This window comes from Oreochromis aureus, linkage group 20 (assembly GCF_013358895.1).
Source record: "Oreochromis aureus strain Israel breed Guangdong linkage group 20, ZZ_aureus, whole genome shotgun sequence".
In the NCBI taxonomy this organism is placed as follows: Eukaryota; Metazoa; Chordata; class Actinopteri; order Cichliformes; family Cichlidae; genus Oreochromis; species Oreochromis aureus.
The window spans coordinates 5,728,208-5,872,386 of record NC_052961.1 but is presented as its reverse complement, the minus strand read 5'-3'; the positions used below and the strand labels follow the sequence as shown (position 1 = coordinate 5,872,386).

The 144,179-nt window shown below is 39.7% G+C and overlaps 5 protein-coding genes, 3 long non-coding RNA genes and 1 pseudogene across 10 annotated transcripts in view; 6 read left to right on the top strand and 3 right to left on the bottom strand.

The window, feature by feature from the left end:
• LOC120435196 (deleted in malignant brain tumors 1 protein-like) overlaps nucleotides 1–1,879 on the bottom strand; it is a 10,594-nt gene extending 8,715 nt beyond the window's left edge. Inside the window, exons 1-2 of the mRNA XM_039604274.1 lie at nucleotides 1,807–1,879; nucleotides 1,517–1,643 (exon numbers count right to left, since the gene is read on the bottom strand). Of these exons, the coding sequence (XP_039460208.1) occupies nucleotides 1,517–1,643; nucleotides 1,807–1,879 (200 nt within the window). The remainder of the gene's footprint in view (nucleotides 1–1,516; nucleotides 1,644–1,806) is intronic.
• A 28,611-nt stretch (nucleotides 1,880–30,490) lies between these two features.
• LOC120435195 lies at nucleotides 30,491–34,373 on the top strand (annotated as a pseudogene).
• A 2,788-nt stretch (nucleotides 34,374–37,161) lies between these two features.
• LOC116320809 (rhamnose-binding lectin-like) lies at nucleotides 37,162–46,499 on the bottom strand. Its single transcript, XM_039604269.1, has 14 exons — nucleotides 46,398–46,499; nucleotides 45,942–46,330; nucleotides 44,977–45,132; nucleotides 44,769–44,872; nucleotides 43,448–43,492; nucleotides 43,218–43,356; nucleotides 43,018–43,121; nucleotides 42,566–42,610; nucleotides 42,338–42,476; nucleotides 42,132–42,235; nucleotides 39,567–39,611; nucleotides 39,341–39,479; nucleotides 39,137–39,240; nucleotides 37,162–37,324 (listed from the first exon to the last, which is right to left on the bottom strand). Coding segments are annotated over exons 1-14 (1,617 nt in total). The 3' UTR covers nucleotides 37,162–37,322.
• A 21,251-nt stretch (nucleotides 46,500–67,750) lies between these two features.
• Nucleotides 67,751–72,513, top strand: LOC120435202. Of its 3 annotated transcripts, none has more exons than XM_039604296.1 (7): nucleotides 67,751–67,824; nucleotides 68,594–68,947; nucleotides 69,142–69,348; nucleotides 69,734–69,835; nucleotides 70,938–70,975; nucleotides 71,055–71,210; nucleotides 71,627–72,513. In XM_039604296.1, the coding sequence occupies exons 1-7, from the start codon at nucleotides 67,767–67,769 to the stop codon at nucleotides 71,780–71,782; spliced, it is 1,071 nt and encodes a 356-aa protein (XP_039460230.1). In that variant the 5' UTR covers nucleotides 67,751–67,766; the 3' UTR covers nucleotides 71,783–72,513. The 3 variants fall into 3 exon arrangements, with proteins under 3 accessions (XP_039460230.1, XP_039460231.1, XP_039460229.1); XM_039604297.1 differs by having other exon boundaries at nucleotides 67,752–67,824; nucleotides 68,591–68,947; nucleotides 69,788–69,835; XM_039604295.1 differs by having other exon boundaries at nucleotides 67,752–67,824; nucleotides 68,591–68,947.
• An 8,296-nt stretch (nucleotides 72,514–80,809) lies between these two features.
• LOC116320817 (pancreatic secretory granule membrane major glycoprotein GP2-like) lies at nucleotides 80,810–90,206 on the top strand. The gene is made up of 7 exons (XM_039604294.1): nucleotides 80,810–80,970; nucleotides 81,811–81,861; nucleotides 82,725–83,123; nucleotides 83,233–83,667; nucleotides 86,863–86,976; nucleotides 87,125–87,165; nucleotides 88,772–90,206. The coding sequence occupies exons 1-7, from the start codon at nucleotides 80,931–80,933 to the stop codon at nucleotides 88,889–88,891; spliced, it is 1,200 nt and encodes a 399-aa protein (XP_039460228.1). The 5' UTR covers nucleotides 80,810–80,930; the 3' UTR covers nucleotides 88,892–90,206.
• A 752-nt stretch (nucleotides 90,207–90,958) lies between these two features.
• Nucleotides 90,959–109,910, top strand: LOC120435404. The gene is made up of 14 exons (XM_039604949.1): nucleotides 90,959–90,998; nucleotides 91,940–92,266; nucleotides 92,484–92,675; nucleotides 93,612–93,713; nucleotides 94,912–94,949; nucleotides 95,033–95,176; nucleotides 95,573–95,660; nucleotides 97,417–97,590; nucleotides 102,517–102,864; nucleotides 103,065–103,205; nucleotides 103,742–103,843; nucleotides 104,101–104,135; nucleotides 104,218–104,364; nucleotides 107,258–109,910. Exons 1-14 carry the CDS (start codon nucleotides 90,959–90,961, stop codon nucleotides 107,444–107,446), a joined length of 2,067 nt encoding a protein of 688 aa, XP_039460883.1. The 3' UTR covers nucleotides 107,447–109,910.
• LOC120435405 lies at nucleotides 104,376–106,571 on the bottom strand. Its single transcript, XR_005609704.1, has 3 exons — nucleotides 105,917–106,571; nucleotides 105,506–105,625; nucleotides 104,376–105,425 (listed from the first exon to the last, which is right to left on the bottom strand). It is a non-coding gene; the product is annotated as an uncharacterized LOC120435405 (long non-coding RNA).
• A 1,897-nt stretch (nucleotides 109,911–111,807) lies between the features above and the next one.
• On the top strand, nucleotides 111,808–112,566 carry LOC120435238. The gene is made up of 3 exons (XR_005609597.1): nucleotides 111,808–111,945; nucleotides 112,043–112,248; nucleotides 112,472–112,566. It is a non-coding gene; the product is annotated as an uncharacterized LOC120435238 (long non-coding RNA).
• A 19,117-nt stretch (nucleotides 112,567–131,683) lies between these two features.
• Nucleotides 131,684–135,340, top strand: LOC120435300. Its single transcript, XR_005609626.1, has 4 exons — nucleotides 131,684–131,825; nucleotides 132,079–132,228; nucleotides 134,666–134,767; nucleotides 135,230–135,340. It is a non-coding gene; the product is annotated as an uncharacterized LOC120435300 (long non-coding RNA).
• Nucleotides 135,341–144,179: the final 8,839 nt, after the last annotated feature.

Here is a 144,179-nt window from a genome sequence, read left to right as displayed (position 1 = left end):
CTTGGTTGATGTCCATCCACTACACTGTATATAATTTCTTTATAAAAGATAGTATACAGCTGGTATAAAGTTTAAATGCAAATTCATCTCTGCTACACTTGATGTAACCTAAATCTGACCATGAGCCCCACAGCCACTGTGCACCTGTCCAACATAGAGCTTTACTATGAATTTACCACAGTACTGCAAAATAACCTGTTTCTCCTGGACAAAACTGCTTAGTATTTCTATTCAAAATTTGAACAACACAAAGTTAGTATACCTTTGTTTCTTTTTTTCTTTTTGCAAAATGTTTCACAATATGAATATACACAATTTAAAAAAACTCATCATATACAAATCCAATATGTGATTAAAATTATGACATCACATCTAAGCTTTAAACATTCTGTATATCAAGTGTCACTGAACAGGTCTTATTTTTAAATCTAACCGCTCTGCTTCAGAAAAGAAGACGAAAAATCATTTCTAGAGATGAAATGAAAGAACACACCATAACTAACACACTGCAGCTGCGCTAAAAGAAAATGATATTAACTAATTCCTCACAGTTTTTAAAGAAATATATTTTGAGAAGTTATGTTGTACTTTCAGTGAGCTGCATGCAGATGTGATTTTCAACTGAATACCACATTTTAACCACAGAATCAAACACATAAAATGAAGAAAAACTGATGCAGTTTATAGTTAAAACTGTTCAAAAAGGAACAAAACTTAATGATTAACTCCTAAGAAAAAGAAAACAAAGAGAAGCAGCACTGAGAACTGAGAATATTATAGAAGACTTTACTCACTGAGGAGGAAGAAGCAGATCAAAATGTAACAGACTTTCATACTGAGCTACTGATGGGTTACTGCTCCTTTTCTTTTTTTGCTTGCAAACAATCAACTTCTCACTTCTCTTATTGTTATGGCTCCTCCTTAAAATATGCATACAGAGTTACTCCTCCTCTGTGCTTTAGGTTTTCCCATCTGCGGAGTCAAAGATTAACTATACATTTATTAATGGGTCTCCTTTTAAATTTTGTCTAAAAATTTAGAAGATTCTTTGACTTTCTGAGATCCATTTATTCTGTACTGAAACAGGCTATTTGTGTTTTGTTGAATTACAAAATATTAATTTATTGTCTGGCAGCACTGTAGCTTCAATATATCAAACAGTGCCTGTCCCCTTTCGGTCCAAGAAAGCAGTTATTAAGAGATATAACAAGCTCTAGAAAGACATACAAAGCATTTTTAGAGCAGTGTTTCACTGTGGTAAAGTTTATAATAAGCTATGTTTTACATGTTACTGTAAATGCAAATTCTATCAGCTTCGCATTGATGAATCTTCTGTTTCATCTCAGGAGCTATGTTGTCGGGGGGCTTTTCCCCCTGGTAGGGTCTCCCATGGCAGATTGGTCCTGGGTGAGGAACCCTACAGAGAGTGATTTAAAAACCCCTATGAGCAGAATATCTAGGGAACAATTCACCCTGCCCCAGATAGGATTACCAGGGTCAGGAACGGGGAGGGTACCCGAGGTTGAGCGCCTGGTAGCCGGGCTTTAGCCCATGGGGCCCAGCCTGAAAATAGTTCATAGGCCCACTGTCCTGTATGCCCACCACCCCCAGGGCCCTACTGTAGGCGTCAGGGGCAATGTGTGCTGGGTGGGGGACAGGAACAATTTTTCGTAATCGGGTATCAATCAACTTGGAGATGGAAAGTCACCTCTCTGGTGGGGAAGGAACTGAGCTAGTGTGTTAGGTTGAGAGTTACGGCTAGATATAGTCAGGGTCACCTCAACACACAGCTTGGGCACTACAAACAGTCTCCTGGAGAAGGGCTGGACTCTGTCTCGGTCTGAAGTTGCCCTTGGTGAGAGGCAGCTGGGGTGGGCATCTTAGTATGGATAGGAGGGCTTTGCACCTTTGGATTGGGAATGGATCCTGACTGTTGTCTGCACTTATGCGATGAACAATAATTTAGAGTATCCGGTCTTCTCCCTCGAGGATGCTCCAACTGGGCACTCAGTCGTCCTACTAACTTCATGTTGGCAATGACAGTGAGATGGAGGGACATGACTGGGAGGAACAGCCAACCAGATCTGAACCAGACCAATGCTTTTTTACTGGACTTCTGAGCAAACCACAGTTTGTCCATAACAAACAACATGTTTGTCCATAAGTGCACGTGGCACCAGGACACCATAGGCTGCAAGTCAATGATCGATTTTATAATTGTGTCATCAGATATGTGGTTTTATGTTCTGGACACTCAGGTGAAAAGAGGTGTTGAGCTGTCAGCTGATCACCACCTGGTGGTGAGCTGGATCAGGTGGTGGGGGAGGATCCTGGACAGACCTAGGGCACCTAAACGTACAGTGAGGGTGTGCTTATAATGCCGGGCACATGCCCCAGTATGTGAAATCTTTAATTCCCACCTGAGGGATACTCAGAATCACACTCCTCAGCCACACCGGGAAAGTCTATGCCAGGGTGCTAGAAAAGAGAGTCCATCTGTTAGTCAAACCTCAGATACAGGAGGAACACTTTTTCAGTTTTGTGATTTTCAGCCAGGTCACCATAATTCATATAAACAAAGACAAAAAATACTGTTATTATTTTCAGGTACATTCTGGTGCTATGTTTCTGAATACAGAACATTATACTGCCTTTTATACTTTTTAGTAGATGTTCCTGAGCACTTTCTCCCACACTGCAAACACTTTAGTGATACAATTATATTAACATTTCCTAATGACATTGATTCAGGACTGATAATTATTTATTTTAAAATTTAAAATCTAGCAGTCCTTCAAAAAGATGGAACAGCATGTTTATTCTCTCAGTTGGTGCTGGCTGGCTCGTCTTCCTCCTCCTCTTCCTCACACACTGCTGAATGTGTCCTTGTGTGGAAAGTGGGAAAGTTTCTGTCCCATCAGCTCGCCTTCAGAGACACCACAGATGATCAGAGGCGGTTTCTCAGTCTTTCCTGACTCTGGACACTTGCAGTTCTCAGACAAAGGAAAAGAAATCAAATGTTTGATAAGCGGCATGATTAAAACACTAGTTTTATTGTAAAATAAAAGTATGTACATGAATTCCTAAGTTAGAAAGAAAAAAAGAGGTAAGGGAAAAGGGCAGGACAGACAAAAAGGTACCAGGATCAGGTGCTATAAACTACTACAAAAATAGCACAAGAGAAGCCGCATTTCTACGTTTACTGTTTGTGTTATTACAGGGTACTAAATAAGATGAGATCAGTGTTGCCAACTTAGCGACTTTGTCGCTATATTCAGCAAGTTTTCAGACCCCCCTAGTGACTTTTTTTCTTAAAAGTGACAAATCTGGCTACTTTTGCTGGTGTTATTAGGAAGACTTGTTACTCAAGCAGAAGAGGAGGGCCTTCAAATCCAAAGACAAAGAGGAGTTGAAAAGGGTGCAGAGAGAGTTGAGGGGACTGATAAGGAATGGGAAGGATAGCTACAGGCAGAAGATGGAGAACCAGCTTCAGCAAAATAACGTTGGTGAAGTCTGGAGAGGCCTCAGAACCCTCTCAGGCCACAAACATCAGAACTCTCTGCCTGGGAGGGATGTAAGGTGGGCAAATGAACTGAATCATTTCTTCAACAGATTTGATTCAGCCATGAGGCAGTCTCCAACATCGGCTGCAGACTCACCCACCCCCACTGCTGCTGTTGCACCTCTGACACCTCAGACACTTCACACCTCCTCTATTCACCCTGCTCACTCCTCCCCACCCCCAACAACAGCATCCAATACACACTCAACACAAGGCTCCAGCCTGTCTCTCTCAACCACCCAGGTTAGGAGGGAACTGAGGAGGATTAAAGCCAAGAAGGCAGCGGGTCCAGATGGCATCAGCTCGAGGGTCGTCAGGTCCTGCGCGGACCAACTGTGTGGTGTGATGGAGCACCTCTTCAACCTGAGCCTGAGGCTGGGAAGAGTCTCACAGCTCTGGAAAACCTCCTGTGTTGTACCAGTGCCAAAGACTTCACGCCCCAAGGACCTCAACAGCTACAGGCCGGTGGCTCTGACATCCCACCTGATGAAGACCCTGGAGCGGTTGGTCCTGGCTCAGCTTCGCGCCTTGTGAGCTCATCACTGGACCCACTTCAGTTTGCCTACCAGCCTGGTATTGGAGCGGATGATGCCATCATTCACCTCCTACATCGCTCCCTCGCTCACCTGGAGACCGCTGGGAGCACTGTGAGAATCATGTTCTTTGATTTCTCCAGTGCCTTCAACACTATTCTTCCCTCGGTTCTGAAGGACAAGCTGGAGAACTCTGGAGTGGACCATCAACTCACTACCTGGATTTTGGACTACCTCACCGACCGACCACAGTATGTGAGGACTCAGGGCTGTGTGTCGGACAGGGTCGCTCTGCAGCACGGGGGCCCCACAGGGAACGGTTCTGGCTCCGTTCCTCTTCACCATCTACACTGCAGACTTCTCCCACAACTCCACCTAGTGCTTCCTGCAGAAGTTCTCTGATGACTCTGCAATAGTCGGCCTCATCACTGATGGGGACGACAAGGAGTACAGAGGACTGACTCAGGACTTTGTGGACTGGTGCCAGCTGAACTACCTCCAGATCAATGCCAGTAAAACCAAGGAGCTGGTGGTAGACTTCGCAGGCACAAACATCCTCCACTGCAACCACTGAACATCCAAGGTATGGACATTGAGGCTGTGGACAGCTACAGGTACCTTGGTGTTCATCTGAACAGCAAACTGGACTGGACTCATAACTCAGACGCCCTCTACAGGAAAGGGCAGAGCAGGCTGTACCTGCTGCGGAGACTCAGGTCGTTTGGAGTGGAGGGCCCACTCCTGAAGACCTTCTATGACTCTGTGGTGGCCTCAGCCATCTTTTTATGGTGTGGTCTGCTGGGCGGCAGCATCTCTGCTGGGGACAGGAAGAGACTGAACAGGCTGATCCGAAGGGCCAGCTCTGTTCTAGGATGCCCTCTGGACCCAGTGGAGGTGGTGAGTGACAGGAGAATGGTGGCTAAGCTGTCATCCCTGATGGACAACATCTCCCACCCCATGCATGAGACTGTGACAGCACTGAGCAGCTCCTTCAGTGGGAGACTGCATGCACCCACGGTGTGGGGACGGAGAGATTTCGCAGGTCTTTCCTCCCCACTGCTGTCAGACTCCACAATAAAGACTTTAACTGATCAAACACACACATCCACAAATGTGCAATAACACTAATGTGCAATAATCCTTTCTGGCATCATTGTATTTTTACTCAGTTGTATATAGCATTTGTATTCTATTTTTATCTTATTGTACATTTTATTCTATTTTACTCTACTGTATATAGTATTTTATTTTATTCTATTCTGTACAGTTGTGTACTGTATTTATTCTTATTTTATTTTATTCTAATTTTTCCTTCATAACTTTTGCACTGTCCACTTCCTGCTGTGACAAAACAAATTTCCCACGTGTGGGACTAATAAAGGTTATCTTATCTTATCTTATCTTATCTTATCTTATCTTACTACTTTTTTACGTGAAAGCACGTATTGGTCTTACTCTCAACAAGCAGCGGATGCTGCCATGAGCACCTTGCCCATGCCAACGCGCTCACAGGCAATGGATCATCATCACGCAGCAGTCGCCCCCAGCTGCTCTCAGAGATGTTCACCCCCTACGCCTCCAAAACTGCAAATGAATCGCGCATGAGCGAAGCCGCTGCTCCCGGCCTGACTGTAATGCAGTCAGTTCTTCTTTTACTCTTACTTTTTGTGGATCACAAGGTTTAAAACTACTTAAACACACACACACACACACACACAAAAGTAACTCCGCCAGAGTGCCTATTTCAGGTCACTTTTGCCGGTACCAAGCCTGGATAAAGGAGATGGGTTGGAATTGTGACAACAATAATTGCTAAAAGGAATTTAATTCGTAGTTCTAAATATATTCTAAATGCATTTATTGTGTTTTTTACTCACTTTATGTCTCTTCCACGATGTTATTTCTCTCTCCGTAGGTTACAATTACATAAGCATGACCATTTATGCAGATTAGGTGATGACCTCATTTAGTGACTTTTAGGACAGCCAATAGCGATTTTCCTTATTGAGGCGTTGGCAACACTGGTTGAGATCCCAGTTGGTATACTGGCCAAATGTTTGACTCCTATGAATAAACCACCTTTCTTTTAGCTTAAGAAGTGAACTGTCAGCTTATTAAAACAAATGTTGAATTCTGTTTGGCTCAACACCACCAAACCAAGGCAGCAAAATAACCAAGCTACCATTAACATTAATGCAATGAATCCTAAATTCCACTTTTACGGGCACCTCAAGTAATATTCAGGACTAAAAACCCAGGAAACATTCACAACCTGTGTACATTTTTCGGCTTGCTCTAATTGTGGATATATTATTGCCACTGATTATCTATAAAGTCATCACAATCTCTGTAAGATTAAAGTACAATTTAAAACAAAGGCTTTAAAAGCAAGTGGAATCTGAGCCACATCAAGTACTAACATAACTAATGTTACGTAACTTTGTCGGTGTTCCAGGATAACCGGTTTTTACATTAACTGGTTAGATTTGTTTACAGTCCATCCATGTTGCAGATGTTGGATCCACAGATTGATCATTTTCACCAAATGGTTGTCTGTCTGCCAGTGTGTCATGTGGTTTGGCAAGATTAAAGACTTCCTCATTTTCCGTGGGAGTGCCTGGGGATTTTCCACTGTGTGCGAGAGGTGACCTGACGATCCTCCAAGGTGGAGTTTTCGGCACCTCACCTGCTTTTATCCAGCAGCAATCAGAAGGAGGATTTTTAAACCAGCACTGCCTGCTTCTCAACGCCAGTTCATCCTGCTACCTCTGGTGGTAAATTGGCTTCCTAGTGTTCAGTTTCATGGTCCTCCGTCCTGTATCTAACACTGCTCTCTGTCCTCAGTTCCTACTAGAGCAGGGGTCAGCAACCTTTAACATCCAAAGAGCCACTTGGACCCGGTTTCCACGCAGAAGAAAACACTGGGAGCCGCAAACACTTTTTGACATCTAAAATGAAGATAACACTGTATATATTGTTTTTTTAACCTTTATGCTTTCTGTGAACAACTAAAGTGTGTTGCTTATGAAATCCATGAAGTGCTACAGAGAAAATTACATTTTATTTATGTAATTAACACATTTTGAACTCTTAAAGAAATATAACAAAAAGGAAATACACTCAGTTGAAGGTCTCTTAAATGAATTTAAAAGCTGAACTGAAATGATCCATGAAGCAAAGAAAAACTGTTGTGAGCCGCCACCCTTATATCGCCTTTGGGCTTTTGGAACGTAGCGGAGCCTTGACCTGAATTTTAAAAAATAATTGGAAAGAAATCACTATGCTACAAAAAAAATGAAAAATAAATATCTGCAAAATTCTGCATAAATATTTATTTTACCTGGTTAATGTGTGTGGCAGGGCGTGGTCTGCAGTGCCGCTGAATGGGAGTCGGACGCACCTGAGCGGCACCCGCAATCACCCCTCGCCGCCTTAAAGTCTGTTCTCTCTCTGCTGTTGTGTTGTCGGGCTGTGAGCTGAAAAGCTACAGCTGGCTGTATGCGTACAGCAACTGTGTGTGAAAAGTGGTCAATAAAGAGATGCTGAAAAGCGTGTTCATGGAAACATCGTCGGGTCTGCCGTGGTATGTTTACAATGGGACTTCTGCTCCTGAACCTCTGCACACAGCGTCTGTAAATCGGGGCTGTACGAAGTCACTTTCATCTTTACGCAGGACTGTAAGCTGTCATCTGTGAGGCGTGAGCGGTGTTTGTTTTTAACATAGTTCACGGTGGAGAACAGCTGCTGACATAATGTGGATCCAAAGATCCATAATTGGCCTACCTGGGGTTGAAAGTCTCAATAAATGCACGGCGTTTCGGCAGGTACACCGGCTTCCGCGAGTGTGACGCTTATTTTGAACTCATTTAAAAATAATAAAATATAATTTTATTTTTATATTTCAATATCACAATAATCTTCCAATTTAGAACTACAAGTTAAAAAAGAACTAAACACAAATAAAATACACTTCAGCTAAATACTTCTAATTTATTTTCCCAAACCACACGGAGCCGCAGTATAAGGACTAAAGAGCCCCATGCGACTCCGGAGCCGCAGGTTGCCGACCCCTGTACTAGAGTCTGCTCCTGCCACGTTATGTCAGCGCTGGTCCGAATTGCTCCAACTACTACTGTCAGATCTCAAACTAAGGAATTCCATACTCAACTCATTCACCCGGCTGCCCTCCTGCCTGTCATCACTCCTCTGATACTGGATATGCTCTGTCACCATGCTGACCCCACTGGACACTCTCACGGAAATCTCCCCCAGGACTCACCATCTCCAATCTGCAAGTAAGCACACCCCACGGCAGTACGTACTCACATCTCAATGGTCAATGGTCAATGGTAACTTTATTGTCCCTAACGGGAAATTGATTTGCAGTATGTCCATACAAACAAACAAACAGACAACCAACACATCACATACACTCACCAAAATAATATAATATAAGCCTGATAAAACAACCTAGATTTTTCATCAAAATAAGTGCAATGTGCAATGGCAACAACACTCATGGTTTAGTGTTATTAACTGTGATAATAGCACTAGGTACAAAAGACAGTCTGTGTCTCTTTGTCTTCACTGCAGGCACTTTATAACGACGACCTGATGGAAGCAGTTGAAAATCATTAAAGAGAGGATGATCTGAACACAACAGGACAGAGTTTGCCTTCCTCAGCACCTGCCTGTTATAAAAGTCCACAAGCTGGACCTGAGGCCTCCCTGAAATCTTGCCAGCCACTTTAACCAGGTTGTTAAGTCTGGTCTTATTATTCAGGGACATATTACCGTACCAGGCAATGATACAGAAAGTTAAAACAGATTCAATAAAACTTTTATAAAAAGAGTCATCATTTCAGATGAAACATTAAAACCTCTCAACCTCCTTAAAAAGTACAATCTTTGTTGGACCTTTTCACTGTAGCAGCAAGATGTGAATCAAAGGACAGAGCCTTATCAAGAACAACCCCAAATACTTATAACTGTCCACCAGTTCAATGGCTGCACCATTTACCACTGTTAGCGCAGGATGGGCGATGTCTTCCTGAAGTCAATAACCATGTCCTTGGTTTTTAAGGTGTTAATCATTAAGAATGACTGATCACACCACGAAACAAACTCATCCACAACAGGCCCATGGGAATCCTCTTCACCATGAAGGAGGCTTACAATGACTGTGTCATCTGCATATTTAATGAAATGCCTGTTGGCCTGTGTACTGCGACAGTCATTAGTGTACAAAATATACAGTAGAGGAGAGAGACAACAACCTTGTGGTGAGCCAGTAGAAGAGTTCAGCTGTTTGGAAAAACAGCGCGTTTACTCTCACACACTGAGATCTGTCAGTTAAAAAGTCTAAAATCCAACCAACGAGATTAAAATCAAGTTTAAACTGGTTAAGAAGCTTATCAACTAAAAGATGTGGCTGGATAGTATTAAAAGCTGAAGAAAAATCAATAAATAAGAGCCGAGCATGAGCTTTGGCGCCATCAAGATGGTGATAAAGGTAGTTCAACAGAGTGACCACTGCATCATCCACACCTCTACAAGGCCTGTATGCAAATTGTAGTGGATCTATAAGCTTCTCTACTTGCTGCAGGATCTCCTTCCTGACAAGTTTTTCAAAGGATTTCATCACTAAGGATGTTAAAGCGACAGGCCTAAAATCATTTAATGACGTAGGTTTTGTGGTCTTAGCAACTGGACAAATAATTGATTTTTTCCATACCTCTGGAACCTTCTGTTGCTGAAGAGATAAAAGAAAGATATAATAAAAAATACTGCATAATTGCTCAGCGCATGTTCTAAGCACCTGGCCACATATATTATCAGGACCTGGACTTTTATTAATCTTACTCATTTTAAAAAGATTTCCCACCCTTCTTTCATCAAAGAACAAAGCTGGCGGGCCCCTGGTGCCCTCTATTAAGAAATCAAGTGTATTCCTTGGATTATGATTAGCATTAAATCTCAAATAAAATCTATTCAGCTCATTGGCTAACTGAGAGTCTGAACTAAAACCAGGCAGAATGATCTTATTACAGTCACTGTAACAGTGACCAGTCATGTGTTTCATGCCTGCCCAGGCCACCCTTAGGTTATTGCTACCCATCTCCGCCTCTACCTTATCCTTGTATTTTATTTTGGCTTTTTTAATTTCTGATCTGATCTCCTTCCTAATTTCTCTAACTTTCAAGATATTCCCTTCAGTAAAAGCTTTTTTCCTTTCATGAATCAGCCTCATAAGAGCTTTTGAAGACCATGGTTTGTTGTTAGGGAAAAAATGCACAACCTTTGAAGGGATAATCATGTCTCTGCAAAAGGAGATATAGCTGCAGACAACGTCAGTGAGTTCATTAATGTCTCTGCATGATTCTATAAACACCGACCAGTCTGTACAGTCAAAGCAGCCCTGCAGGGCTAAAGAGGCATCGTCACTCCAAACCTTTATGCGGTGTTTCCTCACTTTCTCTCTTCTCAGCACAGTCTTGTAAACTGGCATAAGATGCACCGTGTTGTGATCCGAGGATCCGAGGGCGGGGCCAGCCACAGATGTATACGCACTTTTTATGGAACCGTAACACAAATCCAGAGTCTTATTGAAGCGTGTGGAGTCTGGTCATTCTCTTGCCTTCCTGCCCAGTAACCTCCCTCTCCTCTGTTGCAGAGCTCCCCGTTCCTTGGCTCTCTGTGTGCTCCTCAGGTTTAAGCATTTCTCTGCCCTTGACCTTTCTCGGGTCTAGGTCCCCTGTTTAAGTTTCAGTTTTGAGCCATGTTCTTATTTAGGTTCACATTTTGTAAATAAACCTTGTAAATAGTTCAACTCATGTATTGAGTCTGCTCTTGGGTCCCACTTCTTGTATTTCTACCAGTTCATGACACACACCTCCTGCTCCCTTCGACATGCTGGGAACAATGCCTGTTGAGACCATCCATTCACCTTTTCTGCGTCGCACAAAGATACAGTGGGTGGAACCAAAGATCTTAAATTTGGACTCATCAAACCAAAGCACAGATTTCCACTGGTCTTATGTCCATTCCTTATTGTCACGATGGTGGACGGACTCAAGCGCAGACGAGGCAGCTAAAATACAGTTCCTTTTATTGATACACGACACCAGGTGCGACTATATACAGGTGAGAGGGCAAGGGGGATCCAGGGCACAGGGGAATCCAGGAAAGGGGCTCTTCACACACGAGGGAATCCAGAAACACCGCACACCAGCAACTAAGCACACCCAGGGCACCAAGGGAAAGGGATTCCTGTCCACAGGAAACAAGCGATTAATCACACGAAGCAACAACGCCAAAAGGCAACAAGAAACTAACACTCTGGAGCTTACTACCGAGGTTACTCAATATTCCAGCGACGAATAGCTCAGAGCCCCAGCCTTAAGAAGAGCCAGAGATCCACTGCAAATCACTCGAGATCAGCTGCAGGTGCGTGGGCCAAGGGCGGGAGCCCAGTCAGAGCTCCGCCCAGGCAGACAGGTAGGGGAGAGAGAGAGAGAGAGAGAGAGACAAACAACAAACACTTGTGGCCACACTGGGCTGGCCGGGGAGGCACAGGGACCATGACACTTATGTTTCTTGGTTGAAACAAATCTCTTCTGCTTGTTGTTTTTGGTAGTGATTTCTTAGCAGCTATTTGACATAAAGCCCTGATTCACTCAGTCTCCTCTGAATAGTTGATGTAGAGGTGTGTCTGTTACTAGAACTCTGCATCTAGTAACAGACACAGCCACCCACTGGCAAAGATGACTAAACCGTTACTAGGTTTTGGATAAAGTGTACACTCACAAACCTGTCAAACCTGCATTTGAAACATTGGCTACCATATCAGTATAGTATTGCAACATGGCATTTGGGTTTTCTAACTAAAATAGGAAAATAGGAACATAAATAGTGCATCATTGCCAGACCTGGCCCACATCTGGTTGACATACACCCTGCCATGACACCAGTCAGTCAAAAGTGCCAGCTCGATGCCAGATCTGGGCCAGACCTGTTTTCTATGAGCCTGGGCCACATAAACCAAACCACAATCAAGCCAGATATGGCATGCCATCGCATAAACAGTGGCATCATTGCCAGACCTGGCCCATATCTGGTTGACATACACTCTGGCATGACACCGGTCAGTCAGAAGTGCCAGCTTGGTGCCAGATCTGGGCCAGACCTGTTTTCTATGGGCCTTGGCCACATAAACCAAATCACAATCAAGACAGATGTGGCATGCCATCACATAGACAGTGCCATCTATGCCAGGCCTGGCCCATATCTAGATGACATACGTCTTATCATGCCAGAAGTCAGCCAGCAGTGCCAGCTTGATACCAGATCCGGGCCAGACCTGCTTGCTATGTGGGTAACAGTTGGCAAGCAGGGCTGTCAGCTCTGTACCAACCCTGACTTCTGTACAACACAACTGATGGTCCCAACCATTTGATTGCCTAAGAAGTCAAGAGATTTCACGAATGAACCCTGACAAGGCACAAATGTGAAGTGAAAACCATTTCAGGTGACTATAACATCAAGCTCACTGAAAGAAGCCCAAGGGTTTGCAGCACTCCCCCCGTTTAAATCCCATTTGTCATTTTTAACCCAAATTAGTTAGAGGGGAAACACAAGCTCCAGCAGCTGTGCGCTGAGGAATCAAGCTTCAATTGTTTTTTTGTGCAGAATATTGCAACAACATTACTTTATATTGAGCAGGCAGCTGCCCACTTTAAATTGCGACTATCACCAGTTAATTTGGGCATGTTTCCTAAATCAGCAGATTTTTAACAGCTGACCTGTGAACAGGATGTATGCAGATAAACTCAAGAACCCAAGGAGTTAATCTGTGGTACTGTGAAAAAAAACTGTCTGCTTGTTATTTATGTTACAGAAAGACAGGGATAGAAGACCAAGGGTTTTTGATTATTTTTTTATTACAATTATTTCATTGTTATCTCTCTATAATATTGATATGTGTATTCATTTGCACAAGCTGGAGATGGAGACCTTTTTTAGGCAAGTTCTTTAATCTTATCAAACCGCATAACACACTGGGAGACAGAGACAACCATACCCCCCTTGCCTGGTTCATCTCATATCTCTCAGCTCGCACTCCATTTATTCTGCCACTACCATCGGTATGCTATAGAAAGTTCATGACACTGCAGATAATAGCAGAAGTTGCATTTTGAAGTGACTGAAATACATATGGAGGATGCATGCATAAAAGGGAAGTGAACCTTTTTGGTTTAACAAGTTTCTAGAGCAATTTTTGTTTTCCTTTTCTCATAAAAATGTGTCTTATTCAGTGTTGGTTAAGTTACTTGAAAATAGTAATTATGTACCAATTACTGATTATTTCTCCCAGAAATAAGTCTGTTACTTTACTGATTACTTTTAAAAGTAATTAGTTACTTAGTTGTTTTTAAAAAAGCAACTACACAACCTGAATGAGAATTAAAACAATAGACCTTTCAGCCCAATTCTATTTTTTTATGCATAATCATATAAAATTGAATCAAATGAAAAAGTCTCTTATTTAAACTTGTTTTGTTAGTTTTAATTTTTTAACCTTATGCACATTACATCAAGCAAAAATTTAAATATATGCAACATTCTCTGACTGGAAGAAATTTATTTAACATTTAAAGCTATTTTCTGCATATTCCAGCATATAAAATAAAATGGTTTTGTGTTTACACTCACTCTTTCAAATGGATGCAAGAAAAACACAGCAAAAAATAAATAAAATCAAAGATTCAGCGGCACTAATTCCTGTCATTCTTAAATCTACTTTCACCTGTTTAGCAGGAGTGGGGCGGGTGGAAGTTTGCTCGGTGCCGCAGCGGTCATGTGAGTGGGGGGATCCGGGGGTTTCTCTGTGGATTTCACATTCCCGTGGCAGCGTGCTTGTTGCTTGCTCAGATTTGAAGTTTAATTTTTACGCTGCAGAAAGAAGTTTTCTTCCCTCACAGAGTGTACAGCGGACGCTAATGTTTTTGTTACTTTTTACAGAATCAAACTCAAAGTAAGGTCAGTACTTCCACGCTTTAAATGCTGAGTGGTCGTACTCTCTCCCACACTCCATATTATCCATTGTTGATCTACACACGTCTGTTGCTGCAACGACATTGCACGCGCTTACGTCATTGTCATGACACACTCAAAAACAAAATCACAACGGTTTAGTAATGCAATAACACAGTGTGCTCACGGTAAAGTAACAGTAATCTAATTACCGTTGTTGCAATAGTAATCCCTTACTTTACTGGTTACTTGAAAACAGTAATCTTTTTAAGTAACCAGCTTAACTTAACCTTTTTTGCTCTACGTGTCATGGTCCTGAGTCTGATGACTCAGTGTTTTGTGTTTTTTTATATAATCTTATGTTCTTGTTTATTCTGGTTATGTCTTTTGTTATGATTTTCTATTTGTTAGGTTTCGGTTCTGTACCCCCTCTGTTCCTGTTCTGTAAGTTTTGAGTCTGTGTCTGCATGTGTGTTGAGTTTCCTGTTTTACTTTGAAGGTCTGTGTCTTATGTCAGTTTTGTCAGGTTCAGTTTTGTGTGCTCCTCCGTCTCGTCTGTGTAATCAGTGTCAGCCGTGTCTCCCAGCTGCTTCCTCTCAGTTTTGTTCACCTCTTGTATTTAGTGTCTGCGTCTTCCCCTGCTCGTTGTCGCGTCGTCCCTCACTCCCCACTGTGTGTTCCGTCTGCCCGCCTGTCTGCCTGTTTGGTTTAGTTACATTCCCAGTTTTGCCAGTTTTCTGTTTTGCCTGCTGTCCAGCAATAAAGGTCTGTAGTTTTGAGTTCACTTTTGCCTCCGTGAGTCCTGCTTTTGGGTCCACCATTCTTGCCTGCCTTCACACAGTCATGACACCACGGACCAGTTTATATCCGACAATATTTTCATGGACCGTCCTTGAATTACAACAAAATAAAACCAGTACTGGTACCAAACAAAGAAGATTTATTCATAACACACGGGAAAAGACCCAGGGAAACCGAGTTAACGATAAAAACGATAAAAAATAACGCTAAAAACTGATAAAAACCATGACCTCAACTATTGCGGCCCAGTACCAAATGACTCACGGATCAGTTGCCCAGGGGTCTGAGACCACTGCTATAGAGGACAAATACAGTTACTATTTTAGGCAATAACAATGGATTAATATGAGCAGTGATCATCCAGTGATGATCAATGATCTTACTGAGGCAGGTATGTAGCCAGTATATGGCACTGAAAAATATCCCACAGCTACAGCTGCTAACTGGTTTTTATCAAAGCCAAATGAAATATAGCTTCCAGTGAAAGAAACATGTCGGAATCCAGCAGGTTGTATATACTGAACATGTCTACAATAGCGTCTTTCTCACGGTTCAGTTTTTGGCAGTCATCACTTCCTCCGACTTGAGGTCAATGTGTTTCTGCAGTGCTAACAAATGTGGCTCAGAAAAGAAGTGGCCTGACACCTGATTGCATGCCCATTAACCGGTTCCTCATTTACTAGAATGAGAACGCTCAAGATCATTCTCTCCACTGACCTCACTGTCAGCGTAGGTCAATTCCAGGCTTCTCTCTGCATGCCAAATATCCTTGGGCAAGATACTAACCATAAATTGCTTTCTGATGCATCTTTCAAGGTTTGAATGTTAGAATCACTATGTAGACAAGATCAATATTCTTCTTAACATGTGAAATTTTTCCCACTGCCACTGTCTCTCGACCATCAACACATCCATGACAGTGAGAGTGACGACAAAACTATAAATTGAGTGAAAGGATTTGTTATGGGTTCGAAATTGAGGATGAGAGTAAAACAATGATGGTCCAGAAGAGGTCAATCAAACAATTGATTTTTAATGAATGCACGCAGCGTGGAGAGGTGCAAACTGCAGAACAGTTGTACATCTCTACCCAAAATACACTCTAGATTGCTTTTATAACATCAGGGTATTGTAACGCCCCTTCTTGCGTTTACAAGCACATAATTTGCATGTACAGAACATTCATGTATTTTAAGAATTAAATGCAACATAGAGGTTCCTCCTTGTGGCATACTCTTCCGAATATGGTGATGACCTAAGGCCTTTGAGGTCACCATGGACTGGACATCCTTCCGTCACCTGTAACTAAGCAAACTCAAATGCAACAAGAAGCTGAATACATTCAGGCCTTTACTCAGCTACTATTTTACTGTAACAATATACTCAGCCTATAAGTTTTTAAGATTATAGATTTAACTCAACGATTTAAGTGGTTGTAACTGCACCTGTAATAAACATGTTAATATTAGATTATGATAACCCCTGTAATACAAATTATAACATAATGCCAACAACTTCAATAAATGCTAGGATGAAATGATAATTAATGCAATGATAAAGATGATGGTTATGAACAGTAACCCTAAAATAATTCCTATAATTCTACAATTCCCTCTCTTGACGTCTCTTCCAGAGACGTCACTCCTTGACCCACTCTGTCACCTCTAGATCCATTAATGGCATCATGGGCCCCGAAACCACCATTCCCAGGTCTACTGCCTTCGCTCTGACCCTCTCTAGCCGTCCCCTGACTCAGCAAACCAGACAATAACCTCACGTCATCTAGGTGGTCCAGTAATAAAACGCCAGCTCCCACTTGAAAACACTTCATGCTTAAGTGGTCTCTGCTCCTTTCCTGGGTCCCTCTCTAGTGGAAATCTAGTGGAATGGACCCTCGTCATCAATCACTAAGTAAACTGAATTGGCGCAGGTCTCAAATAAGAAGTAGAAGACACTTGGGCCTTCGCTCAGGCCTGCTACTAGATTTATGTGTATTGTAAGCATGCATGCAATTAACCTGCTATGTTCTCATCTTCCCTCAACATGTATCACCTGGACACTCTCACCAGTGAAGCTTAAAACCCTTTTGGACGGAACATCAACTCTAAACAAGCACAGATATGCAATGTGTATAAAATGAACTAAACCTGTGAATAGAATGAATGTGATGACAAACCTATTCAATGCAATATGAACCCTGCAAAGAAAACATCACTGACACTTGCCAAGTTTACTTAGCCACACCTTTCCATTGTCCAAACACAGATGTCATCCAGGACGCCAGCAGATTTTCGATACCTGAGTGCTCATGCATGGTTTTAGATAATTCGATTTTGCTCTCCCGTCAGTGAACTCGGACCTAATTGTTCTGCGAACCCCATCATGGCGTCCCTGGTTTGGTTAGAGAGTCTCAGCAGGTTGTAATGAACATAATACGGCCAACATTTTTCTTAGGCGTTACCCAAAGAAATATACTCTCCGATCCTGCAACTACCTGACTTACCAGCTTGCACTCATTAGGAACTCCCCTGGGCACTCCTATGGAGTCTATCCAGGTCGGCGAGTTCAAACGAGGATCATATGCATGGGTAGTCTGGGTCCCTCTTTTGGCCAAAGTGTATCTCTTACGTATGGCAGCTAAAGTTCACGTGTTATGTTGTGGAATAGCCTTTACCTGGTTTCCAATAAGCATGATCGGAGCTCCCAATCGCACCATCGCACATGTCCCTCACGCTTCCCATAGGAACACGAATATCTTCCCCACAGTATTAGTAGAGCCCACTTCTTGCCCATGTTCCAATTACCGTGGTAGGGTCGCTTACATTGTTGGTGGTTCGTCCTGTGAGTGTGACAGCACACCTAGTTGGGTCGATCTCTCCCACCTTGTACTTTTCATTATCTGTAGAAAACTTGAAACATGTAATTATCTTATTTTAGCATAAATGGTCCCACTGCTGTCTGCTTTGAAATGGCAGGGAAAAGTCTGGACAACAAAGTACAGTTGCCAGTAGTCACTTCACTTCTAGTTAACTGTAACATACAATCATAGCCCCACTCATCCTCTAATGCAATGGTGCGGGCTCTGTAAACAACCGTGACCTAGCTGAAGCACAGGCAACACAGTCAGATACATGTTGTTCTCTAGCATCTTGAGCCACCCAATCAAGCCAGAGGTTACTGTCCTTGAAACCCGTGGCGCGCTTTATCAACTCTTTAAGCTTCAGTCTAAAGTAATCTGTTGTCAGAAGTACTCTCCCTTTTGGTTCCTGTTCCTTTTGAGCTACTGTTCCCGAAGTTACCATCTGATCAGTCAGAATGGTGATTAAGCTTTCTGAAGAGCGGCTTAGACTTTGCATCAACTAAATTTACCCTAAGCATATCATGGGGTGATTGCAGACCCGTACATCATACGCTCTCCAGCTACTACTAGCTCCTGTACACTTAATGACGTCACACAAATCAAATGTGAATGAGCTGGTAGACCCTTTACCATAATTCAACCCTATGCCCTTATTCCTGCTGAGACTCTCATCACCTTTACCTGACCCCTCGCGCTTTTGTCTTTTTTACCGATCCTGTTTTAGCAACTACAGTCTCAGGAAGTGCTGGGCTGGACTGGCCTCCGTGTTCAGACAAGTGGTTCGGAGTGCCCTGCAAAATATAGACAATAAACAACACAGCCATAGTTAATATCATTGCATACAATAAACATGTAGTTGTAAGGAGCATTCTAATCAGTTTTCTCATTACGTGTCTCTGATTCGTGTGTTTGCATCATGTTATATAAACTTTGTATACTTTGTAGTGCATTATGCTAAGCAAACCAACCCTTTCAATTCCCCAACCCTATCTGTCTCCTCAACGGGTTGTATGTTTTCAATGTTTCCTTATTATTTTGTCATAAAATAAATCAAACAAATAACTTAAGCTGTGTGACGGCACCTTGCGTTTACACGCCAGACTGTGAGCTGCCCTGAATCTACTTGCTACACCCCCTTTCACCCAATTTAATTTCTCAATCTTAGTTTAAACTATTCCTGACCTTCCCCTTCTCTCATCTGATCATCTCAAGCACGTCCTGTACCAAATTTGCTTCCTCTTTTCAAGCCCACATTTAATTACAAGCTCTAACACATTTGCCCTATACGGCGGTCTCGACGTGTTTCCTGTCTACTTACAAAAATACCAGAGTTATTCTCAGAACTCAGAGCTGAAGTTCCTCTTTTCTAAGTCTGTATGTTCAAGAAGAGAGCAAGCTGCTAGTCGGTAAACAACTTTATCATCACATAAGTTATTAGGTAAAAGTCACGTAGACACATTTCATGTAGCTAATAACATATATACAATTTTCCTTTGACATATCTGTATGTGCACGCCTAAATTATAACCTCTTATTCTAGAAATCAAAAATAACCTGAAAATAACACTTTCTGCCTCAGTTTTACCATACCTAAATTATCAAAAAACCTAAACATCATCAAGTAATCCTAAAACCCCTTTCAAATTAAACCTTAAATCCTGTAACTCCCCCCTTTTTGTGACACATCTCATGTGTTACAAACTCAAAATCCTTCACTCAGGTTAGGGCATTAAAAGAAAAGGTTAGTCATATCATATTAAGTCTACATGCTCCGGACCTTCAAACCTGTTTTTAAGGAATGAAATCAAATTAATCATCATGTCAAATCTTTTCTTGGCTCCATCCACCGCCTGCATCCTTGGAACGTCCTAGAAACAAAAGCCTGTGTGTTAACCAGAACTTCACATTTCATACTCAATTTCCCCACTTATGATCCAACCTGTGTTATAACACAAAATAAACTTAAACAGAACAGTTATTAATCATGTGTTACCTCAGTTAATGGTAACTTGAGTTACCTCAAACAATGTTTCCTTTTAGCATTTGGCATTCTATAATGTAATAACATAATCCAACCCCAGTAAATAATTTTCTCAAAACAAACATCAGCATCCCCAGAATTAAGTCTTCCACTCCTCCTGTTTGTCAACCTTTTATTTATTTCCCCTCTTGGTCCGATCACTCGCATTCACTCACATGCATTCACACATGATATTTTTGCTGATACTGCAGCCTTCTGCGACGTCATCAGATGCTCCACATCAGCAAAATGAGCTCAATCATTTGTTTTATTTCGTTTTCCTTTTTAGGAAAATAGTTCTCTATACTTTTGACTGGATTGACTCGCTGCAATCCTTACTTGGTAATTTGTCCGCGCTACCGTCAGTTCACTCTCTTCCAGGCCTGCTTAGAGCAAAAATGAGAAAAAAGAGAGCTGATTGTTAGCTCATCAAAGTACAAAACAAAATCACCTGACAGGTTTTTTCTAAGTGCACTGTTATAAAAACTATGGGCCCTTTTAGACATGTCCATGTTTATCAAAACTCCCTCTATTAAAATGAAAACAACAGCCCCAAAAATCTTAAACCATCTTAAATTTCACCCATTCAACGCACTGAAAACCTTGTCCAAACTGCACTGTTTTACACACAACCATGTCCCCTTAGACACTTCACCATACTTAGATTCAGCCTAAAATATAAACACGTTATAACAATGTGTCAACACTAAATTATAAATTTCTTGTCCAAATCTGCACCTTCAACAGAAATGCATGTTGAAACCTTAACACCTTATTGAATTATTTTCATTTTCTTTCTATACTAATCACTTACTTTTATCAATCAGTGCAAAAGCACTCCTAACTCACTCTTATAAAACTGCTTTAATCACTTTTCTTCTGTTAATTTCCATTTATTTTATTAAACATTCACACCATTCTCTCACTCATACAACCAGCAAGCTGATCTTCATTGCATACGCTTGTGTTCTTAGCCGGGTTTTCAATCAATGTCTCTATGCATCAAGCTTTGATTAGACAAGCTTCATGAGCTTGTCTTTGTAAGGTTAATGCATTTTCTGTTTTTTGTGTGTGGTATTTTGCATCTATGGCTTCGCAGTCTCCCAGACTCCTTCCCAATTCTCCAGTTAAGCAGTCAGTTTTTCTTTCCCGAATTACTAGCCCAAACTTTTGATCTCCCACCTTAAATAAAAGCACTCCTGGTCTTCAGCCAGGAGTTAGGGCTACTTTTCAGGTTCCTGGACACATCATTCTGTGAACAATTCAACCAGAAACTTGCCTTAACATATCCATTGATGTTAACCTATAATTTTCTTCCGACTGCTGCTGTGGAGAATTTGTCCGGTTCTGCTTACTCCTGAAAATAACAAAACTAAGACATTTTCATTATTATCACAAGTGCCTAAATAACCCATTTCTCTATCTCTGATCAGAAACACCAATTATGCCATGCATGTAAGCGTGTTCTTCCTTGCATTTTATGTTAATTGAGTGTAAACTGCTTCTTCATTGCATCCTATATATTCATATTTAATTTATGCATTTCACCACTGAGCTTTAGATTCAAACTATCTCACTTCTAATTCATTTCAAAAATAATCTCACATGTAACAATTTGTATGTGTGTTTTCTATTCCTTAAGGTAATGACAATTATTTCTTTCATTATTCTCACCTTTTCTAGTGTTTACCTCTTTGTTATGCTGTGGTGGACATCCCTAAACAGTCATGAGTTCAGGCTTTCAACTTTCAATCCAATTATATCCTATATTCTCGCAGTCCAACTCGTCCAGCTTCATCTCTCACTGGTCCTCTCTGCACAATGTCCTGTTCGGGCTTCAAAGCTCCAGCAAACACAGTCTCAACTCAGCTGTTGTCTTCTTCTCTGTTTCTTTACAGTCTTTCTTTCAGATTAAGTCCCAGCGTGGCAAAATATCACTCAATGTCCAGTGCTCTTCCACAATTCTTTATCCCACTGTTCAACTGCCCAGCCTGTATTTTCACAGTACATGTTGCAGTACTCTTACAGTTGTGGTCAGAAGTTTACATACACTTGTAAAGAATATAATATAATGGCTCTACTGAGTGTCCCATTATTTCTAAAACTCTGATTTTTCTCTGATAGAGTGATTGGAACAGATACTTCTTTGTCACAAAAAACATTCATGAAGTTTGGTTCTTTTATGACTTTATTATGGGTTAACAGAAAAAAGTGATCACATCTGCTGGGTCAAAAATATACATACAGCAGTGCTAATATTTGGTTACATGTCCCTTAGCCATTTTCACTTCAATTAGGCGCTTTTGGTAGCCATCTACAAGCTTCTGGCAAGCTTCTGGTTGAATCTTTGACCACTCCTCTTGACAGAATTGGTGCAGTTCAGTTAAATTTGATGGCTTTCTGACATGGACTTGTTTCTTCAGCATTGTCCACATGTTTTCAATGGGGTTTAAGTCAGGACTTTGGGAAGGCCATTCTAAAACCCTTATTCTAGCCTGATTTAGCCATTCCTTTACTACTTTTGATGTGTGTTTGGGGTCATTGTCCTGTTGGAACACCCAACTGCACCCAAGACCCAACCTTCGTGCTGATGATTTTAGGTTATGTTGAAGAATGTGAAGGTAATCCTCCTTCTTCATTATCCCATTTACTTTCTGTAAAGCACCAGTTCCATTGGCAGCAAAACAGCCCCACAGCATAATACTCCCACCACCATGCTTGATTGTAGGCACGGTGTTCTTGGGGTTAAAGGCCTCACCTTTTCTCCTCCAAACATATTGCTGGGCATTGTGGCCAAAAAGCTCGATTTTTGTTTCGTCTGACCACAGAACTTTCCTCCAGAAGGTCTTATCTTTGTCCATGTGATCAGCAGCAAACTTCAGTCGAGCCTTAAGGTGCCGCTTTTGGAGCAAGGGCTTCCTTCTTGCACGGCAGCCTCTCAGTCCATGGAGATGCAAAACACGTTTGACTGTGGACAATGACACCTGTGTTCCAGCAGCTTCTAATTCTTGGCAGATCTGCTTTTTGGTGATTCTTGGTTCACGCTTTACCCTCCTGACCAATTTTCTCTCAGCAGCAGGTGATAGCTTGCGTTTTCTTCCTGATCTTGGCAGTGATGAAACAGTGCCATGCACTTTATACTTACAAACAATTGTTTGCACTGTTGCTCTTGGGACATGCAGCTGCTTTGAAATGGCCCCAAGTGACTTTCCTGACTTGTTCAAGTCAATAATTCGCTTTTTCAGATCCATGCTGAGCTCCTTTGACTTTCCCATTGTAGCATTTGTGGGCGTTTGTATCCAATGAGCCCTATTTAACTGGCCTAAGAGAAGTCACCAGCTGTAGTCACTCATAATCACTCACAAGAAGTTAAGAGGCCATGCTATGAAGCTCAGTTCACTGACAACTTTCTAAGTCACCAAAATTGCTAATTCATGTTGCTGTATGTATATTTTTGACCCAGCAGATGTGATCACTTTTTTCTGTTAACCCATAATAAAGTCATAAAAGAACCAAACTTCATGAATGTTTTTTGTGACAAAGAAGTATCTGTTCCAATCACTCTATCAGAGAAAAATCAGAGTTTTAGAAATAATGGGACACTCAGTAGAGCCATTATATTATATTCTTTACAAGTGTATGTAAACTTCTGACCACAACTGTACATGCTGCTGCTGGTCGTCAGTCGTCATCAGTGTTAATGGATCAGTGGCACTGTCGTTTGCCTGCTGTATTCAAGTCCACGATGTTCTATCGGTCTTCATCAGGCGATTGACTGGCCTTTGAACTTCTTCTCCGCTTCAGGGACAAAGTGAGAGATCCAGCCGCACAATTTCGAGCCAAAAACTGGCTTATTCTCCGAATTCTTTTAATCTACTTTTCTGCTGCTGAACTCAAGGTTGCAATGTTGAGAGAGTCCACCTGTATTGACACACTAAAGCATACAATTAGTAATATATTCATTTTTCTTAAAGGCTTCATTTGCTCCATGGGCCTCGTCTGTCTCTCTGTGTTCTTTCTGTACACGCTCAGTTCCCATATATGGGCATGCAAAGTTCCTGTTCACTATTTCCTGTCGCTGCAGCCCCGGTACACAGAGCCATATTTCCTGTTCTTCAAACTAATCTAACTCCTTTTCTTTCTAACTCCCCCTTTTCACTTACTCAGACAAATCACACAGTCACTCAAATCAAATACTGACAGCATTCACACAATTAAAATCACTCGAAATACGCTTTCATACGAGTATCTTGGACATGCCTTCCATGATCAGAAAGAGCAAGTCAAAAGAAAAAAGAAAAAGAAAACTGAAACCTCTCATAACATCACTGAAGGTCAAATATCTTCATAGACCCAAAAAAAGCATATTATTTCCCTAGTCAAAAGTCAAACCGTTCCTCACAAAGTAATTTTTAATCTAACAGCCTTTGTGTTTTGAAACTAAAAGAGGAAGGAACAGCGCCCAATTTAAACTGCGCATGTTGTCACTCAACAACACACACACAGAAAATGTAACTGTATATATTATCTCAAACTGAAACAAAACCCATCTAAAATCCTAAAACATCTTACTTCGACACCCCAAAACACACATCGCTTACAGACATCTTTTTTAATTAAATTATCTCAAATTCAATTTCAGTTCTTAGAACCCAGATAACGGTCTTAAGTATCAACAGTTTATGTATCCTATCTCAAAACCCAGCAAAATTCATACAGTCATGGCAAGAAATAAAACTTTACTTACAGTCTTGTAATAAACAAAACCAGCGTCTTAAATACATGCATCAGCCATGTGTAGCAGTCTCTATAAACTTCCTATCAGTCTTACACAGTTTTACCTAGTACAGACACGTGTCAAGCAAACCCCATACTCATATTCTACAGTTATCATGAAATACTTATCATAATCAACAACAGTCACACAAATATAATAAACATAAACTGCATTTCTTCCTTAAAACACAGATTGAAGTCGTCCTTAACCCTGGCTCTGCAGTCAGTCATTAGCCACTCATTAGTAAACAGGAAATGTCACTCTAAATAAGTCCCAGGCATCTCATTTACATAGACACAGACACACTCTCAAAATAAACAGCCTGCTGCAGTGCCCGTGGCAGACAGAGCCTATATACAAACATAAAAATTATAACACAGAGACATCTGATAAATTAAATAATATTTACAAGGCCTTAAATTGCACAACCTACATAATTTAGACAAAATTTGAATTAACCCTCCAAGGGACAAACTCCAAGTTTTTGATAATCAATGACCCAGTATCAGGTCCAACCTGTGTCTGGTCTAATTGCTAAAGTTCCTAAGTCAATTTAAAAGCGTCCAACGCCCAAGGTCCAACCTTTACTACCCAAAAAGTGCATAAACCGTTCCAAACGGTAAACTGATCCAATCAGTAGCTATTTAGGAGCGTCGTTGTTCTCCACACTTGCCAAGTGAACTATCCTCCCAGAGGAAGATGTCGATCGTCACCGACAAATTGAAAGCGTCACCTTCCGACAATGCACTTCCTAGAACATCCCACAGTTCCGTTCTACAGAAATTTACTTGTATTTTAAAGACATCCTATGAAACCACCAAACCAACTTTATTGATGTCCAAGCCCAGCTTTATATTCAATTATGACTGTATTACCATACACAGTTTCCAAATTACCTATAATCCTAAATTCAGTAGTCCAACTACTTTAAATTCTCTTTCCTTAGCAGTCCAACTGCATTTAAATCCTCGTAGCAGTCCAACTGCTTGTCCTTTACTCAGTACTGTCACTTAACCTTACATTATCATTACTTCAACTTCAATTCTCATGAGATTTTCACCAAAATCAAAACAGACCTTTACCAGTAATTTTCAGTGAGTAGACTTTCAATTTTGTCAGAACCAATTCAGCACTGTTTGGAAATAATTCAACAGGTAGTGCCTTACCTTTGAATAAGCCGGCTTATGTCCACTCACTTCGACCACTGACTCGTGTCTGCCTGTTTGAGCACCTTGGACCCTCTCAGTCTCAACCTCCAAGTTTTCTCCCTCAACCCTCGGCCAATGCACCAAATGTTACGGGTTCGAAATTGAGGATGAGAGTAAAACAATGATGGTCCAGAAGAGGTCAATCAAACAATTGATTTTTAATGAATGCACGCAGCGTGGAGAGGTGCAAACTGCAGAACAGTTGTACATCTCTACCCAAAATACACTCTAGATTGCTTTTATAACATCAGGGTATTGTAACGCCCCTTCTTGCGTTTACAAGCACATAATTTGCATGTACAGAACATTCATGTATTTTAAGAATTAAATGCAACATAGAGGTTCCTCCTTGTGGCATACTCTTCCGAATATGGTGATGACCTAAGGCCTTTGAGGTCACCATGGACTGGACATCCTTCCGTCACCTGTAACTAAGCAAACTCAAATGCAACAAGAAGCTGAATACATTCAGGCCTTTACTCAGCTACTATTTTACTGTAACAATATACTCAGCCTATAAGCTTTTAAGATTATAGATTTAACTCAACGATTTAAGTGGTTGTAACTGCACCTGTAATAAACATGTTAATATTAGATTATGATAACCCCTGTAATACAAATTATAACATAATGCCAACAACTTCAATAAATGCTAGGATGAAATGATAATTAATGCAATGATAAAGATGATGGTTATGAACAGTAACCCTAAAATAATTCCTATAATTCTACAGATTTCACACACCTAATCTGTTTGACAATTCCAGAGGTTCACATGGCTATTTCACATGGAGAGAAAAGAAAGAGCTAACTTCACTCAGAGATGGAGAAAGATACAAAAGACAGGACAGGAGAGGAAGAAGAGAGGTTTAAAGGGAAGGACTGCACATTTAAAGCATACATGTAAGTCCTCATGTTTTTAAATCAGATATCAGGTCTGTATATGTGACAATATGGTTTTTTCATAAGATGCCAAACAGACTGAGGTAAACTAACAGTGTTATTTAAAGGCATGAAAATCCTCTGCAGGTTAGTGCAGGATAAAAATGTTAGTTTGCTGTATTGTGATGGATTTATAGTAAAGAACAGTATGCATGACAGGTGCACAGTGGCTGTGGTTTCATGGACAGAGTAAGGTTACATCAAGTTTAGCAGACCTTAATATGATTCTTTTTTTATTTGAATTTTATCCATTAACTAAATTAACCAATAAACCTTGATACCAACTTTATACTATCTAGAAAAAAGCATAAACAGTGTACTGTCAGTGTAGAGGATGGAAATCAACCAGGACAACTCATGAAACATCTGCTGACATCTGGTTGAATTCAGTTGTGTACATCCACAAAGCGCAGCAGGTCAGCAGATCATAGCCTGTACACTGTACAAATCTACTGAAGCTCTTAATAGAAATTATCTTGAAGTGTGATTCTTTTCTTCACACCCTCTACAATGTAGAAAATAGACATAAATTTGTATTTTTCTTCTTTTTCTTCAGATTTAAGCTTAGTACAATTAGAATTAAAAAAGTTAGACTAAAGTTTGTGTTTCCATCTGGTGAGATTAGTTTATCATTATGTTATTATAGCACAAGCTTCAGTTAGCACAAAAATAGAAACATCCTGCATAGAGCTACTTTTTACTTTTGTTTAGTACATTTTAGAGCCTGTACTTCTTTACTTTTACTTGAGTAAAGGAGGGGAATAAGTCCTTAAACTTTTACTGGAGTATTTTGTAACAGTAGTACTTGCACTTCTACTTAAGTACAGAAATTCTGTACTTTTGCCAACTCTGCACCTTAAACAAGTAAAGGTGAGAAAGTACAGGCTCTGAAATGTACTCAAAGTAAGAAAGTAAAAAAGCTTCTTGAAGGACAGTTCTACTAACTACTTTTGTAATTGCTAACTGAACCTTTTGCTATATTAATATAATAATAAAATATTATTACATGAGAATACAAATATTTTTTATCTAAATAATAATTCTAATTAATGTGCTTAGTTTGACTCATGTAGAACACCTGCAGTTAAAGGTAATTCAAAAACAAAAGAACTATTTTCTGTTGCCTACGTGGTAAAGGGTGACTTTGCCTGCACATCTGATTGGTAAAATGAGAACAGTCAAGGGCTACAGTGAGATCAAGCAGGTGGGGGAACCCTAAAATCTTTGTACTACAGGGAGTGCAGAATTATTAGGCAACTTAACAAAAAACAAATATATACCCATTTCAATTATTTATTTTTACCAGTGAAACCAATATAACATCTCCACATTCACAAATATACATTTCTGACATTCAAAAACAAAACAAAAACAAATCAGCGGCCAATATAGCCACCTTTCTTTGCAAGGACACTCAAAAGCCTGCCATCCATGGATTCTGTCAGTGTTTTGATCTGTTCACCATCAACATTGCGTGCAGCAGCAACCACAGCCTCCCAGACACTGTTCAGAGAGGTGTACTGTTTTCCCTCCTTGTAAATCTCACATTTGATGATGGACCACAGGTTCTCAATGGGGTTCAGATCAGGTGAACAAGGAGGCCATGTCATTAGTTTTTCTTCTTTTATACCCTTTCTTGCCAGCCACGCTGTGGAGTACTTGTGCGATGGAGCATTGTCCTGCATGAAAATCACGTTTTTCTTGAAGGATGCAGACTTCTTCCTGTACCACTGCTTGAAGAAGGTGTCTTCCAGAAACTGGCAGTAGGACTGGGAGTTGAGCTTGACTCCATCCTCAACCCGAAAAGGCCCCACAAGCTCATCTTTGATGATACCAGCCCAAACCAGTACTCCACCTCCACCGTGCTGGCGTCTGAGTCGGACTGGAGCTCTCTGCCCTTTACCAATCCAGCCACGGGCCCATCCATCTGACCCATCAAGACTCACTCTCATTTCATCAGTCCATAAAACCATAGAAAAATCAGTCTTGAGATATTTCTTGGCCCAGTCTTGACGTTTCAGCTTGTGTGTCTTGTTCAGTGGTGGTCGTCTTTCAGCCTTTCTTACCTTGGCCATGTCTCTGAGTATTGCACACCTTGTGCTTTTGGGCACTCCAGTGATGTTGCAGCTCTGAAATATGGCCAAACTGGTGGCAAGTGGCATCTTGGCAGCTGCACGCTTGACTTTTCTCAGTTTATGGGCAGTTATTTTGCGCCTTGGTTTTTCCACACGCTTCTTGCGACCCTGTTGACTATTTTGAATGAAACGCTTGATTGTTCGATGATCACGCTTCAGAAGCTTTGCAATTTTAAGACTGCTGCATCCCTCTGCAAGATATCTCACTATTTTTGACTTTTCTGAGCCTGTCAAGTCCTTCTTTTGACCCATTTTGCCAAAGGAAAGGAAGTTGCCTAATAATTATGCACACCTGATATAGGGTGTTGATGTCATTAGACCACACCCCTTCTCATTACAGAGATGCACATCACCTAATATGCTTAATTGGTAGTAGGCTTTCGAGCCTATACAGCTTGGAGTAAGACAACATGCATGAAGAGGATGATGTGGACAAAATACTCATTTGCCTAATAATTCTGCACTCCCTATATAGTAGCATAGGGAAAAGAATTACAACTCACAATAATTTCTAATATAAGCTTGGGTTCTTTTTCTAACTTCGCTCGGTCAAAGGAGTTTGCAAAGAAAAGCGTCTGGACTTCTTTAAGTTGCTTGAAGACGTTTCACCTCTCATCCGAGAAGCTTCTTCAGTTCTAAGGTCAAATGGCCGAGAGTCCCAGATTTAAACCCAGTGGGAGTATCCCCCCAAAGAGGGACTAAGGACCCCCTGGTGATCCTCTAATCACATGCGCCAAGATGTGAAAGCGGGTGTGGGACCTAATCAGCCAGGGTTTCGGGTGAGCTCATTGTGAAACCTGGCCCCACCTTGTCATGTGAATTCCTGAGGTCAGATGGCCCAGGATGTGAGTGGGCGTTAAGGCGTCTGGGGAGGGAACTCAAAACTGGATTATAGATGGCAGACAGTTGGTGTCGTAAACCACCGCCTCTGTTCAAAGATGGTCGCTCACAGTGGACATAGATGGCCTCTTTCACTCCTCTTTCAAACCATCTGTCCTCTCTGTCCAAAATGTGAACATTGGCATCCTCGAAAGAGTGACCTTTATCCTTAAGATGCAGATGGACTGCTGAGTCTTGTCCCGTGGAGGTGGCTCTTCTATGTTGTGCCATGCGCTTGTGAAGTGGCTGTTTGGTCTCGCCAGTGTAGAGGTCTGGGCATTCCTCGCTGCACTGTACAGCATACACCACGTTGTTAAGTCTATGTTTTGGAGTTTTGTCTTTCGGGTGAACCAGTTTCTTTCTGAGTGTGTTGCTGGGTCTGAAGTACACTGGGATGTCTTGCTTGGAGAAAACTCTCCTGAGTTTCTCTGATACACCGGCTACATAGGGGATGACAACGTTGTTGCGTCTGTCTTTCTTATCCTCCCTCGCTGGTGTCTGATCTTCTTTTCTGTGCCTCTTTGCTGACTTTATGAACGCCCAGTTAGGATAACCGCATGTTTTCAGTGCTTCCTTTACATGTGTGTAAAGGCTTCCCTCTAAGCCTGAAGGGAAAAAGAAGGAACACACACATGTAAAGGATCTATTTATCAAAGGAGTTACAAATACGCTGCACAGTCAGTATGCTCGCTTAATGCAGTCACACTGCTATCAGCATATCAGGCAGAAATTCTGGAAGACATGGGCCGTCAGCTTGACTCGGGTTCCCCGAACCCAGCCCTCTGGGATGAAATCTGCGTGGTTAATGATCTCATTCTTCGCTCCTCCAGGGGAGCAGTCCAAGGGTGTGGCCGTGTTATGGGCCTTGCAGTCTCGGGTGAGAGAGCCTTGTGGCTAAACCTGTCAGGCCTAGGTGATGCTCAGAAGGCTGAGGTCATGGATGCAGCCTATGACCCAACTAAGGGTCTCTTTGGTCCAGCCCTGGAGAGAATGAGAGAAACAAGCACCCGCAGAAAGCAGGAGGGAGAAGCATTCAACCTCTGCTTACCCAGAAAACCTAACTCTCAGCCCCAGCAGGTGCCAAGAGCTGGCTTTGCCGCTACAGCAGCAGCTGTGAGAGGGAGACAGAGTGGGGTCAGAATGCAGAGAGGAGCAGGTGGCCAGCAGGGTGCCCACCAGGCCAAGGTAGAGAACCAAAGACCTTGGGGCAAGCATTCCTTTGCAGCAGCCGCTGCAAAGAACAAGCCGTCACACCCCGGAGAGGGGAAAAAGAAGCGGTCAGCCTAGCACACCTGCAACATTCTGTGTCACCCCTCCCTTCTCCCCCAAAGAGAAGGAAGGTGTTAGAAGGGGTAACCAAATCACTCCAAGGTTCAGGGTCTCCGGAAGTTTCCAGTTCACCAGGAGCACCCTCTCAGTCTCCTCCTCCAGTTCAGGCAGGACAGACTTGTGGACAAATGGCGCAGTGTCACCAAGCACTCCTAAGCACTCTGTCTGTGTCACCAAGCACTGCCCAGAGTCACCAGACGATTCACTGTGGTTTGGGGGTAACAAAAGAAATAAAACGTGCATTTCTACAGCCAGGCAGTTTGCCAAGGGCAGAATGTCCCCCCAGTTTCAAAATAAAAACAAAAGAAAATCACTGCCATTTGTCTTTGTGCCCAGCGGGGGGAGCTCACGCTCTCCCCGAGGGGGAGAGCCCCAACTCCTTCCGGGAGACAGGGGTGATGTCACGCTACCGTGTCTTCAGAGGCCCGCTCGCAGCGCGGCTGGAGCGGTGGCGCACATGCGCAGTTCATCCCTGGGTCTTGTCAACCATTTCCCATGGTTACAGACTACAGTTTGCGGTAAAACCACCGAGATTCGGCGGAGTGTTAGCTTCGGTGGCCAGTGGTGATTCAGCGAATGTGCTGGAGGAGGAAATATCCTCCCTGTTACACAAACAGGCGATCAGACCGGTGCTGAGCGAAGAGGCTCAGCAGGGCTTTTACTCCCGATATTTCCTCATCCCGAAAAAGGACGGCACATCGCGCCATCCTATTCTGGATCTGCGTGTGTTAAACAAGCATTTGAGAAAGTACATGTTCAGAATGCTCACACACAAGACGCTTTGTCGCTCAATTCACACAGGTGATTGGTTTGTTACAATCGACCTATCAGACGCATATTTTCACATCGCCATTTATTCTCCACACAGGAAATATCTCAGGTTTGCTTATCAGAGCGTAGCATACGAGTTTCAAACTATCCCATTCGGGCTATCCTTAGCCCCAAGGGTGTTCAGCAAATGTGTGGAGGCAGCGCTGGCTCCGTTAAGGAACAGCGGCATCAGAATATTCTCTTACATAGACGATTTTCTAATATGCTCACGATCGCGCGAGCAGTCGATCAAAGACTCCGAGGTGGTAGTGAATCACCTCACGGAGCTTGGGTTCACAATCAACCTGGAAAAGAGCCACTTGGAACCCGTACAGTTTACAGAGTATCTGGGGCTCAGAATAGACTCCATCTCTTATCGTATCGCATTTTCAGAGCGGAGGATCGCATCCTTCACTCACTGTCATTCCCGTTTTCAGCTGGGGAAAGTTGTGCCGTTCCGCCTCCTCGGCCTCATGGCCTCGGTGATATCGGTGGTACATTAGGGGCTGCTTATGATGAGAGATTTTCAGCGGTGGGTCGCTTCTCTGCAGCTGTGCCCCCGCCGACATCTCAGTCGTGGTGTAAAAATAACGCAGCCGTGTATCGCGGTTCTCCGGCCTTGGAGGAACCCGACAGCTTTCGCTGCGGGGGTACCTCTCGGGGCAGTATCATCCAGGGTGACGCTGACCACAGATGCATCCCTGTCAGGCTGGGGTGCAACTATGATGGGCAGAGCAGTGAATGGCGTTTGGTCACAGAGACTCGCTCTGAATCACATAAATGTGCTGGAGCTCCGCGCAGTGCTCCTAGCCTTACGGCATTTTCTGCCGTATCTCCGGGGACAGCATGTTTTAGTGAAAACAGACAACTCCACTGTAGTTGCTTATATCAACCACCAGGGCGGCACCCGTTCCCGGCAGCTACACAGGTTAGCCAGGGAAATAATTGTGTGGAGCAGCACTCGGCTCCGCTCCCTTCGGGCAACTCACGTGCCGGGAATTCTGAATAGGGGAGCGGACCTCCTGTCCAGAGGAAATCCACTGTTCGGAGAATGGAGACTTCACCCACAGGTGGTGGAGCAGATTTGGCAGAGATACAGCCGGGCTGCCGTAGATCTCTTCGCCTCGCGAGAAAACACACAGTGCCCTCAGTTTTTCTCCCTGTCAGACGCAGATGCGCCACTGGGCGTGGATGCGCTGGCCCATCCATGGCCAAAAACTCTGCTGTATGCTTTCCCTCCCCTCAGCCTGATCTCCCCTACACTGATCAGAGTGAGGGATCAGGGGCTGTCACTGATTTTAATAGCTCCACGGTGGCCATCCAAACACTGGATAGCAGAAATCATCCAGCTTCTGGTGGACGAGCCATGGCCACTCCCCGTCCGCAGGGACCTTCTCAGGCGCGTGGGGAGATATACCATCCCCATCCAGACCAGGTTGCTCTCTGGGCCTGGCCCATGAAAGGTGGAATTTGAAGGCAGCAGGCATGCCTCCGAAGGTTATTGAAACCATTCAGAATGCCAGAGCCTCCTCCACTCGTTCCATTTACAGCAGTAAATGGCGTGTTTTTGAAGGGTGGTGCCATGAAAAGCAGATTATCCCTTTTCAGTGTTCAGTGGTGGAGCTGTTGTGTTTTCTTCAGGATTTGCTGGACAAAAGGAGAGCTTTTTCCACCATAAAGCTGCCACGTGGGGTTTGGTGATAAACCTGCCGGTCAGCACCCCCTTGTATGTTGCTTCATGAGAGGGGCGCGTCGAACACTCCCAGTTTCTAGACCACTGGTCCCTTTATGGGATCTGTCAGTCATTTTAGACGCCCTCTCCCACCACCCCTTTGAGCCTATTGGGGCAGTGGGGTTGAAGTTTCTCTCTCTTAAAACCACTCTGCTGTTGGCTCTAACCACAGCCAAGCGAGTTAGTGAATTGCAGGCTCTGTCTATTCACCCCTCTTGTCTACAGCTGGCCCCGGGACTCACTAAAGCACGCCTGAGGCCTAACCCAGCCTTTGTCCCTAAGGTATTGGAAACGTCATACAGGTGCTCTACGGTAGAGCTCCTGGCTTTTCACCCCCCTCCATTCTCTTCAGAGACGGAGCAGGGGCTGAACACTTTGTGCCCTGTGCGGGCCTTGGGGACTTATGTTGACAGAACAGCTGGATTCAGGAAGTCGGAGCAGCTGTTTGTTTCCTGGGCCTCCTCTCACAAGGGCAGGCCCGTATCACGCCAGAGGCTAGCTCATTGGATTGTAGAGGCCATAGCTCTGGCTTATAGCTGTAAGGGCTCGCAGGCCCCCCCGGGACTCCGAGCTCACTCCACTAGGGGTGTGGCCACATCCTGGGCTTTGTTCAGAGGTGTATCAGTCCAGGATATTTGTGCGGCAGCAAGCTGGGCTATGCCACACACGTTTGTCCGATTTTATCGCCTGGACGTTGCTCAGTTGTCCCTGGCTCGGGCAGTGCTGGATTCTGGTGCCTCAGGTTCAACCTGAGATCCTGGAGTAGTACTGGAGAGTAGCTTCGGGAGCTGGCGCAATCCGGGAGTGGGCCATATCTCCCATAGTGAAACACCGAGCGAAGTTAGAAAAAGAACGTTGGGTTACTTAACGTAATCCCTGGTTCTTTGATAACAGAGTGAGGTGTTTCACCAACACTTCCCTCCTTGCTTAGGCACGGAAAGAAATCTGCTTGGAATGAGTTAGGAGGAGCTGGTCGGCCGTGTTAGAAGGAGGGGGCGGAGCCCTTAGCACGGCTCGACAGGTCTGTCATAGACAGACGTGGTGTCATTGGAGCTTCCGTAGTTGGTCACGCCGAGGCGATTCCCATAGTGAAACACCTCACTCTGTTATCAAAGAACCAGGGATTACGTTATGTAACCCAACGTTTTCTTAGTGTACATATGATCAGCTGACCTACTTCATTTTGTAGATTTAAACTGGAGTAGGGACCAGCTGGACCTCAGCCTCCCTCACCTGAGGAACTGATACAGGTGCAGGGGATTACTGGACCACAGCTTCCCTGGGAGCAGGAGCACACGGAGGCAGAGGAGCTGGCTCAGAAAAAAAGGACTTTGCGAAAATACTTTTTTACACCTTTCTCACCACAGCTGGCAGTCCTTAAAGTTTTTGTGGTTGGATTAGCAAACTCTGGATTAGCAGTCTTAGACTCACTAGCATGGCTAACAGTCTTGAAAGTCTTTGAGGGCAGATCGTTGTTTTTAATGTGTGTGAGTTTGAGAGGAGCGTGAAAATGCTACACAGATGGACCAGTGATAAGCAGAAGAAAACACAGAGGTTAAATACACAGACGTGTATGTGCATGTTCCCCGCCTCTCACCCTATGACAGCTGGGATAGGCTCTTGCCATCCCCCTTGCCACGACCCTGATAAGGAGGAGAAGAATGGATGGATGGGAAAACAGGACACCAGCCAGGAAACATCTTTCCATGGCAGTCTTGTTGCATTATGTTTAAGAGAGTTCTCACTTTCCAGATTGCTGAAAAATCTATGTCATCGTATTGAATCTGCTCTAACAAGGAAAATGTAAGTTTGGATAATCGATTCTAAGTTATTTAGTGACCAGAGATGTGCTGAAGAATATTTTAGTCTTTTAATGTTTTCAGTTTTAATGTTACCTTCAGAAATGACCATCTCCCGCTTGTTTGTATGCTGATTTTTATTTATTTATTTTCTCTAAAACTAGATTGTGTGTTTCCTGTTTCATGCAATAGAGGACAATTTTTGGAGGTTATGGGAAGCATTGTCTTGCTTTCATGTTTCATCCTAAAAACAATTCAACCCAATGTCACTTTGGTTGAAATTGAATTGATAAAGACAGGACAGGTACAGTTTAATGCATTTTTAATATATTATTATTTACAGCATAAATTGATAGGAAAAAATAAGAAATCAAATACTTACCTGATGTGTATGTGCGTATTCAACTGAAAAAGGTTATTTCCTCTTCCAGATATCGCTATACCTTAAAACTGCAAAGGCCTACATTAAACTTCTTAATATCCTCCTCTAAATTTGATATGTCCTCCTCTGAGCTTTTATCTTCCTCTCCTGATGTCTCACTTTTCTCCACCTCATCTGCCGACAGCATTAAGACTGACTCCCATTCCACAGTTTGGAATAAAATGCCTTCTGCCTCATCCTGGCCTATGCTTTGTGAGGTATGAGTATAGAAAATATGAGGCAGCAAGTCTTGATGTCACTGTCAAAAATGAATGCATTTCTAAAATTCTACTAAATCTAACTTAAGACTCTTTAACTAAGGAACAATTTGAGTTTAAGCTGGCTTGGCCTGGCCACGTCGGAAGAATGTAACCTTGCTGTATCCCAAAGGACCAGCGTTGCGGTGAGTTGATGGATGGTTTGTAACCAACTGGGTGCCCATGGCTGTGCTTTAAAAATGTCTGTAAAATTAATTACAGACACAAGAGCTACAGATTACATGAAAATAGGACACCACTACACTACACCCTACAACCTACACCACTCTGAAAGACAGTCAGTAGGAAGGCAGCCAAACACCAACCTCAGCTGGCGTCTCCATTCGTTTGTGTTGTGTGCAATTAAGACAGCCACTCATGGATAGACTTCTCAGTCACTCACAGCGTACCTGAAACATGTTAAACCTGTCTGGATGCTAAACCATCGTCTCTTGAGACAGAAATGTGTTTAACTGATCTACTTAGAAAGCATAGGTTTCGTAATAGCTAGGCATTTAGGGTCCTGGAAACTAGATCTGTGTGTCATTGCATAATTTTGGTTTATGACATTTTACCAAGTGGAAACAACTGAATCTTGCAGTACAATAATGTGATGAATGTACCACATTCACACAGCCGTGTTTCACGCCCTGTTCTCCAGCTGTATTCAGTGTCTGTGTGTGTTCCCGTTTGTTGTCGCGTCGTCCCTCATTCTGGCCTGTGTGTTTTGTTTTCATGAAGTTTCTGTCCCAGTTTAGGTTTTGTTTTAATCTTTTGCCAGCAATAAAACTGTGGTTTTTGAGTTTAAATTCCGCCTCCATGAGCCTGCATGTTGGGTCCTTTTCCTGCCTGCCTGCACACAGCCTTGACAGCAGACTTTTGAGTCTATTTTTCTTTGTGATGCTGACAAGGTTTTGATTGTGTATACTATGTGTATGTACATTTGTTTTTGTGACTTGCACATACGTGTATGACTTTACTAGATTTTCTTTTCATCATCAATATATTATGCAAACATCTAAAATGAAATAATGAAAGCAAGAGAGACTGTTTGCTGCTTAGGATATGTGTTTATTTGTTTTTATTGTGATATGAAATCATATTTGTCAATACATCTTCCAGCAGTGATGTCATCGAGGCTCGACATTCTAGTGGAAGTGACATCAACAGTGGGGATGCGACATTTTCATGTCAGATCACACAATGAATAGTTGACTTAATGTTTTCCTAGAAAAGAAAAGAAAAGATTTAGTGATGAGTTTTATTTTTGTAATTTTGAAGCCTTAGCTTACATGAAATTAATGAGTTAAGGTTTATGTTTAGATTGTGTTTGTTAGTCTAGCCTCCTGAATGCCTCCTGGATATTCCTTCTCTCTCATTCATGTGTTTGTGCTTCATTGTCTGTTATCATGCTCCAATCTCAGCTGTAGTTTGTATATTCCCTGCTTTACTTTGAAGGTAAAATTTTCTTTAATCTTTTGACATTTAAGTTTTACTGCCTTCCACTTCTTATACCGCTACCATGTTCTCAATTAATTTTTACATTCAATTCCATTCCTCAGTATTTGTTTTTCACGTTTCATTGTCCCACCACCTGTCTTGGTTCTGGCCTTGTGCCAGAATGCATGGATGTTTCAGTGTCTCCTTGATTCAGTATCAGTTGCTCTTTCCCTGTTTTAGTTATGTCTTTCTTCGGGTTGTGCAGTGCTACTGTTTGATTGTCCAGTTACTTGCACCTGTGCCTATTGCTAAGTTTTATCTAATTCCCATTTAGTCATATGTTTATATACCCTCTTATTTTTCCTTGGTCCATTGTCAAAAGACTAGACTTTTGAAAAAGCACAAAATTGGGTAGATGAACAACTCCGTGGTGATCCTGTGGTGGATGAGACTCGCCCTGAGTTTTTCAATGTTAGGGCACTGACGTGCCTCTGCAACATTGTGTGGAAGTTGGGGACAGTGCCTTTGGTTTTGTAGACCAGAGTGGTGTTTCCAGCTTTATGGGGATCACACTCCTCAGCCTCACTGGCAAGATATATCCTCCTGAGAACCGTGGAAAAAAGAATCTTTGAAGAAAGTTCAATCTTCATTGAACTTTTTTTGCGATTTCTTGCCTCTTTGGAGCTAAAAGAGGCCACCCAAACACATGAGATATCAATGAAAAGCCCAGGAAGTCCTCTATTTAGTACATCAGGACTTAGTGGGGTAGCTCAAATAAGTCAAAGGATATAGACCAAAAGCAAATGTCCATTACAGATGACATAAATAAATAGGCTGGTTCTCAGCCAGGAGAAGGCTGCCAGGATCCTGGAGAAGGCAGTTCTTCTATCAGAATATTAGATGGTGTGTAAGATCCTGTGGGCAGTGCTTCGGTGGTATTAAATGAATGGTCTATTGTTTTGGGCAGTTCAGTCCCGTACTGCCATTCTGAAACCTTGGTCTTCATTGCCAATAAAAAGTCAAGCTCATTCTCAGTGGGTGTTAGATTTCGTCAGAGCCACTTTGCAGCAGATACCTTCCATTGCAGCAAAACAATGGAAGGTATCTGGTTTGGTGGCCTCAGGATGTTCTCGCCATTTTCTGTATATGATGTGAATTTGCTGACCTCAGGCTCACTCTTGGATGGTTTACAGCTGAGTGTGACGTGCCTGAGATTAGAATTAGCCCAAAATCGAAGAGATGGTTCTTAGCTGGAAAATGCCACTCTGAGTCAGGAATGGGTTATTACTCCAAGTGGAGGATTCAGGTATCTTGGGGTCTTGATTAAGAATAAGAGGAGTAGAGGGGGAGCCTGACATACAGAATTGTGTGACATTAGCACTGATGCACATGCTGTGCCAAATGTGGTGAAGAGAGATATTAAGTCTGTGTCAGAGTCGTAAAAAGAAGATCTCCTGTTAAACACCATGATTTGAATGACTGAATGTCCTTTCTTAATTCTTAGTCTGACCATGTAGGATGAAATAAACTATGATGGTCCTTGTGATTGCTTTGTTGCTAGCATTTTTTTTAAAGTGCATTACCATTTAAAGTACTTACAGTAACAAGCATACACCACTCCCAGGTACTTGTAGGTGCCAACACAGGGGTCTCCAAACACAGAGTTGCTTGCTGAGATTGTGCAGCTGCTTTTCCCATTACAGCTGTAAATGCAGTTAAAAGGTGAGTAGATGTTTAAAATACTGCACATTGTGTAATCTGTGGGGAAATGCAAAGCTGAAGAAAGATAATCAGCATCTGTACCTGTTAGCAACAATATTCTTGCTCCCAGGACTTGAGCACGTTTCAAGTTGGAGCTGAGAGGCAGGACGTCCAGCAGAGCACGTAATTTTGTCACGCCGCCCATAATCAGCTCTGTGGATGACTAAAACCTGTCCTTTACCTGAGGAAGAAATCATAGCATTAAAGTATAAACATGTTTCCATTTCAATCAAATGAATTCAGTAAAGTTACAAAAGAAAAAACTCACCACACTGAAGGTTTATCTGAGATCCTTCACATGTTACAGTCTGGACTGAGAGGAAAACATAAATCACATTACAAACTGTAAAAATTCATGTGCAGACTGATTATTAGTTCACAATCGCAGTTTTAATTTGCAATCTTTTCCTTCTGGGTTTTGATTTGATCTTTGACTTCTTGATATTTATATTTTGAATTTATATTTTGACTTTTGTTACGGGTTCGAAATTGAGGACGAGAGTAAAACAATGATGGTCCAGAAGAGGTCAATCAAACAATTGATTTTAATGAATGCACGCAGCGTGGAGAGGTGCAAACTGCAAAACAGTTGTACATCTCTGCCCAAAATACACTCTAGATTGCTTTTATAACATCAGGGTATTGTAACGCCCCTTCTTGCGCTTACAAACACATAATTTGCATGTACAGAACATTCATGTATTTTAAGAATTAAATGCAACATAGAGGTTCCTCCTTGTGGCATACTCTTCCGAATATGGTGATGACCTAAGGCCTTTGAGGTCACCATGGGCTGGACATCCTTACGTCACCTGTAACTAAGCAAACTCAAATACCACAAGAAGCTGAATACATTCAGGCCTTTGCTCAGCTACTATTTTACTGTAACAATATACTCAGCATATGAGTTATGATACATATATTTAACTCAATCATTTTAAAGTAGTTATAACTGCACCTGTAATAAACATGTTAATATTTAATTATGATAACCCCTATAATATAAATTATAACATAATGCCAGCAGCTTCAATAAACACTTTGATGAAATGATAATTAATGCAATGATAAGATGATGGTTATGTAAAATAATCCCTGTAATTCCACAATTTGGATTGTGTGAATCTTCATCTTTTGTTAAATTATTTTGCATCCCGTATACTGTACTTGAGTCATTAAATCCATAATACATGTATGACATAATATAATTGATTTGGTCTTTTAGAAACTAATTATCACTTTTTCGATGTCTTTTTTTCAACTCAATTGCATTTCAATTTTATTTTATTTGTACAGCACCAAATCACAACAACAGCTGTTATATTGTAAGGTAAGGACCCTACAATAATACAACAGAGAAAACCCCATCAATCATATGACCCCCTATGAGCAAACACAACCAAGCAGTTTGGTGACAGTGGAAAGGAAAAACTCTGTTTTAACAAGAAGAAACCTGCAGCAGAACCAAGTTCGGAGAGGGGAAGACAGGACAAAATACATGCTGTGGAAGAGAGACAGAGATTAATAATATCTCATAATTAAATGCAGAAAGGTGTTTAAACACGTAGTGAGTGAAAGAGGTAACTGAAGAAGAAATACTCAGTGGATCATGGGAATCCCCCAGCAGCCTTCACCTATTGCAGTATAACTAAGGGAGGATTCAGGGTCACCTGATCCAGCCCTATCTACAGTATTTGCTTTAGCAAAGAGAAAAGTTTTAAGACTAATCTTAAAAATAGAGATAGTGTCTGTCTCCTGAATCCAAATAAGAAGCTGAAGGCTCTGCCTCCCATTCTACTTTTAAATACTCTAGGAACAACAAGTAACAGCCCGCAGCCCGAGAGCAAAGTGCTCTAATAGGGTGATATGGTACTATAAGGTCATTAAGATAAGATGGGACCTGATTATTTAAGACCTTGTATGTGAGGAGCAGGATTTTAAAATCACTTCTGGATTTAACAGGGACCCAATGAAGGGAAGCCAAAACAGGAGAAATATGCTCTCTCTTTCTAGTCCCTGTCAGGACTCTTGCTGCTTTTGGATTAGCTGAAGGCTTTTCAGGGAGTTTTTAGGACATCCTGATAATAACAGATTACAGTAGTAATAAATAAAAAGAAGCAATAAATGCATGAACTAGTTTTTCAGTATCACTCTGAGACAGGATATTTCTAATTTTAAAGATATTGCACAAATGGAAGAAAGCAGACGTAGATATTTGTTTAATATATGCATTGAAGGACATATCCTGGTCTTCACAGTCCAAGATGTCCATATTTTTTAATATAATTTCCTTTTTTGCATCTCACATTTTTCTGGCTTTTTTGACAGACAGTAAAGAAAGGACAGGAAAGCAGAGAGAGCAAAAGAGGGGAAGACATGCGGCAAAGGGCCTCAGGTCGGACTCAAACCCAGGCTGGTTGCTCTCAGCTGTATGGCATGTGGTTGCCTACTCAACGCACTGCGCTAAACCGGCATCCATTTTCCTTGTTTGCTGTCTATTCGTCTTTTAGTATGATTTTGCAGCACCATGTTGACACACAAAGGTGTGTCTAAACCCTAGTTCGACTTCAGCTTGTCAACTCAATGGTGAGTGACAATTTGGACATGAAGTACTAGCTGTGAATTCTCCACATTTTATTGATGCTTTTTTTAAAAAAGGACAAGGTGAAAAAAGAAGATGTCCTATTAATTAATTATCATGATCTGAATGACTGAGTTTCCATTATTAAGCCTCGGTTACAGCGGCGTGATCGTACTGCGTGAAATCAAAGAGGATGCTTCTCAAGATTGCTTTGGTCGCTAGCAAAGGTGCGTTACTCCTTGAGGTACTTACACTGACAAGTATAAACCACCTGCATGTACTTGTAGGTGCCAACACAGGGGTCTCCAAACACAGAGTTGGTCGCTGGGATAGTACAGCTTTTTTTCCCATTACAGCTTTGAATGCAGATAAAATGTGAGTCAGCAGATGTTTAACGTACTCCACATTGTGTAATCTGTGAGAAAATGCAAAGCTAAAGAAAGAGAGTCAATCTGTACCTTTTAGCAACAACATCAGTACTACTCTGACTTGAACACGTGACAACTTGGAGCTGAGAAGCAGGACGTCCAGCAGAGCATGTGGTTTTGTCATGGCGACCATAATGAGCTCCATGGACAACAATAATCTGTCCTTCACCTGAGGAAGAGATCATAGCATTAACATATAACCATGTTTATATTTCAGTCAATTCAATAAAGTTACAAAAAAAAAAAAAAAAAACTCACCACACTGAAGGTTTGCCTGAAACCCTTCACATGTTAGACTCTGGACTGAGAGAAAAACATAAATCTGATTAGAAGCTGTAATAATGAATGTGCAGACTGATTAATGATCACAGATTTAATTTGTAACTTGAATTCTTTTGCAACATTTTCATTCTTGGTTATGGTTTGATTTTGGAGTTCCTTGTTTTTATATTTTGGATTTATATTTTAAAGCAATTAAAGTTAATCTTTTGTTAAATTATTTTGCATCCTGCATAATACAGTATATGTAAAACATAATATGTTTTAACTGGTGTTTTGTAAACTGATTATCACCTTTCAAATGTCTTATTTTTTCTGTCCATTTTATTGCATCTCAAAGTGTTCCTTCAGTTCAGTTTTATTTGTGCAACCTTAAATCACAGCAGCAGCAAGGTTGTGGCAGTATTTGCACAGCAGTTTATGATACTTACACTGACAAGTATAATCCACTTCCAGGTACTTGTAGGTGCCAATACAGGGGTCTCCAAACACAGAGCTGGTTGCTGAGAGACTACAGTTATTTTTCCCGCTACATCTGTGAATGCAGATAAAAAGTAAGTCATCATAGGTTTGACATACTGCACATCTAAGAGAAAAAATGAAGCCAAAGAAAGACAGTCAGCATCTGTACCTGTCAGTTACCAAATTAATACTCGCAGGAGTTGTGCAGTCGACCTTTTTGATTTGGCAGGCAGAACGTCCAAGAGAGCACGTGGTTTTGTCCTGCCGCCCGAAATGAGCTCTGTGGACGACTAAAACCTGTCCTTCAGCTGAGGAAGAGATCATAGCATTAAAGTATAAAGATGTTTCCATTTCAATCAAATGAATTCAATAAAGTTACAAAAAGAAGAAAAATCTCACCACACTGAAGGTTTGCCTCGGATCCTTCACACGTTACAGTCTGGACTGAGAGAAAAACATAAATCACATTAGAAACTGTAATAATTAATGTGCAGATGGATTATTAGTTCACGATCACAGACTGTTTTGGAACCTTTTCCTCCTTGGTTTCGATTAGAGTTCTGAGTTCCTCACACTTATAAATATATTTTTTGAATTTGGATATTGTGAATTTTATAATCCAAAGTATACATGATGGAATATCATTTATTTAGATTATTTAAAAACTTATTATCACCTTTCGGATGTCTTGGGGTTTTTTCACTATCCTTTTTTTAAATTGTCATTTCTTGTTTCACATCTCACTTTTTTCTTGTTTCATGATTATTCATCTTTTAACTTTTAAAGGTGGAATAAAGTTTTGTTTGGTTTTGGAGCACCATCTTGAGATGCAGAGGTGTACATGATAGATAGATGATGATAGAGCTGCAATGATTCATCAGTGACTCGAATGATTGGATTATAAAAAAAACCTCAACACAAATTCTTTGCTTTGTTTAATGCTCTGTTTCACACTGATGTGTTAAATGATGTACACTAAGACCTGCAATAGAAACTTGTTTAGGGGCAGTGGGAGAAAAAACTAGTGGGAGTCCTTCATCAAAGCACCTGATCAACAAACTTTGTAGCTGCTTCATCCACTGCCCTTTGTATTACACAGCAAAAAATCTGCAGTAAACAGGATGAGTCTAAAGGGGGCTTTGGGGTGTACTAGACCATATTAAAAATTTTCAGATTGAAAATGAAATAATATGAAATATTGTCCTAATAAAACTGAATTCATTTTTAAAAATATACAAATAAAAGTGGGCAGCACGGTGAAGCAGTGATTAGCACTGCTGCCTCACAGCAAGAAGGTCCAGAGTTTGACTCCACCACCTGGCTGGGGCCTCTGTGTGGAGTTTGCATGTTCTCCCTGTTCTCCCTGGGTTCTCTATGGGTATTCTAGCTTCCTCCCACAATCCAAAGACATGTAGTTAGTGGGGTTAGATTGATTGGTAAGTCTAAATTGCCCATAGGTGTGAATGTGAATGCGAATGGTTGTCTGTCATTCGCAGTCATTAGCCCTGTCAGAGGGCTATGTGTTAGCCCTCTGACAGACTAGCGACCTGCCCAGGGTCTACCCTGCCTCTTGCCCTGTGGTTGCTGGGATAGGCTCCAGTCTCAGTAAGAGAAGTCTGACCCCACTGAGTGAAACCAGAGATGATGGTCCTTGTGATTGCTTAGTTGCTAGAAATTTCTTTTTTTGAGTTTTTTCTGAGTTACTGTTTAAGGTACTTACACTGACAAGTATAAACCACCTCCAGGTACTTGTAGGTGCCAACACAGGGGTCTCCAAACACAGAGTTAGTCGCTGGGATAGTACAGCTGTTTTTCCCATTACAGCTGCGAATGCAGATAAAATGTGAGTCAGCAGATGTTTGACATACTGCACATTGTGCAATCTGTGGGAAAATGCAAAGCTGAAGAAAGAGAGTCAGCATCTGTACCTCGAAGCAACAACATCATCGCTTTTGGAACTTGAGCATGTGACAACTTGGAGCTGAGATGTAGGACGTCCATCAGAGCACGTGGTTTTGTCATGCCGTCCGTAACTAGCACTGTGGATGACTAAAACCTGTCCTTTGTCTGGGGAAGAGATTAAACTATAACCATGTTTCCATTTCAAGAAATTCAATTCAAGAATAAAACATAAAAAAAACTCACCACACTGAAGGTTTGTCTGAGATCCTTCACATGTTATGCTCTCAACTAAAAAAAGACATACATTTTTTTTTTAATTATCAGCAATTACTTTAATTTCTGTGACATTAAGAAGTGACATAACACACAAAAATAATTTCTATTAAAAGAACATAATGCTTTTTGGGGGGACTAGTTTCTGCTGCAGATGGAGCTACATCTTCTTTTATTTAGCAGAAGAACAGGAGACTTGTATAAGTTGTATTCAGTTATTTTAGGAGTTCAAGTTAAGTCAAGTGCCTTTTTTGTCATTTAAACCATGTGCACTGGTACAGTACACACTGAAGTGAGACAACGTTCCTCCAAGAACGTGGTGCTACATATAACATATAACAGACAATCAACACAGGACTACATAAAGTGCAAATGTGCAAAAATTGCAAATAAATAAATAAATAAATCAAACAAAGATAGTGCAACACCAGACAGAACAGAAAGATACAGACACAAGACAGTGCAGACACAACAGTGCAATAGAAAAGTGCAACAATGACAGTGGATTGTGCAAAAGACTGAGCACTGTGCAAAAAGTAGGTTAATGTATGAAGGTGTGCGGGTCTGTCTGTATGACATTGTGCAGATAAGTGCTTGAGGTAGTGACGTGTATGGAGGTATGTGTGTGTGTGTGTCAGTCCAGTCACTGAGTGTTCAGCAGTCTGATGGCTTGATGGAAGAAACTGTTTCGCAGTTTGGCAGTGAGGCCCTTTGGTACCTCTTGCCAGAAGGCAGCAGGGTGAAGAGTGTGTGTGAGGGGTGCATGGGGTCCTCCACAATGCTGATGGCTTTGAGGATGCGATAGGTGTCTGTGATGGAGGGAAGAGAGGTTCCAATGATCTTCTCAGCTGTTCTGACTATCCGTTGTAGGGTATTGCCATCCGATACGGTGCAGTTACCATACCAGACAGTAATGCAGCTGCTCAAGACCCTCTCGATAGTCCCCCTGAAGAAGGTGATGAGAATGGATGGTGAGACATGGGCTTTTCTCAACTTCTGCAGGAAGTAGAGATGCTGTTGGGCCTTCTTAGTTATGGAGCTGGTGTTGAGGGACCAGGAGAGGTTCTCTGCCAGGTGAACACCAATGAATTTGGTGCTCTTGCTGACCTCCACAGAGGATCCATCAATGTTAAGTGGACAGTGATCTCTCCGTCAACTCTTTTGTTTTGTCCACGTTCAGAGACAGGTTATTGACTCTACAGCAGTCTGTTAGCTGTTGCGCCTCCTCTCTGTATGCTGACTCATCATTCTTGCTGATGAGACCCACCACAGTCATGTCAGCGGCAAACTTGATGATGTAGTTTCAACTGTGAGACTCTGAGTCTTGTTTCGAAGTGATGGAAAAGGTGAGAAGACGGTGACACAGGGAATCATGCAGTTTAGGCACCTGACCAGCATGCCTTCAGAATGCCTCCTAGGTGAGGGGTATTAAGCATGTCCAGCCTGGCGACACTAGAGAGATTATATCTCTCAGTTGGCTTGGGAATGCCTTGGTGTCCCCTGAAATAGCTGGAGGAGGGGGATGGGAAGAAGGTTGTCTGAGGATCTTAGACACCTTCCCAAGCATCATGGACTTCTTTTGCTGGCTTAAGGCACTTCCATATTAGCTTCACTTTTCTAACCCAGGAGTTATGTAGATCTTTTATATACAGAGTATGCTTTTCTTACCGTGGCTCAAGCGGCAGATCTCGCTGTCACAGCGGGCATTTTTTGGTGGGGACACATCGTCAGCTCTGGTATAGCCTGAAATTAAAAATAATCTCATATGTAGTGTACTGTGTTGTGAATTTTATAGTCACAATTTAATAGTTTTTTCCTGCATTTTTTAAAAACAAATAAATATCCAAATATAAATACCATCAATTTAATTACACAATAGTAAGTAAATGTTATATATAGTACATGAGAAACCAAAGTGCTTTATACTAGAAACAAAAATAAAAGGGTTCCTAAAATTCCATCCTACACACATTCACACTATTTACATAAGATAACACAACACAGTTCCAGAATTTTTGAAATAAGCTTTGACACCGGGATGGTCAAGAGTGACTGAGGAACAGAACTTAATGATCTTGAGGTAGTGTTTGGACACAACAGTATCTACCAAATATGCAGGTGCAAGAGCATTCAAGGCTTTAAAAACAAACAGTGCCACTATACACTGCATTGCACGGCGATCCAGTGCTAACTAATCAGAGGTGGGTAGAGTAGCCAAAAATTGTACTCAAGTAATAGTAGCACTACCTCAACATAGTTTTACTCAAGTAAAAGAAGAAAAAACATCTTAGCAGAAGAAACACTTTTCCAAGTCACTATTAAACTTCTCCAAATGGCACAACAGTCTCAGCAGATAGAATAACATTAAAACAACAAAACCTCATGTAAAAACAAGAAGTCTCACGTTGACATAAGCTGTAGGTTTGTGTCTGTGTCTCGTGCATTTTTGGTTAAAACGTGTTTATTATTCATTCACTGAAGTTACTCACAATGAGTCGAGTAGCCAGAATTTTTAGTTAAGTAAGAGTAGTGATACTTCATAATAATATTAATCAAGTAAAAGTAAAAAGTACCGTGTAGTAAAAGTACTCCTCAAAGTATTTTTCCCCCCAAATTACTCAAGTAAGTGTAACTGAGTAAATGTAATTAGTTACTACCCAGCTCTGTAACTTAAAGTTAAAAAAAGGTTGCTAACACTGAAGTAATGTGATCTCTCTTTTTTCTCCCAGTCAATAATCTGGCCACAAATCTTGTCATTAAAAACATTCATTTTAAGCATTTTGATGACACATTCACGTCAAAAATCAGGACAGGATGCTCCCCCCTACATCAGCTGCTTGTAGGTTAAAGTTATCTGTATCAGTACTTGGTATCAGAATCCAGTAAAAGAGGAGGCACACAGTTATGCACACACATCGAACAGATAAGAACCGTAATACGTTCCTCTTCACCATCTACACTGCAGACTTCTCCCACAACTCCACCTAGTGCTTCCTGCAGAAGTTCTCTGATGACTCTGCAATAGTCGGCCTCATCACTGATGGGGACGACAAGGAGTACAGAGGACTGACTCAGGACTTTGTGGACTGGTGCCAGCTGAACTACCTCCAGATCAATGCCAGTAAAACCAAGGAGCTGGTGGTAGACTTCCGCAGGCACAAACATCCTCCACTGCAACCACTGAACATCCAAGGTATGGACATTGAGGCTGTGGACAGCTACAGGTACCTTGGTGTTCATCTGAACAACAAACTGGACTGGACTCATAACTCAGACGCCCTCTACAGGAAAGGGCAGAGCAGGCTGTACCTGCTGCAGAGACTCAGGTCGTTTGGAGTGGAGGGCCCACTCCTGAAGACCTTCTATGACTCTGTGGTGGCCTCAGCCATCTTTTACGGTGTGGTCTGCTGGGGTGGCAGCATCTCTGCTGGGGACAGGAAGAGACTGAACAGGCTGATCCGAAGGGCCAGCTCTGTTCTAGGATGCCCTCTGGACCCAGTGGAGGTGGTGAGTGACAGGAGAATGGTGGCTAAGCTGTCATCCCTGTTGGACAACATCTCCCACCCCATGCATGAGACTGTGACAGCACTGAGCAGCTCCTTCAGTGGGAGACTGCGGCACCCACGGTGTGGGACGGAGAGATTTCGCAGGTCTTTCCTCCCCACTGCTGTCAGACTCCACAACAAAGACTTTAACTGATCAAACACACACAAACCCACACATGTGCAATAACACTAAGTGCAATAATCTTCCTGGCATCGTTGTATTTTTTACTCAGTTGTATATAGCATTTGTATTATATTTTTATCTTATTGTATATTTGATTCTATTTTACTCTACTGTATATAGTATTTTATTTTATTCTATTCTGTACAGTTGTGTACTGTATTTATTCTTATTTTATTTTATTCTAATTTTTGCTTCATAACTTTTGCACTGTCCACTTCCTGCTGTGACAAAACAAATTTCCCACGTGTGGGACTAATAAAGGTTATCTTATCTTATCTTATCTTACGTATCAGATTAACACCCGCCAGTGATTCAGGAAACACGCCCACATTAATTGGTAATAGTCACAGTTAAAACAGGCAGCTTCCTGAGCAACAACAGCATCGCATTACTTTGTACAACATAATCAAATGTATCTCACCTTTCATCAGCTCAGACAGCTAGACTGCTAGATGCTTATGTTTACCCTCAGAGTTACTTACTGTACATGATTTAAAATGAACAGACAGAATAGAAAAAAAAACAGGTCCCATGTAATCAGAGTGAAAATATAAGTTCAGGAAATGTATTAGCATGGATCAAGGTGGCATTATAAAGTTAAAAAAAGGCACATTAGGGTAAAAGTGACTGAAACGTGTATTTACCTGAACTCATGAGTAAACATGTTGCTCCGAGAACTGAAAATCAGAAAAGAAGCCTCAGTATTAGACTGTGTGTTAACTGCAGGTGTTTTATTCATTTATCATGTGTGCAAATTTACCTTAATAGGGTTTGTTGTGTTTAATTTGTCCCTCAACTCACACAAGAAATGGAAACCAAAGGGGAAAACTGGATGTTTATGACTTAAAAGGTAAATACGTTATGAATAATTGTTTTTTGGTTTTTTTGGGTTTTTTTGCCTAACACGGTAAGAACAGCATCTTTTTAAAGTTCATTCTTAATGGATGACACTATGACATGACATCTGTATAGAAATTAACTGATGAACAAGTAAAGATTTTTTATAACCTGGATTTTAGTTAAACAAAGCAGTTTTTTATTTTTATTTTATTGTCCCTCATAGGAAAGTTGGAGACTAACACTATATTCTTTATTTTTGACTTTAAATGATTTTAAATCAAACCTAAAAGATGTTACAAGTTATTTGGCGATAATTAATAACCCATACATTACTTTTGTTATAAGTTATAAACATGTTATATAGGAAGATTAGTAAGAAAAGTCTTCCAGCTTTACTTTTCCACCTGAGTTGGTTCAGCACCTCATCTCAAGTACCTCTGAAAGATACCGAGCTTAAAAAGAGTGACACTTAATCTTTGCTACTGACTTCATGAAAAACTTTTATATGTAAATAATCAGTCTGTTGTACTCACGCAACGTGCTGCTGAGTCCGGAGAATAGCATGATGTTAGAGTGGGATTTCAGTGAAGAGCTGAACAGATAGAACAAACAGACCTGGTGTATTTCTACTGCTTGGCTAAGAAACATTGTGTGGATGCAAAACGAGCACACAATGCAAAAATGAGACTATTTTCTTTATCAGTTGCCACAAAAAATAAAAGAGAATAATAACTGAAAGATTGCTTGAAACCCATACTCAAATATGAACCATAACGAACATGAAACAAGTAAAAAAAAACACTAGCTTACATATTACTTTAATGAGCATGTTGAAGAATATACTGGTCAAAAATAATTAAAGGATTTCTCACAGTGTTGCCGGAAACCAAAGTAAGGCTACCCATAGTCAGTTTCATGTTTTTAACACATGCCTGTAGTTTAACTAATCTTATAATCTAAAGTAATCTAAACAATCTGGCTTATCAGATCAATAACAGAAATATTTTCTACAGATAATGCGAAACAATAATATATAATAATATAATATATATTATTTGATTATATATAATAATATATAATCATTATTATACTCAATATTATATAATCAACATTATAATCAATAATATTATAAAGTGAAAATGGTTGGAGAGCCTCATCAGTGTGTGCAGTTTAATAGTTTTAAATGTAAATATTATTAAGGAATATGATTCAATGTTCAGTGTTATGGCACACATGATGCAGTTTCAGCATTATTGTTAAATTTACCCACTATAATTATTAGATTTATACACACATAATAGTAAAAAATGATTTCTTCTTTTCCTGCTATGATACGAACAAAGAGTATAAACGTTACCTTGTTAGGACGATCCGGCGAAGCTGCTGAGCCGGTAGCTGGTAGCAAGATGTCAGAGAAAAGGACGAAACCCTGTCTTTATGTACCTTTTTGGGAGCGTTCTGATCATCATATCAGTGTTATTATAATTTTAAAAAATAAACTAAATATTTAATTACACATTGACACACGCACGCCACTAAGTAAATGTTAGGTGAGCAAACAGGGGCGTTAACTGGTAAACAGTTTAAACTGTTGCACTGGTATATAATATAGCTGTGCCACCCGAATGATAAACAAAAAACATTGCTGAAAGAAAGACATGAAGATACAGTACTGTGCAGAAGTCTTGTAATAATCTCACTAATATTTTGCTTCAATTTTTTTGTGCTTTTTTGTGGCAGTAATTCATTAAAATCTGTTTCAGTGTCGGGAGGGTGATAATATTAATAACTGTATGTATTTACACCAACAGCAGGTTCATTAATTAAAAATGTTTCTTTGGGCACAGATTGGCTGCTGGCCTGCCCAGGATGCATCCCACCCTCTATGTAACAGGATAACCATCAGCCAATTGCCACAACCCTTTGTTGAAAATGTATTATATCTGGAAAAATTTGTGATGTTTTCGGAACATTTGAGTCAAGCTTTGGTATGAAAACATACTCTCTTCTTTTCTGCAGGTTTGAATAGGAGGAGAAAGTCAACACACAAACCATACCTGAGTGATTTATGTGTAAATATCTACAAATAATCAAAAAAAACCAACAGTATTTTCAAGGTCCCCCAAAAATTTAACAATTATGTAGTTAATTTAGTAAATGTTGACCAAAAATCACCCATCGGAAAAGTTGTATTGGTATTCCACTTCAGTCTCAAACACCAACATCTAGATTAAGCTGTGTTTTGTTAACAAAGGTGTGTCCGCAGGCTGAAACATCCAAAAGCTCCAAGGCACTTGAACTTACTGATGAAGGCTTCAATGCCATAAAGGAAGATTAGAAAGAAAAGTCTTCCAGCTTTACTTTTCCATCTGAGTCTGTTCAGTTACTTATTTCAAGTACCTCTGAAAGATACCGATCTTACAAACAGTGGCACTTAATCCATGCCATATCATGTTACATGTTTTTAGGATGAACATGGTGATACCGTGAGAATATGACATTTAAATGTTTATATCTATCTATTATGTGGACATATATATATATATTTATATATATATATGTATTAGGGGTGGGACTCGATTAAAAAAAATAATCTCATTAATTAGAGGCTTTGTAATTAATTAATCAAGATTAATTGCATTTAATCACAAAAAAAAGCACAAATGTTTTTTAATTTTGAAAGGGTTTTAGTGGGCGACAGAATAAATAATAGACATGGACATGAATATTGTAAACTCGAGCTCTTTTAATTTCTTGGGGAAAAAAAGTATTTAAATTCCATTTCAATTCAAAACAGAGAAACAAAAATAATATCGGTGGCCAAAATTGGGCAGACTTAAAAATAATGTGCTATTTTGAGTACTTTAAGTACATTTTCAAAATGGTATTGTCTTTAAATAATAATTATATAAATTTCAACATAAAGTGCAGTTTTTCTTCTGAAAAAAATAAGGCAGAAACATAAAAGGTTATTTGACCAGCTTAACTTTTAAACTCTAAGTAACCTTAGCCAAAATTATTTTGTACATTAGACTAAAACACTCTGATCATCAGACATTTTAGTGCAAAAAATAACAAACCCATTGGACTCACAATACCATCCATGCTTATTTACTGTCCATCTCTTTCAGGCAGTTACTTAGACAAACTAGCCTTTTCACATTTTCAGAGTTCAAGGCAGCTCTCTTTTTTGTTTGTCTGATGTTAACTTACTAATTTTGGTCCTGAAGCCAGTCATTTAATCAAGTTTGGGCTTCCAACACCTTTTATTGGTACTCATAAATAAAATAAACGGGCGGTTTTTATCCTTCAAGCTCGGGTCCTCTACCAGAGGCCTGGGAGCTTGACGGTCCTGCGCAGTATCTTAGCTGTTCCCAGGACTGCGCTCTTCTGGACAGAGATCTCCGATGTTGTTCCCGGGATCTGCTGGAGCCACTCGCCTAGCTTGGGAGTCACCGCACCTAGTGCTCCGATTACCACGGGGACCACCATTACCTTCACTCTCCACATCCTCTCAAGCTCTTCTCTGAGCCCTTGGTATTTCTCCAGCTTCTCGCGTTCCTTCTTCCTGATATTGCTGTCATTCGGAACCGCTACATCGATCGCTATGGCCGTCTTCTCCTGTTTGCCTACCACCACTATGTCCGGTTGGTTAGCCACCACCATTTTGTCCGTCTGTATCTGGAAGTCCCACAGGATCTTAGCTCGGTCATTCTCCATCACCCTTGGGGGCATCTCCCATTTTGACCTCGGGACTTCCAGGTTATACTCGGCACAGATGTTCCTGTACACTATGCCGGCCACTTGGTTATGGCGTTCCATGTATGCCTTGCCTGCTAGCATCTTGCACCCTGCTGTTATGTGCTGGATTGTCTCTGGGGCATCTTTACACAGCCTGCACCTGGGGTCTTGCCTGGTGTGATAGACCCCAGCCTCTATGGATCTTGTGCTCAGAGCTTGTTCCTGTGCTGCCATGATTAGTGCCTCCGTGCTGTCTTTCAGTCCAGCTTTGTCCAGCCACTGGTAGGATTTCTGGATATCAGCCACCTCCTCTGTCTGCCGGTGGTACATACCGTGCAGGGGCCTGTCCTTCCATGATGGTTCCTCGTCTCCCTCCTCTTTCTTGGGTTCTGTGGAGAACAGCTGGTTTATTCTCCTGCCTTCTATCTCTCTGGTGTACCTCCTCAAGCGGATGGCCAAGGATGTGAGTCTTTGCTTGGCAGTTTCCAAGGCCTCAGGTATGGACAGCTTGCTGTATTTCTTATGCACCTTCTTTGTCGCACCTATATATATATATATATATATATATATATATACATATATATATATATATATATATATATATATATATATATATATATATATATATATATATATATAGCCTTCAGCTTACAGGCCCCTCTTGTGTGGAACCACTTTGGATTTAGGAGACAGACACCCTCTCTACTTTCAAGATTAGGCTTAAAACTTTCCTCTTTAATAAAACATATAGTTAGTGCTAGATCAGGTGACCCTGGATTCTCCCTTAGTTACACTGCAATAGGTCTAGGTTGCTGGGGAGTTCCCATGATGCACTGACCGTTTCTTCTTCAGCCATCTTTCTCACTCACTGTGTTTATACACCTTTCCACATTTAATTATTAGTTATTATTAATATCTGGCTCTTTCCACAGTGTGCTTCTTGTTCTGTCTTCATCTGCCATGCCCAACTTGTCATGGCAGATGGCCGCCCCTCCCTGAGCCTGGTTCTGGTGTAGGTTTCTTCCTGTTAAAACAGAGTTTTTCCTTCCCAATGTTGCAAATAGGGGGTCATTAGATTGTTTGGGTTTTCTCTGTTTTCTTTGTATTATTCCAGGGTCTTTACCTTACAATATAAAGCACCTAGGGGCAGCTGTTGTTGTGATTTGGCGCTATATATATGAATTGAACTGAACTGAATGAATCTGAATGTTTAATCACCCTCATTTCCTCTTATTCTTTAGTGTCTTTAAACTCACTGTTTTGGTTTTATTGCTCACAATAGCCCTCACTTACTAATACTATGTTCAAACGTGTGTTCAAACATTTCACACACAAATCAGTGATTTATCAGTATTTATACAAGTGAAGTTTTATGTACTGGTATGTTTCTGATAGAGTGAGGGGCTGGGTACCCTCTGGACATGTCGCCAATCTAACACAGAGAGACAACCACTTGCACCTAAAGGCAATTTAAAATCATCAATCAACCTAACCCCACTAACAGGCACACAGATAAACAAACATGCATTCCCACCCATACACACATATGCAAATACTCACACACTCACCCAACATGGAGACACACAGAGCTGTACGCAGTACACACACTCACACTCCCCATACATACTCGATACTCCCGAGTCCAGGCACCAGACCCAGGAGATGTATACTTTATTGATCCCCATGGGGAAATTACTCTCTCTGCATTTAACCCATTCACTCAGTGAAGCAGTGGGCAGCCACTAATCAGGCGCCCGGGGAGCAGTGCGTAGGGACGGTACCTTGCTCAGGGGTTCCTCAGGGTAGCCGTTCAGTGGATTTGAACCCCCGACCTTCCGATCATGGGGCAATCATGCTACCTATTGACGAGCGGTTGGAGATGAGCAGACCGCCCCAAGTCCCTCAGCAGCAGGGAGGCCCACCAGCTCAGACCCCGACCAGACAGCCAGATCCTCCTTCAGGCTCCCCACCCCTGATGGGGAACAGAGAAAGGGGGTGGGCGAAGAGCCTATACCATACTCCGCCCGCTCCTGTGTGGTGTTGATGCATGCTGTTCTAAGTGCATTTAAAACAGGGGAAGGGCATGGTGCCAATATCCCTCTGCCAGAAAAAATAAATTTATATCTAGCACACCTACTCAACACCTTTTTGTCTGTATGTCATTTCTGATAAAAAAGTAGAATGGGAGGTAGAGCCTTCATTGGGGTCATTTTTTTAATGAGAGAAGACACTATATACTCAAACTACATTTTCTTAATTTAAAGGTTTGAGTTAAAAACAGCGCAGTGTCCCTTCCTTTGCTCAGGAGACCCAAACGAATAAAGAGTACAGCACTCTGGCAGTAAACACGTTTACTGTGTGTCATAAAAACAGAATGTTAATGTGTTTGGTTAAAAAGTTGGGGGAAGCAATTAGTAAGTTGGAACTTGGGGATGGAGTGAAGAGCCAAGTCTTCACTTGGTTCTTCACTCCATCCCTCGGATCATCTTATGCCCTGTGTGGTGCGAACTTCTCACTGTAATATAAAGACAACTCTTCCCACTTCACCATGGCAACCATCTCTTATCCCCAAGTCAGCCACAGAGAGAGAGAGAGAGAGAGAGAGAGAGGCAAACTCCCAAAAACCATGATTGATAGACATGTGTTAGTCTAGTGTTGTTAGTACCATCTCCAGTGGAGGAATTCCTAAGAGGGGGAGTCTTCTCTCTTGTCTCTGTTTGAGTCAGGGTGTAACAGCCTAAATCCAATACTATTCTACAATACATATGTGTAGTAAAAGTTAAACATAAATGTGTGATCAAAATATGAGGTAATTGTGAAATATAAAATAATGGGGTACACATGTATTAAAGAAAAAAAATAAATTCTAACAAATCCCTCCTTTTACACCTTTTAAGGTGTAAATCAATAATCCAGTTGAAAGCCTCATGTCCCTCCTTGGCATCCTTCACAGGTGTGACACCTAACAGGCCATGAGCATAGCTCATCAGCAGAGTGCAACATGAGGTGAAGTGGAGATGGCTGTTGGCACAATTGTTACAGAGGGAAAGCAAACAAACGCTTAAAACGTATGGAAGGAAATTTCCTATATCAATATCTTCCCTCCGGTTTTTTTGACTCATGTCCTCACTTTCTGGGTCCTCCACCACCAATGGCATCTGAAGCCCTGTTTTTAAGAATGAGAGTGCAGCACACAGTACCAAACACTGAACATACACCTCCCCTCTCGGCCAAGAGCACGTCTCAGGTCTTCCTGTTCTATACCACCCTCAGTGACGTGAAAACAGATTGTTCAAACAGACTTGCAATGGTATTTTCCGATTAAGTTAACCAATTGGACATTATAATGGACTTTTATTTACATTTTATTAGGGGTTACCCAACAGGATACATTTAAAACTGTTTGCAATTTAATTAGGTAACACATGTTCATTAGGCACACCGCTTAGAACTTCAGTAACACCAATTTGTATCAAAATTGTTATTTAATCAAGATCAAAATTCAGGAATCACCTTAACCACACAAGTATCTGAGTTAGGTCCAACCAGTGCCCAATTACAGTCACTGCAGACGTTAATCTTACTTGCATACAGGTTCCTGACCACATCTGAGGCAGGAAATCCAAAAGTCTGTTCCTCCACAGAACCAAAATAGATCAGCCCTGGAAAGAAGTACCTAAGGGGGTTAAACCAGTTCATAATGTTTATTATTTTATTATACCATGCAGACTGTACGTCACCTACCTCTGCAGCATTATATTAGTGGATTAGGATTAGACATGTGTAAATACCGTCCTTTAGCGTAAAGGCAGGATGTGTGGTTATGTAAACGCCACTGAAAACAAAGAGCTCAGAACATAATAGTTAGCATTGGTATGACTCATGTGCAAAGCAATCATAGTGTGTAAACCTTTTGATTGTTTAAACATCAAGTTTTCACTCAGTGATGCTGCAATAGCAATTGTTGGTGAAGTTCAGACCACTGCAATCTTTAGCTTTAAAGGAAAAACAAAAAAAAACAGGATTTGTAAATTTGTTACACTTAATAAGGCACCATTTAAATATTGCTGATAGTGTTCAGTCACTGGGATATTGCTTGAATCACTGTCCACTGTCACTGTCACTGTCCTAGCATTTGACCTTCCAACATTTGCATGCTCTTCTATTGGAAGTGCAGCACAACAGCAGAAACAAACATGGGGCTAAGAAATTCACAGTTATAGGAAACTAAACTGCAATTATTTCAAATGAAAAAACTGAAGAAGAAACTCAACCTACTTTTTAGTTCAATACTAAATCCTGAGAGGGTGGTTTGTGTTTTCACATCAGTAACAACTGAGGTAATAATAATACTGAGTTGCTTAGGCCGGGGAGTTTACTTTAGTTTCTGTCGCTGCTGGGTACATGTTTGCCTCGCCTTATTTTTCTGTTGTGGTATTCAGCCAAGTAAACGGCTCGCTTTTTGTTAAAATTCAGTTCTTCTCTCCCGTGTCTGCATTGGGGTCCTCTCCACAAACACACTGGCTGCTGAGCCATGACAGAACAGACCGACTAGCATAGACCCAGCGGACACTCTCGCGGAGCTGTGCAAGGAAACCAACAGTCTGGTTAAGATCACCTCTCACCTCCACGCCTCTCAGGACCAGTGTTGGTCAAGTTACTTGAACAAAGTAATTAGTTACTAATTACTGATTACTTCTCCAAGAAAGTAATCCCATTACTCTACTGATTACTTATTTTCAAAAGTAATTAGTTACTTAGTTACTTTTCAAACAACATGATACACAACCTGAATAGGTAATAAAGCAACAGACCTTTTAGCCCAATTCTCTTTTTTATGCATAATCCGTCATATAAAATTGAATCAAATGGAAACCCTCTTTCGAAAAAAAGTTTTAATCTTTTAATTTTATGCCCATTACGTTAAGCAAAAATTAAATTATATGCAACAGTCTTTGACTTGAAGAAATTGTTTAACATTTAAACCTATTTTCTGCATATTCCAGCATATAAAATAAAACAGTGTTTTGTGTTTACACTCACTCTTTCCAATAGATGCAAGTAAAACACAGCAAAAAATAAATAAAATCAGTAACACGTTACTTGTAACGTGACATCAGCGTGACAGCGCCTTGCCGCCTTTGAAGTTTTAAGGCCCAAGGAAACGAGCCCGCCAGCACTTTGTAGCAGCTGCGACCCCTGGCAATAAGGAAAGGCTGCTCTTCATAGAGGACTCACTCTCGGGGAGACGTTTTCTGGTTGACTCCGGCTCCCAGAAGAGCCTCGGGAACTCTCGTGTCGTCTTTGCATACCTCCACAATGGTATATTATTTAATCTTAAAAAAAATTGGAGATTTCCCGTGTACGACCAGAGAAAGCCCAACTACCACTAGTGGTACATGTACCACAGTTTGAGAAAGACTGATCTAAGTCATGTACTATGAAGTGTTAAGCCTGTTCGCCTTGTGCCTCTGAACTTGGAGTAGTAACTACAGAGACTGTGAATTCCAGCTCTGGAAAAGTTAAAACTGTTTCCATGTCTGTGTCTCCTGAACAGGAGATTGACTGTCCAACCTTCAAACTGGCCAGTGACCCACATGTTTTATTTCCCTCCTTTAATGTAGACAAAGAGACTGTAATCAATTCTCGGGGTGGTAATGATGAAAGTTCTGTGAGTTTTTTGTGTAATCACCTGTGGGTTTGAGACAGCCAGCTCAAGTTTGTGTTTTTCTGTTCCTGTGCTCAATGGACTAAAGACTGTGAATAAGTATCTCCAGGTTGGACCCAGAGGCTGAGTTGGAGCACTCAGTTTGCTCTGGATACCCAGAGGAGCTCATTTTGGTTGCCACTGGGGTTGCAGGGGAGGTTGTGCAGCAGCTTCAAGTGTCTGCTGGATGATCCGAACAACACAGCCAGCAGTTTCCTGTACCAGCTGGAGGCTCAGTAGAGCCGCTCCAGCATCCTGTCTCATCAGCAGGGGGCTCAAGCGAGCTCATCCAGCCTGCTGAAAACTTTGTATTGCTGTCAAACCCTGAGCAGACTGACTGCACCGCACAGCCCCAGCCACAGCATCCTGAGCCAGCTGTGTGCCCTGCGCAGCTCCAGTTTGCTTCGCCTCAACCAGAGGTTTCTGCACCTGCTGGCCCTGTTTCACCCCAGCCAGAGGTAGCAGGATCACAAACACACCGGCTGCTCAGCAGTGACACTTAGGGCATGGAACTCAACCTTCAAGCCTGGCAATGAGGAGCCACTGAGAACAGGACTTTTTTCATTACACTGGTAGCACCAGGAACATGTGGCAAGGGACAAACACAGACTACAGGAAAGTCCCTCCAACATGTAAGGATTTTGTGGACTTTTTCAATTAACTCAGTAACTTCTTTGGGAGGTTCTGTTCACCACCAGGATCGAAAGCACTTGACAAAGCTGATGTGCGGACAACTCTAATGAGAGCTAATGCATAGAGCCCTAATAACATACCTGGGAAGGGGCTCAGGTGACATCAGCGGTCTTATGTTCTAACAGACATTTTTAACTGGATCACTGGATGAAGTCAAAGTTCCATCATGTTTCATGACTACCACCATGATCCCAGTGCCAAAGAAACCTCAAATCACTACCGGCCCATCACACTTACTCCCACTGTGATGTGTTTGGAAAGGCTGGTTACGAAGCACATCACCTCCCACTCACATTCAACCCTTCCAATTTGCCTACCAGCCAAACCACCTCACTATGGACACCATCTCCTTTGCGCTTTACTTGAGTCTTTTGCACCTTTAGGTAAAGAACACTCACATGCAGATGCTGTTCCTGGATTTCAGGACAACATTTAATAACATCATTCCACAACATCTGGCAGGCAGGCAAGCTGGGACCCTTGGGCTTCAGCACCCCACTGTGCAAATGATTGATAGGCTTCATCACTGAAAGACCATAGTCAGTGTCAACACTTGACAACCCCTCCAGTGTCATCACCCTCAGCACAGGCTCCCCCTCGGGCTGTGTGCTGAGTCGTCTGGCTTTCACCCCGATAACACAACTGTATCTCCAGGGCTGCAACCAACTACACTGTGAACTTTGTAGATGACATCAGTTGTGGTCCTCATCAGGAAGGACAACAGCCTGGTCTACAGAGAGGAGATGTAGCAGTTGGTGGGCTGGTGCATAATCAACAAGCTGATCTCAAATATGGATAAAACCAAGGAGATTGTTTACTTCCAGCCTAGCCACGCTCCTAACCTCATCAACGAAACGGTTGTTGAGGTGGTCAGCGGCACCATGTTCCTGGGTGTACACATCATGGTTGATCTCACCTGGTCTCTGAACACTGTGTCGCTGGTCAAGAGGGCACAGCAGTGTGTGCACCTTCTGCACAGGATGAGGAAAGCGCACCTGTCCTTAGCCATCCTCACTACATTTCAGTCAAGTACCATTGAGAGCATTTTGATTAACTGCATCTCTGTGTGGCGTGGAGGCTGCAGAGTTGCTGACTGGAAGATTGTGAGGAGTGTAGTGAGGGCACCGGAGACACATTTGGGACTTCCTTCCCTCTATTCAGGATATTGCATGTGTTACGGGTCCGAAATTGAGGACGAGAGTAAAACAATGATGGTCCAGAAGAGGTCGGTCAAACAATTGATTTTAATGAATACACGCAGCGTGGGGAGATGTAAACTGTAAAACATCAGTTGTAAATCCCCGTCCAAAAATACACTTCAGATTGCTTTTATAGCATCAGGGTATTATAACGCCCCCTCTTGCGTTTACAAGCACATTATTTGCATCTTAAGAACATTGTTTGCCTCTTCTACAGACAATGATCTATTCTAAGAGATAAATGCAGACACAGAAGTTCCCCTTTCTGGCATCCTCTTCCAAATATGGTCTCAGGCCTTTGAGGTCCCCATGGACTTGTCCTCCTTCCGTCACCTGTTGCTAGGCAAACTCAAATGCAACAAGAAGCTGAATACATTCAGGCCTTTGGTCAGCTACTATTTTACTGTAACAATATACTCAGCATATAAGCTTTTAAGATTATAGATTTAACTCAACGATTTAAAGTGGTTATAACTGCACCTGTAATAAACATGTTAATATTTGATTATGATAACCCCTGTAATACAAATTATAACATAATGCCCGCAACTTCAATAAATGCTTGGATGAAATGATAATTAATGCAATGATAAAGATGATGGTTATGTAAAATAATCCCTGTAATTCCACAATTCCCTCTCTTGACGTCTCTTCCAGAGACGTCACTACACCATTTTCTTGTGTCACTCTTCGACCCACTCTGTCACCTCTAGATCCATTAATGGCATCATGGGCACCGAAACCACCATTCCCAGGTCCACTGCCTTCGCTCTGACCCTCTCTTGCCGTCCCCTGACTCAGCAAATCAGACGATAGCCTCATGTCATCTAGGTGGTCCAGTAATAAAACGCCAGCTCCCACTTGAGAACACTTCATGCTTAAGTGGTCTCTGCTCCTTTTCTGGGTCCCTCTCTTGTGGAAATCTTCTCCTGTAAAGGATAGAAAACAAACAGCCTCTCTCTGCTACACCTCACTAATCTACTGTGTTCATCTAATGTTCATTTAATTATTCAAACTTGGTTCACAATATCATGTTCTGGGCTTTATCCTTTATATTAACTTTACTTAATCTCAATACTCTTTATGTGTGTGAGCAACGCTTTTAATTCTATTAAACACACCCAGGGTAAAATATACACCATCCCCCTGTCAGCCTAACTCTCCGCTAGAAAGCACACTTCAAAATTTTCCATCAGGATTTACGCCTCTTTTTGCTTCAAACATATACATAACATGCAAAAGTTACTGTTAATGCCAGTTAGACAAGTTTCCATTATCTACAATATTTTGTTTCACCCGTCTCACCCTCACATGTTTCCTGTTCACTTATTGCATACTTATCTGTAACACCGTCTGCCTCACTAGTTGCTAAGCAGAAATAAAGCAACATGTGTTCCACCTTTATCCTATAAAATAAATCTCTGTCATGTTTGTGTCTGTAAGCATGTTTTGCATTCATTCATTACACTCCACGCCATCCCTGCAAGTTAGGAGCTGTACAGTTAAAAGCTACATCAAGTCCAGGCCTTTGGCCTCGCCTATGTTTAAATCATGTGTGTTTGTAAGCGTGAATGCTGTTTATCCTTCTGTTGCTCCAAGTCCCCGCAATATATCGACTGAGACATCGCTACTGTCGAAGCTTATGACCTTAAATGGACCGAACATCAACTCTGTTAATGAGCATACGATTGCAATGTGTAAGAAAAAAATCATTTCTACATATATAATCTCCAATATTATTCATTTGAGTCAGCGACACTTTTAACACTCTCTTAAGAAGCTCTCTCCTCTACCCTAGAAATAAATCTATGTAATATCTGTATGTGTAAGCCTGCATTATGACAAACATTTTCTACTCCTAAAATCTTCACTAGTTTTCCCCAAAGTATATCCTTTATACCCACAGTTTCCCTTTAAATTTGGTGTACAGCTTCTCATGAACACCGGCATTTTATCTTCTAAACAGGATTCAGTTCATTTTACTTTAAAAATAATTTTATTTACAATAACAATTTCTGCCTCAGTTTTACCATATCTAAATTATCAACAACCCCAAAAGTCATAAAATGATCCTAGAACCCATTTCAAAGAACCCTTTACAAATTACCCCTTAAATTCCCCCTTTATATTTGGACACACCAGATGTGTCCAAATAAATAAAAACTCAAAAAACTCAAAATGCATCACCCGGGCTTAAGAAATTAAAGGAAAACGGTTAGTCATATCATCTCTCCAAACTCCTCAGCCATCCTCCTCTCCGGTAGATCTGCTCCAGCCCTGTAAACCTGTGTTTAAGGAATAAAATCAATTTAATCATTATGTCAAATCTTCTCAAACTCCTTGCTCCATGCAAAAGTCTGGATCCTTGGAATTTCCTGGAAACAAAACCTGTACTTTACATTTCATACTCAACTCTCCCCCTTTATGATCCAATCTGTGTTATAACAAAAACTAAACTTAAAACAGAACAGTTATCAATCATGTGTTTCTTCAGTTAATGGTAACATGAGTTATATCAAAAAATGTTTCCCTTTTAGCATTTAGCATTTTATAATGTAATAACATAATCCAACCCCAGTAAATAAAACAAAGATTCCCTCCAAGTAAACATCAGCATCCCCAGAATTAAGTCTTCCACTCCTCCTGTTTGTCAACATTTTATTCATCCCCACCTTGGTCCAGTCACACACTCACTCACATGCATTCACACATCATCTTTCCAATATTCGAGGCTCCCGCACGAATAATCAGATTCTCCACATCAGGAAAATGAGATCATTCATTTGTTTTATTTTGTTTTCTCTTTTTTAGAAAATAGTTCTTTATGCTTTTGTCTGGATTGGCTCGCTACAATCCTTTTAGACAGGGACATTCAATCTGATCAGGTCCCCACAGGTAGCCTTTCCTCCACCCATTGAAATCTGGAAAAGTCACCTCATATTTGTTTGTCCGGAAATTTTGTCAGTGCTGTTAGTTCACTCTCTTCCAGGCCTGCTTAAGAACAAAAATGAGAAAGAAAGAGAGCTGATTATTAGCTCATCAAAGTACAAAACAAAATCACCTGTCAGGTTCTTTAAGTGCACTGTTACAAAACCAATGGGCCCCCTTAGACATGTCCATGTTTAGTAAAACTCCCTCTATTAAAATAAAAAACAACAGCCCCAAAAATCTTAAACAATCTTAAATTCCACCCATTCAACCCACTGAAAACCTCGTCAAAGCTGCACCGTTTTACACACAACCATGTCTCCTTAGGCACTTCACCATACTTAGATTCAGCCTAAAACATAAACACGTTATAACAATGTGTCAACACTAAATTATAAATTTCTTGTCCAAATCTGCGCCTCTGAACCGTCTACTTTGCTTCCTTTCCTCAAGGCCTCAATCACACACACACACACAGGAAGCTCCTCTGTCACCGCTCACTTCAGCTAATTTGCATACTGAGTGACATCTCAACAAGTTAACTTGACAAGAGAAATACATGTTTAAAACTTATCACATTATTCAATTATTTTCATTTTCTTTCTATACTAGTCACTTGCTTTGATCAATCAGTGCAAGAGCATCACTGGTCATGATGGTTATGTAAAATAATCCCTGTAATTCCACACATGTAACTGCTGCTTGTCTTGAGCAAGAAACATCATCAGTGACTCCTCATTGCCCCACCATGTATTCTTCTGGCTGCTGGTCTCTGGAAAGAGGTTCTGGAGCATTAGGTGCAGGACCGCTGCACTAGCCTTTCACCCCAGGTCATCAGACTGCTGTACTGCTCATACTGGATACCATATTCTCATATCCTCCTGAGATCTGAGGAAAAAAGGAATCTTCCCATATAACTTCTTTTGTTATTTCCCTTCTTTTTGGAGGTAGAAGAGGCCACCCAAACACATGAGATATTAACGGAAAGCCCAGGATGTCCTCTATTTAGTACACCAGGACTAAGCAGAGTAGCTCAAATAACTCAAAAGATATAGACCAAAAACAAATGTTTATTATGGAGGACATAAATGAATAGGCTGGTTTTCAGGAGGATACCATTGCACTTAGAGTTTTTCATTCTATATATTTTAATGTATTTTAACATAGTGTAGCAGGATGGTTAAAGCTTACTCTCAATGACTGACTCTCAATGAATGTGTTTTCCAATTGCCAACAGGGGCGTTGTATATATAAGAAGGCTCTATCACCTCCCTCTCTATGCTTATTGATGGTCGAATTTCCTGATGTCTGTTGTCGCTTACTGTTTTATCGGCTGCATGTAAACAGGTGCATTGACATGAGGTGTTGTGCTGTGGCATCTCCTGTTGCTGTTGGGGTGGGAAATTTACCACTCCATCCAAAGCATGCACAATACAATAGAAAAGAGATCACTTGCATGTTGCATCACCTGTTGCTGCTGGGTTTGATTGCCTAATTGGGGGGTTTGATAATTTTAATGTATATGCATGTGTGTGTCTGAGGTGGGGTTAATTTTGCAGTGTTTATTTGATTAAGCTTTGATTAATTTATTTGTTCAACTTTTCTATCTTTTTTTGTTCCGAATGGTTGTTTAGTTGTTAAAGGATTTTGTGTGTGTGGAGTTCGTCCCCTCGTGTTGACCATCCTCACCTGCTGGTAAACCTCAGTCCTGAACACAAACTCCCTTCCCTGGTATGACTAAATGTGTAGAGTGTTAAAATAATGTTTTTCCTTGTGGAATAAATTTACATTTTGAATTGTGAATTCATGTCTTCGGCCTCATTTTAGTGGAACAAACCTGTGTGTTGGTGTTTCTACTGATTTCCTTGGGTGGAATCCTAAAGGTGGTGTTGTTGGCAACTTTTGGCTGCCCTAGCTATCTTGAGAACAGTGAGTTTAAAGGGCAAAGTACTGAATCACTCTTTTTATACCCTTGTGCTGCCACAATAGTATTTATATTTTCATGTTGTTGTGCAAAGAAAAATTACTGCAACAAAAATTAATTCCTTGTACACTGAATGACAAAGATTGTCTAGGAAACAATCTTGTCCTATGTGCAAAAGAAAAAATCATTATCATGTTGTGTAAATGTTAGGTAAGCACAACAAGGGTGTTAGCACGACACAAAATATAAACTGTAGCTTCGATCCATGTAAAACTTAGCTGAGCCACCCTAATGATAAACAGCAATGGGCTGAAACCAAAGCATAATTGCTCTGAACACATCTGGGATACAGTACTGTTCTGAGCATGCCTCACTTCTTTGTTTAGCTCTATCTGGTCTTAGATAGTAATCTGTATTCTATTCGGGTATTGAAAATTTTCTTTGTAAGCCATGTTTGTTAGTGTGACGTTTTCAGAATTACTAAGTAAAAATAGTGGTGTACAAACATTTGTCAACTTTCTTCTTTTCTACAGGTTTGAACATGGCTGCTTCCACAGAGCAGCATGCATTTTTCATATTCATGTTTAGATTTGACTGTCTATGTATATGTATGTGGATGAACTGGTTTTTATATTGTGCTTTCGTTCTTTACTTGAGCATTCAAGTGCTCTGTGTAAGAAGCCTCATTCACCCATTCATACAAGCTCTTTTTTCTACAGTTAAATGCTTTCTATCTAAAATTTGCACACTCTAATGAATGCACCTTGGGGTTAAGTGTGTTGCTCGAGGATACTTGGGCATGCAGATTCGAGACTGGAGCTCTATCTCCTGGGATACCTTGTGTACACACACACATGCACACGCACACACACCTGACCTCACTTCTTCAGTAATGGCTTTTCTCTCCTCTTTGCTCCTCGTCATGTATGTGTAGACAGAAACCAGCTCCATTTTAAACTATGACAACTGCATCTTTCTTCTTCTTCATAGACCTTTTTTCACTCTTTGTTTTTATCCACCACTCTGTATTTATTCATTTGTTATTATTAATTTCTGGCTTTCTTCCACATTGTGTCTCTTGTCCTGTCTTCCTCCCCTCACTCCCAATGGGCCGTGGCTGCCCCTGCTTGAGCCTGGTTCTGTTTGTGGAGGTTTCTACCTGTTAAAATGGAAATTTTCCCTTCCCGCTGTCGCCAAGTGGTTGCTCATGGGTGCGTCGTCTGATTGTTGGGGTTTTCTCTGTGTTATTGCAGGGTCTTGATGTAATGGTGTAATGGTTTAAAATAAATATACAGCGATGGAAAATTTCTGTTTCAACTCTCCTGACCTCTGTGTCTTATTGTTATGTAGTTGTACCTTAAACTGTGTTCAAGGTCATAATGCCTTCATTATTTAGCTGGTACTTTTGTGATGTCGAGAGTTTAACTGACAATTTTCAAATAGGAAAGGCAAATAACAATGCACATAGAACTACTTGGTTTGAAGTCTACTGTCATATGAATTGTTCTTTAAACATCAACACAACCTACTAGAGCCAGTTACTTGGAGTTGACACAGTTGTATTTCCATTGGGTCTATGACTCAATGGAAATACAATGTAAAAAAAAAGATACTTATTTACAATGTAAATAAGCAGCTGTTCACTAACAACTTTACCAAAAGTGTATGTGTGTGTGCATGTGTGTGTGAGATTTGTTTAAAGAAGGGACCACATCATAAAAGAGAAGTGAAAACTTCCTCATTTGAAAGTGAAAACAGAAGAGAAGCCATCTGAATATCAGTATGTGTCAGAACTTCAGTATGAAAGTCTTCCGTCCTTTGGTCTGTTTCATCTTTCTTGGTGGGTCAATTTATTAATATTTCTTTAATTTTGTTGTTGTCAGTATTATTTGTCTTTGTTTCCTTTTTATTTCTAGTTGATCAGAAAGTTTGAGCTTCTTTTTGAGCAGTTGTAGCGATAAACTGTCTCAGCATTTTTTCATTTTCATCTGCCTCTTACATGTTATTGGTTTCTGTGGTTAAACGCAGAGTTGGACAGAGTCAGTCAAACATGCAGTTCACTGAAAGTTCAGCTCAACATGTAAACCTGTGAAAAACTAAAAACTGCTTTAGCAAAGACAGGAAACCCTTGAAATGATAGGTAAAGCAGTTAAATGTTACCATCATTTTCGAAAGGTACTCAGAGTTGGTTCCTTATTTGCTGTACCATTCTCATCTTTTGTGAAGCGAAACATTACAGAACAAGTGTTGACAACCTGAAAGCTTTGGATGTTAAGCAACAAAAAAGACTATTTTAACCTGTAAACATCCAAAAAGCAGATTAAGATGTCGTCATAAATAAATGTAACTCAAAGTCATTTGTCTATATTTGTTGCAAGTTTTTAACTCTGAGTCTTCCTCAGCAAAAGGTTTGTGTAGATGCCAACAAAAACCAGGAAGTCCATGTTTTGCAAATTCAAATAACTGAGTAAAACATACCGAACATGCTGACTTAATTTGAAAAGTTGTGTTAAAGGAAAGATTTCTCCTTTTTTCATTTTAATAGATCTTATTAGGCTACAAAATTTTACGAGAAGAAAGTAACTAGTGATTGATTATATTTTCAGCAGCACTGCAGGATGCAGGATACTCTGGTTTTGTCAGTGCAGAAACTCCCATCTATACAGAAATGGAGGGCAAAAGCATCACAGCTGAATGCACATTTTCTTTAACTGGAAGAAGGAGACTCTTCTGTACGGGAAAATGTGAAGAAGGAAACATTCTCATTGAAACAACTGATGACACAGCGCAGAATGGCAGATACAGAATTAAATATAAAGCAGGATTTTATCCAGTACAAAAGACAGTTCTGAATGTGAGCATCACACAGCTGAGAAGATCTGACTCTGGAATGTACAGATGCTCTTTGGACAGAATTTTGGGAGTGGATTCAAACAAAGAATTTGAGATTGTTGTCACAGACGGTGAGTTGACCAAATTTCATGTTTGTGAAGACATGAAGAGTTTTTTTCTTTCAAGTGACTCATAATATTTACACAAAATTGGTTTTATAAATTCTTCTGTAAATCACAGAATAACCCCAAACTGTTTCTCACATAAACACATACAAACGTCTTTGAGTAGTATTGTTGTGATTGTGGATGTTTCATTTTCACAGCTTCAGTGACCTCAAAACCAAAGTCTACTGTGCAACCTTCGTCAGTTTCAACATTTTTCTCGTCAGCCTCCATGACAACAGCAACAGTGACAACATCAGCAAAGACCCCAACATCACAGAGTTTAAATTCCATTTCAGGAAGCACCACACCTTCACCAGCCTCCTCTTCAACCTCCAAACAGACTCAGACACCTCTTCCAAATTTAGGTACATTATATATATGCATGTGCGTAGAGTAGGATGTCATAGGGGCCTGTTAAATTTCAAGTGTGTTTATAACTGAGCCACACGCACGTCCTTTAAACGAGTAAATGGTTGGAATAGTATACACATATCTGTTCTTTTAAGTAAAATGTTCAATAAGTATAAATAAAACAGGTAAAAATACATAAGTATTAAACTAAACTGCACTGAGCAGCTGTAGAAGTTTCAGTCATGCTTGATAAGCAGTTTGTCTGGTGAATGTTTCAATATTTGTGGTAAGTATGCCAGTGCACATGACACTGGGTGTATGCAGTCTTTCTGAAAAGTGAGTAAAGCCTTTAGGCCATATATTTACACTGTTTGACTAAAACAAATATCTTGTGGTAAGTTACTGTAGGTACTCTGCCTGTGGTGGCTCTGATTCTGATCACTGTCTTATCAGTGGCTTTGCTGATTTTCTGCAAGAAGAGGAGGGCCAGTAAAGCTAAAGGTGAGCCTAAAGTAAACATGCACATAAGACAGTGTCTTCATCCCTTCAGAAAACAGGGTATTGACGTCTATCGCCAACCTTAAACAAGCTGTCTTGCAAAAATGTAGTAATATATGCAGCTGGTACTTCTTAAAAGTGCTTCTGATTGCATCACGAACCCTGATTCCTCCCCCAGCTCCCCAATCAAAGCTTGAGGCTTATGAGGGCGACTTATGGCAACTTCCTCACTTTAAAAAACAACAGTATCATTGCTCTGCCACAACATTTACCATAAAGTTTCTGTTTAACAGCTTATATTCTTTGACTCCTACTGATGAGACTGTTATACACTATGTTGTTTAACAAACATTTAGAGATCTAAGACTGAGTCAAAGTAAAAATATATATATATAGTTTTGAATTGCGAAAAAAACCACAAAGTTTTATCATCGCTTCATGATTACAGAAAAAGGTGATAAAAAATTAATTTTTGGTGAGTGTTTAAAGTTAAAGTCATAAACACAACATCTGATGTGCAGCCAGATGTGGCAGCTTCATGCCTTGTGACTTTGCAGTGGCAGTGAATGCAACTCTAACATCCGTCTATACCTCTCTATTTCTAACCACACGACCAGATGTTCATTTAGGATTCAGAACAGTGACTAGTTACAGCAAGTTATTGAGCTCCTGACGGTTGTGAAGTCAGTAATCTTTGCAGTTTCTTATTAGAATAATGAGTGAAAAAAATGTAATCAGGATAATAATCTTTCAGCTCCTTTGGTGTTAATGAATTAGCAACAGGTGGACTGGACAATGACAACAATGACCACCACCACCCTGTGCTTTTCTCAGAGAAGAGCAGGTTCACCCTGAGCATATGTGACAGATATAGGAGGGTCTAAAGAAGCAGAACCAGGCTCAGGGAGGGGGAGCTATCTGCTACATTTAGTTGAGGGTGAGGGAAGGAAGATGCAACAAAAGACACACTATGAAAGAGAACCAGAGATTAATAAATGAGATTAATTGACATCTGATGTGTTTTTAAAGTGTTCCCTTAGGTTTTTTTAAACAGCGTTTGAGCAGCATATAAAAGACAGATGTTTATTTTCTGCATGTTTTTCAGGGCCTCCTGTGGAAACAGACCCTCCTGACATTACAACAGTGAGTTTTAGGAATTACGAGACACCTGATCTTGATTTTAGTTTCATTTGATTTCAATTAACTTTTTTTTGTCCTCCAGGCCAGTCAGCTGTATGAAGAGATCAGAGAGGGGGACAGATTGAGCAATTTACCTCCTGAGGGAGTATTTTCAATTTACACCACTGCCAAATGCCCCCAAGGAAACAGAGTTGAAAGCACAGATGACTACAGCCTTGTCACCTGTCCTCAGAACAAAGTAAGTACTTGATTTTTCAGCTTTCATGCCAGAGTATTTTTAGACTTTATCAGGTAGTGGGAACTGTGAAATCATCCATAAATATAAAGATCATGGTTGCATTTTTTTTTTTTCAATGCACCTCTGACAGTCAGGGATTCAGGATGATTTCATAAGAAGCACTTTGTGTTGCTGCAATTTGTTTTTGCATCATTATAGTATCCATTTCTATTATTTCTACCTATTTTCTTTTTTTCTTTTCTTTTTTTAACTATTTTTTATAAACAAGAGAAGGCTGGGTGTAACCCCCCTTTTTTAAATGATGTAATCTGTGAAAAAAGAAATGTGAATTTGTGCTATATAAATTTGAATCTTTGTATCTTTATAATTTCATTTATTTAGAAAATAGTTTCTAAAAGCTGATTTTTATCTTACAGAGTGAAGAGAACTTGAGTAAGATTGCTGCCACCAACGGCGCCCCCTGTGGTCATGCACATGTTTTGTACTCTGCGTCTTGTGTACATTTCAGCACAGCCAACCACACCAAAGATGCCTCACCTCCTCTGTATTCTACTGTTGGAAACCATCAGTAGTAATGTTATTAAAGGCTTATTGCTATGATAGTTGTAGTTTGTTCAGACCAACTGGTAATACAAACTTTCTTCCATTAATCATACCATTGTGATTTTTATGAGTCAGGGAAACAAGCAACTGCTGAAATAATGCATTTTATGGTGGATCAACGGGCATAACTGATTTGTAGCAACCTGATCATAGTCCATTGAATAGTCCACCAATGTATTTAGCTAGGAGTTTAGAGAAAGTTAGCCTCTAAACTAGCCCCTGTGTTCACAGATGAATATGTAGGGTGACTCGGACAGCTGTCAAGTATCCTTGATCATATCGATAACTACTTAGTAGTTCACACAATGATGATTGACTCAAGTTCTGTGCTTAATAGTGCTCACAATTATCAAATAATGATTATCAAATAACAAGAAAAACAGTAAAATTATAAATAACATTTCCAGTGAAGTTTATATTAAAGCCTGTTTTCTACATAATCTTTGAGAATTTTTTTGTTCGACATTTTTTTTCTTGGGCTATTACTTGAAATTGCTACTTGTATACAAATTCAGTTCAATTCATCTTAATGTCATCTCCTGCACATCGTATGTAAGCTGTTATTGCAAAGCAAAACAGCCGATTTCAGTTTGCAAAATGTAAATATGCAGATTAAGGCACAATTTAAGTTTTTTGTTTATGATGGAACTGCAGTCCTTACAGGCAATAAATAAATAATAGGCGGGATTAGTTGTTCTCTAGTGACAGTTTCAGCAGATGCTGAATGCAGTGCTGAAAACAAAACATTAGAAATAAATTGATACTTAATATTTGACTCTGTGACTCTTGTAATCTTTGACTCTTTCTTCACACATTTGTGGTGTTACATTCTCTAATATGTATCTTATATGATTTGCTCTGGGTAAACTGCACAGAATGTACTGAAAAATGCCAAAGACCACCAAAGAAACTGGACATAACTTTAAACTACGGCTGCAACAACTCATCAATTTGCATATTTTAATTTTTAAAAATTCTTGACAAAATTTCTTTTCTTCACTGCTTTGTTTAATGTGCAGCTCTGTGGTGCACCGATGTTTTAAATGATGTAAACTCAAGTGTTTCACCCACATTTGCTACAAAAAATAGACCTGCAATACAAATGTATTTAGGAGCAGCGTGTGAATAAACAGTCTGACAACATTAAGCACACACAGCCTCAGTTTTAAACATAAAAACTGATAACACTGTTGGCAGCAGTAATGATGACGCTGGCACATTTTATTGTGGAGCCGGATTCTGTTTACACACTGGGAAGAGCAAAGAGGCTGAGCTGTTACCAAGATGGTGAGCTCAGGTAGAGTGAAAGAAAACGTGTTCGCTATCATATCGAGACTAGCTCTCTACTCTGTTACGTATTTCATATATACGGGGATTGCTCCCCCCTCCTTGGTCAAGAAGGGGTTTTCAGGGGGTCAGCCCGCAGCATAATACAGGTGAGCAGAGATCAAACTGGTGATTGTTTGATCTCCACATGGTTGCATGCGTGTACTCTGTGTGGTACACTTTGTGGTTTTGGTGGCAGGGTGTGTCTGTTTACCTTCGTGGTTGGGAGCCTGTCTCGACAACCTCCCAGGATTTCTGTTATAAAAAAATTATTAGATTATTAAAAACTTAGAAGCTACAGTGAGGCTAGTTGCTGGCGCCCTGTCTCACGGTCTTGAGGTTCGCACACTTGGCGTTCGCCTAGGGTCCTACAGCCGGTCACATCCCCTGGCGTATTGCCCACGGTTTTGTGGATTTACGCAGCCAGTGGGACCTGGCTGTGGCTAACGCGTTAGCTCAGCAAGCAAAAGCTTCTCTGGCCTGCTAGAGGAACCTAGCTTGTTCTCGCATTGCAAGTTTCACTCTCGGGGTTCCAATTTCATAACATGTAACATCAAGCATCTCATTCACACCATAAGGTAAACAATAAGAGCAGTGGTGTGGGGATGCTTCGTGTCTTACCCGTTGAGACATGGGAAAAACAGTGTGTATTTTTGTGTGTTGTCTTCTGGTTTCCGTGTTGTGGCTGTCTTTGCACCGTGCAAGTATGGCAGCCTGAGTGATGCATGCATCTCTATGCCTCTAGGAGACGGGCATGAAAGATGTATATTGTATTTTGGCATCTCCTCTTTAATGTCCTGGTTCCTGAGGGGCACCCAGCAACTTACAATTCACATACTTGGGTCCTGGCTACCACTTGGTACCTGGACCTGGTCCTCAGCACCTTTCAGTGCCATCTTTCAAACAGCTTGAGGACACTGACCTGAAATGTCTGTCCCCGAAATTGCCTTCTTGCTGGCTATATTATCTACCAAAAAGATTAGTGAACTCCATGCTCTGTAGGTCCACAGGCATTGCTGCAGGTGGTTGCCGGACAGGAAAGAGGTGATCCTCCAGCCCAACCATGCATTCCTGCCGAAGGCTACAAATAACTCCCACTGAGGGCTTGGAGCAGGGCTCAGCGCCAGGCTGCCCTGTGCCCTGTTCGTGTTTTGGAGGTGTATGTCAGGCATACCTGGCCAACTAGGAGGAAAGACCAGCTCTTTGTGAGCTCCCACTTTAGGATCCCGGGCAGACCTCTGTCTAAGTTCCAGATGTCCCGCTGGGTTGTGGAGGCTACTTGGCAGGCATATGTCTCTTCGGGGGTTCCCCTCCCTGCACCGTCTCTTCGTGGGGTGTCTTAAAGAGTTACAGAGTGGAGAGATAGTCTCAATATGATAGAGAATGTATGATTACTTTGTAACCTTGGTTCTTCTATGAGTGAGAGACTCTCCACTCATAGAAGACTCTCCAGCTTCAGGCCGCTCGGAGACACGTCCCGAGCAAACCATCACCAGTTTCACATCTGCACAGCTGTTTTAAATGTAAGCTGAGAAGATTAAAACTGAAAGAATATGAAATACTGTATTAATTAAATTGCATTAATATTTGAAAATATAAAAATACAAGCTTTTTTCAAAAGCCAAAATCAATGTACATAGTCCCATTAGCCATACAGGTTGGACACTGAATTATTATTATTAATAGTAATTAATGTCTACACCATCATAACACCTGTTTTCAGCAGCACAAAAACCTGCCTCCTGTTAACATCAGAAAGCCATCCAAGAAGACAGAGTAAAGGGAAATTTTTATGCCTCAGTTTAAATTGTGTGCATATTTTATTTGACTTTGACCTTTGAGACAAAGAACTGTAAGAGCTCTGTTTTTGTTTAAACTTTCTTCCTATTTTTCATATGCTCCTCATCATATTAGTCTAAACATGATCTAATACGTAACACCAGTTTTGGGTGTAACTCACTACTTTGTAACACTTTGTAATAAAATTTTCAGTAATGCAGTAATGAAACATGTTACCAACCAAATTCAGTCATTACATTACAGTTACAATTATGGCATTATTCGTCTTATACTTTGTGTTAAGTTATTGGGGCAGTCTACAGCGGAGATATGGTCATTGTAACTATATATCAACTACATATTTTTAGTAAACTACCTGCCACAAACCTCACGGTAACTCACAGTTTTGTGTCACTATTTGATGCAGCAATAGTGCTGTGCTCTTCATGCAAACTGATCCCAGGTGATTACGATATGTTGGCACTCTGTCTGTGTTTATAAATTAGATGGTGATTAATTAACTGCAAACCTTCACCACCAGGATCAGTTGCCTCATGCCAGGTGACTTGTGGAATTGCCTTGCTACCATAGTGGTCACCCAGAGGTTGAGTACGCTGCATGCTCAACCCCTGGGAAGCCAGCTGGTTCCTGCAATTACTAGCTGGGTTACAATCAGTCCCAGATAGCAAAAAGGCCTAAATAAAAATTCTTAATCACTGGCTAGAAACCAAAAGGCAGAGTGGAGGAGGATTGAGCCGAGTATGTGATGCATTTGAAGAAGTGGTCTCATCATTACATGAAGTGAGAAGTTTGCAAGTGAAGAAGGAAGAGAAGCAGCATTAACTCATCAGAGTCTCAACATGAAAGTCTGTCACACTTTGATCTGTTTCATCTTCCTCAATTAGTTTTGTTTTTTAATTTCTCGAATTTGGTGTTCTCTTTGTTTCTTATCATTGTTTGTTGAACGTTGATTGTTGAACTATTTCAGTGTTTCTTTATTTTCACCTACCATGAATTTTTTTCTGTGGTTATGACATACATGATGTTCAGAGTTGGAAATAGGTCACTCGATCATGCAGCTCATTGAACTTACACGTTAGCGCCTCAGCATATAAAGCTGTCCAACACCCATCTACATAAATGTTTCTGTAAATTGCACTTTTATAGTAATTTTCTCTTAGTTTCATCCAAATTTCCTTGTCAAAAATGATCTTTCTCATTTTTGTTGTATCTTTTGTTTTTCTTCCACACATAGCATTGCCAACTATCTCTCCATCACGCAGTAATTACTTTAATGCTATCCATTCACTTTTTGACTAATTGTAATGAACTTCCTGTTCAACATTTCTATAAAATGTATTTATTGAAGCCTTCCTGAGTTTACTTCCTTAGGTTCTATTTAGAGAACATGTTGTAAAGCTACATATTTATTTTCTAACCTGAAATGGCTGGAATGACTTGTGTGGTTACAGGACCTCCTGAGCAAACTCTTTCAGTTTAGTAATGCAGTTCACTTAGGTACAGCTAATTAAAGAAAGTCCAATGATGAATCCTTTGAAGTTTATAATGTTAAATATATAAATACATATAAAATATATAAATATATTGTTAAAACTGTATTTTGAGAGATGAAAGACAGTATTTTTAAGAGAATGTTTGACCTCATCTTTTTCTTCCAGGCTCAAATTACTTCAAAGTCAGTTGATGATGTCTGCTCCATGCCACAGATACATGCCAACATTTTCTATCACACCATAGATGCATCGCCTTTTCTGTACTTGACTTGTGAAAAACATCAGTACTAATGCTGTGATGTACACACTCTCCTTATTTCTATCTTAATTTTACTTCCTATATTTGAAATTTTACCATGCAGTTAAACATTTAGCTTCAGTTTAAGGCTATTTTTTTTATTACTGCTAATAACAGTTTAACTTATTTAAAACAATAACTAATACTGGGATATTTTCTGTTAATATTACTATAGTGATTTTATAGAATAGATTGAATGAATCCTGTGCGTGCCGTGCATATTGAAAGAACTTGCAGTGTTCCATACTTGCCCATTATTTTGTTTAGGTGTTACGTTTCCAGAAAGCTGATCTGTAAACAGGTATGGGAGTTAAATATACAGGGCTAGCGTCCAGGTAGGCTGTTCTTGGAGGGAAAGTCATAAAGTAGTGAGCAAAATGGGTGCCACATGACATATAGTTATAAGCTGTTTGCCTGTTCTGTTTACTGTCAGACATAAGATACAGTGCAGGATTTTAAAAAGATATATTAGCTCTACTGTGAGTAAACCAAAGGAAGTGTGGTAGGCTGCATGTCAGTGATGGTGTCATGGTGTGCTGAGTGGCAGGAGATTGGACCCAAATGCAGGACTCGCAGGACACAGAGGGATGAACTTAAAACGGCAGTTTTATTGCTGGAAAACCTTCTCATCAGAAATAAACTTCACAAAAACAAACCAAAACCTCGAACATTGAAACTAGAAAACTAAACTGGACTCAAGAAATTAAAAACTAAGAAGCATGGACTAGAAGTTTGCCAGAAACACAAAGGGAGAAAACATAGTCCAGAGAGGGTACAACATGACACAGAGCAAGGAAAACACAGGGCTTACCTGTGTTTTCCACCGGAGTAATCAGGGAATGGGAGACAGGAGGGAAACACTGCTGGGATTAATTAGGCATGACGAGACAGCGGGAAGCAAAACACACTGACATCGCACACGAGACTGTCAAAGTAAAACAGGAAATACGACACATACGCACAGACACTCAGAGACACGAGCTTCACACAACAACATAACAGACTCGGTAACAGAGGGAACACAGAGACAAGGGTGACTAGATATGAGACGTGGGATCGGGACAAGCTAAGGACAAGATAAACAAACCCAGGAATAACAATCATCAAAGAATTTCTTTTCTTTTTTTTGCCTGTCCTGTTTGATTCTTTAGCCATCAGAATTATTGTCTGAAGCCCAAGAAATATGCCCAACGGATTTACTTTACCAAGTGGATCATCACGGCCTTGCCATATTGGTCCATTTGATTGACCTTTGTTTTTATTATTTATTTATTTTATTTTATTTTTTTATTTTCAGTTGTTACAGACAGACATGACTGGGGGATAGGAAAGGGAGAAAGAACGAAAGAGAGGGAGGGAAAGAAAAACAGAGGGGAAGAGGGACAATGAGAAAGGGCATTTAAAAAAATCACCTGGATCACCTGTTGAGAGAAGAAAAAAGAAAAAAACAAAGAGAAAACAAGCAAAAAAAGAGAGCAACATAATAAACACAATACCATCGCAATAATCTAGCTAAGTGTAAATAACAGTAAATACGATTTATTGAATGTTATTGTGCAGCACCCAGGACCGACAGCACACAATGTGCTTTGAGGTAGCAGCCAAGAAAGGTGTAGTTTGTGTCTCTGAACACCCGTGTGTACACCTGTGTGCACACCTGTGTGGATGAGCGCGTTTGTATTCAAAAGGTTTCTCCATGTAACAATCTGCTAGAGGGTGTGGGGAGCAATAGCCCCGCCCCCCAGGGCATGAAGCAGGCATGGAGGTGATCCAGGACCTAGACATCCAGAGGCCCCAGAGTGAGAGCCCAAGGAGGAACATCGGAGGGGCAACCGTGCCACCCTCCTGGAAAGAGCTGAGGAGAGCACCAGATGAGGGGTCACCCAGCCAGAGGGGGCTGCTGTGACGTGCCCACGGGCTCTGCCGGCAGCCAGCTGCACCAGAGTGGACTGAACCCCAGGCCAAGAGGCCAGAGGCCTGAGGGCCCCCCACCTCCCGGAAGGGGCCTGACCGAGCCACGGGCGCCAGGCCCCGCCAAGCAGCCACCGGGAGTGTGCCAGTAGATACCTGAGCGCCCAGCCCTAGACACCAAATATTCATCAAAGAATATTAAACTAGAAACCAAAAAACAGCTACTGGATCGGAGACCCAGTGCCGTGACAGATGGGGTTCATAAAATTGATTTTTATCTACTCTCTGCTGCCACCAGCGTGACAATGTTTGGCTGTTGTTGTCAGTCAGACACAGATAGTATTGCATGTTGCATCAAAAACTGACAATATGTTTCTGTGTTCATAATTCCATCAACTGTGACAAGATTCCCAACACCACTGGGTGAAATCAGCCCCCAAACTATTACAGAGCCTCCACTGTATTTGGATGGCTGTACCTCCTCCTTACATATTGAGAATCAAAACTTTCAAATTTGGATTCAATACTCCGTAAGACCTGTTACTGCTTATTTTCAGTCCAGTTCTGGTATAATCTGGCATACCTCAAATAAAGGCAGTTTTCAGTTATCTTCATTTTTGGTTCCTCTGTACAACTGATGATAGAGCATTTAGTGTGTTTTTTATCTCTTTATTGTTACTGTTTAAGTTCAGTATTGTGCATTTGTCAACGCAACACAATCTGAATAAAAACTGAACAGTACACACAACAGAAACATTAATTTAGTAGAGTAAAAACTAAACATTGTGCAATACAAAGAAAATGAATAGCTGTTTAAACACCATCAAACTGGGTAAAAGACATTTCCCAGTGTTTCTATAACTTATTTTGTCACAGAAAAGGGAAACAAGATGTCTCTCGAAACTTCTCACACCACAAGTGCATGGTTCACTTCTTTTTTTATGCATACATAATTAGCACATCTTAAACACTTTAAACACACAACTTCTGTTTCCGCCCAGGCTCACATACTGTTACTGGGTGTATGTACTGTATGTCATCATACCCTAAATACATGTTAAAGCTTCTGCTTTTTTCTTTTAGGCATGCTATTAATTTTTTGCAAAGCCAATACATTTTCTTTTGCTTTGCACAGCTGGCTGCATTCACCAATCCACAAGAGGTGAGGGGTTAAGAGGTGACCATTTGTGGGCCAGCTTTAGTAGTGTGGTGAGCTTCAGTAGTGTGCTTTGATTTGTGCTTTGATCGCAGGTGGGTACTACTAGTGAGTTGTTTGTGCCTGCTGTTAGTAGAAGTGTTTTTCTTTGGTCTAAACAAATATGTGCGATGCCATGACCGTGGTGGTTTCCTACCACATGTATTTCTTTGTGGCTTTGATTTAACATCTTCTAACATGACTTTCAGGAAAGCAATGCACCGTGTCACAAAGCAAAAGCTGCCTCAGGTTGGTGCCGTAAACATCTCATAGAACACCTTTAAGATGTGATGAAACTGGAACTGCAGTAACTTGTAATACATAGGTCATTGTAAACTTTAACAATTTAAACATGGATGCAAAAAAATGCATTAAAAATGACATTAAACATACTGTCACCAAGAAGTTTGTAGAAAGATTTTAGATGGAAATTCTTGTTACGGCCAGCGGTCTATTTCCTACAAATGAATCATTTTATGCAAGTTGGGTTTGGCTGCTGAAATCCCATCATTACTGAATATCTGTTGCAGATTTTTCTCTCACTTCATTATATTTTATTCTGTCTCTTGTTTGTGTCTATTGAGGCTTCACTTTTTCTATGTGTGTACCAGATTACAGTGTGTACTAGAGCAATTCACTGTATTGGTGATTTCCTCTCACAGACTGTACCCTGTTTGATGCTAAAGAAAAAGAAATGATGATTGACTTTTCATCTATTTGTGACTTAAAAAAAGTTTCTGACAGTTTCATGTGTATTTCTTTATGGAATTTAACTCCTTGACACTTCTGAAAATGGACCCATACTGTTGGTTCTGTCTCCTGCATCAGAGTATGTAATGAGACTGGGATTTTGTGCAATTCTTGAAAGGTGAATGTAACCAGGTCATAAATTGCATATTGTTATAATTACACAAAATCTGTTCTAAACCCCAAACTGTCCCTGACTACTAGGACCTCCAAGCCTGTGGTCAGCTCTTGCATTGGGTGGGGTGTAGAACCGAGAGTGTGATGCATTTGAAGGCGGAACTACACTGCTGAGAGAAGATAGAAGTTTCTGGTTTGCAAGTGAAGACGGAAAAGAGGCAGCATTAAATATGAAAGTCGGTCACACTTTGAGCTGCTTCATCTTCCTCAGTGAGTAAATTTTCCTATTTCTCTGATTTTCTCAGTGTTGTTTTCTTTTTTATTAGGAATTCATTGGTAAATTTTGCTCATTGTTGAACAGTTTCCATTTATCTCCTGTGCTTAACAATGTTGTTCAGATTCAAAAATACCCTTACACTGCAGTTTACTGAAAACACATTAACTCCTTAATATAAACCTGTGTGGAATTTACACAAGCATCTTTTAGCACAACTGCGGTTTGCAGCTAATTTTTGTTAGTTTCCTTTCACTTTGCTCCCTAGAAATGATCTTTATAATCCATGAAGATGTTTTTCTTCCATACTATTTAAAAAAGTGCAATTTAACTTGTACAACCAGTTAAACTGCACCGTTTCTTCATAGCAAAACAGAAAAAAATAGTCTTAGAAGAGATCGAGGCTAAGATATTTATAAGCAGTTAAATGATACCATAATTTTCAAAACTACCCAGAAAGTTGGTTCCTTCTTCTTTTTCTTCCGTTTAGAAAATGTTTACAAAGCAACAATCTTTTTTTGCATACATATTTATTAATATCAAGGGGAATAACATCGCTCAAGTGTTAAACTTAGAACTTGAAGTGCTAAACAACAGTTTAAAAAATGTCATTTGACAAAGAAACATACAAAAAGCAAATTAAGACGTCATCCCAGACCGATAAATAAATCCATTTTCTCTCTTGCCGGATCTTAACTAAATCTTCCTCAGCAGATGGTTTGTGTACATGTCAGGAAGAATCAGGAAGTTTGTCTCTTTTGAATTTAACTAACACAAAACATATTGCTGTATATTACAAGAATATAGTGAGTCTATATTATTTATCATTTTCACAGGCCTGCATGGAACCATTGGTCTCGCTAATGCAGAAGGTTCCGTCCATACAGGTAAGTGAAAACATCACAAGAAAATGCAGATTTATAAAGATAAAGATGACCTTTATTAGTCCCACAGGTGGGAAATTTGTTTTGTTACAGCAAAAGTGCAAAGTTATGTAGCAGAAATTAGAAAACACTGGAATCCAATAAAATAAAATAGAATACAAATACTATATACAACTGAGTAAGAAAATACAAAAGTACAACTTTGTCAGAGAAAGAATTGCACATATAGCAGTCTTATAATCCCTTGAAGGAGAATGCTCGTGTGTGTATCTTAAGACTCATTGGATTGCCAGATGATGAAGTGTGATTTGTCACTCCAGAGATCACGTTAATGCTCTAGAGTCCTCTGACTCTGTGCATTGTGCTTGGTGATCATGGAAAACCCACGCTGTTCTTGAGCTATTCTGAAGTCCACATGAAGTTTGGCGGTCTGTAGCCAATGACTAAACAGAAAGTTGGCAACCTCTGGACACTATGCACCTCAGCATGAGGTGCATAGTGTCCATAAAACTTGAAAGGGATTACATCTAAAGCTCTGAGATAACAAATGAAAAAAACAAACAAACTAAGAGGCATAGGAGGATATTTAATATAAACTAGTGATGTCAGCGTTAATCTCGTTAAAATGACATTAACGCCATAACCACATCAACGCAGCAAATCTTCGTTAGCGAGTTAACGGGAATCGCCCTGTGAGAGGGCTGCACAGCGTCAACGCGTTGGCACGATTAGCTCGTTAACACGTTCACGCCGTGCAGCCCCCAGTGTGTATGTTAGAAAAGTGCTTGAAGCACAGAATAAAGTGCTGTATGAATATGGGTGAATTTGGCTTTTAGTAAAAAGCCTTTGTCTTTTTTGTCTTTCAGGGATGGACTGCAGTAATGCCCAGTGTGTTGACCCCTGTCATAGCTACACCGTACTGAATGATGACTGGCGTTCAACAAATAACACAGATATTCAGGTCGTACACTGTGATAAAAACATTGATTGGGAAGGCTGGTATCGCCTGTTTCTAGGGGAATCCAGTGCTCATATTCCAGAGAGGTGTCTAGACCCCAACAGGTGTGGAACTCATGCTCCATTGTGGATAACACAGCCTCATCCCACACAGTCGGGTGAAATTGTAACTCGCACCGTGTGCAGTTCTTGGGAAGGCAACTGCTGCAAATTTGAGTCACACACCATCCATGTCAAACGCTGCTATGGAAACTACTATGTTTACAAACTCGTGAAGCCAGCTGAATGCCATCTTGCATACTGTGCAGGTATTGCTCTGCTTTAAATAAGATTGCATTTTTTTTTTTACCTTGTTCTTAAATTCTACTGTTTATAACAACACCAACCCAGTACTATCTTTTTATTTCTTGTAAACAGAGATGAACATAACAGATCCTAGAGTTCCTGTTACCACACCTGCTTCAACACCACAGACCTCGTCACCCACTCAGGTCCATATCACCGTTACAACAGCAGTGGATAACAGCACAGCAGTTGAGGGGGAGGTCCGCCTGGTTAATAGAGGTAATGACTCCTGCTCTGGCAGGGTGGAGATCTTCCATGGTGGACAGTGGGGGGCGGTGTGTGATGATGCCTGGAGCCTGGGAGAAGCGCAGGTGGTGTGTAGACAATTGGGCTGTGGCAGGCTCATCTCCATACCAACAAATGAACAATTTGAACAGGGCACAGGACACATCTGGTTGGATAATGTCACATGCTCAGGCAGCGAATCACAGCTCTCTGAGTGCCATCACTCAGTGTTTGGATCCCACAACTGCAGCCACCATGAGGATGCTGGTGTCATCTGTGAAGGTAAATTTGTGCAGCTGGAGGTCTGTGTTTTACCGTCTGTCTATTATGGTATGTTTAGTCGAGAGGTTTTCAATCACTAACAATTACAGAAATATTATATTTTTGATTTTTACAGTATTATCTTACAGTATTATAACCACTTGATTTTAACATAATAATATTTTTTCTTTTTCATCATGAATTATTAGAGATAAATTCTATATTTTTAGTGCCCAAAGCCTGACAGTGTCAAACCTAATTTTTCTTTATTTAGTCAATTAATCAACAATCATTTCAATAACTCTTATCTCCGCTTCCTGTGGGGAAACCTCCTGTTCAAGTTCAACTCCAGTACCTCACCTCCTAATGTCTGCCCACCTGTGAATATCACCCTGTTGTCTTGTCCCACAGCACAATTAAAATAATGGCTCCAGAAACATATGAATTTGAAAATAATTAAATGTGTTTTTAACATTGCTCAATAGGATAAAAATGAAATACATGAAAAATGTATTAAGTTAAACAAATTAGTGCTATTAGTATTTAAACAAAAATATTGTGCGAATAGGAAACTAAAGATTTCTTGTAAGTTCAAATAAAGCTTCAAATTAAATCAAGATTTTATTTTCCAGTCCAAAATAACAAGTTTCCAAAGTTTACAGATGATTCAGTTCATGAATTCATGATTGCAGTGGTTGGATTCAGCTTTGTTTTCTGTGAAATGCTTTCACATTTTTTAAAATCTCTTTTTCCATTTTCTTCCGTCCTCCTGGTCGTGCTACGTTCTTCTTTGTTAGTATTGAGTGCAGTCTTTGCAGACGACAGAGGCGATACTGCCCTGTATCTTCCTGTAGTGTATTGCAGTTACAAAAACACATTTATGTACTTTTAGAATATGACGAGTCGACAATAGTGGACACTCTCTGGACTCTTTTGAGATGACGTCCCCAGCTGCTAATAATCACTCTAAAGATGCTCTCTATAATGACTTCAGCCGTCTGAGAGGTGCATGAGCCTCTTTTCAGGACAAATTCATTTATATGCACTTACTTAATATTAGTAAGATGGAACAAAACAGAATTTGAAAAAGACCATTACTAATCACAAATTTGGTTGTATATTATAGTTTCTCCCTTGGTCTTCTCTCAATGAGCTTCATGATGTAGTCACCTGAAATGGGTTTCACTTCACAGGTGTTCCTTGTCAGGGTTTTTTGTGGAATTTCTTGCCTTCTGAATGTGTTTAGGCCCATCAGTTGTGTTGTGCAGAAGTCAAGTTAAATGTGTCCACAAGTGCAGTCTCAAAAACCATCAAGCACTACGACAAAACTGACTCATGTGAGGACCGCCTCAGGAAAGGATGACAAAGAGTCAAGAGTTATCTGAGTCACCAGCCTCAGAAATCACAAGTTAACAGCACCTCAGATTAGAGCCCAGATAAATGCCACACAGAGTTCCAGCAGGACAATGACCCCAAACACACCTCCAGGCTATGTAAAGGCTATTTACAGAAGGAGAGTGATGGAGTGCTGCGCCAGATGGCCTGGCCTCCACAGTCACCTGACCTAAACCCAATCAAGGTGGTTTGGGATGAGATGGACCACAAAGTGAAGGCAAAAGGACCAACAAGTGCTCAGCATCTCTGGGAACCCCTTCAAGACTCAATGAAGCTCGTGGAGAGAATGTCAAAAGTGTGCAAAGCAGTAATCAACGCACAGGGTGGCTATTTTGAAGAATCTAAAATATAAAACACGTCTTGAGTTATTTGACACCTTTTTGTTTACTACATAATTCCCTATGTGTTCATTCATAGTTTCAATGCTTTCAGTGAGAATCTACAATGTAAATGGTTACGGAAATAAAGAAAAAACACTAAATAAGAAGGTGTGTCCAAACTGTTGACTGCTAGTGTGGCTACTCCTGTTTAATGGTTTACTATCACGTTTCTCTCATTAGCTAACAAAACTGAAATTGTGTTTGCTCAGCAAGCATCATCTATTAGATGTTTCCGACAGGTAAGCTAAGATAAACATTACTGTAGAAACATTAACATAAACATTACTGTACAAATATTAACATACAATTTACTGTAGACACATTAAGATAACCATTACTGTACAAACATTAGCATAAACAAGGTATCAATGCAACACACTTCCTAAAACTGATCTATTCAGAGTTGATGTCACAGCTCCAGGGTGCTGCCGTGCACTGCAGTAGTGCCGCCGCCGTGCACTGCAGTAGTGCCGCCGTGGGAGGAAAGCTCCACTTTGTACAGTCTGCATTTAACTTTGTTTTCTACGAAACACTTTTACATTTTTTAAAAATGTCTTTTTCCAATTTCTTCTGTCCTCCTGGTCGTGCTACGTTCTTCTTCATTAGTACTGAGTACAGTCTTGGCAGATGAGAGAGGTGATACTGCCCCGTAGCTTCCTGTAGTGTATTACAGTTACAAAAACACATTGAGGTGGTTTTAAAATATGACGCATCAACAATAAAATTTAACGTCGACGAATTTTTATAGTCAACGTCATTGATTATGTCAACGAATCGTTGGAGCCCTGCCTGTTATGGGTGTAGCCTATTGATCAAGTATTCATACTGATGTAGATGGGACCTTAGTTTCTTTTCTCTTAATACAGTATGTATTGAAAAATCAAGACTATGCAACTTAAATTACACCCAGAAAATCAATCCAAATTGAAAATACTGCTAACAGGACCTATGCATAAACTACTAACACCTTATAGCAATACGCAAATAGTGTTTACTATAAATACACACCAAGTATTTAAACTTAAGAGGGTCGGTTTCCTGATATTACAATGAAAATAAGAAATATACCAAATTAAAGTCCTTTTTTGTTGCTCAACTGAAATTTCAATGCATTCTTATCAGTTACCAATAACTATCTTATTATAAGCCGGCAAACCAATATAACAGAAGATAAAAGATGCAGGCCTGAATATGTAGCTGGGGATTGACTTAGCCGTCGCTCCGTGGATTTGGCGGTTGGCAATTTATGGATGTGAGTAATAGTTTGTACCATGACTACTGAAATGTATGTAATTGTTCATTGGGAAGAAGACATTTCATATTTAAAGTATTTATGCTATTATGACACAGCATGTTGAAAATTATTGATTATGCATGTCATATAAACACAGACTAGTTTACAGTTTTGATTATTTCATTTTTTTTCCTCTCTCTCATCCAGGCTCTCACCCAGATTTCTCCCTGCTTTTGGTTGTTGTAATTGTGGTCATGGTAGTACTGATGCTGCTTTCTGTTCTGATGTTGATCTACAAAAGGAGGACCGAGAGCTCCGTTGGTGAGTACACTTCTACCACTATCTGTACCTTTAACGGTTATTCAAATTATTTATCTTCAGACCTTTTATCCAACAGGATAGACACCGACTTTACTCACACTTAGTTTAATCTAATGGTGTAAAATATCAATTTTTGTCTTTTTTCTAGATTTGGACAGAAGGAGAAACTCAGACCACAACCAGACTGAGGTGACTCGTCTGTATTTGCTTTACTATTACACTTTGAATTTGTAGTTCAGAAAAAGCCAGGCTTTTGCTTTTTATTTAGTAAATACAGACGTTCTCTCACCTAATGGAACAAATGGTTTTCCACAATTAACATTCAAATTCACTTTCCTAATTCGTGATTTATACCAAGACTGTATCAGATGTCTTTGTGTAGTTTGAACATTAACAATCCCTCACAGGCATATGAATGAATGATAAGAGGCAGGTCAAGTTTGGAGGAACAGCATCTACATTTATGACAAAGGATAACAAAATAGAATTTTATCTCTTGAGGACAGACGATGAGCTCCCTACATGAATCCTCCATTACTCTGAGGATTACTCACAATCCTCTGTAATTACAGTATGTCAAGAATGGTTATCTCTCTAAACACATAGAGTGATCTCTGTGGGAAAAGATGGCATCACATCAGAATTATCTAGCTACAGTGCAAATTATTTGATCCCCTGTTAAATTTGTAAGTTTGTTCACTTCCAAACAAATGAACAGTTCTCTAAAGTGATTTTATGGTAGTTTCAGTTTATTGAAGAGAAATAATCAACCAAAAATCTAGAAAAAACCCTACAAATTACATAAAATCACATAAATTATAAACGCTTATCAGGATGAATTTTGCCCCACTCCCAGTTGATCCCAGTTGCCTTCAGTTTATTAACAAACTCCTGTGATATTTTGGGCTGATACTCTATCTTTTTAGTTATTATCCTTACCCCATGAGGCGAGATCTTGCATGGAGCTCCAGACTGAGAACGATTAATGGTCATTTTATATTGCTTCCATTTCCAACAGTGCACCAGTTGCACCAACAGTGGTGACCTTCTCACCAAGCTTCTTGCTGATGGTCTTGTAGCCATTCCAGCTGTGTTCAGATCTACAGGGTTATTTCTGACACCCTTTGACAGCTCTTTGGTCTTGCCTGTGGTGGTGGAGAGATTGGAATGAACAAAATCATTAAAAATCCACAAAAGCTATTATTTAACACAGCCAGATGAACTTCTAATTGCATTCATATTTATGTCAATGACACACAAGCACATACCTCTGCGTGAATCCCCTGTTACTCTGAAGATTACCCACAGTCCTTTGCCATTCTTAGTCAATTCAGGGTGACATTTGAGACAGTAGGTGGTAGCATTTTCCCATTAACGTTAATCTTTTTTGTGTAACCACGATACACACGATTCTTTTGTATCTCTTAAAAGGGTCCTACAGCTCTTATAATTTTGTCCTGTTTGGTTTAATGTCTGTGCTTCTGCCACTTCTCAAACTTTACTGCATATTATGGCTTCTGCTACAACCTGTCACTTCTTTCATTGCATTTCAAATGTAAATGGACTGCTTTTTAGTGCTTTAATACTCTACCGGAGCACTCAAACCATCAGCTTTGGCAAGGGATATTTGCCATGCAGACTGGAGCAGCCAGGGATTGAACCACCAACCTTCCAGTTAGTAGACCTGCTCTGTCTCCTGAACTACAGCCACCCGTGTTATTTTTCATTTTTCTTTTCTTTGTTTTTCTATTTGAATATTCTTTAAATAATTTATTTTGCTTTCTTTCTTCCCCAGATTGCCCTCTATGAAAATTTTTGTCCAGTCTCCAGATGTGAAGATTCAATCTACCAGAGCCTCGATCTTGCCAGCAGTGACCAAGACCAAACCTACTGCAGTCTCACGCACTCAAAATAGCCCGTTTTCAGACATGCATTCAGATCATGTCATATGACACATAAAAGGCTTATTTTTATGTCAGTGCACACAAAGTCTGAAGCCGAAAGCTTGGCTTAACAGAGGAAGTTGATAATGTGATACCTGTTATCTCCAACTGAGGTTTTAGTTTTCATCGAGCCAGCTAATTCAAAGAAGGCCTGTCTGTGTTCATAGTGTACCCCTCTGGTCAGACAAAGCTATACACACACTTAACCTATTGGTATATTTGAAGGATTTTGCTCATTATCAGTTTAAAAGATGTTGGCTATTTTTTTAAAGTCAGTGTTTACCTTTGTACCTTTTAATGTGCCTGATGTAGTGAGTTTTTCTTGTTCACCTGTAGCTTTGGCAATTCTTGATAACTGAGCCTCAGACAGTGAGATTCACTGAGCAATTCACACAGCAGCAGTAAACCAAAGTTTGCATCTATTTAGTGAAGAAAGCAAAATATCTTCTTTAAGGTTAAAATCAATTATTTTTGCAACAGTAGATATGATAGTAGAGGTTTCATTTTTAAGGAAAAAAAAGCTTTGAGCACCTTGATTTGCATTCACACAGGAAGCAAGGCGGCAACTAGTGTCTAAAGAAAGTCAGTAACATTCAGTAACTTCAAGCAAAATACCTCCTGGTGATGCAAAATGAGTGGGTCGTGAGTCAAACTTCTCATGACAAGCAATTACCACGGAGAGTAGAAATGAAAATATTGATGATTAACCTATGACAGGGCGGTATAGATTAGGCAACCAGAAGCTGTAATTTCCACTAGCGGCTGAATGTTAGCAGCAAAGTGATGCACAATGTGAGTCACTTCCTGTGTGAATGCCCTTTTACTTGTTTTGTAATCACTGGCTACAACAAACTCACACTTTGAAGCCACCAGGCTTCTGCTGCTCGTGTTGTCATGGTAGGAGTCTTCTGTGGTCACTGTTTAAGTACCTCGATAACAAAGCAGTAAAGGTTCTATTGCCACATCCTGTCTGAGTAATTTTCCTGATGATGTGCGTCAGTTTACCAACTTGCAATGTGACTTCCAGGAGAATAAAGCACCATTCAACAAAGCAAAAGTCATCTCAAACTGGTGTCATTAACACTTTGTTAAGCTTCAATCACAGCACACTTTAAAGATACAGTGAAACAGAAATTTCAGTGTGCAGCTGACAAAATCTGAAGAAATTTGATTGCAGGATTCATATTTTTGGTGATTTTCTCTGTGAGAAACATATTTGCTACTCAGAAAAAAGAAAGGATTGAATTTTTCATGCATTTGTGAATCTTATATACATTATGCCGTGCAAATGGTCCAACCACTGTGTGTCAGTTTGACAGAAACCTTGCAATCTCATCTGTTTTACTGCTTTATGGCAAAAGTTTTGTATGAGAAAAAAACAATTATATTTCTTGTACGCTAATTCAACAACCTGTCTGCGTCAAACTCATTAGCCACATGCAGAGAGAAGCCAGTGCGTACACAAGAGTGTCTGCTTTAAACTTTTGGCATAAACATAATTTCATAAACACAGCAACTCAGATGAGATGTTTTTTAGGCAGAAAATAAAATGAAAATTAACCTATGACACATTTAGAAGAAGGGGAGTACAATAGTGAGTGTACAGTGTGTGTGTGTGTGTGTGTGTGTGTGTGTGTGTGTGTGTGTGTGTGTGTGTGTGTGTGTGTGTGTGTGTGTGTGTGTGTGTGTGTGTGTGTGTGTGTGTGTGTGTGTGTGTGTGTGTGTGTGTGTGTGTGTGTGTGTGTGTGTGTGTGTGTGTGTGTGTGTGTGTGTGTGTGTGTGTGTGTGTGTGTGTGTGTGTGTGTGTGTGTGTGTGTGTGTGTGTGTGCAGTGTGTGTGTGTGTGTGTGTGTGTGTGTGTGTGTGTGTGTGTGTGTGTGTGTGTGTGTGTGTGTGTGTGTGTGTGTGTGTGCTGTGTGTGCAGTGTGTGTGTGTGTGTGTGTGTGTGTGTGCAGTGTGTGTGTGTGACCTCATCATTGAGAGAAGTTCCTGTTTTGTTAAGAAGGAACAGAAACAGCATTAAACCATCAGAGCCTCAAGATGAAAGCTTGTCACACTCTGGTCTGCTTCATCATCCTTAGTGAGTAAATTCTATTCTTAATTTTCATGTTCTGTTTCTTTTTTTGTTGTTTGCATCTTTATTTTCTGTTTATTAAAAACAGAAAATGGTGTCTGTTTATTAAAAATTAATCACCAGGTTTGTTTGTTTGTTTGTTGGTTTTTCGTGTTGAATCACTGATTTCTGTTGAACCACAAACTGTTTCAGTCTTTCTTAATTTTCTTCTCTTACATGTTTGTTTTGTGGTGTTTAGAGCTGGAAACATGTAACTTGAACATGCAGGTCACTGAAAATAGAAGTTTTAAAACAATAAAAGAAAATCACATAAATAATATTCTTTAAGCTGCATTTTGCTCCTTAGTTCCTGTTATGTTCATCCTAATCTCATATGCAGAAATGGCCATTCTCATTTTTGTTGTATCTTTTGCGAACGTTGCCCATACTAAAACTCACAGGTGTCTTTTCATGTATAGACAGTCTCACTGTTTTGCCACATACAAATATATCCAAGGAAACTAGTTAGAAATGTATATTTAGACACAACTAAATTCTACGAGCATTTTCAAAACCCCACATGCACCTGGTTCCTCTTTTTAGAACTAATGAGACATCAGTCATTTTTTTTAGGCTCACAAGTAAAACCACAGCATGTGTGTTCAAAAAATGAAAATTTTAATGTTGAGCAACAATTCCAAAACCTTTTCCATGATAGAAACAATGAATATTCAATACACTGTAAAAAAAAAAAAAAAAATATGGAGATGAATACATCATTAGAAACAAATGACACTCAAGTAACTCTCAGTCAGCAGATGTTTGTGTAGATGTCAGAATCAGGAAGTTTGTTTTTTAAATTTTTGAAATATTTAAACAACAATGTAAAGAATTTAACTGTACGCTTAAAGCACATAATGATCTGCCTTTATAGGATGATGGTAACTTATGACTGCTAATCTTTTCAGCAGCACAGCAGGATGGTCGTGTCAATGCAGAAACAGCCAGTCACAGAAAAATGGAAGGAGAAGACATCACACTTGAATGCAGGTTCTATATCCGTGGAAGCAGGAGGCTCTTCTGTAAAGAAGAATGTGAAAAGGGAAACATTCTGATTAGTACAACTGCTGACACATTTCAGAGTGGCAGATACAGCATTCAATATGTCAAAAAAGGTGTTTCACATACTATGTATGTGAAGATCACACAGCTGAAACAGTCTGACTCAGGACGGTACAAGTGTACTTTGGACAGCACTTTGAAACCAGATTATTTTGAGATAATTGTCATAGAAGGTGAGTTTCTACGAAACATTTTTTTTTCTTATGTTTCTGAAGATGTGAACATATTCACATCTCACTGGCAGCAACATTTCTTTCAACTGATCTGCATTCAGTAGTTTTTTGAATATAAGCTTAGCGTTGCCATAAAACACCTGTTAACCCACATTACTCGCATGCAGACATACAAACTGCTGGATTGTTTTTGTACTGATTGTTTCCTTGTTCACAGCTGTAAAAACTTTAACAGCAGGCTCTACTCCAAAAGCTTTTTCATCATCAACCTTTCTCCTATCAACCTCAACAACAGCAACAACAACAGCAGCAACAACAACACAAAGTTTCAACTTCAGTTTAGAAAGCTCTACATCTTCATCCTCCTCCACTGAAATCCTGAACCATCCTGAGACACCTGCAGGTCCAGGTACATAATATATGCACATAGATATGGGTTCGTCTGTGTATTTATCAAAAACCTCAACCACATTCATGAGCAGTAGAAACATCGCTCTGACATATTACTGACTAATAAAGTGTAAAAATAAAGTGTAAACTTTAATTTATTAATGGGTCTTTATCATAACCTTATAATTACTAGTGATACATTTTCATTTATTTGATTTTGTAATATTAAGCACAATTGACAAAAGTAAAGTTATCAAACAAATGCAGTGCATAAACAGTGCAAGAGTTAAATGAAGAACTCAGGAACTCCACATGAACAGCTGAGTGAGATCACGTTTGACTTCCTTAAAGCACCATGACATGAGATCTAAATGACAAATGTTATAGACTTCCACTTCTGTGTGGTTACCTGTTACTCTGTGGTCATGTCTCTGTGTTTTAAATGTGGTGTCAGGGGATAGCAAAAGATTCATACATTCTCTCACATCCATTTTTGAACTTTCAGCAATCTTCTTTCAGGACTTTGCTGACATTTGTGACTCCTTATATTGATCCTATGACTATTATGCCGTCAAAAAAGTAGACAAAAATGCAGCGGGGAAAAGACGGCACAGAACTGGCCAATCACAATAGCTGTGGGCTACATCGACCTGACATTACGTTACATTTCTTGCGAGGTGCATGCAAGGTTAACATAAAACATTAAACTTGACAGACATGCACACAGGACAGCCTCATTTGAGGCATGGTTGGTACTGAATGTTTTAACCAGATGGAGGATTCAAATGCAACAGTAGAAACTGAAACCTTATCTGAAAATAAATGAACATTAGGAGGACCTAAAGTAATTTCATACAAATGAAATGTAACTCAGAATATCTGTGTTTTGTTTGTAATTTATTGCCTAATATTACGAGTGTGACAGTAAAAAGAAATGTGCTCCCTTGAGGTGCAGATAAGCCACTTTATGTGATTCTGATTCTGGTCATCATGATCACCCTCTTATCAGCCACTTTGCTGATTTTCTACAAGAAGAGGAAGGCCATTAAACCTAATGGTGAGTCTGCAGCACACAGAGAACAGTGTTTTTTATCACTTCAGAGCAATGCAAACTTATTTCCTGCAGATTAACCCCAAAGTTAACCTTAATTAAGTTGTTATACTGCACTGCAAAAATTCAAAAACTTACCAAGTATATTTGTCTAGTTTCAAGTCAAAAATATCTCATCACAGTTAAAATAAGACCAAATCAGCCACACAGTAACATTTCAGTGAGATATATGAACTTGTTTTTAGACAGTGCATCTTGCATCTGGAGAATTTTCACTTGTTCCATGGGCAGATTTTTTTCACTTATTTCAAGCAAAAAAAATGTTTCATTGTATTAAGTGAAAAAAATCTGCCCATGGAACAAGTGAAAATTTGGGTGAAGTCAGTGTACAAACTTGATTCAGGTCACAAAGTACAATGTTGGTGTCTACTTTTAGGATCATGTGTAAATGCTTATAGAAAAATAAAATTGTTGTTAAACTGTTTGCTGGCAACAGAAAAACAATCAAAGAATAAAGTTGAGTCTAAGAATCTTTATTGCTGATTCACATCAGGCAAACTCAAAGACTTTCAACACAACTGAAAAACATTAGACTCTTATATTCTCTCTGCAGAGGTCTGAGAGAGAGGCTCCTGGAATAATTACAGTGGTGATGTCAAACCTGTTGATTTCTAATCTGGAAAAATCTGCTGTGACAACATCTGATTGTTTGACTGAAAGGTGTTCAGCACAGAGTCACATTGACCAGTTTTCATACTTTGCTAAACAATCGACTTAGGAAAATTCAAACTCATTAAAAGAAAAATGAAAAATGATGCAGTGACAGAGGTTTTAACTTCAGTAGAACTATCCATGTCTGTGACTCTCAGATGCTTCTACACTAGAAGCTAGGAGTACTAGACTGATACCCACTGGGTTGACTTACTAAGATGTTAGAATATATGAAAGCTGACAGATGTCCTGGTAAAGCTGGACATTTCAGAAGCACAACATCTGCACAGCTGGAAAAAAAGATGCAAGATGTAGCAGATTACAATAGGCACGAATTAAGTCAAGTGTGACTTGGCTGTGAATACATCTTTAAGATTAAGTTGAAAGATATTCAGTTTTCATTCTTTATATTGTTCCCAAGTTTAGTTCCTTGGGTTGTAGTCCCTGGAAGTTGTTTAAGCCAGATGTTTGTGTTCTCACCTGCATTTTTCAGGACCTCCTGTAGAAACAGAATACGCCAATATCACACAGGTTAGTTTTGGAAATTATGAGACACGCAAGCTTCATTACCTTTTGATTTTTATCAGTTGGCCAGTATGTTGTCTTTTTTCCAGAATAACCGAGTGTGTGAAGAGATAAGAGACGGCAGTTCACCTCCTGTGGAAGTGTCTTCAGCTGATGCCTATCCCAAAACCTGCCAGCGAGCTGGAGTTGAAAACCTTGAACTTTACAGCCTCATCACCTATTCTCAGAGTAAAGTAAGTAGATGTGCGGTCTGACTGGTCAGAAACCAGAACAAACCTGTTTGAGTAGTGTCATTAGTAATCATTGATGGATATTTTCTTTCTGCCAGCTAATAGTAATAATTAAAAATGTCCAAATTCAGTGAACACGCTGTGGTTCAGGGTTATTAGGCTTGGCTAGTTTTTTTTTTGAAGTCCAGGACAAATCCTTTGTTCCTAAACGTTATAATTTTCAGCTTCTGTGAGGTGATGATTTAATGCAATAGCTGAGGTTGTACGTTGTAGTGATTTGTTTAGTTTTAGTAAAGCAAGTTTAGTAAAGCAAACAAGTATTTTGTTCACTCCTGTTTTATCTGCTGGATGGGTTTATTTTTTAAGTACGTTTAAAGTTTAACCTCACTTATCTTTCAGGCTGAAAATGACACAGATGAAGTTGATTACACTGAAGTGGATTTTTCCCACATGTCTGTAACCAACAGCGCCCTCTGTGGTAAATCAGGTGATGTTGTCTACTCCACACCTCAGATACATGCTAGCCCCAGGAACCATGTTAAAGATGCTTCACCTCCTCTGTACTCTATAAAACCAAAACTGAAAAACTAAAAAAAAGGGAACACCTGAAGAGTCTTGCACTGTCACTGCAAAGAGAATAGAGGTTGCTGAGGGGCATAACAAAGTGTTTGAGAAGTGTTTTTTCACAAATGATTCAAAGTTTAACTTGGAAGCCACAGCGAATGCAGTGTGAAACAAAAGACTTCACGTGATGTGATGATGGAAGAGAATATTTATGTTTTATTTACACTGTGTATGCAGTAAATTTTATCCGACTGGATGTTTAGTTTTTTGGAACGAAGCTTGTTCACGGTAAAAGCTGTTTATGTTGTTTTGTACTGACAGTAGCTGAAAGTACTTTATGAATAGTTATTATAGAGTAAACAAGGATGCATTTCTCTTAGCTACTGCATTTGAAAAACGACCTATACTGTCTTCTTTCAGTTTGGTTCTGTATTCTTATTTCACTGTTCTTATTTCATAGGAAACATATTGTACAGTGGGCTGAATTCAAAAGCCAGTTTATCTGATGGATTATGTTCACTGTGTAAAAAATAATGTAAATCTAAAATATGCAGTCATTGTCATCACAATCTTTTTGTTATAAAACCTGTGGTGAGTTATAAATATTTTTGATAATACAGAGTATTGATGTTGACCTTTGTTTCCCTCTGGTGGCTACTTTTAACCTTGCACAGTACACGGTACTTTAATGAATGTTACACTATGTTCCTGACCTTTTGCCTCCTACTAAAGGCCTCTAGTGCAAAAGAGGATTTCCTGTACTACAAAGTTTCACTTCTTACCAGCGTATATCACCATGGTAACCGGTATTAAACCTAACCTGCCCTGGAGCAGGTTATCTTCTATTGGAGCTGATCAGATATGAAATAATTCCCTAACGACCAGTCAGTTCAACAGATATTGGTTTCACTGGTGCTGAAAGACCCCTCAGACCTCTGTGTGTGGATATTAAAGAGTGTTAAGTTTACCAGTACACATTTTTTAAATATCCTCTTTCCCTAATGACTATACCTATTTTAATCCCCCCACTGGTTACAAACAATTTTATGTATTTATTTACTTTTTGTTTTTGTGGACTTCAGGAATGTATTGAGAGGTGTCCGTCTTTAAAACAGGAAGCTGATGACTCAGCTAAAGGTTGAGTTATCTGTCATCTTATGTTCTTCTGCATTTCATTTTGAATTCTGTTTTATTTTAATCCTTGCTCTCAGACAGTTGAAGACCACCAACACTGCAGCTGAAAAAAATAAAACTATTTGAAATATGAATATATCTAAATACTCAATTTTATTCCAATTTTCTAGTCTTTACTTAATCTTTATTTTTGCTGGCTTTCTTTCTATATCAATTCATTATTTTTGTCCTTTGCGTCTATAAATTCTTTCTTATGTATTCTTTATTAAATATTCTTTGTAAATGAATATCTTCAGTGAGCAAAAAGGATGAATTCATAATGTTTGTGACTTTCTCTTTTGATTACTGTGTTATTATTTTTTTATTCATATGCATCCATATTTATTTCTACAGCAGTGTGTCACGTTCTTGTGTTGAGCTTGCTAGCCATCTGTCTTGCAGCTTTGTTTAGACTCCAAGGATGTGAATCCAGCCTAATGCAGCTTTAGAAGTGATGAGACACATTTTTGAAAAGCTAAACCAACACAGAATCCTTCACTCTGCAGTTCAAGAAGTTAAAGCCAAGAGGAGAAGTGTAGAGCTGTATGACGTGTATGGGGGAGGGAGTCCATCATTGAGAGAAGTGAGAAGTTCCTGGTTTGTAAGACGAGCAATATTATACGATCAGACGGTCAATATGAAGACAGTATGTGGCACTGTGGTCTGTTTCATCTTTCTCAGTGAGTAAATTTTTGTATTATTTCTCCTTCTTGCATATCATTGCTTTATGTCGTTAAATATGTTTATTGGCACATGAAGTTTGTTAAAAATATAAGGTAACTTACCCAAATATAAACCATGCAGGAACCTTTTTTAAGCATGGCTCCATTTTTTGTTACCTAAGGTTATCTTTTTATTTTTTTTTCAAAAATTCTCCAGATTTTTTTGCATTGTAGTTCAATATTTAATAAAATATCCACGTATATAGTTTTTTTTTAAAGAGTAGTGTTATAGTTGAGATTTTTTATGGGGAACCGACAGTTTACACTATCACTGTTTTGCAACACACTGGGAAAACTAAAAAAACTGTTTTGCACCTTTGATGAACAATTATAAAGTTTAACAGTGTTTCTTTGTCATAGTGTTTGTGGTTAAACATGTTCAGAGGTGTAAGTGCCTCTGAAAGCACAAGTTAACTTCCCCATTTTTATTTAAACACACTTCAGTTTATTTTCTTTTTCAATAATTTCACTTCAGTTTTCTATAAAGAAATTATCCTGATTTTCTTGTATTGTTGTTGAATATACAGCCAAATATCCGCCTATACTTGTTTTTAGTTTGTTTTATTTTAAGGATGTATTTATAGTTGACAAGTACACACTGTTGTTTCTTCAACCTCACCGCTTTGCAACACAAAGGAAGGAAACAAGGGAAACTAGTCTTAACGTTTGTTGTGTGTTATTCTAGTCTGTGTGTGTGTGTGTGTGTGTGTGTGTGTGTGTGTGTGTGTGTGTGTGTGTGTGTGTGTGTGTGTGTGTGTGTGTGTGTGTGTGTGTGTGTGTGTGTGTGTGTGTGGGTGGGTTCTTACTATCTTGCTGGGGACCAAAATCTGAAATTTACTATACTGGTGTGGATCAACAGCCCTGATGGGGACCCAAACCCAGGTCCCCACACAGTTTTCACATTCAAAATGTGTTTTTTAGTGTCACGGTTACAATTGGGTTATGGTTAGGTTTAGGGTGAGGGTTACGGTTAGGCATTCATTTTTGATGGTTAATGTTAGTGTAAGTGGCTAGGAAGGAAAGCATTATGTCAAAGGGAAGTCCCCACGAAGATAGCAAACCAGGTGTGTGTGTGTGTGTGCGCGCACCTCTGTGTTTCTCCTCCTGCTCCTCACACTTTATCTCAGCTGACAGTCGGGGGTAGGACATAACAAATAAATACATGTAGCTTTGCTTAAGTGGCTCCTAATCAATCAAGATGACAGAAAGATTATCTGTCAGACAACAAGAGTGATTTTTAGAAGAAGGAAGAATTGAAGATGATGAAGAAGAAGAAATCCACCTGAAATCCAGAGTCCAGTCTTTGTTACATGGGACTCTGCTGGACCAGTTATAGCAAGATGGTTTAATCAGAGTCTTACAGCAAGTTTTAAGGTGAACATGAGACGCTCCAAAACAACCACATCAGTAACTGGCAAATACAGAACTATGTATATGAAATTAAGATAAGATAAAGAACTTTATTGTCATTGTAGTTATACAACGAAATTTGTTTGGTAGCTCACAGAGGCCAGCAGCAATAAAATAAGCAGCATAGTAACATAATAACCATAGTAAACGTAGTAAAAGTATAAAACATACAGTAAAAAGAAGGCACTTAGCACAGTAAATAAAAAAAATATAACAGTATTTACAATGTGGTAGTTGAGTGCAAACATTAATGCCCAGTAAATGACTTTGTACATTAGCAGCAGACATGATATGGGGTAAAGGAGAGAGAGGGAGAGTTAGCTATTGTGTGTTGGGGGAGGGGTGACACAGGCTACAGCTCTGGGGGAAAAGCTGTTCTTTAGTCTGTTTGTGCGGGTTCTGATTGCCCTATATCTCTTCCCCGATGGGAGGGGTACAAAAAGTCTGTGACCTGGATGGGTTGGGTCCTTGATGATGCAGCTAGCTCGCTTCTGTAAACGGCTAGCATAGACCGTGTCGAGATTCGGGAGTTTGGTTCCAATGATCCCCTGGGCAGTTTTGACGATCCGGGTCAGAGCTCAACGGTTTTCTGCAGTGCAGCTGAAGTACCACACTGTGATGCAGTGACAGAGGATGCTCTCTATTGTGCTCCTGTAAAAGTTTACTAAGAGCTGGGTTATCACATTTGCTTTTTTAAGTTTTCTTAGGAAGAAAAGTCTCTGTTGTGCTTTCTTCACTAAGTGGGATGTGTTAATAGTCCATGTGAGATCTTTTGTTATGTGTAGGCCCAGGAATTTAATGTCATTCACCCTCTCAACTTCCTCACCGTTTATGTGGAGGGGTGGTAATGTTGTTTTCTTGGCTCTCCTGTAGTCTACAACGATCTCCTTTGTTTTGGCAGTGTTCAGAACCAGGTCGTTGTTTCCACACCATTTGATTAGATGTTGGACGTCCTCTCTGTAGTGAGACTCGTTGTCTGATATCCTTCCCACTATTGTAGTGTCATCAGCAAACTTCACTATGGTGTTAGAAGAGGAGTGGATGGGTTTACAGTCGTGTGTGAATAGGGTGAAAAGAGCTGGACTAAGAACGCAGCCCTGCGGTACTCCTGTGTTAATGGTGATGGCAGATGATGTAAGGTTGCCCACCATGACCTTCTGTGGTCAGGGTGGGCATCCTTGCTCAAAGAAGGAAGAAACCACTCAGCGTTGCTACAAAGATGGCATAATCAGGGTTACTGTTACTGTTGTGCAGGACATAAAATCTTATTTCTTTTCAACCCAGGTGCCATCTACTGGAAAATGTTCCCTGATCTAAATTTTGTTCCTGATAAAGCAGCAACAAAAAGAAGAGCTGCAACATGTGTGTCACAGACACAGGAAGACATAGTTCACTGCCTGCTACATTCAGTCCTTTTCAGTTTGCCTACAGGCCAAACCGACCCACAGACAACGCAATAGTGCTGGCTCTGCACACTGCCCTCTCCCACCTGAACCATAAGAACACATATGTGTGGAAGCTGTTTATTGACTAGAGCTCCACTTTCAACCCTATTATTCCATCCAGGTTCATGATGAAGCTTTGGAATCTGTGGTTCATTATGCGACTGGATCCTGGACTTCCTGAAAGGCAGACCACAGGTGGTACAAATCCGTAGTGCTGCATCATCTACACCAGGGGTGTCGAACTCCAGGCCTCGAGGGCCGGTGTCCTGCAGGTTTTAGATATCACCCTGGGTCAACACACCTGAATCACATGATTAGTTCATTACCAGGCTTCTGAAGAACTTCAAGACATGTTGAGGAGGTGATTTAGCCATTTGAATCAGCTGTGTTGAATCTAAAACCTGCAGGACACCGGCCGTCGAGGCCTGGAGTTCGACACCTGTGAGCTACACTGACGTTCAACACCGATGCCTCACCAGGGATGTGTGCTCAGCCCCCTGCTATACACCTTGTTCACCTACAACTGTGCGGCCACACGCAGCTCAAACGCCATCATTTATATCGAGGGAAGGTGGAGAGATGCTTCAAATTCCTGGGGATTAATATCAGTGATGATCTGAGCTGATCACATCACGTGTATGTGATCACAAAAGCAGCAAGACAGTGGCTCCTCTTTCTGCAGTGGTTTGGCATGGACCCCGGAATTCTCACCAACCTCCATCGATGCACCATCAAGAGTGCATGGGTGTTAAAATCATGTGTGTGTGGGGGGGCTTGTTAACAGTCTGAATGGCCCACAGGAAGAAGGTGTTTGTGAGTGTGGTGGTGTGGGACCTGATTGACCTGAGCAGATGGTGGGTGGGCATCAAGGGGTCACCTGTGATGGCCCTGGTTTTCGTGAGACAGGAGGAGCTGGCATGGCCTCCAGGGGTGGCAGATGAAAGTTGTTTCTCAGTTATGGCCCTTATGTAGAGCACGCCCTCCAGACGAGCGTTACAAGGCCAGCAGCAGTTTCTCGTCCAGGGTTGTTCTTCCTCAGGACACAAAGAAAGTGCAGCCACTGTTGGGCCTTCTTCACCTGAACGCTGGTGTTGTGGGTCGAGGTGAGATCAGTGGAAATGTGGGTTTCCAGAAAGGGGGAGACAGATTCCCCCCGTTCAACATTTATAATCAAAGGGAGTGGACCTGTCTGTGCCTCCTGAAGTCCATTATGAGTTCTTTTGTTTTAAGGATGTTCAGCTTCAGGTTATTTTCTGAACCTCAGCAGGAATTATTCTCTACCTCCACCCTGTATGCTGTCTCATCTCCATTAGAGATGAGCCTATTCACGGTGGTGTCATCGGCATACTTGAAGATGATGTTCATTCAGTGGATTGATGCACAATTATGTGTGTACATGGAGTAAATTAGGTGGCTGAGAATACAGCCCTGTGGAGACTTGATGCTGAGTGACAGTTGGGCGAAGAGTTGGAGGCAGTCTGACTGACTGAGGTCTGTTTGTGAGGAAATCTTTGATTGAGGAGCATTTGGCAAGGGGGACACGAAGGTGGATCAGTTTGGTGGTAAATTATGTTTAACCATTCTTTGTTCAAAGATGATACAACAGCAATGTTATTTTTTCATACTTGTTAAATATGAACCATAAAAGGAACAACACTGTGTGAGTGTTGATATCCCGAAGTCTCTGAATGTTCAGCAACACTTCTTCATTTTACGTGTGAAGGTCGGAAAAGCGGATGGAGATGGATTCTGAAACGAGTAAAACTCAAGATGATATTCTAGCTTTTACACAAAACTTCAACTCTGAGTCTTCTTCAGCTGATGATTTGTGGAGATATTAGGAAAAAACATGACATTTGCTGTTTGTAAAATTAAGTAAGAATTTAGTGAATTCAACTAAACATTTATGACCGTTCACATGAAGTGAATAAAAGTGAATAAATTCAATTAAATTAAATGTACAAAAATGTATTACTCATAACATGTTACAGGGTACATATTAACTATTGACTGTTCATCATTTCTACAGCACTGCACGATGGAAACACTGGTCAGGTCAAAAAAGGAATTCCCACCTATAGAGGAATGGAAGGAGAAAACATCAGAGTTGAATGCAAATTTTCTTACTCTGGAACCAAGAAGTTCTTCTGTAAGGGAAAATGTGAAAAAGAAAACATCCTAATAGCAACAACAAAGAACTCCGCTAAAAATGGCAGATACAGCATTCAGTATGTAGAAAAAGGTTTTCTGTCATCTGATATTCTGTATGTGAGCATCGCACAGCTGAAAAAGTCTGACATGGGACCATACATGTGTTTTTCGAGTAAAACCTGGCTTGGTGATCTGAGTCATGAGTTTTATATTTTTGTCACAGAAGGTGAGTTCCAACAAAAATATTTTTTTTTATGTCATTGCTTTACATAAACTTAAAATTTAGTTTTTATATGTTCTACTGATGACCACAAACTAAACCATGCAAACACTGAATCTGCTTTAAGCATAATTGTTAAGATTTAATCTCATTGTTTCATTGTTCATGTTGTTTGTATACTTCAACTTTAACATTTCTGTCATTAGGCTCAAGAACAAAAACAGAAACAGCAACAACAACAACAATACCAACAACAGAGAGTTCAGTCTTCAGTTCAGAATGTGCTGGAGTTTCATCAGTGTCCCCTGAAACCTCAAAACAGCCCGAGAGATCGCCTGCAAGTTCAGGTACATTATACATTTTATGTTTAATATGTAATATGTCGATGTAGATATGATCTTGGTTATTCAGACCCTTTTCCATTAGTACCTGCACAGATTGACTTGTTACGGTTCGGGTACCAGGTACTAAAATAGTACCTGCTCGGCCGGGTTTCCAAGAGATCCGAACTTGGCATCACTCGATGAGTCATGATAGTCGCCTTGTTCACAAAAATCAAAACCACCATTTTTGAAACCCGACATTGAGGGAAATGGCTACAAAAAATGACGCCGTGGTCCCCCGACTCTGGCGAAAAGCCACAGACCAAGCAGCAGGTGTGTCGACATCCAATGTTGCTTCATGTTGCTTAATTACATCATGGGATGCTCGTGTCACGTTGCTATAACGATGACGACGCACATTAAGCAGTACTTGACTGTAATGGAAAACCAGTCAATCTGAGTCAAATTTTGGCGAGACATTTCGAGTCAATCTGAGTAGATAATGAAAAAATCGTTAGACTCTCTGAGTAAAATAAATGTGTTCTTTTAAGCTACTGCAGGTATGCTTCCTTATGTGGGACTGTTTCTGGCCATTATGATCATCCTCTTCTCGGCAGCTTTGCTGATTTTCTGCAAGAACAAGAGGGCCAGTAAACACAAAGGTGCACACACACACACAAACACACACACACGCACACACACACACACACACACACACACACACACACACACACACACACACAGAAAACCTTGTTTTCAAAGGTACCGAAAAACATAAAATGCATTATTTATCTACCTCGGAGATGTCTGTGTGTGGAAGAAAGAAAAATGTTTTTAAAAGCAGAAATGAATGAAAAAAACAGAGTTTCTGGTTTAATTCTTCAGATGTGGATCATTTTTTGACCTGCATGTTTTTCAGGACCTTTGGAAAATGAAAATGGTGACATCACACAGGTGAGTTACAGGAATTCTGAGACACCTGAGCTTCATTACTGCTTGATTTGTATGAATAACCTGGGTTCTTCTTTCTCTACAGGTGAACCAGCTCTATGAAGAGATCAGAGAAATGGACACTTTGTCTCCCCTGGGTGTGTCCTCAGCTTACACGTACCCCAAATACTCCCAGTCACATGGATTTGAAAACATAGACCTCCACAGCCTCAGCACCCCTCCTCAGAACAAAGTAAGTAAAATTGTGGTCTGATTTTAGGTTTTGAGGTCAGAAATCTGGATCTTTATATTAAATTAGGTAACAGTTTGAGTAAAAAAGTAATGAGGACCTCAGGTTATGGCTGAGCAAGTACAGCGTCAGCAGATTAGAAATATGATTTGATGGCGGGGCTACATAGGGCCTTGGAAAATTCACAAAAAAAATCTTCAAGTCAATTCTCAAATTAACAGGTCACCAGTGAAAAGAAGCTAAAACAGGGTTCATGTGTTCTCTATTTTTGGTTTTAAGTAAGAAGTAAATGGTAAATGGTCTGCATTTGTATAGCGCTTTACTTAGTCCCTATGGACCCCTTTGCACTTTACACTACATTCAGTCATCCACCCATTCACACACACATTCACACACACATTCACACACTGGTGATGGCAAGCTACATTGTAGCCACAGCCACCCTGGGGCGCACTGACAGAGGCGAGGCTGCCGGTGTTCTGACAAAACGTCCTACTGTAGCGCTACCGTAGCGTAAATTTATGGTCTTGTCTATCAATCCGTGCTACCTTATCAGAATATGCTACCTTACGTGGTTAATGGCTCCATCGTACATATCTATAGGTAGGACGTTCAGATGGCCAAATCACACTTAAAAACTTGGATTTATTTCGCTAGGACGTTCAGAACATGCTTCCTGCTTGGATTTATTTAGGTAGGACGTTCAGGTGGCCAAATCACACTATCAAAACATGCCTCCAGCACACAATCATCTAATGTTGACAAAGAATACAAAGAGACATGGAGGGGAAAAGACAGCTGTTTTTATTTGAAGTTGTTACGTGTTTTCCTTACATTTTTTGCATTTATATTCTTGGTTGCTCTCTTTATATTTTGCACATGCAATATAAATGACAACTTCCCAATTAACAATGTCAACCGACATTCCATACCAGTAAAATCTGGAACACATTGCAGTTCGAGTCTTGAGTACACCAGTGTGTCCACCGATGGGACTTGAAATAGTCCCATGGCTTCTTCTTTTGTTTTTATCACTCTCCTGTTTCCAAACAAGAGCACTCCGCCTATATTTAAAAAATGTAAAATAATTATAACATATATTTAACCAATAATTACATTTAGTTATTTACATTACAATACTGACCCTTCAGCCTGAATTTTGCGGCGTATCTCCTAAGGGTTTGCCTCTGGGACTTATCGTATTCAGATGGGTAGGACCCAACAGACAGAAACATGAGCAGTTCCTCGTATTTGTTCTCCATAACTAAGGAGAAAATCGGACAATTTCAACATGGCTTCGGAATCCATACAGTAAATAAAACGACTACACAACGTTATCACGCAATTAACAAGTATGTGGTGCAAAAGTACTTTCTTCAACATAACAACGGAGCGTTTATTCAACATAACAACGGCGAGTGGTGTCCAGTAACTGCAGGAGGACTAAAATAAATTTTAAAAGCACCAAATAAACACTTGGAATATGACTTCGATTGAGCAGCTTAAGGTAAGCAATTATCATCTGTAATAAAGAAGTAAAACTTTTAATACATACCTTTTTTCGAAGCAACGAGATCGGCACAAGATCAGGGTAGGATGAAATAATAGGCGTGTACTATTTAAACCGGAAATATGGCCGTTTTGAATTGTGCGCATGCGCAGTAACAACAAGTAGGACAGCTTAATAGGTAGGACGTTTTGTCAGAACACCGGACACTGGCGCCACCGGAGAAGTAAGAAGTCTGACTGTTGCATTTAGGATCAGCTGTAGTTTCTGTAAACGTTGTTCACCATTTAATGTCTTTAATTGGGTCATTCGCTGCACTGAGTTTAGGAATTTCAATGGGAAAGAGATGTGCAGCTGATGAAACCTTCACTGACGAAATTATGTTCACTATTTGTTCAAAATGTATTTCGAGAGATGATTAATCAATTTTACAACGATTTTGGAGGAAGTAGTTAGTGTTGCTGTTGATTTGTTTTGCATCAGTAAAGTAGCTAGCTTGTTTTGTACACTCCATTTTTGAATATTCAACAATGTCGAGAATAAGTGAGGGTGTCAGAAAGATTTGGGACACAAAATGTGGATTTTTACTGTTTATGCATATATTAAGGGCAGAGCAGGCTGTACCTGCTGTGGAGACTCAGGTCGTTTGGAGTGGAGGGCCCACTCCTGAATACCTTCTATGACTCTGTGGTGGCCTCAGCCATCTTTTACGGTGTGGTCTGCTGGGGCGACAACATCTCTGTCGGGGACAGGAAGAGACTGAACAGGCTGATCAGAAGGGCCAGCTCTGTTCTAGGTTGCCCTCTGGACCCAGTGGAGGTGGTGAGTGACAGGAGAATGGTGGCTAAGCTGTCATCCCTGTTGGACAGCATCTCCCACCCCATGCAGGAGACTCTGACAGCACTGAGCAGCTCCTTCAGTGGCAGGCTGCAGCACCCACGATGTGGGATGGAGAGATTTTGCAGGTCTTTCCTCCCCACTGCTGTCAGACTCCACAACAAAGACTTCCACTGATCAAACACACACAAACCCACACATGTGCAATAGCAATAACACTAAGTGCATTACTCTTTTTCTGGCATTGCTCTATTATACTCAATTGTATATAGCATTTGTATTCGATTTTATTCGATTTTATTCAATTGTATATAGTATTTTATTTTATTTTATTCTATTCTATTGTGTACAGTATCTTATTGATATCTTATTCCAGTGTTTTTCTCTAATTTTTCTATGCAACTTTGCACTGTCCACTGATGTAACAAAACAAATTTCCCACGCATGGGACTAATAAAGGTTATCTTATCTTATCTTAAATAAATCTATAAAAAATTATTTTATTAAAAAATGCTTTTAAGAAACTAAAGTTTGTTCTCACTTTTCTTTCAGGCTCAAGACAACTCAAGTACTCTTCATTACTCTGAAGTCGATTTTTCCCACATTCCTGCCACCAACAGCGCTCCATCTCGTAATGCAACTGATGTTGTTTACTCCACACCTGTGGTACATACCAGCCCTTCCAACCACACCAAAGATTCTTCATCTCCTCTGTACTCAGCAGTTAAAAAACGGTATTAATGCTGCCGATGGCACCTTCCCTCTCACAAAGATCAACAGGTGATCGTAATTCATAGAAAATGAGGTTCTTTTCTGCTTATTTAAGTGAACTGAATGTTCAAACAATTAGCCTCAGATTAATTTATTTAATTATTTAGTTATATCTACTTTAACTTAACAGACAACTAATTGCATGCATACTTTTTGGAAACTGGAGTATTTTTCATTAAGAAATACAGGAAAACCCAACTGACTTGGAACATCCGTGGCTGTATGAGAGCATGCAGTGGTCTCAGGTCAGTCAGCAGGTTGTTCTTGGAGGGACATCCATAAATGGAGTTAGCAAAACGGCTTCTTTCACATGTAGAAATTTACATCAAGCGGTTTCTTTCTTGCCCAAACCTAACAAAACTGAGACTGAAAAGTGAATAATGGCATGAAAATCTGCACAAAACTCAAAAACATTCTGTCAGAAAACCCTAAAGACAAGTTCCACTAGTGACAGTTTCCGTTTTCTTTCTGTTGGCAATGTAAACAAGCAAAGAAAACAAACAAAAAAAACCCCAAAAAACAAGCAAAAAACAAAAAGATGGGTGAATTGATTTAAAATATTATTTTAATAAAGCTTTTGGGATTGCACTCTTCTTGCCCGATTATCCAGTGTTTTCTATCATGCTTGGCTCCCATAATCTCTATAAAACATGGCGCAGTCTTATCGTCCAGGCCTGAAAAGTGAAGCTGATTTGGAAGGTTCAACAAATCCAGCAAAGCCAAACATGTCAGACTTTAATGTGAAGATGCCTAAATCCACAGCAGAAATAAAATGCAACCTGCCATAAAAAACAAATAAATGACCAAAACACCAAATTGAATGATAGGCGCCTAGCTTTGCTCACAAACCTGCTTGTTTGTGTAATTTTGTACTGACACAAACACTGAAAGTACTGTGTTAATTGTTTTTATAATCTTAACAATATCTCAGTTCTGTGGGTTATTTAATTTGCACAAGGATCTTTATGTTCTTATTTTATTTTGCTTCATTGTGCTCAACCTGATTTTTAAATCTTAATTAAAATAAACATGAACATCGACAGTTTTAACTGTATGGTCTTCATTGTTGGCAAAATACTTTTATTAATAAAGGTAAATGGACTGGTTCTTATATTGCAATTTTCTACTCTATTTGAATGCTCAAAGTGCTTTATACAACATGCCTCATTCACCCATTCACAGACATTCATTTGTTTTTCTACATCTAAATGGTTTCCATCCAACATTTACACACATTTATACGTATGCATGTTTCTGCTATTAATTCACTGAAATACAAACTATCCTCTAGTGCAAATGTAGTAGTACAGGTCCTGTTGTGCCTGATGATTTTCCCCTCTGCAGCTCTATTGTAACACATGCTGATGTTTTTATTGATATTGTAAACTTATTTATGGGATAACATCTGTGTCTGTGTTAAGTCAGATGGAAGAGGACTGTGCAGTGTTGTACTGCAAGACCTCCCTGTTCTATGTGGTGATGACCCAGCTATAAACCTTACCAGCATCTACAACACTGGTATTTTTCCCAGTGAGGAAGCACTACATCATAGTCGACTGATCAAAAACTGATCAAGTCAAAGGCACCACCTAGTGGCGATGTAGGAGAACTCAGAAACAGTAGTGTCGTAAAACAAATTTTCACTTCCATCTTTATTCATGAATGGATGCAAACACACCTTTGCCGCATTCACCACAAGTTTCACTGAACGAGACCAGCAAAGTTGGAAAAGAGAATATGTGTTTGGTGCAGGTAATCTAATTTCTAAAATCAAAAAGAGGAGGGAAAAGAATCAAGCTTTCAAATTTGCGTAGAAAGAACAAGAGAAAAAAAAGGTTTGCTTTCAAATGTCAAACTACAAACTGCATCACAAAGCCACAGTACTGTCTAATAATAGTACAGAGAACAAGACAGTAAAATTATTAAAAACTACTTTGTTTGCAATGACTTTTAACTACTAACTCGCTCTAGCATGCGAGCTCACATCACTCCTATTTTATGTTCTTTACATTGGCTCCCAATAGATTTTAGAATTCGTTTTAAAATTATTGTTTTAACGTACAGAGCACTAAATGGCCAGGCCCCAAATTATTTATCCAAGCTTCTCACAAAATACACTGCTGCTCGCCGTCTCCGCTCACAGACTCAGAGTTTGTTGGTTGCTCCCCGAACACGACTGAAGACGAAAGGGGGCGGAGCCTTTCAGTCTGTGGCACCAGGGCTGTGGAACAGTCTACCTCTACAACTACGTTTGGTTGACTCTGTGGAATCCTTTAAAAAAACTTTACTGTTTAAAGAAACTTTCTGTTGACCAATGCTTTTTACATTTTTACATTTTTAATTTACATTTAACCTCTATATTGTGTATATTGTGCATTTTGCTATTTATCGTACTGTTTATTTTAATCTTTGTGTACAGCGCTTTGTGACTACCTGTCTATGAAAAGCACTTAATAAATAAACTTTACTTACTTACTTACTTACTTTTATACTTGAGTAATTTTGTTCACATAAGTTTGTGACTTTAATATCAGAGAATTTCTTTTTTGTTCCACATATTTTTCTTTTTTCCTTGGAGTAATATTCTTGGAGTAATATTTTCACTTCATGCAAATTTTTAGATGACTGCTTATTCAATCTTCCTACTGGGAATTGTTTTTATGCAACTTTCCTTGTGAAATCCAATGAAAATATAGTTATATCAACATAAGAAGAATGTGACAACTCGAAGGCAAATAAGCTGTTTTGATAAAATGGTTACATTTGGTTCAGACTTTTATCAGATTGTATCATGATGTTTTTTATTTTGTTTTTATTTTAAGTAACGCTTCATCTGGTGAACAAAACAAAAGCTCACTGGCACTAAAATAAGTTTCTCTGAAACCCAACGATTAATTAGTGAAGCAGGATTACATCTCACCCAGGTTAGCCCTGGGTTCACTTTTCAGAAAAGCAAATTATTAATGAGAGCTAAGGACTAATCAGAGCTCACTATTGCATTGCTACTTTTTTGTACTACAGCGTAATCAGCTGATTCTGTGCTATTTCCACCTAATCAGGTTTATCTTCACAACCACATCACTCCTTCCTTTGTTAACTTATTTTTCTTTAGAATTTTTAACTTAATAGTTTAATAATTATTCACCATTTACTTTACTACCTTTGTTTTTGTCATTGCACTATTTTTATCTACATTTGACACACAAGCTACCCTGTGTAGTGTCTTTAAATGTCCATGATATTTCCATGAGATGACACATAAGCCAAGGGATGTAACATTGTGCATTGGCCTCAATATACAGAAACAGAGATGTATTTTTGAATAGCACAAAATACACACAAATGAAGGGTTTGTATTTTTCTAAAATATCACTGATGACATTTGTTTCCTATGGATATAATTGTCATTATAGTTAAAACAGTAATATGTACTCTGTACTGTGTGATTTTGGATGAGGATAACAACGTGAGATCTTTTCAGGGGACAGAAAACATGAGATACAATATAAATAAATAAGCAGAAGTGTAGAGCTGAAGAATGGGCCTCATCATTAAGAGAAGTGAAAGGTTTCTGGTTTACAAGTGAAGAAGGAAGACAACAGCATTAAACCATCAGAAGCCTGTCACTTTTTGTTCTGCTTCATCACTGTCTGTGAGTAAATTCATGTCTTGTAATTTTGTGCTTTCTGGGTGTTACTTGTCTTTGTTTTCTTTTAATTAATCATTAAGTTTTGCATAGTTGATGAAACATTTTAATGGTAAACTGTTTTAATATATTTCTTATATAGTTTTAAATATATTGTTATATATTCTGTTTCTTATATATATTGTTATTTTCTGTGGTTGACGTTAAGCCATAAAATATTTTAGTTTCAGTATGACCCAGCATGATCAGCATAACCATCACCTCAGGTTTACCTCGTTTTTCTGCCGAGAAATGGTCGACTTGTTGTTGAATATCCAATGAAATATCCACCCCTATACTTGGCTTTTCATTCCACTGAAATACACACCTTAGAAACTAGTCTTAAAAACAAGGATTAAAATAGATTTAGAAAATATATTTAAAGAAACTAAATGTGAATGTCATTTGCTCAGTTTGTCAAACCGGTTCCTGCTTGGAGCTGATGCAGCAACAATATTACTTTTTTTAAAAATGTGAATGATAATGAGAGGAATAGCACTGCATGCATGTTGACACACTGAAGTCTCTAAATATTAAGCAACACATCCTCACATGCAAAGCTCTGCTGTAAAACACACATTAACTCCTATTGCTCTCATGTAGACACACAAAGATAATGACAAAGATGATATTTTCTTTGTTCACAGCTTCAATCATTTCGACATCAAACAACACTTCGCAACCTTTTCAACATCAGTATTTCTCTTTTCAGTCTCCACAACAACAACACAAAATTTGAACTTCCATGACTCAACCATGACAGAGAGTAGTTCATCAGGCTCAGGTAATAATAATAATGGATTGCATTTATATAGCGCTTTTCTAGGCACCCAAAGCACTTTACAATTCCACTATTAATTCACTCTCACACACTGGTGCAGGCAAACCACAGTTGTAGCCACAGCTGCCCTGGGGCAGGCTGACAGAAGCAAAGCTGACACATCGCGCCATCGTCCCCTCTGGCCAACACCAGTACGCGGTAGGGTAAAGTGTCTTGCCCAAGGACACAACAATCAGGACAGAGAGAGCTGTGGATCGAACCAGCAACCTTCCGGTTACAGATGAGCTTCCCAACCCCCTGAACCAGGTGTGATGTGAACGTCTATACATTCATGTGTTTATCAAAGCAACCTGTCCCTCTGCTTGTTCAAAGTAAAGTAAGAAGTTGTGAATTCAACTGAACTAATTTGAACAAGTTATGACTTTTCACATGAAGTGAATAAATTCAATTGAATTAAATGTACACAAATATATTTTAACAACATATTACAGGATACATATTAACTATTGATTGTTCATTATTTCTACAGCACTGCACGATGGAAACACTGGTCAAGTCAATAGAGGAATTCCCACCTACAGAAGAATGGAAGGAGAAAACATCAGAGTTGAATGCAAATTTTCTTACTCTGGAACCAACAAGCTCTTCTGTAAGGGGAAATGTGAAAAACAAAATATCCTAATTGAAACAACAGAGAACGCAGCTAAAAATGGCAGATACAGCATTCAGTATGTAAAAAAAGGTTTTCTGTCATCTGATATTCTGTATGTGAGCATCGCACAGCTGAAAAAGTCTGACACAGGACCATACATGTGTTTGAGTAAAACCTGGCGTGGTGATCTGAGTCATGAGTTTTATATTCTTGTCACAGAAGGTGAGTTCCAACTAAATTGTTGTTTTACTTTACATGCAAACACTGAGTCTTCTTTAAGCATAATTATTAGTATTCATTCTCATTGTTTCATTGTTCATATAGTTCAAAATCAAAGATGTCTTTGAAATTTTATCATTTTTATCATCAGCCTCAACAACAAAAACAACAAAAACAACAACAACAACAACAACAACAGAGAGTTCAGTCTTCAATTCAGAAAGTGTCGAAGTTTCATTAGTGTCCCCCGAAACCTCAAAACAGCCCGAGAGATCACCTGCAAGTTCAGGTACATTATACATTTTATGTTTAATATGTAATATGCTGATGTAGATATGATGTGGTTCACGTAATGTTCTGATGTGAACCACACATGAATGACACATTTTCAGCTGTTGGTAGAGACACTTCATTTTTTGTTGAAAAAAAGAATTTGTTATTGAAGTAGCAGCACATTCAGGATTACCTGTTTACTTTAAATGTGATATAAACAAATAACAGAAGACATGTTTTATTGGGAATGTGAATTCCCCCAACCACCCAGTTTAGTTTTAAAAATACTTTCTTCTTTCCTACTCTCTGTTTTCTCTCATTGAGGTTGCTCTTTGTGTTTGGGCATTCGTGGAGCTGTGATGGTCTTATTTTTGCTATTTCCTGTTGTTCTACTCATCTGCAAAAAAAAGGCTCAAGCCTCCGATGGTGAGTTGTCTACAACCTTTTTTACACCTTTGAATATAAATATTTCAGAGCTTGTATTTTGAGATCTTTTAGCTTTTTCTTCCCCCAGCGCACTTTGTTTGAATCTTTATTATATCTTCAGAGTAAGTGGGTAAAGTAAATGTTATAAAGATATAATTTCGACTTCTTCAACGGATTTAAGCAGCAGGAGAAACTCAGACCAAAACTAGGCAGAGTTGACTTTGCATTTGTTTACTCACTGTCATCTTCTGTACTTCTGCACTGTAAAAAAAAAAGTGATTTCATCTTTTACAGTTAATGATATAGTCAGGATTTTGAATTTAAATTGTTAAAATTTGACAAGAATTCGCCCGATGCAAAAATTTAACTGGTTTTGAAGTCTATTCGAGCTGCCATAGGTTGAGAGGCAGAGTACACCACAGGCAGATCACCAGTCTCTAGCTTGGCTAATAAAACAAGTAAAATGGTAAGAAAAGAAAAGTAGTGCTTTAAAACAAATTCTCTAATTGTATATATTCTGTTTTTATTCCATTGTGGCACCTGAGTGTTATTCTTCCATGACAATACAAAGACAACACAAATCTACAAATCTCTCAATAACAGAAAAAAATAAGAAAAAGAACCCCAAATTGGGTCATTCCCTTGCAAGGTAAATTTTTCTGTGTTTCCCCCAGAATAGTCTCCACAGAAACTATGAAAACAGTCCCGCTGTCTCCACAGAGTGAAGACTCTCACCAGCAGGGACCAGGACCACACCTACTCTCTAATCATCATTCAAAAGCTCCTTTTTATACTTGACCTCTTAATCTGAATATGCCAGCTTCATGTTTGAATAAACACAAGGTCAGTTTTCCACAAGCAGTCACAGTGGCACTTCCCTTGCTGTTAATATGTCAGACTTAACACTGATATGTTACTTTCAATATGGCATGCAGGAAAGTTCTCATGCAGAAGTGCCACAGCTGCACGCAGTTAAATCAGATTTTTCTAGCAGAGGTTTCTAAGGGTAAGCCAACACGTGTTGCTTAAAGTTCTGTTAAAAATAAAAGTAGTGTAATTTGCACAGCTCCACAGTGTCAGCCTGTGGCCTGATCTCAGTTGTGGGAAAGCTGGCCTACTTGCTTAAGTCATGGTTTTAATGTCACAGCCTGTCTTAGTATTCTTCTTAACCATATGCATGCCTGTCTGCCTGTAGTGCACCGTGCTGCAAAGCAAGTCATCTCAAACTAGCAATAAGTTTTGCAATAAGGAAATTCATATCTTGGACAAACAAAGAATTTCATTAAAACTATATCAGAGGTATAAATATCAGAATTTTATATCCTACAGCACAGTTCAGGAACTGTGTGTTGAAATCCAGCTGAATACGGCTTTAGAATAACTTTGATTGTAGAGTAAAAACAGATGCTGGACAGTGTTTGCAGTTGGACGGGTTTGTGTTCATTGTTTGACCCGATGAAACTACAGTACTGCCATCCAGTAAATAATACATGTAATTTCATGTAACCCCAACAGCTTGTGTCAGACGAAACTAAATAGAGCTCTGTAACCTGGAAGGATAAATAAATGGATTCTGTAGGACCACTTTTTTTTAAATGAAGGAGGGAAGAGTGTGTATCTGTGTGTGATGTGTTTGAAGGAGGAGTGTCATCATTTGAAAAAACCCAAAAAACAGAAGTTCCTGTTTGTGAGTGAAAAAGGAAGAGAAGCAGCATGAACCCACCAAAGCCTCGATATGAAAGTCTGTCAAACTTTCCTGTGTTTCATCTTCCTCAGTGAGTAAATTAACCTCATATTTCTCTCATTTCTCTGTTCTCGCCATCGCTGGTCTTTATCTTTGTTTTTAGGTGATCATCAGTAAGTTTTGTTCCTCATAAACAGTTTTGTCTGCATACTGTTTCATCACTTACACGTTTGTTTCAATGTTTCAACGTGGTGTTTAAAGTTGAAAACATCCACCTTAGAGCCAGAAAAAATGTTTTGGTATTTAGATTTTTTTTTAAAGTAAGTATTGTGTATTACTTTTCAAAAACATTATTTATCTATTTATTTATTATCTTCTGTCCCTTGAAGTGGACATCAGGTCTTGTTTGATCACAGAGTGATATGATGGCTGGTAGAGTCATACTTAAACCTGTCAGGAGATGAAGAGAAGTGTGCTTCAACAGTACAGCAAGAAGTTTAGACGGAGGACATATCAGCTTTTAAGGGGCCTGAGCAGGGGCAAAATGACAAATGCCATTATGAATAGGAAGTATTGTGTATATATAAGTATTATATATAAGTATTGCGTAAACTAAGACTCTGAAACTGTGGGCTTTCATTTCTGAACTGCCATACTGCTGTATGGCCATGAAGGGACCCATGAAGGGAAACATCTTTCCAAGGCAGCCTTGTTGCATTCTGTTTCATTTTTCTTCTTGTTATTTGTCTGGACTGTCCAATCTTGAAGAACCTGTCTCAACTCACTGAACTGGATATAAATAGGAACCGGTAGACTCAGATCCTCGTCTCTCTGAGGCCACAGATATGGTGAAGAATGTTATTGTTCCAGAATGTTTTCACTTTTAATGCTAACTTCAGAAATAACCATCTCCCTCTTATTTGCGTACTGATTTTGTTTTCTAAAACCTGGCTGCCTGTTTTCTTTTTGGCGTAATGAGGACCACCTGTTCTGTAGTTGCAGGCAGCTTTGTTCTGTTTTCATATTTCATCCTGAAAATAAGTTCAAGCCAATTTCAGTATCGTTAAAAATTAGGCACACAGTTAAATATAATTTTAGTATATATATTATGGATAATGTAAATCGATTATTAAAATTAAAATAGACTTAAAACAATATTTTTAAATAACTAAATGGTACAATTATTTTTCCAGAACTTCACAGTTTTTGAACCACTCATCATTTACGGCTTATGAAGCCTTAAAAACATTGTTCATGTTTTTTTAAGTCAACGTGTCAACAATTTTTTTTAAGCTAAAGACGAACAGCACAGCCTGACAAACTGAAAACTTTACAACATGTGTTAAGCAACAATTTCAAAAACCTCATCTGACAGACAAATACACAAAAAGCAAATATTTTTTATTATTATTATTAATCCTATTTATCCAGGTAAAAAAAATCTCATTGAGATTAAAAATCTCATTTCCAAGAGAAACCTGGCATCATGGCAACAAAAGTCAAAATACACGTACCACATAAGTATATACCATTTAAAACAAATAAAATATCCCATACAAACATGTGAAAAATATACAATAACAGATTAAATTAAGAGCGACATTAAAAACAATCACACTATTTAAAGAAGTCATCACAAACAAAACTTAGCCTGTAACTAAGTCTGATGCTGAGTCCTTCTCAGCAGATGGTTTTTGCCGCTGTCAGGTAGAATCGACTTTTGTTCAGAAATCCAAAAGTAAAAGTATAGAGATTTTAGGTGAAACTGAATTGAAACTAATTTCAGCTATTTTGTTGTAAATAATTACATCTTTTCAATTTAATTTAAAATATTTAATCAGACTGCAGTTCGTAAGAATTGACTGTTCATATTTTCAACAGACCTGCAGGATGGAAACACTGGACTTGCCAACGCTGAAACTCTCGTCTATGGAGTGGAAGGAGGAAACATCACAGTCGAATGTAAATTTTATATCCCCGGAAGAAAGACATTGTTCTGTAAAGATAAATGTGAAAAAGGAAACATTCTCATTGAAACAGCTGATTACACAGCTCAGAGTGGCAGATACAGCATTAAATATGAAAAAAGTTATTTCTCAAAGGATATTGTGCATGTGAGCATCACACAGCTGAAAAAGTCTGATGCAGGATGGTACAGGTGCACACTGGACACAAGTGTTCAACCATGTGATTTTCAGCTTGTCATCACAGGAGGTGAGTCTCTACTGAAAAATCTTCTTCACGTTTCTGAAGATGTGAACCAACATTTACTTCTCAATGGTAGCTAGTTTTCTATTTAAATAATCTCCATATGTCATATTTAAACTGTATGTTCAGTTTAATGAGTTCTGCTGTAAAACTGCCATTAACCTGTATTACTGACATGCACACAAACAAACAAGGAAACAATCTGATTTAAAAAAAAACTTGCGTGTTTACAGCTTCAATCATTTCGACATCAAACGTAACTCCACAACTTTCTTCAACATCAGTGTTTCTCTTTTCAGGCTCCACAAAAACAAGAAAGAATTTGAACTTCCAAGACACAACCATGATGCAGTGAGACTAGTCTAGGATTAAAACAGATTTACAAAATATATTTAAAGAAACTAAATGTAAACATTGTTTTCTCATCATTTTTAAATATCAGAGATAATAAGAGAGCTGCATGGATGTTGACACACTGAAGTCTCTGAATGTTAAGCAACACATCCTCATTTCACAAATAAAACTGAAGTTGTCATTTTCGGCAACTTTGTCAATAATCACATCGATAGCACTCTGGGCCCCTTTTCCTCCTACTGTAAAACACATGTCAAAAACCTCGGTGTCTACCTTGATGGTTCTTTGAAATTGAATAAGCAGGTGAGTGCAGTAGTCCAGTCCTGCTTCTTTCAGTTAAGACAGCTAGCCAAGGTAAAGCCATACCTCCTGGCTAACGTCTTTGAATGTGTTATTCACCTTTTCCTTACTTGCAGATTGGACTACTGCAATTCATTGTATTTTGGTCTCAACCAGGCCTCCATTCGTCGTCTTTAGATGATCCAAAATGCAGCTGCTCGCCTGCTAACTGGTACCAAATGGAGAGAGCATATAACTCCAGTTTTAGCTTCTCTACACTGGCTTCCTGTCTCCTACAGGATCCAATTTAAACTTTTACTTTTTGTTTTTAAGTCGCTTAACGCCCGAGCCCCTTCTTACCTGTCTGAGCTCACAAGGTCTAGCTCAAAATTAATGCTGTCCATCCCACGGACTAATCTCAGATCTCATGGCGATAGAGCCTTCTCTGTGACAGGTCCCAGACTTTGGAATAGTCTCCTCCTAAATATTAGATCTGCACAAACACTTGATCAATTTAAATCACTATTAAAGACACATTTTATGCCCTGGCTTTTAACACACTATGACCCAAGCATTTTGGTCTTATTTTAATAGACTTAGTTATTGTTTTAATTCTTTTATTGTCCTATCATTGTTTTACATTGTTATTATTGTTTTACATTGTTTTTTCTTAATGGCATTTTATATTGTTAAGCACTTTGTGCAGCACCGTCTGTCTGGAAATGTGCTATATAAATACATTTGACCTTGACCTTGACCTTGACATGCAAAGCTCTGCTTTAAAACACACACTAACCCCCATTACTCTCATGCAGACATGCAAAAATCTTCAAGCAGGAATTTGATGGTTCTGATTGTTTGCAGGTTTTATCACTTCACCATCAAACAACACTTAATCACCTTTTTCAACGTCGGTATTTCTCTTTTCAGCCTCCACAACAACAACACAGAATTTTAACTTCCATGACACATTCAGCAGGCTCAGGTACGTCATGTGTGCATGTCTGTGTGAATGTGTGCATCCATCCGTGTGTCTGTCAAAGAACCTCATCCATGTTCATGAATGAAACATCAGCAGCTGTGTAAGCACCGGCCTGATTTATTACTGACTAACAAAGTGCAGAAATACACAGCTTTGTTAGAAGTAACAGAAAACGACAGCATTGGCACTAAAATAGAATTATCAAAGTTAAAATACAATTTATTTCATAAACGGGTACATTATATTTTTGGGATTTTAACTTTAACGTCTGTTAACTGTAAAATGGACTTACTGCTAGTTTTCTAGGATATATCATTGTGGGATTTAATTACATTTTGTAACATTAAGCTGAAACTATAGAAGAAGAAAAGTTATCACATAGATGTAATGAAGTGAACAGCACAACAGTTAAATGAAAGGTTGAGGGACTTTCTCAGGGCATCACTAAATGAGGTCTTGATAAAAGATAAATCTTAATTCTATCTATAATAAATTATACATCTTTCAGTACAACAGGCAAAGGAAAAGCTCATGTGAGATGTAGTTATTACCGAACATCCCAGAATGAGGAGGTTCTTCATGTTTAAAACCAGATTACAACAACAGATACCCATGACAGAAGTCTTGATGGAGATGTATGGTCAGTCAGTATATTTCTGTATTTGTGTGTCAAGTTCCCCCCGGCCAGTACTGTTAAACTGCTGCAGTTTGTGGGTCTGAGTCCTGTCAGGGCTATATGGAACTACAGCTAGAAAATGTGATCTTATTGTTTTGGCAATTTCCATCATGTTTTTGGTGTCGAAACAGTGAGTATACTTCCTTTTTTTTTTTTTTTTTTTTTTTTTGTGTATTTTTAAGCATGAACCCAAAAGCAGAAGAGAATTTGTGGCATCATCCTGCTGATAGCACTGCTTCCAAGCACCCCAGCCAACTGCTTCTTATACATACATGAAAATGTATTTTGTAGTTTAGCCACACTTACGTATTTATTTTCTTTTTCTCTTCCTTTGTTTTTTGGAAAAGCTGCCTTCAGAGGAATCGTATGCTCTTAGAAGATTTTCTTTGTGGATAAAACTAAAGGATATATGTGTCATTTTATTTCAGTTCAAAATAAAATAAAATCTGGTCTTTTTTTAAATCTAGAAACTTCTATAAATGAATATTTTAGCTGTTTACATGAATTTACTCCCAGTGAATTTTAGCAGTGGATTATGCTCTGCCTTGAAAATGTTTCTACTGAACTGTGCTCTTCCTTAAAAAGAGTAAAAGGAAAATAAATCATATTCCTCTAACAGAAGCTCTTAACCAAAAAAACACGAGGAAAAGGTGTTCAACAATAAGGCCTTTCACTTCTACCAGTCTGCAACACTGTATGATCAGTATGTACAATTTATTATTTACAAAGACTGTTTATAAGTACATCACAGCTAACAGCAAGGAGAGGGGAGAGGTGACCGCCCATCCAGTGCTCCAATCCAACACACACACAAATGCTACACATGTGATCAGGGATGATAATATTTCATTTCATATTTCACCAGGATTTACCAGGAACTGTGCATCTCCGCCTGTCTTGTCTTTCATGCAGGTTTCTCCTTGCATTTGGTTACATGTATAACTGTGGTGGTGGTTCTGCTGCCTGTTGTTCTGCTGCTCATCTACAGAAAAAGGGCTGGTGGCTCTTTCGGTGAGTTACCTTCCAACACTATCTGCACATTTGAGATTCATTAATTCAAAATATTTCTTTTGGCACTGATTGGTTGCTGACACACCCAGGTTACGTCACAGTTTATATCCAACAGGCAAAAGCACTCACATAACTGAAAATGCTGAAAATGTTTTAGACTTTGAAAAACCACATAAGAATTCAGAATTCAGTGAATAAAGTTAACAGTAACTTTCTGTCTTTTCTGCAGGTTTGAACAGCAGCAGAAACTCAGAACAAGGCCAGACTGAGGTGACTTATCTGTTATTTGTTTACTCTCTTTGTCAACTTTTAAAAAACTGTATTATTGAGCTGGAAAGAAACAAAAGTTCAGGATTTCGTATGTATGTTTATATGCTGATCTAATGGGAAACTTTTAAGTAATATTGCACTTCAGCATGTGCCTAAAATCCATTTACATTATCAAATAATGAGTATAAAGGCATCTAAATGTCTTATATGTTATATAGTTATATGCATCTCTTCCAAGTAACATCAAACAAAATCAATTTCAATCAGGGAACACTAAAAAACTGTTTGTCTGTAATTTGAACATTAATAATCCTAAAGAATCATCACCTGATTTTTTAAATCCCACTCAATTTCTCTAAGTCTTTAGTGTCTTTCAGCTTAGTGTTTTAGTTTTATTGATCACGCTGTTTCCATCAACCAAAGAAAGAAATCTGACAGCAAACACAAACTACAAGAAAGTAAAATATTTAGTAGTTTAAGAAGCAGATGTGTTTTTTCTGGATTTGTATAAAACTAAACTCAAGATAAAAACAGAGGAATTAAGACTTCACCGTTTTTCACTGCTTACATTTTTGGTTGTATAAATATTTGACCTCCACAGGGGGCAGCAGTGATCAGCTTTCATTCAAATAGGGACATTTTTTCGGTCTGGTTGGTAAAACAAAAGCAGCGTTTCAATGACTCTGCTGTGCAACAATAAACTAATTTTATGAAGCTGAGCAAACTGAGAAACCGCTAATAAATAAATGAATAACTCCACTTACACGACTTCTCTTTATACTAAGCAAGTATAAAACACACAGTTTCTGTTTCCATCCTGACACTAAAAACCTGTAGTATGTCATCAGCTTTAGGTCTGTTGTGTCACTGCTATTGTTGTGTTTCTGTCTTTTCTTCTCAGTTCAGTTAATTTATTGTTTTTTTTCCCAGATTGGTCTCAGTGAACTCTATCATCCAGTCTCCTCATGTGAAGACTCGATCTACCAAAGCCTCAATATAGCCAGCAGAGATCACGACCAAATCTACTCTACTCTCAGACACAATAAGCAGTCTTCAGATGTGAGCTCCTGTCAGACTGAATGACTGCATGAAACATGGCAATAGTACTTCTATTGTTTACTTTACCAGGCTCCATCACTGAGCCTGGTAAAGTAAACAATAGAAGTACTATTGCCATGTTTCATGCAGTGACGTGGATTTTGTCGTCAGCTCATTTTCTTTTACGCAGACATCGACATGCCTGCCAACTTTTAACGATGGCAGATATGAGTCATTTGCAGAGGAGAGGAAACTCCTCTACAGTGCACCAACTATGAGTTCAAGGAAATGTATCGCGATAGTGTCAGCGTCTATCTTGGTTTATTTTCATACACTTGATTTATTCCTAGTTTTTAAGGACGTACCTGCAGCCTTACCATGCATTCCAAATGTTTTGTATTTTAAATCTGGATAACCTTCCTCCAGATAGAAAAACATAAACATAATGGACAAATCTGAACCTCAGGGAGTGACTTTATACTCTCTAATATCAAAAAGGACAAAGATGTTGAAAATGAAATATCATAAAATAAAACATGTAATATCATGAAAATGTTGGATGTAATTCATTTGCACCATTTATTGGTTCTGAGATGCTGGAGTCTCGCATCTCCCACAGGGCGAGAGGTGGGTAAAACCTGGACAGGTCACTAGACTGTCTCACGTGAAAGTCTTCTGACTATAATAAAAGTCTTACGAGTCCCACAAAGAGGAACATCTGATCACCCTAACTGTGAAGCTCAGGCTAAGCATTCACTTGATAGACAGTCTTTCTTTTCTTTTCTGTGTATGACATCAGTTAGAGGGGATATTTTAGATGTTGTAATCTTTGACACACAGCTCAGGAAGCTCCACCCACCTGCCATTACAAACTTATGTTTACAAGCCAATCAGGAGAAAGCTGACTTAAATGGAGGCTGGTCTTAATAGAGGGGTGAGCTAAAAGAGGATGGAGGAGGAACTGAGGGAAGCTGTAGTACACTGTCACACAATTATTTAAAATAAATTGTCATTGAAGTCCATACAGTCTGTTTGGGTAGAGACAAAAAGGAGCTCTGAAAACCAAAAGAGTAAAGTTTTGGAGGACAATTTAAATGGAAACAGACACTTATCATGTCTCTGTGGTAGAAAAATTACAGACAGGAGGAGTGTTTATTTTAAGGAAGGGGCACATTAATAAGAGAAGTGACAAGTTCCTAGTTTGTAAATAGAGAAGGAAGAGAATCAGCTTGAACTCTTCAGAGCATCAGTATGAAAGTTTGTCACATTTTGTTCTGCGTCATCTTCCTCTGTAAGTAAATTTTCTTCTTATTCTCTGCTTCTTCATATTTCATTTTCTCTCCTCTCAGTGTTTATTTGGTTGCTTTTTTTATAAATGGAAGTGGACCTCTAGGTTTTGTTTCTTGTTGAACCGTTTTAACCACAAACTGTTTCGGTCGTTCTGTGTTCCTGTGGTGAAACATAGTGTAAGATCACTCAAATTTTGTTTCTTCCCACTGCCTTGCCCGGAAATGTTTTATCTCAATTTGTTTCCAGTCAAAAGTTTCTTCTATAATGTCTAAAAAAAAAATAACTAAAGCTTGACTTTTCTTGTACAGACAGTTAAAATGCAGACTATAGTCTTAGAATAATATATCTGTAAGGAACTAAATAGTGCTGCTTCCTTCTTTCTGAATTATTCAGAGCTTGTAATGCAACAATCATTTTTCCATGATGTTTTTATTAAGCTAGTTAAGAACAACAGGGCAACACTTACGCAGCATTGTCAAAATGCCATGAACTCACAAACAAATAAAAGGTTGGTTTTCAAGAGATTAACTCTGAGTCTTTCTCAGCAGATGGTCTGTGTAAATGTGTACAAATTCTAATGACAAGTAAAAATGTAATTTAACTGATGTACTTTTAAATGTTGCACTCAAATAAAGTGTATAACTATCTGTTTCCAGTTTTATTTATTTCAAATATTTTATCATTAGACGGTAGTATTTTACATGATGGTAAGAATTGATTGTTCCTGTTTTCTACAGACCTGCAGGATGGAAACACTGGACTTGCCAACGCTGAAACTCTTGTCTATGAAGGAGTGGAAGGAGGAAACATCACTGCTGAATGTAAATTTTATATCCCCGGAAGTAAGACATTGTTCTGCAAAGACAAATGTGAAAAAGGAAACGTTCTCATTGAAACAGCTGATAACACAGCTCAGAGGGGCAGATACAGCATTAAATATGAAAAACAAATGTACTGTCAAAGGACGTGCATGTGAGCATCACACAGCTGAACAAGTCTGATGCAGGATTGTACAGGTGCACACTGGACACAAGTTTACAACCATGTGATTTTCAGCTTGTCATCACAGGAGGTGAGTAAAATATATCTTCTTCACATCCCTGAAGATGTGAACTTCTCAATGATCACTGTTACTTTTTTTTTTCAAATACTACTAAACTTGTAGTGTAAATATGACACATGTAGGTACATGTGTCATATTTACACTACAAGTTTAGTTTCATGAGTTGTGCTGTAAACACACATTAACATGTGTTATTCACATGCAGACAGAAAACCTGCTTCAAGCAGGATTGTTATTATTCTGATTGTTTCTTTGTTCACAGCTTCAAACACTCCAACATCTCATGAACCTTTATCAACATCAACATTTCTCTTATCAGCTTCCACAACAACAACAACAACAACACACTTCAGTTCAGGAAGCTTCACACCTTCATCAACCTCTCCTGAAACACCGTCATCAGGCTCAGGTACATCATATATGCACGTGTGAATGTGTGAGTGTGAATCAGTCTCGTGTTTATCAAAGAACCTTCATCCATGTCCATTAATGACACATCAGCAGGAGTGGAATGAGCACTTTGATTTATTCCTGAAGTATAATTAGAAACAGTCACTATGCAGAAATAAACAACTCTGTTAGAAGTAAAAGAAAAAAAAAGTATTCACATTAAAATAGAATTAAAGTACCAAAAGTAAAGTAGAAGAGTCATTTTATTTCAAGCTAAACTTCAAAGTTATCAAATAAAAGTAGTGCAGTATGGCACAACATCTGAATGAAGAACTCAAGAAGTTTAAACCACGGGCATTAAAAGCTGAGTGAGAACATGCCTGACTTCATTAGAGTTTCACTACATGAGTTCTTAATGGCAGACAAAGATGTGGTTGGTCCATCAGTCAGCAGTTTCTCAGATTTCTTTCCATGAATTTATACAAGTATCAGTGCAACAGTCACACATACAGGAAAGCTTCATGTCGGTTTTTTACCAAATATTTTAAAAACAATGAGAAGGCATTCGAGTATTACAAGTGAGTACTACAAAGACCTTTGTTTCAAAAACAAAACACTTCCTATTCTACTTCACATTTTAATGAACTTCCTTCAATAACAACATCATAGAGGTAATTTTTGCAAACTGAATTTTAGGTCAAAGTGTTTTGTTTAGTTTGTGGGTCTTTAGTTGCATCAGTTAACCTTTATTGCTAAAATGTATTTATTACATATCACATATTAAGAGAGTAACACTAAAACTCTGTTCTGTTGAGGTGCAGATAAGCTGCTTTACATGATTCTGACTCTGGTTCTTATGATCATCATCTTATCAGCAACTTTGCTGATTTTCTACAAGAACAGGAAGGCCATTAAACCCAAAGGTGAGCCTACAATAGACACACAGCAGTGATTCATCTTTACAGCGCACATCATACTGATGTACATTAATTTCCTGGAGTTTAACCCGACATTACAGTTAATCTAAGCTTATGCTGCAGACCTAGTCATCAGGTATGAACTTAACACCCACTGATCTCTGCTGCTGAAAGAATAAAAACTAAAATTGACTCATGTACATTTTGTTTAAATTCTATTGTGTCTTAATGAAAAAGCTGTGATATTCAGTAAATTATCTTACAAAGTCAGTAGTTTTCCAGTCTGGCTTTAAACAGGTTAGACTATCAGTTATGTTAAATGATGTTTATTTTGTAACCTGCATTTTCAGGGCCTCCTGTGGAAACAGAGTATGCCAACATTACACGGGTGAGTTTTAGGAACTGTGAGACACCTGAGCTTCATTGTTGCTTTATTTGTATCAACCATCTGGTTTATTCTCCTTCTGCAGGCCAAGCAAGAAATAAGAGAGGGGGCCCCACAGAGGAAGGTGGAAATGTCTTCAATTTACACCTCTGCCAAAGGTCCCCAACCAGATGGAGCTGAAAACATCGACCTCTACAACCTCACCACCTGTTCTCAGAACAAAGTACATACAACTCTGGTCTAATTTTAAACTCTGATGTCCAAATCCAGGACAAACCAGTCTGAGTAACGAAGTAATTAATCAGTAATCATGGATGGATATTATAGTATTATTATGCCCTGTGGATATACTATTGCATTTCTTTCTGCCAGCTAATAGCAATGACTAGAAATGGCCAAATTCAATGCACAGGATTTGGGTCCAGTTTATTAGGTACAGCTACATAAAAACACTTCTGTTTTATTCACGAGAGATTTGTTTACTTTTTGTTTAGATATAACTTAAAGAGCAATTCAGAAAACATGGCTGAAAATGTGGGTACAACTTATGTGTACAAGACAGAATGATGTCTCAGGCTGTAGCTCCATAAACCTTTTTTTAATTACAAACACATTTTTAAGGGTCTGAAGGTTGATCTCACTTTTCTTTCAGGCTGAAGACGACATGAATAAAGTTAATTATGCTGAAGTGGATTTTTCCCACATTCCTGCCACCAACAGCGCCTCCTTGTGTAAAACGGATGAAGTTGTCTACTCCACACCTCTGGTGCATACCAGCCCTTCCAGCCTCACCACAGATGCTTCACCTCCTCTGTACTCTGCAGTTAAGAAACAGTATTAATGCTGCTGATGGCACTTTCCTCTCACAAAGATCAACAAGTGATTATAATTCAGACAAAACTGAATGTTCTTTTCTGTTTATTGCAACTATTAATGTCCTTTCAATCAGTTGATCTCAGGTTAAAGATGTTTCTTTATGACAGCCGTTGATAGTTTAGTTTAACTTAACAGAAAACTAATCCTGCTATTCCCATTAATATTTCCATTGAAACTTTGTAGGACAGATTCAATTAAACAGTTGCATAAAGCTCTGCAAACTGACTAGTAACACTCCATACCTGTCCCTTGGGTAGTACATTGCATTTAGCTGTTGGATTTCCAGATAGTAATCCTATAACCAAGCATGTGTCTGTAATTATGCAGCATTATTAGAGATCCCTAATTGTAGTTATCAAAAGGCCATTTTTATTGTGGCTAACACTCTGGATAGAGGTTTACCTCAAGACCATTCTACCTCAACTCATGCTCCATAACTTTGGCTAACGGTGTGCATGGTTGATCATTTTAAAAGCATGTATTTTAATCAAATATTAGTTTGTTTGTGTTTTTTACCAGACCTGAAAAACCTGATACTAAAAGAAACAAATTAAGGAAGCTGCAAAACAAAACAAAAGACAAAGAAACTGTTATTATATTATGTTATCATTCCAGTTTACTCTTACCAAAGCCATCCTGGTCCTGAACAACTTTTACCTATGTATAAAATCACAGCAGAAATAAACTGTGACCTGCTACAAGCAGGTGGTTAACAAGCTGTCATGGTGGCTACATCCATCTTTCAGATACATTCTTTAACCTCCTAGGACCTGGCGTCCACATATGTGGAAAATACATTTTGGGTTGTCTAGACCAAAATACCCAATTTTGCTCAAGGGCCAGAGATCCACTTACGAGGACATTATACTGCCACTGTTCTATCGAAATTTAAAACGAATGTCCTCTTATGTGGATCTCATTTTCCCAGAAACAAAAATCAAGTATAAAAAAACAAACAAGAAATCAGGTAATTCTTTTTTTTTTACATTCATCAGGTCCCAATCAGTCCACATAAGGCTCACATATCATTCACTCATTCGTGTACTGAGAGTAACTAAATAACTAAATATGTATTACTATATAATCTTAAATATTACATTATTATTTTTCTGAGATATTGCATTTGCACAAATGTGTTCTTATTTAAAATTGGTTTTATATTTATGTTTTATTGAACAATGTTAATGTATTTTTACAGGGTTGCTGTAAAATAATATTTCCCTGGAAGGATTATACTAAATTGTAAATTATCTTATAAAGTCAGTAGTTTTCCAGTCTGGCTTTAAACAGGTTAGACTATCAATTATGTTAAATGATGTTTATTTTATGACCTGCATTTTCAGGATCTCCTGTGGAAACAGAGTATGCCAACATTACACGGGTGAGTTTTAGGAACTGTGAGACACCTGAGCTTCATTGTTGCTTTATTTGTATCAACCATCTGGTTTATTCTCCTTCTGCAGGCCAAGCAAGAAATAAGAGAGGGGGCCCCACAGAGGAAGGTGGAAATGCCTTCAATTTACACCACTGCCAAAGGCCCCCTTCCAAGACACAACCATGATGCAGTGAGACTAGTCTTAAAAACGAGGATTAAAAAAGATTTACAAAATATATTTAAAGAAACTAAATGTAAACATTGTTTTCTCATCATTTTTAAATATCAGAGATAATAAGAGAGCTGCATGGATGTTGACACACTGAAGTCTCTGAATGTTAAGCAACACATCCTCATTTCACAAATAAAACTGAAGTTGTCATTTTCGGCAACTTTGTCAATAATCACATCGATAGCACTCTGGGCCCCTTTTCCTCCTATTGTAAAACACATGTCAAAAACCTCGGTGTCTACCTTGATGGTTCTTTGAAATTGAATAAGCAGGTGAGTGCAGTAGTCCAGTCCTGCTTCTTTCAGTTAAGACAGCTAGCCAAGGTAAAGCCATACCTCCTGGCTAACGTCTTTGAATGTGTTATTCACCTTTTCCTTACTTGCAGATTGGACTACTGCAATTCATTGTATTTTGGTCTCAACCAGGCCTCCATTCGTCGTCTTTAGATGATCCAAAATGCAGCTGCTCGCCTGCTAACTGGTACCAAATGGAGAGAGCATATAACTCCAGTTTTAGCTTCTCTACACTGGCTTCCTGTCTCCTACAGGATCCAATTTAAACTTTTACTTTTTGTTTTTAAGTCGCTTAACGCCCGAGCCCCTTCTTACCTGTCTGAGCTCACAAGGTCTAGCTCAAAATTAATGCCGTCCATCCCACGGACTAATCTCAAATCTCATGGCGATAGAGCCTTCTCTGTGACAGGTCCCAGACTTTGGAATAGTCTCCTCCTAAATATTAGATCTGCACAAACACTTGATCAATTTAAATCACTATTAAAGACACATTTTTATGCCCTGGCTTTTAACACACTATGACCCAAGCATTTTGGTCTTATTTTAATAGACTTAGTTATTGTTTTAATTCTTTTATTGTCCTATCATTGTTTTACATTGTTATTATTGTTTTACATTGTTTTTTCTTAATGGCATTTTTATATTGTTAAGCACTTTGTGCAGCACCGTCTGTCTGGAAATGTGCTATATAAATACATTTGACCTTGACCTTGACCTTGACATGCAAAGCTCTGCTTTAAAACACACACTAACCCCCATTACTCTCATGCAGACATGCAAAAATCTTCAAGCAGGAATTTGATGGTTCTGATTGTTTGCAGGTTTTATCACTTCACCATCAAACAACACTTAATCACCTTTTTCAACGTCGGTATTTCTCTTTTCAGTCTCCACGACAACAACACAGAATTTTAACTTCCATGACACAACCGTGAAGTCTCATTCAGCAGGCTCAGGTACGTCATGTGTGCATGTCTGTGTGAATGTGTGCATCCATCCGTGTGTCTGTCAAAGAACCTCATCCATGTTCATGAATGAAACATCAGCAGCTGTGTAAGCACCGGCCTGATTTATTACTGACTAACAAAGTGCAGAAATACACAGCTTTGTTAGAAGTAACAGAAAACGACAGTATTGGCACTAAAATAGAATTATCAGAGTTAAAATACAATTTATTTCATAAACGGGTACATTATATTTTGGGATTTTAACTTTAACGTCTGTTAACTGTAAAATGGACTTACTGCTAGTTTTCTAGGATATATCATTGTGGGATTTAATTACATTTTGTAACATTAAGCTGAAACTATAGAAGAAGAAAAGTTATCACATAGATGTAATGAAGTGAACAGCACAACAGTTAAATGAAAGGTTGAGGGACTTTCTCAGGGCATCACTAAATGATGCCCTTTTCTGTGTATGACGTCAGTTAGAGGGGAAATATTAGATGTTGTAATCTTTGACACACAGCTCAGGAAGCTCCACCCACCTGCCATTACAAACTTATGTTTACAAGCCAATCAGGAGAAAGCTGACTTAAATGGAGGCTGGTCTTAATAGAGGGGTGAGCTGAAAGAGGATGGAGGAGGAACTGAGGGAAGCTGTAGTACACTGTAAGACAATTATTTAAAATAAATTGTCATTGAAGTCCATACAGTCTGTTTGGGTAGAGACAAAAAGGAGCTCTGAAAACCAAAAGAGTAAAGTTTTGGAGGACAATTTAAATGGAAACAGACACTTATCATGTCTCTGTGGTAGAAAAACTGCAGACAGGAGGAGTGTTTATTTTAAGGAAGGGGCACATTAATAAGAGAAGTGACAAGTTCCTAGTTTGTAAATAGAGAAGGAAGAGAATCAGCTTGAACTCTTCAGAGCATCAGTATGAAAGTTTGTCACATTTTGTTCTGTGTCATCTTCCTCCGTAAGTAAATTTTCTTCTTATTTTCTGCTTCTTCATATTTCATTTTCTCCCCTCTCAGTGTTACTTGGTTGCTTTCTTATAAATGGAAGTTGGCTTCTAGGTTTTGTTTCTTGTTGAACCGTTTTAACCACAAACTGTTTCGGTCGTTCTGTGTTCCTGTGGTGAAACATAGTGTAAGATCACTCAAATTTTGTTTCTTCCCACTGCCTTGCCCGGAAATGTTTTATCTCAATTTGTTTCCAGTCAAATGTTTCTTCTATAATGTCTAAAAAAAATAACTAAAGCTTGACTTTTCTTGTACAGACAGTTAAAATGCAGACTGTAGTCTTAGAATAATATATCTGTAAGGAACTAAATAGTGCTGCTTCCTTCTTTCTGAATTATTCAGAGCTTGTAATGCAACAATCATTTTTCCATGATGTTTTTATTAAGCTAGTTAAGAACAACAGGGCAACACTTACGCAGCATTGTCAAAATGCCATGAACTCACAAACAAATAAAAGGTTGGTTTTCAAGAGATTAACTCTGAGTCTTTCTCAGCAGATGGTCTGTGTAAATGTGTACAAATTCTAATGACAAGTAAAAATGTAATTTAACTGATGTACTTTTAAATGTTGCACTCAAATAAAGTGTATAACTATCTGTTTCCAGTTTTATTTATTTAAAATATTTTATCATTAGACTGTAGTGTTTTACATGATGGTAAGAATTGATTGTTCCTGTTTTCTACAGACCTGCAGGATGGAAACACTGGACTTGCCAACGCTGAAACTCTCGACTATGAAGGAGTGGAAGGAGGAAACATAACATTTGAATGTAAATTTAGGATCCCTGGAAGAAAGACATTGTTCTGCAAAGACAAATGTGAAAAAGGAAACGTTCTCATTGAAACAGCTGATTACACAGCTCAGAGCGGCAGATACAGCATTAAATATGAAAAAAAATTATTTCTCAAAGGATATTGTGTATGTGAGCATCACACAGCTGAAAAAGTCTGATGCAGGATTGTACAGCTGCACACTGGACACAAGTTTTGAACCATGTGATTTTCAGCTTGTCATCACAGGAGGTGAGTAAAATATATCTTCTTCACATCCCTGAAGATGTGAACTTCTCAATGATCACTGTTACTTTTTTTTTTCAAATACTACTAAACTTGTAGTGTAAATATGACACATGTAGGTACATGTGTCATATTTACACTACAAGTTTAGTTTCATGAGTTGTGCTGTAAACACACATTAACATGTGTTACTCACATGCAGACAGAAAACCTGCTTCAAGCAGGATTGTTATTATTCTGATTGTTTCTTTGTTCACAGCTTCAAACACTCCAACATCTCATGAACCTTTATCAACATCAACATTTCTCTTATCAGCTTCCACAACAACAACAACAACAACAACACACTTCAGTTCAGGAAGCTTCACACCTTCATCAACCTCTCCTGAAACACCGTCATCAGGCTCAGGTACATCATATATAGAATAGAATGCCTTTATTGTCATTATACAGCTGTACAATGAGATACAGAGCATCTCCTACTCAGTGTAAACATGTTTGGGGGGGTACAGTTCTGCAGCACTATATACATATGGACAGTATTAACATAGGGAAGAAGATGTATATATATATAAAATGTACAATTTACAAACCGTAAACAATATGTAATAAATAGTGTTATGTATGTACAGTTGAGTTATTGCACATGGAATTGGTATAAATAGTGTTATGTATATACAGTTATTGCACATAGAATTGGTATAAATAGTGGTGGTCCATAGAGGAAGTGGGAAGTGGGGGCTGTGTTATCGGTGCATGTGTGAGTTCAGGGTGGTTATCGCTTTGGGGAAGAAACTGTTTTTGAGTCTGTGGGTTTTAGTGTTGATGCACCTGTAGCGCTTCCCTGAGGGAAGCAGGCTGAACATGTTGAAGCCAGGGTGGGAGCTGTCCTTGATGATGTTTGCTGCTCTGCTGAGGCAGCGGGAGGAATAAATGTCCATCAGGGAGGGAGAGGGCAGCCGATGATCTTTTGTGCTGTCTTGACCACACTCTGAAGCCTCACTCTATCTGCCTTGGTGCAGCTGCCGTACCATACTGTGATGCAGTAGGTTAGCAGGCTCTCAATGGACGAGCGGTGAAGGTCAGCAGCAGGTTGGCGTTCAGCTTGTACTTCCTGAGGACTCTCAGGAAGTGCAGCCGCTGTTGGGCCTTCTTGATGACCGCTGAGATGTTTTCCGTCCAGGAGATGTCAGCAGAGATGAGGACACCAAGGAACCGGAAGGTGTGGACCCTCTCCACACACTCCCCGTTGATGTAGAGGGGGGCCAAGTCAGTGCTGTGTCTCCTGAAGTCAACAATGAGCTCTTTGGTTTTCTTGGTGTTCAGTGCCAGGTTGTTTTCTGAACACCATGCTGCCAACTTCAGGACTTCCTCTCTGTAGTCTGCCTCGTCTCCCTTCGAGATGAGTCCGACTACCGTGGTGTCATCAGCAAACTTGATGATGAGAGTGTTGTTGTGGGCCGGACTGCAGTCATGGGTGTAGAGAGAATACAGGAGGTGGCTCAGCACACAGCCCTGTGGGGAGCCGGTGCTCAGTGTGCGAGTGGAGGAGAGATGAGGGCCGAGTCTCACAGTCTGGGGCCGGTTTGTGAGGAAATCCTTTATCCAGGCACATGTGAGAGGAGGGAGGCCAAGAGTGACCAGTTTGTTGATGAGGATGTCCGGGATGATTAGTATTAAAGGCTGAGCTGTAGTCCACAAAGAGCATTCGGACGTAGCTCTGCCGCTGCTCTAGGTGACTCAGCACAGCGTGGAGGGCTGTGGCGATGGCGTCTTTGTGGATCTGTTTGCACGGTATGCAAACTGGTGGGGTCGAATTCTGGGGAGGTAATCCTTGATGTGTTGAAGGACTAGTCTCTCAAAGCATTTCATGATTACCGGTGTGAGGGCCACAGGGCGGTAATCATTCAGGCTGGTGATGGGAGACTTCTTCGGCACTGGGATGATTGTGGCTGATTTTAGACAGGATGGGATGGCTGCCTGATCCAGTGATAGGTTGAAGAGTCTGGTGAAGATGAGGGTGAGCTGGTGTGCGCATGCTCTTAGTACCTTGCCAGGTACACACGTGTGAATGTGTGATTGTGAATCAGTGTCGTGTTTATCAAAGAACCTTCATCCATGTCCATTAATGACACATCAGCAGGAGTGGAATGAGCACTTTGATTTATTCCTGAAGTATAATTAGAAACAGTCACTGTGCAGAAATAAACAACTCTGTTAGAAGTAAAAGAAAAAAAAGTATTCACATTAAAATAGAATTAAAGTACCAAAAGTAAAGTAGAAGAGTCATTTTATTTCAAGCTAAACTTCAAAGTTATCAAATAAAAGTAGTGCAGTATGGCACAACATCTGAATGAAGAACTCAAGAAGTTTAAACCACGGGCATTAAAAGCTGAGTGAGAACATGCCTGACTTCATTAGAGTTTCACTACATGAGTTCTTAATGGCAGACAAAGATGTGGTTGGTCCATCAGTCAGCAGTTTCTCAGATTTCTTTCCATGAATTTATACAAGTATCAGTGCAACAGTCACACATACAGGAAAGCTTCATGTCGGTTTTTTACCAAATATTTTAAAAACAATGAGAAGGCATTCGAGTATTACAAGTGAGTACTACAAAGACCTTTGTTTCAAAAACAAAACACTTCCTATTCTACTTCACATTTTAATGAACTTCAATAACAACATCATAGAGTTAATTTTGCGCAAACTGAATTTTAGGTCAAAGTGTTTTGTTTAGTTTGTGGGTCTTTAGTTGCATCAGTTAACCTTTATTGCTAAAATGTATTTATTACATATCACATATTAAGAGAGTAACACTAAAACTCTGTTCTGTTGAGGTGCAGATAAGCTGCTTTACATGATTCTGACTCTGGTTCTTATGATCATCATCTTATCAGCAACTTTGCTGATTTTCTACAAGAACAGGAAGGCCATTAAACCCAAAGGTGAGCCTACAATAGACACACAGCAGTGTTTCATCTTTACAGCGCACATCACACTGATGTACATTAATTTCCTGGAGTTTAACCCGACATTACAGTTAATCTAAGCTTATGCTGCAGACCTAGTCATCAGGTATGAACTTAACACCCACTGATCTCTGCTGCTGACAGAATAAAAACTAAAATTGACTCATGTACATTTTGTTTAAATTCTATTGTCTTAATGAAAAAGCTGTGATATTCAGTAAATTATCTTACAAAGTCAGTAGTTTTCCAGTCTGGCTTTAAACAGGTTAGACTATCAATTATGTTAAATGATGTTTATTTTATGACCTGCATTTTCAGGGCCTCCTGTGGAAACAGAGTATGCCAACATTACACGGGTGAGTTTTAGGAACTGTGAGACACCTGAGCTTCATTGTTGCTTTATTTGTATCAACCATCTGGTTTATTCTCCTTCTGCAGGCCAAGCAAGAAATAAGAGAGGGGGCCCCACAGAGGAAGGTGGAAATGCCTTCAATTTCCACCACTGCCAAAGGTCCCCAACCAGATGGAGCTGAAAACATCGACCTCTACAACCTCAACACCTGTTCTCAGAACAAAGTACATACAACTCTGGTCTAATTTTAAGCTCTGATGTCCAAATCCAGGACAAACCAGTCTGAATAACGAAGTAATTCATCAGTAATCATGGATGGATATTATAGTATTATTATGCCCTGTGGATATACTATTGCATTTCTTTCTGCCAGCTAATAGCAATGACTAGAAATGGCCAAATTCAATGCACAGGATTTGGGTCCAGTTTATTAGGTACAGCTACATAAAAACACTTCTGTTTTATTCACGAGAGATTTGTTTACTTTTTGTTTAGATATAACTTAAAGAGCAATTCAGAAAACATGGCTGAAAATGTGGGTACAACTTATGTGTACAAGACAGAATGATGTCTCAGGCTGTAGCTCCATAAACCTTTTTTTAATTACAAACACATTTTTAAGGGTCTGAAGGTTGATCTCACTTTTCTTTCAGGCTGAAGACGACATGAATAAAGTTAATTATGCTGAAGTGGATTTTTCCCACATTCCTGCCACCAACAGCGCCTCCTTGTGTAAAACGGATGAAGTTGTCTACTCCACACCTCTGGTGCATACCAGCCCTTCCAGCCTCACCACAGATGCTTCACCTCCTCTGTACTCTGCAGTTAAGAAACAGTATTAATGCTGCTGATGGCACTTTCCCTCTCACAAAGATCAACAAGTGATTATAATTCAGACAAAACTGAATGTTCTTTTCTATTTATTGCAACTATTAATGTCCTTTCAATCAGTTAATCTCAGGTTAAAGATGTTTCTTTATGACAGCCGTTGATAGTTTAGTTTAACTTAACAGAAAACTAATCCTGCTATTCCCATTAATATTTCCATTGAAACTTTGTAGGACAGATTCAATTAAACAGTTGCATAAAGCTCTGCAAACTGACTAGTAACACTCCATACCTGTCCCTTGGGTAGTACATTGCATTTAGCTGTTGGATTTCCAGATAGTAATCCTATAACCAAGCATGTGTCTGTAATTATGCAGCAGTATTAGAGATCCCTAATTGTAGTTATCAAAAAGGCCATTTTTATTGTGGCTAACACTCTGGATAGAGGTTTACCTCAAGACCATTCTACCTCAACTCATGCTCCATAACTTTGGCTAACGGTGTGCATGGTTGATCATTTTAAAAGCATGTATTTTAAATCAAATATTAGTTTGTTTGTTTTTTTACCAGACCTGAAAAAAACCTGATACTAAAAAGAAACAAATTAAGGAAGCTGCAAAACAAAACAAAAGACAAAGAAACTGTTATTATATTATGTTATCATTCCAGTTTACTCTTACCAAAGCCATCCTGGTCCTAAACAACTTTTACCTATGTATAAAATCACAGCAGAAATAAACTGTGACCTGCTACAAGCAGGTGGTTAACAAGCTGTCATGGTGGCTACATCCATCTTTCAGATACATTCTTTAACCTCCTAGGACCTGGCGTCCACATATGTGGAAAATACATTTTGGGTTGTCTAGACCAAAATACCCAATTTTGCTCTACAAGGGCCAGAGATCCACTTACGAGGACATTATACTGCCACTGTTCTATCGAAATTTAAAACGAATGTCCTCTTATGTGGATCTCATTTTTCCCAGAAACAAAAATCAAGTATAAAAAAACAAACAAGAAATCAGGTAATTCTTTGTTTTTACATTCATCAGGTCCCAATCAGTCCACATAAGGCTCACATATCATTCACTCATTCGTGTACTGAGAGTAACTAAATAACTAAATATGTATTACTATATAATCTTAATAATATTACATTATTATTTTTCTGAGATATTGCATTTGCACAAATGTGTTCTTATTTAAAATTGGTTTTATATTTATGTTTTATTGAACAATGTTAATGTATTTTTACAGGGTTGCTGTAAAATAATATTTCCCTGGAAGGATTATACTATTTAAATAAATAAAATGTAAGAATATTTTTGATGTGTTTCAAGGAAATGAACGGTCAAAAGAAGTACATAACATGTGTTTTCTCAATAAAAATACTCCAAGGCTGGAAACACTTAGTGTTTCAGTGTCTTCAGTGTCTGCATTGAAGGGCAATTTATTCTCCGATGTAGCTGTTGGAACTACAGGACCTGTTATCATACTGTAGAACTACAATACAACACAAGTGTGTGTGTGTTTATCACATTTGTATGGCATGCAAGTATTGTTTAACCCAACATATTAAATAAAAACTTTGATTAAAAAAAGTTTCTATGTTGATAATAATTATAGATTGCATTTATATAGCGCTTTTCGGGGGCCCTCAAAGCACTGTACAATTCTACTATTCATTCACACACTAGTGGAGGCAAGCTACAGTTGTAGTCACAGCTGCCCTGGAACAGACTGGCAGAAGCGAGACTGCCATATCGCACCATCAGCCTCTCTGGCCATCACCAGTAGGCAACGGGTGAAGTGTCTTGCCCAAGGACACAATAACCAAAACTGTCCTAGCCGGGGCTCGAACCGGCAACCTTCCAGTTACAAGACGAACTGCCAACTCTGAGTCACAATGGCCCCTGTTGAGCGCTCTATTGACCTGTTGCTACATTTCTAGACAGAAAACAAGAAGAAAACCAAATATGGAAAATAGTCTTCAGTTAGATTTGCAGTTTTTAAAAAAAAAGGTGGATGCTGAGATGTTCTCAGGGCAGAAATTTTGAGGTAATCCCTCCAGTGGAATTTGGGTCTATATCGGGTTCTGCTCCCAGTTTTTGTGCCTAGAAAGTCTCCAAAGCAGAAATGGGCAATTAATTTTTCCAAAGGGCCACATGAGAAACTGGGACTGCTGTGGAGGATCCCACCAATATGTTGAACTCAATTCTGCTCAATATTACTGTATCTCTTTATAGCCCTATGAGCTCACACTGGCTACACCTTGAGATCCCATCAAAAAGAGGATCAGAGACAAGAGGCAACCCTGGCAAAGTCCAACATCTGACTTTGGCAAGGTCAAGGTCAAAATTGACCTTAAAACAGTGGTTCCCAAAGTGGGGGGCATGCCCTCTAGGGGGCCACAGAGCATTTGCAGGGGGGGCACGGTATGAATAAATAAACGAATGCTTGGAGTGCTAGCATAATGGACGAGTTTTTTTGACGGGGCTCCCACATAAACGCAAGGCAGAAGATGAAGCATTGGCAAATATGCTTCCAAACACCTTTCTTCCAAGCCAAAGACTAGAAACTATGATGAAGCATCTCCTGACTTTGGCTCCACCTGCAGGAAGGTGGTGCCAAGTAGGGGTGGATTTCAATAATCGATTTTCCGATCGACTTATTAAATCCTGAATAGATTTTTAGATATAAATGTATTTTGCCAGAAACGCCAGGATCTCAGGTTAAAGCTCACAAAACTATTTCAACAACCATCAAACAGCTAAAACAGTAAATGAGAGCAGCTAAACGGATTCCACCCACGGAAGTAAACACAAAGCGCTGACCTGACGCATCACACGCATCTGTGAGATGTCGGCTTTCTCACCCGACAGCGTATCTGTGTACGTGGTGTCCGGTGAGAAAGCCGACATCTCACAGATGCGTGTGATGCGTCAGGTCCGCGCATGTAATCACACTTCCAACACAGCTCCATCTCTCGCTCCCAGTTTCCAATATAAAAATCTTTGTTTTTTGCATTATTTGTTCGCTTATTATGAACAATTCATGTACAGGAATTAATCAGAGGCCAGTACGCAGAAATTTAAACTTTTTTAAAATTATGCCAAATTGCAAAACGCTTAGCGGTGTCACTAATAAAACCTCTGTAACTTTGCTCTGCTTCACTTCAGCAGCATCAGTTAATGTTCATGTGTTATAATGACCAATGACCACTCCTGACATTTTGGAGATGTTAGCTCCTTATACAGTGTAGTTACTATAGGATTCAAATAATATCAGGCAGATCCTCTCGCAATTTGCTCCCCCCGTCCAAATCACAGACAAACAGCATCCCACGGTTATGTTTTTAAACCCATTTTGCACAGAGAGACATCTTTTGAAAAAAGAATTGATAGCAATGTTGAATATAATTATATAGTTAAAAAAAAAAAAAAACAACTACACATACAATAATTACACCATAAAGATGGTTTGTTTTTGTTATTCAAAAGAGACAGAAGTTTACTGTATTGCAATCTGTAATTTATTGCATGTTACTTTTATTTGTTTTATTGTTTAAAAAATGTTTGAGGTGTAAAATAAACTGCAGTGGAGTTTGAAAACAAAATATGGGTGTGTGTGGTTGGAGGATATGTTTCTGCCGGGGGGCGCGAAGATTTTCTTGTAAAACAAAGGGAGGCCTCGCAAAAAAAGTTTGGGAACCACTGCCTTAAAACAACCGAGTAGTAAGTGGTGCTGTTGTGGAACAATCCTAAATTTTAATTGGTCAGATATGATTTAAATCATGTCAGAACCATGCCTTTGATTCTGACTTCATGTTCTAGATCAGCGGTCCCCAACCCCCGGGCCTCGGACCGGTACCGGTCCGTGAGTCGTTTGGTACCGGGCCGCGAGAGTCTAGGCTCAGGTGTGAAATGTATGGTTTTCAGGGTTTTTATCGGATTTCAGCGTTGTTTGGTTATCGTTTTTATCGTTAACTCGGTTTTCCTGGGTCTTTTCACGTGTGTTATGAATAAATCTTCTTTTTTCGGTACCGGCACTAGTTTTATTTTGTTGTATTCATCCGCGACACCTTATTGCCGGTCCATGAAAATAGTGTCGGGCATAAACCGGTCCGTGGCGCAAAAAAGGTTGGGGACTGTTGATCTAGATGAGATAAAAGGATCTTTTGGTGAAGTGTCAAGCAGCAGGTTTAGAAGCTGTAAAACTGCAGGGACTGCAAAAATCAGCAGTGATGATTTTCAGCAAGATGCAACAATATTTCTTTACCAACCTTTATCAACAAAAAGAAAATTGACAATAAAAACCTTCAGTTTAACCCTGCCTGGGCTGGCCTGACCTGCAAAGTTTAAGGTGTGGACTGCACAGCTTTCCCCACAAGGTTGCGCTGGTGAGTCAGATAAGTTCTCATGCAGAAATGGCATTAGAAGAAAAGTGTTTGATTTTCGCTTGCAGCTGATGTTGCACAATGTAGCAAAACACTAGTAGCAGTCTGTAAGCCAACTCATGTTGCTTCAAATTCTCTTATAAAAACTGGAAATTAAAATTAATTTAAAACAGCACATTTTCCATCTAATCACAGCAGAGGTAGTGAAGGTAGAGGAGTTTCAAAACCTTGGATAAATCCTCCAAAACAACACAGTGCAAAAGAGAGGAGAATGCTGGATAGGTTGAGGACGTGTTTCAGGGGTGACAGTAGGATAGCAGGAGTAGTTAAAGGTACTGAAAAGGGTCCAGGCCAAACTGGAGGTGGCAGAGTTAATGATGATAAGATTTTTACTGAGAGGGTCCAGAATGGACAATATTAGAAAGGAGTACATCAGAGAGCCAGCTCAGGCTCTGATGAAGACACTTAGAAAAGCAAAACTAGGATAGTTTGAAGCTTCCAGCCAGGAGGAGAAGAGAAAAACTACAGAGAACATCACAGATGTGGTTAATTGGACTGGACTTGGGGACAAAAATGGAAATGTTTTCCACAATCTGACACTCAGTCTTGGGAAAGAGCCTGAGCTAGTGCAAGAGGTGGAAGGTACCAGCTAGATATAGTTGGCCTCACCTCACCTCAGGCTCTGGAACCAGTCTCCTGGAGAGGGGTTGGACTATGTCCCAGTCTGGAGTTGCCTTTAGTCAGAGACAGCGGGCTGGGGTGGGTATCCCAGTATCCCCTTGGCTTGCTACCTATACATTGGTGTTTCTCCCTGTAGACGAGAGGGTTTGTTCCCTGAAACATCTGGTCGGGTAATGGCCAGGCTTCTTGGAGTCCCAGGGTAACGTGCTCCACCTGGGGACTCCCATCATTCTGGGAGACTTCAGTGCTCATGTAGGCAATAACAACGTGACCTGAAGGCATAGCTGGACTGGCCATCGGGCATACCGGGCATTTGCCCGGTGGGCCGCTGGCGATTTTTTGTTTTTATGGGCCGATGGATTTTTTTATTTATTTATTTTTTTTTTAGGAAGGGTATATATAATGAAAGGTGTTGGATTGGCCAATTGGTCATGATCGACTCTGGGCTGGACCAATTACAGCCGAGGAGGCCGAATGCACCCTCCCCCTTGTTCAGCAATCTTATAGACGAACTAAAGAAAATGGAGAACAAAAAAAGGAAAGGAGGTGTTTATATCACTAAATCTGTCATTTATTAATTTTAATATTAATTAATGATCATGTCTCACCTCTAGTGTTCTTGGTCTTAATTTAAGGTTTCTACCATGTGTTGTAGATAGTTCAGGAGGTTAACTCGACCAAGCAGTCTTTTTGTTTCCGCTATGTACTGTTTAAAATCCAGAATAGGGAGGATGGTGTAGGTTTAAGTTTATTAGATTGATACATATATACCAACAAGGCAGTGTACATCAAAGCAGTTGTTTTCATGCAAAGGCTTTATGGTTTTCCTATAGCGATTGACAGATGACGTGACTTTCGCGCATTGCATGCCAGGAACTCGTGGCAAAACAATCCAAATACCGTATCAAATGCAAGCATTTGCAGCACCGCAAAACGTTCATTCTCCGGTTCCAATACCTTCTTGGTTTTTCTTTGCCGCACAAAAAAGGAATGTACAAAACTAAGGAGAACAATGCCGGTCCGTACAAAGACAGACTCGACGAAAAGGCAAAGAAAAGATACGAGGAAAAAATCAAAGGAGTGAAAGGGTCAGACCCTTACGAGCACACAAAGTGGACAAAAGACGTTAGCGTGCTGCCCAACTTTAACCACGCTCAGATTTATAATTATATGGATCTTGGAGTGAGTGCATACACTCATGAAGTTTTTAGTAACTTCAGGTCACTGCAACAAGCCCGGGTACAGTTTACCGACGGATGGGTACAGGACCTTGAAATGCACTGTGTAGAACGAAAGACCATGTACAATCAAAGGTAAGTTTACCAGTCTCACAAATCGTCTTCATAAATACACAATCGTTAACCGTTTATTAATATAACCTTTGAGCTCAACGGTAATTAATTAGTAGTGGAAATAATTTCTGGTGACAATAATATTGTATGTTGTAATCGCACTGGACAATTAGTGATACAAAACAACTGTTTTATCCTGTGAATAAAAGTATATGTTTTTGTCAATGTACCCTGGTAATAACAGAAGCGAAACGCAATATTATATACAATAAATAAAGAAGCATAGCGTGACAATTTCTGTTCAGCGCCAGACTTGCTTGTAACCTATATCACCAATTATGTTAAGAAAAAATGACGTATTAAGTACTACAAAACACTGACCTTTGTGGGAATGCTTGGAGCAGACTAACATGTGAGCTGGAGTGTTCTGAGACGTTATATTTGGTATATCTAGACCATCCGTTGGCTCTTACTTGAAACATGGCTTAAAAAATTTTCTTCAAAGACATCCGATAAAAAACCCGATCTCTTTACCCGTAGGCTTCCCGTGGCTGTCATGCAACCGGCTATTGCAGTTAATAAAACAACAGCTTCTTGCCATTTTTGGGTTTCTTTTATCGCTGTGTAACTGAGTTCAATTGAAAGCCTGCGTGGGCTAGTACCTCTTGCCTCAAGTTCCCAGAAACTTTGCGGTTTTACCCTGAATGACGTCACATTTTCAATCTCTATCCTGGTGGGCCGGTCTCTAGTCAAAATGCCCGGGCCGATTTTTTGTCCCAGTCCAGCCCTGCCTGAAGGGGCACAATTGAGAGGAACAGTGTGTTCTGTTACTGAATTTCTGTGCAAAACACAGTTTATCAATAACAAAGACCATGTTTGATCATAAAGGTGTCCACCCTAGGCCAGAAGGTCGATGATTTTACAATTGTATCAGCAGATCTGCGGCTGTATGTTCTGGACTCTGGTGAAGAGAGAGGCTGAGTGTGAAGTGACGTGAATGAGAATCAGCACCTCCAAGTCTTTGGACACCTCAGTCAGAAGTGGGTGGAGTGCCCACCGTGGGTCAGGAACAAGTTATTGCCCCAAGTGGAGGAGTTTAGGTATCTTGGGATCTTGTTCACAAGTGAAGACAGAGGATAGCAGGACATCCACTGACAGACTGGTGTTGCGGCTGCAGTGATGCCAATGCCATACTGGTTCATCGTGGTGAAGAGAAACCTGAGTGTAAAGACGAAGCTCTTGATCTACATCCCTACCGTCACCTATATGGTCACAAGCTCTGGGTAGTGTATGAAAAAAAGAGATCGCAGATACAAGCAGCAGAAATGAGCTTTCTCCGAAAAGTGGCTGGCATCTCTCTTAGAGATAGGGTGAGGAGCTCGGCTATCGGGAGGGGCTCCAAGTAGAGCCGCTACTGCTCCACATCAAAAGGAGCCAGTTAAGGTGGTTCAGGCATCTGACAAGGATTACTATTATTATATCTTTATTTCAGACATATACAACCTCCTGGGTGAGGTGTTCTTGGCATGTCCCACCGGGAGGAGGCCCCGGGGCAAACCCAGGACGTGCTGGAGAGATTATATCTGTCAGCCTGCCTTGGAACGCCTTGGTGTTCCCCCGTATTGGGGGTAGCTGGGGAGGTCTGGGCTTCCATGCTTAGGCTACTGTCCCCATGACCCAGACCCAGATAAGTGGAATTAGTTTTGCTGTCACTGAAGTTAAGGCCATCCAGGCTTTGATTTCACTGAAACATTCAAACAGAGCCTTTAATGAGCTGCCATCATTTCATTTGTATGTATGACCTCTGTATCTCTGACCTCTGATGGAGGAATCCAGACA

What these genes read in the sequence shown, in the direction of transcription:
- LOC116320809 (XM_039604269.1), bottom strand. Translation starts at nt 46,499, where the DNA reads ATGACTGTGGTGGGTCTCATCAGCAAGAATGATGAGTCAGCATACAGA. An exon ending in CTGCTGCCTTCTGGCAAGAG is followed by an intron (nt 45,133 to 45,941) that starts GTACCAAAGGGC and finishes ACATGGTTATAG; the next exon opens with TTTAATCTCTTCCCCAGACA. An exon ending in TCAGATAAACCTTCAGTGTG is followed by an intron (nt 39,480 to 39,566) that starts GTGAGTTTTTTC and finishes TTTCTTCCTCAG; the next exon opens with GTAAAGGACAGGTTTTAGTC.
- LOC120435202 (XM_039604295.1), top strand. Translation starts at nt 67,767, where the DNA reads ATGTGTCAGAACTTCAGTATGAAAGTCTTCCGTCCTTTGGTCTGTTTC. An exon ending in GACACCTCTTCCAAATTTAG is followed by an intron (nt 69,349 to 69,733) that starts GTACATTATATA and finishes TCTTGTGGTAAG; the next exon opens with TTACTGTAGGTACTCTGCCT. An exon ending in GAGGGCCAGTAAAGCTAAAG is followed by an intron (nt 69,836 to 70,937) that starts GTGAGCCTAAAG and finishes CATGTTTTTCAG; the next exon opens with GGCCTCCTGTGGAAACAGAC.
- LOC116320817 (XM_039604294.1), top strand. Translation starts at nt 80,931, where the DNA reads ATGAAAGTCGGTCACACTTTGAGCTGCTTCATCTTCCTCA. An exon ending in CCATCTTGCATACTGTGCAG is followed by an intron (nt 83,124 to 83,232) that starts GTATTGCTCTGC and finishes TCTTGTAAACAG; the next exon opens with AGATGAACATAACAGATCCT. An exon ending in CAGACCACAACCAGACTGAG is followed by an intron (nt 87,166 to 88,771) that starts GTGACTCGTCTG and finishes TTTCTTCCCCAG; the next exon opens with ATTGCCCTCTATGAAAATTT.
- LOC120435404 (XM_039604949.1), top strand. Translation starts at nt 90,959, where the DNA reads ATGAAAGCTTGTCACACTCTGGTCTGCTTCATCATCCTTA. An exon ending in TGAGATAATTGTCATAGAAG is followed by an intron (nt 92,267 to 92,483) that starts GTGAGTTTCTAC and finishes CCTTGTTCACAG; the next exon opens with CTGTAAAAACTTTAACAGCA. An exon ending in TCACCTATTCTCAGAGTAAA is followed by an intron (nt 95,177 to 95,572) that starts GTAAGTAGATGT and finishes CTTATCTTTCAG; the next exon opens with GCTGAAAATGACACAGATGA.